This window comes from Melanerpes formicivorus, unplaced genomic scaffold, assembly GCF_026170545.1.
Source record: "Melanerpes formicivorus ecotype bairdi unplaced genomic scaffold, bMelFor1.0.p_v2 SCAF_2, whole genome shotgun sequence".
Taxonomy (NCBI): Eukaryota; Metazoa; Chordata; class Aves; order Piciformes; family Picidae; genus Melanerpes; species Melanerpes formicivorus.
This window is the reverse complement of record NW_027142354.1, coordinates 7,422,161-7,565,045: the sequence shown is the minus strand read 5'-3', so window position 1 is coordinate 7,565,045 and position 142,885 is coordinate 7,422,161. Positions and strand designations below refer to the sequence as shown.

The 142,885-nt window shown below is 43.3% G+C and overlaps 5 protein-coding genes and 4 non-coding genes across 12 annotated transcripts; 4 read left to right on the top strand and 5 right to left on the bottom strand.

Moving 5' to 3' along the window:
* Positions 1-28,726: 28,726 nt before the first annotated feature.
* On the bottom strand, positions 28,727-28,811 carry LOC137454111 (small nucleolar RNA SNORD100). Its single transcript, XR_010990544.1, has one exon. It is a non-coding gene; the product is annotated as a small nucleolar RNA SNORD100 (small nucleolar RNA).
* Positions 28,812-29,180: 369 nt separating this feature from the next.
* RPS12 (ribosomal protein S12) lies at positions 29,181-32,967 on the bottom strand. The gene is made up of 6 exons (XM_068149784.1): positions 32,915-32,967; positions 32,725-32,776; positions 32,202-32,318; positions 30,542-30,644; positions 30,028-30,129; positions 29,181-29,267 (listed from the first exon to the last, which is right to left on the bottom strand). Exons 2-6 carry the CDS (start codon positions 32,736-32,738, stop codon positions 29,205-29,207), a joined length of 399 nt encoding a protein of 132 aa, XP_068005885.1. The 5' UTR covers positions 32,739-32,776; positions 32,915-32,967; the 3' UTR covers positions 29,181-29,204.
* LOC137454095 (small nucleolar RNA SNORA33) lies at positions 29,594-29,728 on the bottom strand. Its single transcript, XR_010990541.1, has one exon. It is a non-coding gene; the product is annotated as a small nucleolar RNA SNORA33 (small nucleolar RNA).
* Positions 30,197-30,282, bottom strand: LOC137454105 (small nucleolar RNA SNORD100). The gene has a single exon (XR_010990543.1). It is a non-coding gene; the product is annotated as a small nucleolar RNA SNORD100 (small nucleolar RNA).
* On the bottom strand, positions 31,451-31,528 carry LOC137454066 (small nucleolar RNA SNORD101). Its single transcript, XR_010990531.1, has one exon. It is a non-coding gene; the product is annotated as a small nucleolar RNA SNORD101 (small nucleolar RNA).
* An 8,220-nt stretch (positions 32,968-41,187) lies between the features above and the next one.
* SLC18B1 (solute carrier family 18 member B1) lies at positions 41,188-60,978 on the top strand. Of its 3 annotated transcripts, none has more exons than XM_068147274.1 (14): positions 41,188-41,326; positions 41,814-41,953; positions 43,041-43,136; positions 44,747-44,820; positions 45,637-45,784; positions 46,803-46,959; positions 51,102-51,238; positions 52,788-52,889; positions 54,746-54,837; positions 56,383-56,478; positions 57,291-57,365; positions 59,522-59,615; positions 59,715-59,761; positions 60,413-60,978. In XM_068147274.1, exons 1-14 carry the CDS (start codon positions 41,281-41,283, stop codon positions 60,483-60,485), a joined length of 1,377 nt encoding a protein of 458 aa, XP_068003375.1. In that variant the 5' UTR covers positions 41,188-41,280; the 3' UTR covers positions 60,486-60,978. The 3 variants fall into 3 exon arrangements, with proteins under 3 accessions (XP_068003375.1, XP_068003384.1, XP_068003366.1); XM_068147283.1 differs by having other exon boundaries at positions 41,811-41,953; positions 60,416-60,978; XM_068147265.1 differs by having other exon boundaries at positions 41,811-41,953.
* A 2,349-nt stretch (positions 60,979-63,327) lies between these two features.
* LOC137445468 (vascular non-inflammatory molecule 3-like) lies at positions 63,328-66,005 on the top strand. The gene is given in 8 exon segments (XM_068147251.1): positions 63,328-63,416; positions 63,418-63,468; positions 63,470-63,518; positions 63,520-63,537; positions 63,633-63,691; positions 63,693-63,775; positions 65,581-65,639; positions 65,642-66,005. Coding segments are annotated over 8 exon segments (621 nt in total). The 3' UTR covers positions 65,855-66,005.
* A 5,700-nt stretch (positions 66,006-71,705) lies between these two features.
* LOC137446802 (pantetheinase-like) lies at positions 71,706-85,539 on the top strand. The gene is made up of 8 exons (XM_068149771.1): positions 71,706-71,916; positions 74,894-75,125; positions 75,230-75,360; positions 78,630-78,822; positions 81,198-81,489; positions 83,141-83,514; positions 84,604-84,774; positions 85,010-85,539. Exons 2-8 carry the CDS (start codon positions 74,913-74,915, stop codon positions 85,151-85,153), a joined length of 1,518 nt encoding a protein of 505 aa, XP_068005872.1. The 5' UTR covers positions 71,706-71,916; positions 74,894-74,912; the 3' UTR covers positions 85,154-85,539.
* Positions 85,540-88,996: 3,457 nt separating this feature from the next.
* LOC137446788 (pantetheinase-like) lies at positions 88,997-99,966 on the top strand. Of its 2 annotated transcripts, XM_068149760.1 has the most exons (9): positions 88,997-89,137; positions 89,696-89,698; positions 90,878-90,961; positions 91,066-91,196; positions 92,202-92,394; positions 94,095-94,386; positions 95,355-95,728; positions 95,893-96,063; positions 98,949-99,966. In XM_068149760.1, the coding sequence occupies exons 1-9, from the start codon at positions 89,012-89,014 to the stop codon at positions 99,072-99,074; spliced, it is 1,500 nt and encodes a 499-aa protein (XP_068005861.1). In that variant the 5' UTR covers positions 88,997-89,011; the 3' UTR covers positions 99,075-99,966. The 2 variants fall into 2 exon arrangements, with proteins under 2 accessions (XP_068005861.1, XP_068005851.1); XM_068149750.1 differs by lacking the exons at positions 88,997-89,137; positions 89,696-89,698 and having other exon boundaries at positions 90,730-90,961.
* The last annotated feature ends 42,919 nt before the right edge of the window (positions 99,967-142,885 follow it).

The following is a 142,885-nucleotide window of genomic DNA, read 5'->3' as shown; positions in this document are numbered from 1 at the left end:
CCATGGGTAGGTGATTTGGAAGAGGATAAGGAAACCCACATTGATGAGGGCAATTTCCCACCATGATCTCCTCTCATGCTGTTTGGCTGCCAGTGGGTTCAGCTGGGGTACCCAAGAGTTAGTACCTTCAACGGCCCCTGATCTAGTTACTGGTGAAACTCTTTGGCCACATCTGAAAGCCTGAGCCTGTGCTGCCCACGGACATGGCTATGGAGAAGAGTGAGGCACAGCCTGGTAACAGCAGCAGTGAAATGGTAAAATTTCATAATCTATTACATTAATTTTGAACTCACTCCACCTAGCTTTTCTTCCCTGTTTCTTGAAGAATATTTATTTTTGATGACTAGATAGCTGAGGATCATTTCATTTACCAGACACAGCAGTTCTAGTTCCAAGGATACAACCAGTACACCTTCGCTCCAAATCTCCAGAGATGCATGCTGCATTTTTAGCCCTCAGTCTCTCCTCTTCCTGTAAGCAAGGCTCCCAAGAATAACTACTTGCTTTATACACATTATTGAAGTTGCTAAAACAATCCATTCAAAATAGATTTCCTCCTTATTTTATGGAGCTCATTAATCATCACAGCTTTAAGTTTATAATTCAGCAATTCTACCAATAAAACCAACACAAAATCTGTATTAGGTAGAGGTCACACTCTGAACTCAGCTGGTGGAGCACATCCAGTTTTAGGTAGCTGTATCCAAGGTCAGAACTGATTCTAGCATTACCTTGAGCTTAAACAAAACCTTGATGTACATGTGGCTCAGTTGGTAGTGCATAACACCCTTAATGGGAACGTCTTGAGTTCAAGCCTGCAGTGGGCAGTAGTATCCTCCCTACTCTAGTCGTGAGGTCTGTGGTGACAGGTTGGACTCAATGATCTTTGAGGTCTCTTACCAACCTTAGTGGTACTGAACTGAATCTGCCAGTAACAATGGTGGATGAAAGGAGAAGACCTCACTGGATGGAGCATGCCTGGAATTCTTGGTAGCTCCTGCATGGAGCTCGGGTTTACATCTCCATCAACAAACACTCAGATGTTCTGAATGAATATTTTGTAGGACTTTTTGATAACTATTATGTGTCAGCCCCCAAAGAGAATATGAAGAAGACAACAAAGATGAAGCCACAGCAGCAGAAACAGAAGCTGCAGCAAAACAAGAGGAAGGGGAAGGGGAAAGGGAAGGGGGAAAAGGAAAGGGGAAAGGGAAAGGGAAGGGGAAAGGGAAAGGGAAAGGGAAAGGGAAAGGGAAAGGGAAAGGGAAAAAAGGGAAAGGGAAAGTAGAAAGGAGAAAGAGGAGGTTAGAAAGATGAAGAAGAGGGTTTAATGTTTCTCAAAATTTCAGGCTGGAAATTGCACAGAGGCTGAGTCAGCCCAGCCCCCCCCACACCCCCCCCCCCTCCCCCCCCCCCCTCCCCCCAACATTCTCAGCCAGATCTGCATCCAGCATTCCTCTCTATGTTTACAGCTGGGGAGAAATTGAATTACCTACATAGTATTATTTTAGCATGAACGAACAGGAAGACTGCACCAAAACTGATGACCCAACGGGTGTTGCCCCTCCCTGACTGCACTGTATATGCAAAGGTTTCTAGACTCCAATTTATTGGTTTGTCAGAAACTTCAGTTATTTTCATCAAGTTGAGTTTTACATTAAACATTCCTCCACTTAATTGGAACCATGCGGATACATTTGGGCAGCATCCATATTCTTGCTCAAATAAAAGGGTGACTTTGTTACAAATTCAGCATGCTTTGCCATTAAATTATATTTTGCTAGCAATTACAATTAAATATGAAGTTCACACTTAATAGTAGACCTTGTAATCATGTGGGAGTAGCTCTCCTTCCACGAATAGCATGCGTGGGTGGGAGAAGGGAGAGCCCTACAGCCTCATTTTAATAATGAAATAAACCGTTCTGCGGGTGAGTAATTCAAGGATTTTAAAACAGGGCAGTGGCAGGATGGAAATAGTTTAAGAAGCTTATTTAACCCCCTCACCTGCTACTTCTAGCTCATTTAAGAATTAGCAGCCACCCAACAGCAGGCAGACAGGAGCAGGACCAAGAGATTTGGGAAGGGATCAGGGAGTGAGGCAGGGGGCTGTATTGTGCCTGGGTTTATTCTTGCTTTTAGTTCCCTTGTGAAAATTGTTGAGGATAGCAAAGTTGTATTTACAGACAGCTTTTGAAGTTCTCCTTTTTTTCCCCTCTAATTGAATTCTGAATTATAACAAAAACAATTATCTTTAAAGGTTCTGGTTTTCTGGCATTTGTCTGAGAAAATCTATTGTTGCTCTGTAAACTGAAATTTCATTGCACATTTCATTTGAGCTTTATATTTTTACATTAATTCCCATTAGCCATAAGTGTGCCTGTTATGAAAAGGTATCAAATGGTTTCATTAGAAGATGAAGAGAAGACTTTTTTAGCTAGGGAAAATCAGATTTGATACTTCTGTCAGTACGAAGCAGGCTCTGCCCGTTTTACAAATGGAATGTGAGATGCTGCAGCTATTAAATGTTATGGTGGTATTTCTGCTATCCTAAAACACACTTCTATTGACATGTCATGGAATCACAGAACACAAATTACAGTGAAAAATACAAAATGTAAACCTTCCAGGAAAGCTTTCTCACTGTACACCTTGTTTTCTGAAAACAAAGCTTCATATTTGGATTTGTACATGAGGAAACTTATGAAAGACTCTAGGAGGCTAGGTCTGAGGAGACACAGGGATGAACTCTCCTTTACTGAAACAAACAAAACCCAAGATGAATGTGGTGAAAATATTTCTGATCAGCTCAAACACATTTCCTAATCTTTGCCATTATAACCTCTTGCTGTCTTTCAGAGAAACCTGATTTCCATGCGGTCCATTTAGAAGCAACTGGATGTAGTCCTCCCTGTCGATGCTTAAAGGCTACTGTATCCTATCGTTTCACCTAAGGCATGCCCTGCTTTCCCTCCGCTAAGTCAGGTTTGGCGTGTTTGAATGACAACTCCATGCGTGCCCACTCTGAAGAAAAGCAAATGAGGAGACTGATGATGTGTCAGCAATTCAAAGGAATAGCAGTTGAGGGCAGCTGCTCACACCTGTGGTCACATGTTAGTGGCCAGCTGGAGAGGCACACACATCATGAGGGCTGTGAGGACAGGCTCTAGGTCCCCAGACACACAACTTCCACACAGAGACTTGCAGCGCATGCTACAGAAATCTGCACTGAGTGTCTCCTCACTGTTGCATGGAATTCACAGGAATGTTTTCCTTCTTTAGCTCACATGCATATCATGTTTGTTTCCACTGTTGTTGTTCCTATGCAAAACACACCCAGAGAAGCCAGCTCTGTGCAGGTGTAAGCCTTTCAGCTCTGTAGGATGGGGGAATTAACTAACTGTGAGAGCTACAGAAAGCACCATCCTATAATGCTATCACCTTATTTCTGATATCACACCTGGGAATTAAACTCATGACAACATACTGTTCTCACTGTAGAGCAGTCCTATGATTTTCTGGAGTAAACTGCTGGAGTAAACTTCTTGTCAACCCCAGAGCTAATGTTTCTCTTGGGAGCTGATTATCCACAGAGCTAAGATGTCCCCTGAGGGGTCCTGACGGGTGGGAAATTACTTTCAGTTCAGCCTTTTTCTGCTTTTACCTCTCCTCCCTGCCTGTACAGGCATTATGCCCTGGAATATACTGGAAATTCCAGCTATTTCAATTACAGCTGGGTGAACCTTGTGGTGTTTGAGGCACTGAAGATCCTTTGAAATACTTTGGCAGTTCCCAAGATAGTTCCAACTCAAAAAGTTTTTTTTACTAGTAGCAGTTTAGAATACAGAAAACAGAATACAGAATTAACCAGGTTGGAAAATACCTTCAAGATCATCGAGTCTAACCCATCACCCAATACCATCTGATCAACTAAACCATGGCACTAAGTGCCTCATCCAGTCTCTTTTTAAACACCTCCAGTGATGGTGACTCCACCACCTCCCTGGGCAGAACATTCCAATGGTCAATCACTCTTTCTATGAAGAATTTCTTCCTAACATCCAGCCTAAACCTCCCCTGGTGCAGCTTGAGGCTGTGTCCTCTTGTTCTGGTGCTGGTTGCCTGGGAGAAGAGACCAACCCCCACCTGGCTACAACCCCCCTTCAGGTCGCTGCAGACAGCAATAAGGTCTCCCCTGAGCCTCCTCTTCTCCAGGCTAAGCAACCCCAACTCCTTCAGTCTCTCCTCATAGGGCTTGTGCTCCAAACCCCTCACCAGCCTTGTCACCCTTCTCTGGACACGTTCCAGCAACTCAACATCTTTCTTACACTGAGGAGCCCAGAAGTGGACAAAGTACTCAAGGTGTGGCCTAACCAGTGCTGAGTCCAGGGGCAGCTCCATGTTGGTCTCATCAGATTGCTTTCCAGTCACAATTTCATTTTAACATGTGAGAAAGGTTTTTTTTTTTAATACTGGGGCTTCTCCAAAAAGATGAAAACCACAACTGTACAGATTGCAGATAGAACTTTGGAATCTGTGCTCTTTGGCCTGTTTTGAATGTTACAAAATAATTATTCTTTTTAAACATCCTGATAGATCCTGGAGGACTTCCCTGGTCAGCACCTCATCATTTATTTCCCAAAGGTTCTTGGTTCCAGCTCATGCTTTCTCCAGAGGTGGCCTTATTTCCTCAAACATAGGCAACACAAGAAAATTGCAGATAAAGAGAAAAAAGGATAAATAAATATTCTACTAGGTCTAACGGACATTGAGATACTTGACCGTGTCCAGAGAAGGGCAATGAGGCTGGTGAGAGGCCTCAAGCACAAGCCCTATGAGGAGAGGCTGAGGGAGCTGGGGTTGCTTAGCCTGGAGAAGAGGAGGCTCAGGGGAGACCTTGCTGCTGTCTACAACTACCTGAAGGGTGGTTGTAGCCAGAAGGGGGTTGGTCTCTTCTCCCAGGCAACCAGCACCAGAACAAGAGGACATAGTCTCAAGCTGTGCCAGGGGAAGTTTAGGCTTGAGGTGAGGAGAAAGTGAGAGAGTTGTTAGCTGTTGGAACGTGCTGCCCAGGGAGGTGGTGGAGTTGCCGTCCCTGGAGGTGGTCAAGAGTGTATTAGATGTGGCACTTGGTGCCATGGTCTAGTAGGCATGAGATCTTGGGTGTCAGGTTGGACTTGATGATCCTTGAGGTCTTTTCCAGCCTTGTTGATTCTATGATTACTTTCAGAGCTTGATTCCAAGTCCCCATCATCCTGCAAATATGCCTGAAAAGGTACAGCACTGAACATAACTCTGCTTTGTAGCGAAGGATGCCTTCTGCTCTTAAAACAATCCCCTTCAGCAACACATATTCTCATCTGTGCATTTTTTAATAGAAGCATAATTTTTGTCATGTGCTATAATGAATAGCATACAACTAAATGGTGCGTATAAGACTGTAATTCCATCTGGGAGTTTGTTGACATTGATAAACCACTTGGGTTTTGCTTTCGTGGTTCATGCTGTTACAGCAGCTCAACAGGATTACAGTCCTGTTAGGTATAGCTGGTTACAGGCATTATACCAGATGACAATGACTGTATGCTTTATTGAAGAGCAGATTTCAGTTTAAACATGCAACTGAAAAAATCTCATGAATGGTCTGATAATATGGTGTTAAAAATTCTCTTTATGTTTTTACCCAAGTATTGGCTTTATTTATGATTCCTCATCTCAGGCAATGAAATACTTTAGTTGGATTTAATTATATCTATGCCGAGGGACCAAAGTATTTCCCTTGCAATTTTGTGGCATCACTACTTTTATAGGATATGAAAACCATAACATTGCACTGCCTATAAAGTGAACCAGACAAGCCTAGTGATTTCATAGTCTAAACTGAGTTAAACAGATACACACAAAAGCAGATAAAGAGTGAAAACTGTGGGTTTACTTTTTTCCCTCCCCTCCAAAATTGCAACTGCTTACAGTGAGTAGCAGTGGCACTGCTAAGGATTGTTTAAAACATGTAATAACATTTTCCTTTAATTTGATTATAATGAATAGGTCGGTCAATCCACGTGTGCACTTCCCTCAAAATGAAGCTTATGTTAAGACACATTTCCCTCTTGTCTGCAAGTAAGCTATGAAGCCTGTGTGAACAGGAGCTTTCATTCTTCTGCACTTTACTCCCGGTTTGTCCGGATCACCACGGGTTTAAAAAATTTCAGTCATGCATCCTGTTTCTAGTGTGGCCTCACTCTGCTAATTGCCATTTAGTTCACAGTGAAATAACTGCACTAATGGCTTCAGCAAAGTCCAGATGTTCTAGGTCAGGCAGAAGGGAATTCTTTCCGAGTGGATTTTTTCTACTTGTACAAACCACTGGAAATGGCCACCACTGCCTGACAGAAGACTGGGGGCACTAAGTCTGATGTCCTGCTGTTTGCTTCTGCTCAGTGTGCTCTGTGGAAAGGTTATTATGTGTAACACTCCCTGGATTGGATATTCAGATTTCACTTTTAGCACCAAGTTTAGCACAGCAAGCAGCACTGTCAGGAAAATCACTGAGATGAGTCCTGGTAGCCCACAGACACAGGGTACACAGGTCAGAGGGCAGTGTCACTTCTTCCTCTGCCCACTGGTGGCTTTATTGAGCTGTTGCTCCCCCAACACTCACACACCAGTCTTGGGTGCTTGCCAGGGTGTTTACTCTGTTCAGCCACAGGAACTCTCCTACACCAATAGACAACAGAGGTACTCACACTATTTCCAGTTAGCAAAACTAAGGGAAGAAACTAGAGGGAAAGACTGCCCAAAGAGTCAGTCTGCAGCCTGTATGCTCTGCATCATCATCTGGAGGCTCTGCAGATCATGAGCAGCTTCCCGGCAAAGGCAAAATTCACGAAGCATCCATTCTAAAGGCCAAACTGCTGTCTAAAGTTTAGGAGATACTGGAGTATCTTTACCAGTTTATCCCCATTTCACGTAGTTACAGACCCCACTTTAGAAAAACTGAAACTTTACTTTCATTATAGTGGCAATTCCACCCTGCGGAAAACCCTCGGCTTCCCTCTGTAGTACAAGATCTTTTCAGAGGTAGCTTTCACAACAAACTGTCCAAGCAGAGATGTGATGTATACTGGTAAGAGATTTTTGCTAGCAGTGTTTACACCAGCTACCCAAATGACCTAAGTTATACTTCTCAATAGAGCTTTTTGCTGATATAAGGACATTTACCAGAACTGACAATTTAATTAGTGATATGTTTCTTTTCTTCCCTTCCCATGCTCTTAACTGACAAAGCTGTATAGGTAAAATATTTGAATGCAGACAGACCTATTACTTCTGGGGAAGCTGCACAAAGGCCAGCAAATGATTCCAGCATGGGGGAGTGGAGGGGGCTGAAGCGATACAGACATGATATGCAGTGAAGCAGCAGCCTTCCCAGGGACACTGGGCAATGTCCAAAAGTAACACACAAAAATCTAGGGGGAAATACAGTTGAACATTGCTCATACAGAAGTTCTCCAGAGCCAAGGTGGAAGGAAAAAAGAAGACAACCACTACCAAAGCTAGTTTCTCAGTGACTTAAGATGCCTAAATCTTTTCACTCAACATATATTCTAAATTCTCATTAGCCTTAAAATATCACAATGATCAGAAAACCTTCATTGTGGTCCCTTCCCGCCGTGTGCTGTCTCGAGCATAAAGATGTATCTCCTCACTGAACTAACCAATGCAAATTTTTCCTCTGTTAATATTCTACAATTACAGTGATTTTGGGGAGGACAAGATGGAAGGGAGGAAGCCTTGGTGGGCCTTTCCTACCCTCCCTTGCACATCATTAATAATATTGTCAGCTAAATAATTAAATCATCCTCATTACAAATGCAACACAGAACGAACACGCTTGATTCCAGGTGGGATCCACAACACTGTCAATTTTTAGAAGCATTGTTTAAAGTAGGCAAATTTGATCTGGAGCCATTGAAAGAGTAGATTTGGAAGACCACCAGGTCATTTTTACAGAATTCCTTTTGCCAATGTAATAGCACTTTAATGGAAGTTATGTTATATACACACATAAACAAGAGAAAATTAGTGTACATCAGTTATGATAATGTTTTCTGCTGAGCACTGAAAAATTACTGGAAAAACACTTAACAGCTATGTAATGCTTTATAATTCTGTCAATGGAGTGATTTCCTGCTCTAAGGGGAGAGAAAGCCCTGCAGCTGATTTCACTGGGTTGCACTGAGGAACTAGTCCTATGCGTGCAAGTGCTCTTAGTAGTTACCTTGCTTGTGATGACATAAAAATGGGTACAGAATCAACCTTCTGTTCTGACAAAACCCAGAGACATTAGATATTTTTGACATTATATGCAAGTGAGAGAAAAGGATATAGAGAAGATTACTGGTATTTGTTTTTTAAGCTTTAGTTTTAGCCAAGAAGGAGGGAGTCTTAGCATGAGGGAATAAGCTTTTCTGATACCAACACTATTGTAATGCAGCTACTAATAATTTGTCTACCTCAGGATTTAAAAACTTAAATAGTTCATATGAAATTAGTCAGGAAACAGAAAATTAAGACTGGGTAATTCAGAAACTACATGAGGCATGGTACATCTACCAGAATTGTCAACCTCATGAAGTTCAGTAAGAGCAAGTGCAGGGTCCTGCATCTGGGTCGAGGCAATCCCAGGCACAAATACAGGCTGGGCAGTGACTGGCTGGAAAGCAGCCCTGAGGAGAGAGACTTGGGGGTGCTGGTGGATGAGAAGCTCAACATGAGCTCTCAGTGTGCACTTGCAGCCCGCAAAGCCAATCAGATCCTGGGCTGCATCAGGAGAAGTGTGGCCAGCAGGTCGAGGGAGGTGATCCTCCCCCTCTACTCAGCTCTGGTGAGACCCCACCTGCAGTACTGTGTCCAGTTCTGGAGCCCCTATTACAAGAGGGATGTGGAGGTGCTGGAACATGTCCAAAGAAGGGCCACAAGGATGATCAGAGCGCTGGAGCACCTATCCTATGAGGACAGACTGAAGGAGTTGGGGCTGTTCAGTCTGCAGAAGAGAAGGCTCTGAGGTGACCTAATTGTGGCCTTCCAGTATCTGAAGGGGGCCTATAGGAAGACTGGGGAAGGACTTCTTAGGATCTCAGGAGTGATAGGACTAGGGGGAATGGAATGAAGCTGGAGGTGGGGAGATTCAGGCTAGATGTGAGGAGGAGGTTCTTCACCATGAGAGTGGTGAGGCCCTGGAATGTGTTGCAAGGGAGGTGGTTGAGGCCCCGTCCCTGGGGGTGTTTAAGAGCAGGCTGGATGAGGCTCTGTCCAGCCTGATCTAGTGTGGGTTGTCCCTGCCCATGGCAGGGGGGTTGGAACTAGATGATCCTTGTGGTCCCTTCCAACCCTGAATGATACTATGATACATTTGCAGTTGCCACAGCTTGAAGATGGGGTCACTCAAAAGAGGTACAACCATTCAGCAAATCCCCTCTGGCTTTTTCCTCCTCCTTCCCTTCATGTGGTTCACCGTTACATCAGAGCTGCATCTTCCCCATAACACGCTGATCTTGCACTGATCTGGAATTTACTCCTTATCTGTTCCACATTTTGTAGGGTTTCCAATACTCAGTGAAATCCAAATTGTGCATCTTTCCTAAGGTTAGACTTATTTGTGGGTTTGCACATATGCTACATACAACTAGATACAACTTGGAGTTCTAGCAATTGGCTTGTACAGAAGGTAGGCAGAAAGTTCGGATTCCTTGTTACTAAGGGGGGCAGAAACTCTGTTTTCTGTCTCTTTCAGAGGGGAGGAAAAAGCTTAACCATTACTTTTTTTTGTCTTTTTTTTTTAATGGACCATCCTGAATAAACATCCTGTGGGAGCAGTGGCAAGGATCTTGTGTTGTATTAGGTATTTCTATTCCAAATAATTTTATTTCTAGGACTAAACAATCTCCTATCCTGATTTAAGAGTTTCCATATCACCTTTCACTGAAGTCAGTGAGAATGAAGGGCCCAGCTGTGTACATTTATTTGCTAGTCCTTCCTTTAAAAGTAGAGACAGTTACAGCACTTGCATTTATTGGGATTTATTTAACTGACTCTATGTATACCTGACTGGCTCTGTGGGTTTGCAGTCTCATGGACTGCAGTTTGAGCTTTGAGGTACACCCAGCTTGCATGCTGAGAGCAAAACTGCAACTTTGAACAGTTTTTAGGTGGTTGTGGTCAGGGTAAAGCAAGCATTTGGAGCTGTGCGCATACTATTTTTAAGCACTGACCCTGCCCTTGATCTCCTTCCAGTGCCTTCCCCTCATTTAACTGACTAACAGCACAATCCATGTCTGTCTTTGTGGCAGTTTCTGGGGGGCTGTGTTGGGGTTTGCCTGTTCTGTTTTGTTTTTCAAGGAGGGATATTCTCCTCATCCTTACCACGTTTAGAGATCAGGCAAATATTGGTGTCTACTAGGCAGAAAAGATTGTAGAGTAAGAAAAGCAAAGGGGGTTCAAATCAGGATTTGTGTAACACATTATATCAACACCCCTTAAACATGGGACTCTGCCCCAGGTCTGGCTTGAGGTAGCTTTGCTCACAGTACCTCAAAGGTCCATGCACCAGAGGTATGCAGACATCTGGGTCAGTTGTCAAAGGCTCCCTTTGCAGATACAGAAGAGCAGGTGCTTTGTTTCACTAATTTAATATGAAGTGCAAAATGAGATTGTGACCTCCATTTTTGTTTTCCATTGTCAATAAATACAAGCAGGGGTGATAAATGTACCTTGTAGATAGATAGGTTTGATAAACCAGCCTTGAAGTCATAAACAGAGACACCAAGGGAGGCATGAGGGACATTATCACTAGAAAGTCAGTAGGACTCCTGGTATTTTGTTCCATGGTGTGCTTCTGCATTTTACTTTAGAATATCACTGAAAGAGAAAAAAACACCAAACCAACAAAACCCCCACAAAACAAAACAAATAAAATCTACAAAGTCCCATGAAATTACTTGGACATAAAAATGACAAAACTACTTTCTCCCCATTCCCATTCAGGATTTTATCCACTACACTACAGATCAGGATGTCTCCTGCCTCCTCTCCTCCTTGCCCCTAGACCACCTTCATCAGGGCAGGGGGATACTACCTATATAGACTGAAAGGGATGGATTACTTCAGAAGAGAAATCATTAAAAGTTACTACTGCAGAAACTTCCCAACACAGGAAACAGATAACAAATTGGATTTCATTGTTGTGAGAATAAAAATATACCCAGCTACAGCCTGGAGAAGAGGAGGCCCAGGGGAGACCTCATTGCTCTCTACAACTACCCGAAAGGTGGCTGTAGCCAGAAGGGAGTTAGTCTCTCTAGCAACCAGCACCAGAACAAAAGGCCACAGTCTCAAGCTGCACCAGGGGAAGTTTAGGCTCAAGGTGAGGAGAAAGTTCTTCACTGAGAGAGTCATTCATCACTGGAATGGGCTGCCCAGGGAGGTGGTGGAGTCACCATCCCTGGAGGTGTTCGAGAGGGGATTGGATGTGGCACTTGGTGCCATGGTCTAGTCATGAGGTCTGTGGTGATGGGTTGGACTTGATGATCTTTGAGGTCTCTTCCAACCTTGGTGATACTGTGATACAGTACCACACATCTTATAGTTCTTAAGGACTTCAGATTTTCAATCAAAAATGAGTGCAAAATTGACATCAAGAAAGATATGGGTAGAAACAACACAGATATCTGCAAGTACATTAACTCATGGGGGGGGGGGAAGGGGGAGAGATGTATGCAATACATGCACACTTTTATGTGTATGAACAGGAAAGGAAATAATTCTATTTTCCTAGACTCTCTTGGAAAAAAGAAATGTAGATTGTGGTGCATTGTTCCTTGAAAAAAACCCAAAACAGAATTTGCAAACTAATCACACAAAAATTTCTTCTCTGTATCAGCACAGATTTCTGAAGTATTACACTACCAATATATTTCATAAAATGATGAATTTGCAAATGTTCTCAAAAGTGAGATACAGAATGTTATCCAAACCCAATGGAATAATTCTTTTGAAATGCAGGTAAAAGAAAACATTAACTGTTTGATGCAGAGAGTAGCTACTGCCTTGACTTTACCCATTGTCCTGATTTCAGATGCAATAAAGTTGATTTTCCCTAGTAGCTGGTACAGTGCTGTGTTTTGGGTTTAGGATGTGAATAATGTTGATAACACACTGATGTTTTAGCTGTTGCTAAGCAGTGTTTACACTGAGTCAAGGACTTTTCAGCTTCTCATATTGCCCTATCAGCAGAGGCTGGGGGTACACAAGAAGCTAGAAGGGGACACAGCAAGGACAGCTGACCCAAAGGATCTGAAGGGGTAAACTAGGGGCAGTTGGGCAGGGGACACCATGGGTCAAGGACTGTCCAGGTATTAGTCAGACTGTGTTGCACATCACCTATTCTATATATTCTGTGATGATGATGATTATTAGAATTACTATGATTCCTTGCTTTTCTGTCCTGTTAAAGTGCCTTTGTCTTTTTGAAATCCAGCTCTCTCCCCCATCCCACTGCAGGGTTGGGGGAAGTGAACAAGTGCCTCTGTAGTGCTTAATTGCCAGCTGGGGTTAAACATGCATACAATAAATTAGATCATGTTTAAAGCTGTAAAGATTTGTTTGGGCTTCTCACAGACTTTCTGTTTGCCTTAATTTTATCCTACCATACTATCTTCTAAGTACAGGAAGTTTACTTGGAATCATTTATTTATATCTTTTCATTTGACCACAATTCCTTGAGATAATTGTTTTAACGTTGCTTTTATGGCTGGGCTGCTTCAAGTCTATGTAACATACCACAATTATCTTGTGAGAACCTGTTGAATGTCTTTCGTGAGTTTTCTCCTGGAATCTGCAACTTTTAAAACCACTGTTCTTCTCTTCCCTGAGATCATTTTCTGACAGCTAAGAGCTAGTGGGCTTACAAGGCTCTTTACTCAAAGCATCTTCAAGGCATTTCCTTCCTTGTTTTGTGAGTTTTCTCATGGCTACCCAAGTAATTTTTAGCAAGGTTCAGCATAAAGTTTCACAAAGGACTGTTCAACAACTACCAGTGAGCAGACTCCCAAGTTTGAGTCCATTCCACTTCCAGGCTGAAAGCTGCCTGCAGACAGAAACACCCAGCTCCTCACAGGCCAAGAATATTAGAGATCACCAGGACTCCCTACAAGAACCATTGAGATATTGCATGGATAAGACTTGGGTAGATTTGAATAAAATTAATAATCCAGTTATAAATCAGCTCACCACCTACTTAAACCTGTTTCAGGAGAACAGAGTTGGTACATACTGACACTCTCCTAAGCACAGACATGACAGTTGTCACACCACAACCATGAGCTGGGATTGTTTAGCCTGGAGAAGAGGAGGCTCAGGGGAGACGTCATTGCTCTCTACAACTACCTGAAGGGTGGTTGCAGCCAGGAAGGGGTTGGTCTCTCTAGCAACCAGCACCAGAACAAGATGACACAGTCTCAAGCTGCACCAAGGGAAGTTAAGGCTTGAGGTGAGGAGAAAGTTCTTCACTGAGAGAGTCATTCACCATTGGAATGGGCTGCCCAGGGAGGTGGTGGAGTCACCATCCCTGGAGGTGTTCAAGAGAGGATTGGATGTGGCACTTGGTGCCATGGTCTAGTCATGAGGTCTGTGGTGATGGGTTGGACTTGATGATCTTTGAGGTCTTTTCCAACCTTGGTGATACTGTGATGAATCTCTCATGGGCAAATCATTTGTATTTTGGGGGACTTTTTATCAAATATTCTGTAGACTAAACTTCTGTTCTATTATTACCAGTAGATTGTGGCTTTGTGTACAAAGACTATGATCCACAATACATGCATCTAACAGTGCAGTCTACATCCAAAATGGTTTCCAAAGTAGATGAAATACACAGCAGAACCAAAAAAGCCACACTACACTTACTCTTTGTAATTGACAAGATGAGGGACAGATTTACACTAGGTTTCACAGCAATCACTGGCAAAACTGGGAAAGGATTCAATATCTGCAACCTAAACAAAATCACGCTTGATCTCCTGGCATAGAGAGAAACAGGAACATGCCAGAGATGCAAAGCAAAAGCCAAGCTGTAGAATGGGCCCCTAAAGTATTCTGTTCCCTGGAGAGAGATTAAAGTCTTGCAGTATATATAAACACCTGCTTAATGATGACAGAATTGAATTTATTGCCTCATGCAGCAAAAATGCCTCAGAAATAGGATATTAAACATACTATTGAGATCATCCAAAATGTAACAGGTGTTGTAGTTATCAAGAACTTCAGGTGATCAGCCTAAAACATCTGCAGCACATGTACTATCTGGTAAACACCAAGGCACAGCTTGTAGAAACTCTGCCTCGGATCCTCCAGAGATTGTGAAGTAGCTGAGACATGATAGACTTGAAAGAACACCTCACTTCATGAACCTCTGCCACTACCCCAGTACAGCAGCTCTAGTGGAAGCTAGGCCAAATGCCTAAACTGTGCACCCTCTCCTCATAAGTTAGTGAAAACACATTTCTGAGGCTGGGATAATAAGTTTGTACAGAGACCTTAACACAGAACTGCTGCACCTTTTCCTTTGAGAATCAACCATCATCTACAAGCGCTTAAGCCACAAAGTATTTCTAAAAGAAGAAAATTCGGCTTCAAAAATGTTAATTAAATGCAACATTTTCACAGTATCACTAAGGTTGGAAGAGACCTCAAAGATCATCGAGTCCAACCTGTCACCACAGAACTCATGACTAGACCATGGCACCAAGTGTCACATCCAATCCTCTCTTGAACACCTCCAGGGATGGTGACTCCACCACCTCCCCGGGCAGCCCATTCCAATGACAAATGACTCTCTTGGTGAAGAACTTTCTCCTCACCTTGAGCCTAAACTTCTCCTGGTGCAGGTTGAGACTGTGTCCTCTCGTTCTGCTGCTGGTTGCCTGGGAGAAGAGACCAACCCCTTCCTGGCTACAACCACCTTTCACATAGTTGTAGAGAGCAATGAGGTCTCCCCTGGGCCTCCTCTTCTCCAGGCTAAACAATCCCAACTCCCTCAGCCTCTCCTCATAGGGCTTGTGCTCAAGGCCTCTCACCAGCCTTGTTGCCCTTCTCTGGACACGTTCAAGTGTTTCGATGTCCTTCTTAAACTGAGGGGCCCAGAACTGGACACAGTACTCAAGGTGCGGCCTAACCAATGCAGAGTACAGGGGCACTATGACCTCCCTGCTCCTGCTGGCCACACTATTCCTAATGCAGCCCAGAATGCCATTGGCCTTCTTGGCCACCTGGGCACACTGCCAGCTCATCTTTAGGTGGCTGTTGATCAGTACCCCCAGGTCCTTCTCTGTTTGGGAGCTCTCCAGCCACTCTGACCCCAGCCTGTAGCTCTGCATGGGGTTGCCATGGCCAAAGTGCAGCACCCAGCACTTGGACTTGTTGAATGCCATCCCATTGGATTCTGCCCATCTGTCCAGTTGGTTGAGGTCCCTCTGCAGAGCCTTTCTACCCTCTAACTGACCAACATCTGCTCCCAACAAAAACAAAAATTTCTCTTCCCTCTGGGTCAAAACCCAAAGCTATATCATAACCAACATCTATTGAACAAGTATCATCATGTCCATAGCAAATAAGCTTTCCAGCTCCAGTGGTGTAAAGTTGGTAGGAGCAAAGGCAATTTCCACTGAATTAAATCTGACAGGATGTTAAAGGTAAGGTACTGTAATTTATATATTGGCTGTAATATGATTAAAACCCTCATAGAAGTGGCAAAACATTCTGTACTGCAGCCATCTGATATTGTTTGGTTTCTTTTCTCAAAAAAAAAATAAAACTCATGACTTTTTATTGATAGAAGGTGTAGTCAAAATGGTCACTTCACTGAAAATAGTTAATATGGTTCCTCCTCAACCTGCATGATTTGCAGGTCATAAATTAGGTGAAAAGAGATCTATGTTTGTTTATTTTCATGTCCTCTCCTCTGGACAAAAATCCCCATTTTATTATCTGGACTAACTGGCAAATATTTTCAAATACAGTCCACACAAACTACAAATTTAGCACCATTCCTCAGATCTCAGGCCAGAAACAGCTAAGAGAAAGGAAAAAAAAAAGCCACAAGTAAATCCGTGCCTGACTCACCCTTTCACCACCTTCATGATTCTGTTTCTCTCAGAAAAAACTTGAAGTGGTGAAGTCTGCAGATTGCCAGAGAATTGGTGAACACAGGCTATTTTAGATCAAAGGGGAAAACGCCTTCTGAAGTGCCAAGGGCTCTCTTACCAATGAAAAAAAGGGGGAGGAAAAAGTGCCAGTTCACCTTTTCTGTTGGATGAAATATCATGGAAAGAGAAGCACTGGTGTCTAACATGGGTAGGGCTGGGCCATTAAAGACTTTTTTGTAGTGGAAAAAACCAACTTTCAGTTCCTTTTGGAAACAGCCCATCCTTGTGCACAAAGACAACATACACAGAAGGCAACAGTGTGTGCCAAATTCAGCCCTGACTTCGGTTTCTGAGCTGGCTAGATAAGCAGTTCCAAGTGAAGTGTATCACATGGATGCAATTCCCAAGATGACAAAGTCATAAGCTATTGCAAAAAAGGAATAACTTCAGAAAAGAACTCAAGGGCCTTTTTATCTAGAAAGCTAAATGGACTCTGCATGTTCACAGTTCTGATATTCTCAATTTAAATGACAATAAAAAGGTTTATTTTCACTTCTATCATCTACCACTCTGAGCCACCTTCAGCCTCTGCTAGCCTTCAGGTTTGAGATGGCTGCTAATGAATCAGATTCCTAAAACATCGTTTCTTGACCTTCAATGGATTGGAGAAGCAGCTACCTCCTCTTGGCTTGCTTTCTCTGCAAGTGCTAACAACTCCTTCTGTAGATTTTGAAGTCTGTATTCAGGAAACAAGAGGCTTTAGGCAGCTATTTAGGCTTTTTTAGCACTCTTGGGAGCATCCTCACCTTATCTTTTCCTATTAGAAATGCCCCATAGTGTGACAGCAATGTCCATTGCCTGGTTTTCTATCTCTCATATGGCTGTCACTGAAGTTTAGTGAAAGCATGTGAAACAAGTCATGAGGTCCAATCCTCATGCTCCTTCCACATCCTACTATTAAATTTCAGATGTCAGAGAGAATTTTGCTGTCTTTTCCTAATAAAATCTGATTTGCACCTTTTAGCCATTAATTTGTCTGATCTGCTTGGAACCTCTGGATGCATTTTGACTTCACACTTTCATACAACAGTAAGTTGCAGCAGTTTATCCCAGGCTTTCAAAAACCCCTGCTTTCAAATTTCATCCAATCACTTTCAGTGCATTTTCTCTGATCTAGTAAACAAGTAAATTTGGTAAACAAGTTTAGGACTCATCTTTCTGCGCTGCCTTCTTGATGTTGTAAATCAGCTCAGTTCTTCCTTAGCCTTCTCACCAAACTGAAGCGAGACCATGAACTTGCAGCTGCTTTCCTTGTAACAACTTTAAATGTCTTTTTTCATAACTTTTTATTTTTAAGGAAAAAAAAATACTCTTTTTGAAAATTTAAAAACAATTCTATTCACTACTACCAATGTGGAAGCACAAATATTTTCTACAGTGGCAAAATGTCACCTTTCGTCACGCTCTCAGTACCCTTCCTGATACAAACAATTCTGGCTGCAGCTTAACAGCGATGTCAGTGATGACAAAGAACTGCTAACTCAGCATGGCTTGGATTATTCTAATGCACCACAGAGTTGTTTTGGAGACACCCAAATTAACTCCAGACAGGAGGCCAGAAAATGCAAAAACACAAGATAATACCATGCAGAGATACTTGCTTAAGCCCTGGAAGATTTATAACTATATTAACACAGTGCAGACTCCTCCTGTATCTGGCAGTACCTTGCCCAGCTAGGGTGCCTACAACCACAATGCATTGTGTAAAACGGGCAGGTCAACAGTCCCTCCTCTGCATTTGAAAGACCTTCAGCATGATACCTCTTTTGGGGAGCCTTCTCCTCTTCCCACAAGGCATTCAGAGCTCTGTATCCAATGTGAACACTGTTTAAAGTCCATGTACTATAAAGTTAGTAATTGTAAGTAAAAAAATCAGTAAGTAACAAATTCTCCCCAACTTAAAACTTGTTTTCAGTGACGGAGAAAACTTACCATCTGAAGGGCAAAGCATACCTGTTATGTGACAAAGGAGGAGGAAAAGTATGAACTACTTCCTCTCCACCCAGCGCTGCACGTCTTCTCCCTCCCTATGTAAACCACTGATGCACCTCAAAAAATATTTATGAGTTCTAATTCAAATACTTCAGCTGATAAATTTAATATCACATTCCCTGGGGTAAGCAAAAAATAAAATATTGCATTGGCCTTCGCACATGTGGAGATTATATTACTTTACAATGAAACCCAGCAAGCTGCACATTATGGGTTTTACCACAATCTCCTTGGTAGGAATGTTTCAAATACATTGCATATGTGTGAATACAATGTAAGCATACTGAAACGCTTTGAACACTGCCATACATCAGACACTCGAGGCAGCAAGGGGGAAAAAAAAAAGTGCCTTCACCTACTTTGGCTCTTAAGTCTACAGTATCCTTTAAATATTTAATTTGATACTAGTGATCTCTAGTCTCCATAGATGGTGCTACTTACAACATGCAAAGTGAAGTCCTGAACCAGTAACTACTCACACCTATCCCTTCAAATCTCCCTAGGTTTGTACCTTGTTCATTAAATATCTCCGTGAAAGAAAGCAGATGAGAGTGCTTGCTCTGTGTGGTACGACTCTTAAGAAAAACAGATTAAAGGAGCCACAGCTGTACAACAAAGTCCTTTGGTTTATGCAAACGCATTTCTACACGCCGTAAAACTCCAAACATCTGACTGACTCGGATTTTACAAGGCTACAATGCTGGAAAATACGCATAGAAATCGACAGCATTCAAAGGCATTAAAGAGTTTCATTTCACATTTGTTTCCTATGTCGCCAGCTTGCTGGGATCGCCGCAACACCTGCTCCTATAACTCCAGGCTAGGGCAGGCTGGTAGCTGAGGGGCCGGCTCCCTTCTCTTGGCCGCGGCGCTCTAGCTGTAGCGCGGGCGCCATCTCCTGCTTCGACGGGGAAGCGCCGCCGGCAGGGCCCGGCCGACTACTGCTGGCAGCGACAGAAGCCCTGGGGCCACAGACCCGGATCCGTCCCAGCAGCGTTGTGGCTCGTGAAGAGCTACCGGCCCGCTAAGGCCGTGAAACTGCTTCTGTGTGCGAGACGCACAGGGTGCGCTGCATAGAGCCCCAGCACGTCCGCCATACCAGACACACGCCAGTAAAAGTACACTGCTCAGAATCACAGAATCATTTAGGGCAGAAAAGGCCCTTTAAGATCTTCAGGCCCAGCTGTTAACCCAGCACCTCTGCATCCACCACTAAACCATGCTTGAGAAGCAGGAACAGATTTGTCTTTGTTCCCAAGGGGGATTATTTCCCCCTCCTAATCCAAACTACATGCACCCATACACATAGACTAGCCAGTCTGAGACTCCTGTAAACTTGTTATCCGGGGGGATGGTGGGAACAACCCCAAACAAACCAAGAAAAGCACTTCATTGCTTTCTATACTTAAACCAAAATGCCAATAGCCATGAGCGTTTGACGTACTTGCAGAAAAAAGTCATAGGCAAGTTGGTGCACCCAGAAAACTAAAACATACCATCAGCCCCACTCCGTGAAAATGTGAAGTTACTCATCAAACTGTGCATGGGAACTCAGTGGCAAAGGATAACCAACATCACCACATCTAACCACAAGACTGTATTTATGTCATTCTGGGGTTTCTCTATACACACAACAGGCTTCTTCAAAGCAGAGCCCTGGCACATTTTTAGGGTCTGCTGGTCTAATTTACCTTCACATAAGACAGCTGTAGAAACAGCAGCATACAACTCCATGTTCACATGCTAAGGGGCTTGAATGGTGTAACATGTGCATCATTTCCCCCCCCAACATTATCCTGAACTTTTTAATCTGCCTTTAAAATGTCATACACGTGCGCATACATCCAACTTTGCTCTTCCACTGACTTCTGTTCCTTGACAGCCATCCTCCCATATGACCTAGATGACAATTTTGTCACAGATTATGGCTGGGCCAGCTACTGAACGAGTGACAAGACACACTCTCTTAACCCCTACCCCTTCCCAAAGGGAAAAAGGGAGAGAGACTTGCAGATTGGAAAGCTAAAACTTACTTAACTAATGCAATAACATAAAATATAAGTATAAACAAAACCAATATTGAACCCAAACCCTCTTACAGCACTTACATCACCATTGCCACTGATATTGTGGATGGGCACTGGAAAAAGTCCCACAGTGGACTCAGCAGCAGATGGCAACTGAATTCTGAAGAGTATTCAGGAAGTCATGTATCAGAATCAAGTGCAGAATCAACATAGGCTTCCTCATACACCAGACACTAAAGATTGACCTTTATGATCCCTCAGTTTTATACCAAGCAGGAGCGTACTCAACACCGGTTAGGCCACACCTTGAGTACTGTGTCCATTTCTGGACCCCTCACTTCAAGAAAGATGTTGAGTTGCTCGAACATGTCCACAGACAGGCAGCCAACCAAGCTGGTGAGGGGTCTGGAGCACAAGCCCTATAAGGAACAGCTGAGGGAGCTTGGGGGTGTTTAGCCTGGAGAAAAGGAGGCTCAGGGGTGACCTTACTGCTGTCTACAATTACCTGAAGGCTGGCTGTAGCCAGGTGGGGGTTGGTCCCTTCTCCCAGGTGACCAGCAAAAGAGTAAGAGGACACAGTCTCAGGCTGCACAGGGGAAAGTTTAGGCTTAATCTTGGAAGTTATTCACAGAAAGAGAGCGGCCATTGAAATGGGTTGCCCAGGGAGGTGGTGGGGTTGACATCCCCAGAGGTGTTTTAAGAAAGGACTGGATGAGGCACTTGGTGCTATGGTCTAGTTGATTAGTTAGGGTTGGGTGATCAGTTGGACTTGATGATCTTGGAGGTCTCTTCCAAACTAGTTGATTCTGTAATTCTGAATTCCTTGTTGGTCCACTGCTCCCTGCAGGTGTAATCTTTTACTTTCTGCATTCCCAGTATGATACACAGGTTTTAGCAGTGACTTTGGTCTGCCTGCCAATGTTTGGTACTATGAATGCTGAGTATTATCACTATCAGAAGCAGACACTGTCTGCAAAAACATTGTTAATTTCAGAGAACAGTTACTTTGAGACTGAGCTGAAAAGTAGAATCACAAAAGAGATTATTCCAGCTCAAACCAGGACAATGAAAGACATACTTTGTTATGCATTTCATGGATGATTATTGACAAGAAATCAATGGTGAAATAGACTTCTTGAGGCTCAGTACCAGATTCTCCTGTCTGACTCTGCTTCTTGCTTTTCCTGCTTATCTTCCACCTACTGTTGTCTGCCAGTCTGCCTTTTCCATTCTACACATGCAATACTTCCCTTTCACCCATAATCTCAAAGTGCTCCTTCTCTCTCCCTGCTTTCCTATTACCTATCAAGACCATGAAAACAAACACTTGAACTTCCCAATGAAAATATTTTAATAATTTAGCTGAAATCTTGGTTTTTTTTAAGTAGTAAACTATTGAATGCCTTATACTCAGAGTCTCAGAAATCGCTACACTGCTTTAACTGAAGTTTGAAACTAGTATTTGAGATGGACCCTCTACAAGAAAATTTCTGGCCAGAGAAAATAAGTGATGTCCTCAACAACATAGATCTTATGAGAAGGGATAGCTAACTATTCAACATTCACAATGATACTACCACTGTCAGTAACGATAGATTTGATCATAACAGAGGCAGCTCAACAAAAGGCACTGCAATTCCACCTTCTTGACTGTAGGCCACCTGGCTAAAAGCTCCTCCCCCCAACACCCTGTCTCCTGAATATATGCAAGAATCACTCATAGCTTATACCCAAACAGCATTTTTAAGCATGTTTTTGTACAACTGCAATAGGAGACACATGTATTCCAATTAACTTTCATTTGAAGAAGGTATGTAAATAGGCTTAGGGGTCAGACAGAATGATCATAGAATCAGTAAGGTTGGAAAAGACCTGAGAGATCATCAAGTCCAACCTATCACCCAACATGATCTCATGAATAACTAAACCATGGCTTCAAGTGCCATGTCCAATCCTTTTTTGAACACCTCTAGGGATGGTGACTCCACCACCTCCCTGGGCAGCCCATTCCAATGGCAAATAACTCTTTCTGTGAAGAACTTTTTCCTCACCTCGAGCCTAATGATGATGCTGTTGACACTGATTAGAAAAGGATCAATACATTCTAGTTTTAAAGGAAATTTTAAAAGCTGCCGTGCTCAGTTTAAAGCAGATGGTTAGAGAGCCATAAGGGAAAAAGTCAGAACCAACTGAGAATTTGATCTGGATGTAAAACGTAAGCATTGAAGGAATGGAAAGGTGAAAGTCAGTTTCTGCAGAAACAGTAATTGGATTTATAGGTCTTTAAAAATACAGTAGCTTGCTAAATTATACACATAAAGGCATTTTCTGTAGATGTGCTGACAAACATTGTATTTTGCCCCCCTGAATAAAGCAAAGCTGAAAGGTGTTACTTGAATATTGTCCATTCAAATAAATGGATGGAAAAGCAAATATATACCATAGCTTATATTGATATACAAACACTTTCATGTATATGGATATTTGTGGGTGTTTCATTTTTTTGTGTGGATGGTTTCTACAGACCATGACCTCCATTCCTTTAAACACTCTAACAACTAGAAATACTGCTGGGTTTCTTTTCCTGGGGAGTTGGTTGGGTTTTTTAGGTCTGTGTGTGTCCCCCCGCCATTTGCCTTCCTAAACCTGTCCTAAGCATCTGCATTATGTTATCCAACACACTGCCTGCTAGCAATGCAATCAATACAAAAGGTTATTTAAGGGGCATGGCTATTTTTTGGTCCTCAAAATGCAAAGCTTATTTAAACAGGGATTTGAACTCTTTCACTGGAAAAAGTCTTAGGACCATTTGGAGGGAAAAGTAAAAAAGAACAAAAAACACACCTAAACATACTGAAATTACAAATGTTTGGAGTATGGAAACAGGAAATTTGCTTTAATAAACATTTTTCTCCATGTCAGCATAAAATACATTTTAGTTTCATAACTTTATTGTAAAATTTTACAGGGCAGGAACTTGGCATGCCAGGCAGTGACCTAAATGCCTATTATTTCATTGCTTTTAGAAAAGAATATGTGACTGCTTATGCATTGGTATTTTTGCAGAGTACTGACATACAAACTCTACCATTGTGCTTTCAAGGAGACTAAAGTACCTTAGACACTAGCTCCAGTCATAAACAGATTCCTGACTCTGAGCTAGAGGTCTACTTGAAGGTAACAAAATGGCTCCTCTAAGGGAAAGTGATTTTCAAATCAATTTCCCCAGTTCATAAGTTCCTACAATATAACAGGACTCAAACACTTTTGGAATTAAAAGGTGGAAGCACAGTTGTCAACAGCTAAAAACTCAGGCATCCATACAGTGGCTTACTTCCATGGAAGACACTATCATTTAGAACAGGTGTCAGCTACATGACACAGTTAATGAGGATTCATGGCTTTTTCTGGAGGTGGACTTCAACTGAAAAATGCCAATGAGTAAGAAAATTAAGAACGTGTACACAATTATTACGCCGACCACTTTATCTGTTAAAAAGCCTCAAAATAAACATTTGCTTGCCTAGTAATGGCTGAAAAAAAAAAATAAATCCTATTTTCTTAACTATTTAAAGTGACTGAGAAAATAATTTGCCATCGCTTTCACTTTCCTTCAGGCTATATAGATCAAACCACAACTGTGTTCAGCCAACATCCAGGTATCTGGTTCAATGCCCCAAAAATATTCATACTAAGGCTTCCCATTCCAAACATAGTATTCTCAAAGGCAGACAATGCTGATGAACAGGAGTGTATTCAAAGTTCCTTTTTCACATCACTGGATCAGAGACCTTTGTGAGGTCCCCAGGAAAGGGAACACGTTCTAAGGATCATCCTTTGTACCAGCATCAGTAGAATCACAGAATTGTTTCATTTGGAAAAGATATCTGAGTCCAACCATCAACCCAGAGACCACCACAGCCACGTTCACAAATTTCTTTAACACCTCCAGGGAGAGTGACCACCACGTCTCTGGGCAACATATTCCAATGCCTGACCACTTTCCACAACAAAATTTTTCCCAATATGCAATCTAAACCCCTGCTGGCACAATCTGAGGCCATTTCATCTTGTCCTATCACCTGACACTAGGGAGACTGACACACACACCCCCACATACTAAAACCTTCTTTCAGGTGGTTGTAGAGAATAAGGTCTTCCCTCAGCCTCCACTTTCTGAAGACTAAACAACCCCAATTTCCTCAGCCACACTCTTAAGACTTGCTTTCTAGACCCTTGCACTTTGTTGCCCATCTCTGGATATGCTCCAGCACCTCCACATCCTTCTTGCAGTGAGGGGCCCAAAACCAACCACAGTACTCAAGATGCAGCCTCTCCAGTGCCAAGTATATGGGCACGATCCCTTCCCTGCTCCTGCTGTAACAGACAAAAGGGGGGCAGACTAGGAGCTGGAATATCCAGGTTCTGTAGCTTTGGAGAATCAAGAGTATTACTCAGGAAATACTGGGACTTTTGCTTATTTGTCACAGAAAATGTTATGGATAGTCTGTGTTTTAATACTAAATGTATCTTTTCTTTATGTGAGACTAGTGCACACCCTCCATGAAATACACATTAAACAAGACTGGATGATACACTTTTCCCTTGCCATTATCTCAGACTCCATGGAATTTAAACAGTGAAACAGGCTATGACATGGGAAAGAGTGGATGGCAAGAAGCAGTGGTGGTGTCCAAATGTTCAAGCTTTTATTATAACCCAACGCAAAACAGAAAACACAGAAAAGCAGTACTAGCCAAGATTACACAAGGTGGGTCCAAAACAAGTGAAAGGATTCTCAGGACATTAATTTGAAACTTCACATAGGATTTTCTTCCAATACTGTCTAAAAGCATGTAGTTAAGACTTTCATGATGACTTTCCAGCACTTCTTTAAGGCATGACGTACATTAGTTTCCTACTTCACAAGGAAGCAGAAATCCAGGCCTGGAAAGGACTACCAATCCACACAAAACCACCGTCCAGAGAAAAGAAAATTCATCCTGCGGATTCTGCCAACCAAAAGCCACACAACACGTATCACTGAGCAAACCATTCTGCATTACCCCTGTTTCACACCAAGGAAACCCTGCAAGGGACATTAAGTACAATCAGCAAGAGGAAAAGACAGGCACAGCCCTGGAACTCCTAAGTCTCCAATTCCTGGTTCCATGTTTAAAGCTGTCTAACCACATCCTTTCAAGGGACAGGTAATGGGTACCTTTAGGGTGATGTCTACAGATGGCTGCAATTTAAAGTAATCCAAAGTCTGCTCCTCTGAAACCTTATCTGAAATACTGGAGGAAAACAGTGTATCTTCTTCATAGGAAGTTGTTTTGCTGTAGAAGGCATGAGGACACTGGGGCTCCTGTCTACAAAGCAGAGGTCTCAGAAGAATACACCCAAAACTCCTCAGCTCATTTGAATAACGTTTGCAAAAGATGAACCCAAAAGTTTAGATGCAATTTAGCTCAGAAAATTTTTGAAAGTAAATCAAGCATTAGGGCTAGTCTTGAAATATATTAAGTATAAACTGAATCCTAATCAGTTCTTCAGCACTGAGCATATGTTCTAAGGGCACTTCCAGGAAATAAAGCATTACAGGAAGCTCAACAGTAATTAAGTGGAAATGTATAACCCAGCTACTGCTGAAGTAGCGATTCCCGTATCCCACTACATAAATGAAACACAGAAACCACTTTTATACTGTTATTTTTCTCACACTAAAGTGAAAACATGTTGAATGAAGTTGAATATAGTCATGAGTATGGTGGACTCTTAAATTGCTTACAGGTTTTAAATATGTAGAACTCCTTAAAGATCTATTTACACTGCAACTGATAGCTTTACTGAACATAGAAACTGGCAAGATTAACAATTCTTGAGTCTTGTAAAACTATAAATTGTGTGCATGTTCCCCATATATGTATTAAAACTCCCTCAAAACTAACTTATAAGGAGTTTCACTGCTTCTGTCTGAGGTAAAGCACAGTATGCAAATTCAAAATTCATTAAATCAGGCTCCTCTGCCAACTTAAATGTGACTGAACTTTTGGTGTTGTACTGTTCTAGCCTAGCCAAATTTGGTATGTAATCCAACAGTCCTGTAGGTTGCGAGCACTCACAGAACATCTTTCTTTACACAGTGCAGCTTATTTCTCTAGTGTTGTGTTTGGACAGAAAATTTAGTGATTATCAGTGTAGCACACTATGTTCAATCTGCTTTCTCCACAAATCTTGAGGGAAGTACAAAGGGGAACTGCAGTTATCAAATGCACAACACAGGGTGAAAAGCCTTCCACAGGCTCTAGAAAGTTGTAGTAAGAGCCAGGTTAACCAAGCATCAGGTTAATTTTATTTTTACTCATCCTTTTCTGCAGCAGTTCCTTTTCCTTTCACTTTTGGACCATACTCTCAATTACAATTCACCTGGGCACAAACATTCCTTCCTTTGACTGTTACCCTCCTGTATTTCCTCTGAATAGCAAATAAAATAGTCCCCTCAAACTTTAGTACATTTCACATTACAAGATAACCATTAGGCTTATGAGAAAGTTGTACCAGCAGAAGTTTTCCGTGTTGACCTTAAGCTAATCTGAATTTAGGTCAAAGCCAGTTTAAAAATAAAAATGAAGGTCTATTGTTTGTCCATACTAAAGCAACCAGAATTTTGTAAGATACCCCCAAAACCTTAAGCAGATTAACTTCTTGTAACTATATACATCCAGAAAGCAAACATATATAGATGATTAACTTGCCTAAACTCCCTTTATAGTGTATCTCAATTTGTGTTAAGTCACAAAATGAAAAGTTAAACAGCTGGAAAACTCGTTTGCTGGCACAGGCTTAGCAAACTTAACTCAAACTAAGTCTCAAGATTTAATCTTTAAAAAAAAAAAATCTCCATCCATTACTACCCTGGAGAATTTGCTTTTCTATTGCATTTGCTATGCTGCATCCAGAGACATAAGGAAGTAAGAGAACTCTACTGCTCCTAGCAGGTAAAAAAACAAATGTTCTGGTAAAGCAGCATGTTCCATTGAAAGTAACTTTCAATCCCAGCAATAGAGAGGCAATCACCCAGGTACTGAGCTTGTTTTGGATCCAAATTCCCTTTGTGAAATTAACTCTGAAGAACAATTAGCATCCAAAACACATCAAGGATGCAGGTTGTGACAGGAGAACATCATGCTCTCTGGTGTGCTCCCGTATACAAGAGTTAGATGCTAAAAGTCATTACCCAAACTCCAGTGACAAATTTAAGCATCGTTCAACTCAGTTTAAAAAAGGGTATTCTTACAAATATTCCAATTCTATGTAGAAATTCCCAATAATTCAGTAAGATCTCAAACTAAGATTCCTATGTACAGGAGGGAACTTTTATAATTTCAACTATATTCAAAAATATTCAAATTGGGCTGCCCAGGGAGGTGGGGGAGTCCCCATCATTAGAGGTGTTCAGGAGACTTGATGGGGTGGTTGGTGCCATGGTTTAGTTTTTAGGTGGGTTGGATTGGTTGATGGGTTGGCCACAATGATCTTGGTCTCTTCCAACCTGGTCTATTCTGTTCTATTCTTGTAAGCTTCCCTCCATTTAAAACATTAGCTCTACATTAACTGTTACTTTTAACTTCACTAAGAATTACAGACAAGACTGAACACACACATTCAGGCACAAGGGTGTATTTGTTTTTGAAACCAATCTGGAACAGGTAACTCTATTAAGAACTCCTGAAAATGTTATTACAGGAACCTCTTAAAAATCTAGGTGACCCCAATCTAGCTACTAGAAAGCTGTGTCAGGGCCAAAATCAAGAGACACTTCCAAAACATGGAGAACTTTAAAAAGTGCATGAGCCTAGCATGTGGAGACAATGCCTGCCTCTACTATATGGAAATGATTTGTTGTAGCAAAAAAGGAGTTACAAACAGTAATGAAAATTCTGAGTACACAGAAGATACACGCTCCTGCCTTCCATCTACAGGTGCACAGCTCCATGTGTTTTGTCCCATTATCAGCATAATGGAACAATTCTTTGATGCCACTTAGAGCCTGCTCAGCAGAGACGTAAAAAAACTTGGGAGAGAAAAAAAGAAGTTATCTTGAAACTCCAGCCTGAATCCCACCTGATTTCCAAAAGGCAAAAAAATGTTAAACAAGTTCTGTACAACATCCAGATACTATGGAAACAAGGACATAGGGCAAGCTTGAGTTTGACACTGCCTTCCTCGAGTAGCAAGGTGCCAGTTACTTGGGCCTATTTACTATTAAGGCATCTTACAGAATCAGACATAAAAGTACATGACAATACTTCTTACAAGAAGCTAATCCCACCCACAATTTGTTTCAGCATTGAGGTGGGGAAAAACCAAACAAAAACCCAACAAAACAAATCAAACATCTTGTGTCCCTGAATTAAAAAGAGCATTAAAAAGAAGTTCCTGCAACATCTCAGAAGAGTTGGGTAACGGTTAAGGCTGGTCTCCTCATTTGCTTCAGCAGAGGGAGCCAAATTTTCATCACAGATGCAGCAGTACTTCAGACTTCCCTAACAAGTTACTCAGAGCAATACAAGCATAATCACCACCAAAAAAACCCTAAAACAAACAAAAAACCACAACACACAAAACAGGTAGCAATCAACTGTCAGCACTTTTGCAAATGAGAAGCTGTGTAAAGTTCCCTAAGCCATTAACCTCTGGAGTAAGAGGGAAGAGAAGCATGCTAGAAAAGGAATGTCAGGGAGTGCCATTATCTTTTTATCAAACTGACAAGAGTTAAAACACTACTAAATTATACCAAGATCTGCAAAGTCCTTTCGTCTTCTGATGTTAACTATTGCAACTCCACAGAGTAAGTCGACAGATACCCACCCATTAATCACACACACACACAATAGTCAGGTTCATATTTTATTTTCTGTTCATTTCTTGCACTTGAAGTACTCTTCGATGACATCTTTGGCCTGAGATTCCTTGCCATAGTCCTGTAACACAAGAAAACCCATTAATAACATACAGACATTTTCAAAATTTTACAATCTTCTTTTAAAAGGAAAACTTTTCCCTCAAAGCATTCTCAAATATTCCCCAAATTCCATCCAAGTAACCTCAAGCAATACGCCAGCTGCTTTCCCTTCACTGGCTAATAAAAGACTACGCTAAGTAAGAACTATTCTATTTCATTCAAGTGCCTACTAGTACAGATCCAAGCAAATTTTTAATTTCTGCTTAAAGCAAGCCAAGTAAAGTATGTGGAAAAATGCGCAAAGGTTTGAAAAAAACATGCAGAAGGTGTTAGTCTTTTTTGTGAAGATGTAGCCATCTCTTGGGACCTCAAAGACAACAATGACTTCAAGGCTCGTACTGTGGCTTTACTTTACCAGCATCATTTTAGAATATGCTCTGCAAAACATTTTCAAGTTGAGCAGATATACTGAACTGGCATGTTTTTTGTCACAAAGTAAAACTTCACCTCTTGTAGTTAAAGGTCCTCCTTCTAATGCTTACTGGCAAGCAGGCACAGATACTTTACAGACAACCACTAAGTTACCCAATTAATGTATTTGAAATAAACATGAAAGGGAACATAGAACAAGGAAGCTGGTTAATTTCCCTCTGAATGGAAAGCGACTGTTTGAAAGAAGAAATCTAAGACCTTTGTTTAACAGTCCCTTATCTAAAGCAACCCTTATCTTTACTGGTTATTTTCAGAAGTCCAGAAACAAGCCATGATTAGCATCTTACTTTGACAACCACACAACTGCAGCCCACAACTTTGCGAGGTTTTCCTTCTCTGTCGATCTTGCAGAGACCTACCCATTCACCCAGCTTCTTGTTGTCATCAACCTGTGTAAAACATCAGATCACGTTAGAACTAGCCAACTATAACACAACTAGGTTCAGCAAAAAGGCTGCTGTACTCAGAAGATTTGGGTAACGGATGGCTGCTTTCCTCACAAGTATCAGAAGAGGGAGCCAAAGTTATCATCATTGCACAGCTTGAAGTACTTTCATTTGAAGAAAAAGTCACCCTGACACTCCTGTGCTCCATCACTTGTAACACTAATTCTAGTTCTTACTATACAGGATGTAAATATCCCCTTTAATGTTGTAAAATACCTGACATATATAATGAACTATATACAGCATTACAGCACAGCATTTCAATGGTTCAGCTCTCTACATGCTAAACCAAGCCGCTTACATTGCAAGCGCAGGATAACTGTTCTAAACTTGTGTCTGAAGTTCCAATGCTTACCTTTATTAAGTTGATCTGATGTTCTGCACAAAGAGCCTCAACTAATTTTACATATGTGGGTTCATCACAATTTGAAGCCAGAACACAAAGATGGGCTTGGCGTCTGAAAATAAAAAAAACACCATGAAAATCAACAAATGTAACTTCGGGCTCTGCTTAAATCGTTTTTAGAACCACAACCATAAAGAACAAAATTCAGCACGTGCACTTCTAGACAAAAACTTTCTAAGTTCCATTTTTGGTTTTAAGAGACTATATGCTTTTGAAATACTAAATATGCTTTTGATACAATCTACTACTATGTACTTCACATATACAACAGACTTCTCATACATTGTTACGTTTATGATCAGATTCCATCCCAGCTTTAGGACACCAGGTCTTATGAAGTGGTATCACTATTAGAAAGCAACCAAGTTACAAGTTGCTTTTTACAGCAATTTAACATTAGAATTGTAATTATTATTATTAGAAGCTTGAATTTCAATGTCAAGCTGCTACAAGCTCTTCAGAACAGTATTTTCTACTTACGTTCAAAGAAGCTGTTATGACAGGGTCCCAATTCTAATTAGGATCTTTGTATACTGTGGTACAATGTTAATACCAAAGGGATACCTGACAACAAAGAGAGCTGTATAGGTTTTCTATGCTTAACCTAATGTAATTTGACCACTTCAAAGTCAGTTTTTTCTATGGCTTTCTTTATCACGAGTTTCACGCAAATGATTCAGAAATACCTCCAAGCAAGAACCAGCACACACATATGTATGTAAACCTCATATAGACATCATCCTCTTAACACACAGTGTATGGAATTATTTAAGTCAAAAAGAACTCTCACAAACTAGCTGTCACTCAAGTTGTATTTCTCTCCCATTCTTTAGTACAAGGAATTTTTTTTGCATACAGGTTTGTCAGACTTTTGTTCTCACTCATAACACGAGTGAAGGGGTATCCGACAAATTGTTATAAAGTCATCACCCAAACACTGCAGCACTATCCTTGAAAGTACATGCTTATATCACAGAACCCATCAGGTTGTAAAAGATCTTTAAGATCAAGCACATCATTAACTTAGCACATGTGTGTATACACAAATACAAATATATTTACATACACACGTGTATATATAGTACCTCACTCTACCAAGATGCTATTTTATTACTGTGGTCTGCATGTGTATAACAAGTGTAATATTGATTTGATAGTGTACCAAAGCAACTATTTACAGCTGCAACCCAAAAATTAACCCTCTCCAAAGTTTTGATAAGCGTTTATAACTTTTTAAACTACAAGCTTCACGAAACTCAGATTTCCACAGCTAGATACTACAAGTGCCACTCCATTTTCTTCACAAAACCAATCTATGCGAAAACTGAGTGGCAGTGGGATCACATAAAAGTAGAACCTAACACACTAGATAGTGCAATTTTTAAATCGCTGGGTTTAGCATCTGTATTTTAAGATCACAGTTTAAGCCCCAAAAAATAAGAGATAGCAAATGACAGAAACTCACTGGCAGAAAATCATGGTCTTGCAAAAGCTTTCAAATAAACATGTGGACAAAGTGACCACTGTATGTGTTCAACATACCTCGTCACAACCTACCTCAGACCAGTGTTGTTATTCACCATAGATAGAACAAGAAAGTAACCCTTACTTGTCCAAGGCTTTGGCTGCTTCACGAATACCGCGAGCAAGGCCATCATGGATAAGTGCGGTCTTCAGCACTTCTTGCAGGGCGGTGTTAACATCCATTACACCTCCAGCAGTAATGCTAAAGAAAGACAGATATTGCTGATCGTGCCAACATCTTACAATAAAAAGCAAAGCTTCCCACCACCTGCAAATACCCAATTAAATGAAAAAAAACCAAAGCCTAAACGGCTGAAGAAATATGCCAAATAAGAAACCGAAGATGGATTTGGAGGTGAAATGCTGTTTGGTGAAACTGCCAGCTACGCTCTCTCCACGCTTCCTTACAGACGGAGAAGATGAAGTCGTGCACCCAGCAGCTAGGCCCCCGCCTCTCACTGGCGCCAACCACGCGTCAGGACTATGGCGGGGCCTGGCCCTGCGCAAGCAGTATGCGGCCGCAGCTGCAAGGCCCCACACAAACCGGCGCTTTCAAATGAGACGTAGCCCCTCGGCCCACCACCCCCAGCAGCCCCAGACTCGCTCACCCTTCCTCGGCCATGGCGCTCTCGGTGGGTGCTGTTCCCGCCCGGCTTCTTGCTGCAAATACAGACACAAGCCGCCCCGATGAGTGGTGCCGGCCGCCCCGGGGCCCCCGCCCGGCCCGCTCCCGCCACGATGTCCCACCAGCGAGGGGGATTCAGCTCGGCAGGCCGCGGCGCCATCACTGCTACTCACCCCGCACCACCGCGAGCCGCGCACGAAAGAGAAGGCGGAAGTTTCGTCGCACGCTCTTATAATAGGCGAGGACCCATCCTGCGTGACTCGGAGGCTGTCCGCCGCGCTGCCTGATCCGCCACTGCGCCGGTCGCGGGACCGCCTCCTCGTAGCCATAGAGATAGCAGCAGCGGGTCCTCAAGGCGGGAAAGCCAACTGCAGAAGCCGGCTAGGAGCCACCTGCAGCTGGGTCCTGTCATCTTCCTTAGGGCCTGTTGGTGCTAAAAAGGTCTGGTTTCGAATTACACCGTTCCTGAACACCTGGCAACCTGGAGGAAGATGGGGACCAAACCTGAAATCTCTGGCAGCTTTCAGCAGAGGTTGCAGCACTTGGCTGTAACTCAGAAACTGAAAAAGTGCAACTGCAGGTTCCCATTCCTGTCAGATGCTCACACATGCCCAAGTGATTGTACTGATTACGTGCACCACGGCCACCACATTTCAAACACGTTACTAGCTCAGGTGCTGTCAGTCTGGTATAGAACTCTGTCCATCCTACCTGTTTGAGATGTGATTATTTCATTACTGGGTGGTCTATGTATTGCCTTCTTTGTAAAAACGTGCACAGTGACAATAACAGCAGGCAAATACTTGACAGCAACGCTGTCACCTTTCTACAATATGTCCTTTGATCTTCCTAATATTGTCAAGAGGCAGGCTGTAGGCTAAACCCAGGAAACATTATCCATACAGTGACTTCTCAGGGTTGATGAAGGCAGAGGAGGACAGAGGGGAAAAGTAGAAATCACTCAGCTAGTGCAAGCTGGCCACAGATCTCAAGCTGCACGACCTTTCTGACTCTGCATGGGGGAATAGCCTGGCTAGGGGGGCTGCAGCCACAGCACTCCCAGGCTCCATCTGTCTCCTGGCTAGTATCCACTCAGGCAGCCAGGTATGTACATTTAATATTACACAGGTGTAGAGGAGGCAGAAGCTAATCAGAGCCTTATGAAAAACAGACATGGAGTCAGGATGTACCATGGAGGCACTCTGCTTCCTGCACTCTAAGCTACCCAGGGCAAAGCCAGTAGAACAACACTGCCCATTTCCCATGCCAACAGCCTCCAAGGTGCATATGGCCATCCCCAACTTCTACCACATATTGCTTGACACTCTGAATTTCAGCCCCAGTTGCAATACTCCAGAAGGTTGCAACCACTGCAGACCCAAGACAGGTATTCTTATCTAGCAGCTCCTGTGGGACTTTGGTCCATGACTTCTCCCTTCCTTCCTCTACATGAAGTGGGAATATACCATTTCCTTTGTACTGCTCAGATCCCAGAAAGCACACAAGCACACATAAATTATAATGCTCACCTTATTTTCTTCTCCACAGAGAGAATGTTCTTCCCTATACCTATCTACCACTTAATCTTATGCCCCTTAAGAAGTCTTAAAGACACCTAATCTGTAGAGGTGGTTTTGTACTGAGTGGAACAATAAACCATTACCTCCCTTAAGGTCACCACAGGATAACAAGTCTGCAGGTGGCCAGAATCCTCAACCAACCATGGACTTGCAGGCCACTAGCCATTCTAAGTCAGCCATGATAACTGGCTGGAGTTGGCTCACAGGTGTATCCCATACCATGAGCACCACACAGTATAAAGGGGGAAGTTTGCTAGGAAGAGGGGAGTTGCCTGACAGTTTCCTGCTTGGGTTTCTGTTTACTCTCTTTTCCAACTCTTGAGGCCTGTCTTCCTCAGTGCTGCACTTTTTTTTTGTGTGTGATGAGTACACCTTTACATATCTTATAATGACATTTGTGTTAGTTTGGCTGTTTCATTAAATCCATTTCCCATTTTAATTTCTGGGTCTTCTTTTCTTGTCCTGATTTTCTCTGATGCAGAGAGGTCATGGGGTGATAGAGCAGCTGCTGTAGTTTAGCCTCAGATACAGGCTAAACACAGATACCACCACAGGACACACCAGTATTGCTAGTAAGTGCAATATTTATTGTGTCCAGGAGATGGAAGTACGCACATCTGAAAGATCTGTATTACAGCAAAAGCATTAATAGCATACAAAATACAGAAGTACAATGTTGTTCTTGCAAACAAAGCTGCGCTAACAGCTATATATGGGGACAGGGAGGTTTGTGTTGGCACTTTACTCTGTGTTAAGTGTCAGTAGTTGGTGTACATATGTGTGTGTAATAACTAAGGGGAACCTGAGGTTCTGTTTCAAAGTCCACTCCACTTTAAAGTGTGTCAGTATGAGCTCTGTGTCCATGTGGATGCTCTGCATACTGTTGGCACTACTCCACCTGCTCCACCTTTCTGCCTGGATTCCTACAAGGAGTTGCTGCTTTCTTAATCTCTGTATTTTCTCATGGAGTTAAGACATCCATTCAGAACACTGGAGTTTAAATGCTGGCATATAGGCATGTGCTATAATACATTTAAGCCAAGGATTACACTCCTGTGCTGAGAACACTTGTAGTATACTTGAGGGTGTGTGAGTGGGATAACAAGCACAGCAGGAGAAAATTTGGAACCTGCCTGGGTTCTAGAGGGCTGGAATGGAATCAGTACAAATGCTGGCTTGGTGTTTCACTAAGTGCCCAGCCCCTCTAGGGCAACCCAGTCCTCTCAAGACTTCCTTATGTTATGAACAACATCATATGCTTGTATCTGGGCAGAAGAGGAGTAACTATGAGATGAGGTCACGTGACATTCTCACCAGCTTGCTGTTCTGGATAATTAATTCAGACTCACCCTCTTGTTACATAAGTTTTAAAGTCTTTTGGTGTTTATATACCTTCTATGCTTTCCATCACTTGCCTAACTGCTGCTGCCTGTGCCACCTTTCTGTGATGGTATTTTTCTTCCTTCCCCCCCTCCCCCCTGCATGATCAAAATGGCACCTGAATGTACGGACTTCTTTAGAAGTCCAATACTACTTCACTCTGTCTTAGCCATCCTCTTCTTACTCCTTTTCACTTTTTTTTTTTTTCTGTTTCTTGCTGTAGGAACCTTTACTTTCAGCCTGTGCTCACCCTGGCAACCTCTTCCTGTCTTGTCTTCAAATTGCCAGACTCCAGCTATAGCTTAAGTGTCATGCAAGTTGTGGAGATTCATGAATTGAGGAATGAGTAATTCAGATAGTGGCACAGTATGCTGAAATAGGAGGTAGACAGATCAAAGTGTCAGATATTGCAAACTCCCCATGACAGTGCTAAATGCTGAACAATTTGCACTGAATTTCAGTTCTGTAAAGACTGTTAAGAGCTGACTTCCCTCTGACATTTGTCTCTAGAAATAGAAAGTACAGGCACATGCTACACTTGGATTTCTAATGTCACAAGACAGAATACCCTCATTTTCATTCCAAAACAGATACGATTTCTCAGCCCAGTGGAATGCTGGGTTGGAAGCCTTCTTGCAAGTAGCACTATTTCACATTTTGTCCTAAACAAATATCTTAGTAGTTTCCTGGTCACACAGTTGAGAAAAACGTTCTGCAGCATAAGGATTTTTGTAGAGAGCAAGCTTTTGCCTATTTTACTTTGTCCTTCCATAGAAGATTTGTTTGCCAGCTCAGGGGGGAGAAATGTGTATTTCCAAGTCCCTCCAGGTAACAGTTCAGAACAGCCAACCACATGCTGCTGCCTAGAGGTGCAAGAGATGTCAGTTTCAAGTGCCCGGAACAAGCATGGTGAGACCATTCTGGGGTCTCAGAAGGAGGACAAATTATGGCATTTCAATACCAATATGAAAAGAAGAAAGCTTGTCATGGTAACTGAACAAAACAAATTTCTGGGTTTTGTTTATTTCAACAGATTCTACACTGGAATCTGAAAGGATGTGGTTATCCTGTGGTTGCATTAGAGCCATTTTAACTCTTTTCAAATACTTGTGTGCAGCCACTATGGCTTCTGGCAAAAGAAATAGTAGTGTGATGCAAATAAGCAGTAGGTTTGTGATTTCTAGAAGGTAATGCAAAAGTATTTTGAAGATTCCTACACACAGAACGATAACATGGGCTATGTGTTCCCACAGGTGCAGAGCATTTCAGAATGTCCTGGATGTTCACAAAGGAAGCTGCTTTCAAAGCATTTCATAGTATCATAGTATCAGTCAGGGTTGGAAAGGACCACAAGGATCATCTAGTTCCAACCCCCCTGCCATGGGCAGGGACACCCCACACTACATCAGGCTGGCCAGAGCCTCACCCAGCCTGGTCTTAAACACCTCCAGGGATGGGGCCTCAACCACCTCCCTGGACAACCCATTCCAGTGTTTCACCACTCTCATGGGGAAGAACCTCCTCCTCACATCCAACCTGAATCTCCCCACCTCCAGCTTCATTCCATTCCCCCCTAGTCCTATCACTACCTGAGATCCTGACAAGTCCCTCCCCAGCCTTCCTGTAGGCCCCCTTCAGATACTGGAAGGACACCTCAGAGCCTTCTCTTCTGCAGACTGAACAGCCCCAACTCCTTCAGTCTGTCCTCATAGGAGAGGTGCTTCAGCCCTCTGATCATCCTCGTGGCCCTTCTCTGGACACCTTCCAGCACATCCATATCCCTCTTGTAATAGGGGCTCCAGACCTGGACGCAGTGTGAGAGTCTAATAAGTTTGCCTCTCTCTGGGTGAGTCAACAAAGATAAAGTGATAGCAGAGCCACTGGAAAGAAGGTGGAAAGAATCCTGTCCACCAATCCTGGATACAAATCAGCTTGTGATTGCATCGTGATAACACGGGACTACAACAATAGGACCCAAGGACCCAGCCATCACACCTTTAGGGCAAGATAATCTCTACCTGTTTCCTGAGCCTTGTCTGGATGGAGATGGGGTAGACGGAGATTCCCCCCCCTCCAGCCAGGATCTTGCCCAAACACACAGATTTCCTGCCACTGGAATTCCTGAGGGACAATATTTGAATACATACCTAAGGACTAAAAACTGTATAAAAGACTGGAGCAACTACTGGTTTGTAGAGAGAGAAACAGGAGAGAGAAACAGAGGAGAAAAACGGGGAGAAAAACGGAGATGAAGGAGAACACAGGAGACAGGCCAGGCCGCTGAGAAGAGAAAGCCGGAACAATGCTGCTCCGGAGAAAAGAAGCTGCCCGGAGGACCACAGCTCCAGCCAAATCCTCAGCACCCTTTCTCTACAGACCCAGGCTGCCCAGAGGAGCCTCAGCACTGTTCCTGTATCAACCCAAAATCTCCCCAGAGGACCACAGCTGTTCTCCAGCAAAAGCCTCAACACCGTTTCTCTACAAACCCAACATCTCCTGCAGCACCTTTCCTCCACAGACTTTAACTGTCTTGGGAGGGATGAGGGGTGTGGTAATATAATTCCTTTCCTCTTCTCTCTCTCTTCTATCTCTTGTCTCTCTCTCCCTCTCTTTTCTCCCTTTCCCTTCTTATGTCCACTTTATTTATCTAATAAATAGTCTAGCTGTTGATACTTTGGCCTCGTTTGTGCCTCTAATTTCACAACACGGGAATATTTAAAAGAACTGTGTCTCCGGACCGAGACATCTAATGTCTCCGGACCTTGACACGCAGTACTCCAGGTGGGGTCTCACCAGAGCTGAGTAGAGGGGGAGGATCACCTCCCTCGACCTGCTGGCCACAGTTCTCCTGATGCAGCCCAGGATCTGATTGGCTTTGCGGGCTGCAAGTGCACATTGAGAGCTCATGTTGAGCTTCTTGTCCACCAGCACCCCCAAGTCTCTCTCCTCAGGGCTGCTTTCCAGCCAGTCACTGCCTAGCCTGGATTTGTGCCTGGGATTGCCTCCACCCATTTGTTCTTATTGGTTTTATATTGTGGACATCAGCAATGGATGTAGACTTTATTTGTAGTGTTTATGGAGGGATAGTGCTCCACAGCTTGGATCCTACATGACTTGGGATTTCAAAGATGCTGCTTGCTTTTTTGGGGTTTTTTTTGTTAATTTTAGTTATTGCAGACATGACAGAAGCAAGAAAATCTTCTACCCTTTCTAAAAATCACCCACAAACAACCCAAACAACAAAGCTCTATTAGAAACGCTACGGCCATCAGGAACAGGGAGGTGATCTTTCCCCTGGCACTAGTGAGGCTACACCTTGAATAATGTGTTCAATTCTGGGTTGCTCACTATAGGAAGGACATAGAAGTGCTGTGGCATGTCCAGAGAAGGACAATGAGGCTTGTGAAGGGCCTACAGCACATGTCCTACTGCTACCATTTCAGTAAGAGTGATTAGTTCCTTAGCCTTTGTTTTTTTCAGATAACACAGAACATAGCTGGAGAGAGACCATCTTTGTAGGTCTCATATAAAGAGATGATGAACCCTGGAAGGAAAGGTAATGAATTGTGAAGTCAGCAGTGTAATTAAAGAGAAGAAAGCTTCTAAACAATTAAGACTTACTAATGAGTCCACACCTCTGAGCATGCATGAACCTTGGGGTCAACTAGTGAACAGTGACAAAGAAAATTGGAGCATCAGAGGGGGAGGAAGTCAGGGGGACTCTTCTTGAAGACCCTTTCCCAAAATTCATCAGAGGATGGGAGTGTGCCTGCAGGAGATACATTTGCATATATTAGCATGAGTTCTGAAAAGTTGATTAATGTGTAGTCAATTCCTGGAAATTTAGTGAATATGCATAGAATGCTGATATATATATTCTCTAAGATGCTCAATCAAGTGCTCACTTGGGCAGAGTGATCCCCAGTGTGCCTGACCATAACTAAAATTAGTGTTGGGGAGTTTACTTGCCATTTTTGGTAACACTATGAGGAATGGCTGTGGGAGCTAGGGTTGTTCAGTCTGGAGAAGATGAGGCTGAGAGGAGACCTTATTGCTCTCTACAGCTACTTGAAAGGAGGTTGTAGCCAGATGGGTGTTGGTCTCTTCTCCCAGGCAACCAGCACCAGAACAAGAGGACACAGTCTCAAGCTGTACCAGGGGAAGTTGAGGCTCAAGGTGAGGAGAAAGTTCTTCACAGAAAGAGTAATTTGCCATTGGAATGTGCTGCCCAGGGAGGTGGTGGAGTCACTGTCCCTGGAGGTGTTCAGAAAAGGATTGGATGTGGCACTTACAGCCATGGTTTATTTAGTCATGAGGTGTTGGGTGATAGGTTGGACTTGATCTCTGAGGTCTTTTCCAACTTGGTGCCATGGTCTAGTAGTGAGGTCTGTGGTGACAGGTTGGACTGGATGATCTTTGTGGTCTCTTCCAACCTTGGTGATACTGTGAAATGTCCTGATTATGCATCTTAGCATTAAAGATGGTGACTAGATGGAACACTGAGGGCCTAGTTAAAATGGTGCTTTGAAGAAATAATAACTGTATTTTCCCCTTCAAACAATATGTGATCTGTCATTTATTAAATTTTGAAGAGGTCCTCAGCTCATGCCTCATCTTCTTCCTCACTTTCCTCCTTTCCTCCCTTCCAGATAGGAATTTGTGCCCGTCTGAAATTACTCCTGATCAGTTTATAGCTATTGATTCTTGTGAACAACTCTGTTCACTTCTGTTACTCCTTTATGATTCCTTGCTAGGGGCTGTGATCTTGCTCGGTGTGCTAGTCCTATGAAGCCATCGTGTATGGAACAGATGTTGCAGCTCTTTTGAGAACAGATGACTGCATGGCAAATCAGCAGTCCTACAGTTGAGTGCTGGTCAGGAATTTGGTGAGTGAAGCTGGGCCAACAGGGTTGTGTCCAGGAAGCACAGTTGGGTTAGCCAGCTGTAGCAATGTGTCTGGAGCCAATGCCTCCTTTACCATTCAAACGTCCTTTAGCTGTTTGAAGTTGGATGTACCTCTTGAGTTCCTGACCCCAGCTCCCCCAGTCACTAGCAGTCACAGTAACATACTCAGACTCTTTGAGCTCCTGTTTTAAGACAGTTCAGATTCACACTTGCATTGCGAGGCTTTTCTATAATGTGTATTGTGCTTGTCAGAAACATCTTTCTAATGTCCAGACGGCTCCTCGGTGGTCCTTACCTGTACCCGTGGAAGCCGCCGTACAGCACAGGCTACAATTCCATATTCCACCAGCCCCTGTGAGCGGCTCCCTTGAGCCAAGTGCGCAGCGTACCCCGGCAGGTTACTGTCAGACCGTCCAGGGCTGGTGCCTGCCGCCGCCCTCACCGCTCTTCCTCTCCGGCTGGCAGCCCGAGACCAGACCCGCCGCAGTTCAGCCACTATCAGCGGCCAAGGCGCAGTGGGGCGCGGCAGGACACCCCTGCGGCCTGAGCATGCTCAGTAGTGGCAGCCGGTGTGGTGTCGGCCCCGCTACGGTGACAGTTCGCAGCCGCTGGTGGACGGGGCGGCGAGAAGCGCCGCACTGCGCCGGCATCTGCGAACTCTGCGCTCCTTTACCATGGGCAGCCGGACGGCGGACAGCGCAGGGAGCGAGCAGTCCCTAGGTAGACGGCTGGGGCTTCGCGCTTTTCTCCGCCGGCGACAAGGCGGCACAACCGGGGCTGGGGGCCAGTTGTTGTGCCGGAGTCTTGTCAGCTGCGGCGAGGCTGGCGCTTGCCGGGCCGCTCCGTAGCGCCGGAGCCTGCAGCCACGAAAGGGAGCGGGCGTGCAGGGAATGGGGGCGGGTTTCTCCCTGGGAGTGAGTTCCGCAGCACGGCGCATCGGGGCTGTCCGGGCGCGGCGGGGAAGCCCCTGCAGGAGCCCTTGCAGAAGCTCTTGAGCTTTCGGGCGGGCTGAGGGGCGGCTACCCCTGCAAGTGTGTGCACCGACATGAGGGAAAGAGGTAGCGCAGCATGGGTTAGTTCCCCAGAGACGGGAGGATAGAAGTTTTCGAACCCGATTTCAGTATCCTCGCCCTCTCTAAGTTTACAATACTACTTCCCCCGCCCTCCTTTCTTTTATTTTTCTTGTTTGTCTTTGTATTTTAAGAAGACCGCACGCCAGAAGCACCCAGTGAGGTGGAATCAAGAAGGCTTACCAGAGAACAGTTGTATACAATGGTTGCAACAGCTTCTATAAATTTCAGTTCAATGATATGCTATTCAATCCTGGGACCCTTTTTCCCTACAGAGGTAAAAAAACTAGTCCAGCTACTCTTTAATTTTATTTATTATTTTTTTCACGTTGAAACTTTTAAAAGAATTTTGAACACTGTGGGACCTTTATCGTTGGTTGGCTGTAAGCTCTGAAGCTAGACTTCTCAGTTGTGGAAATCATAGTCATGGCCTGATGCTGGCTAAAATAAAGTATGTATAATAGTAACTTGGATGCTGTCCATAGACTAATTTAATCTTCATGCCTTCAGAGAACACAGTAAGCTAATGATGTGAGATAAAAATTAAAACAGATGCTTTAATGGAGTGAAATGTTTTTTTTTTCCCAGTGTTGCATAGCACTTTGGTAGTAGAGCTGAGGCCAAAGCTCTGCCCATATCCTGACTTTCATTTTAGTGCCTTAGCTACTCAATGACTTTTTATTTATAAGCTACCTTTCTGTTACATCATGTTGGGCCTTCCATTTGCTCTTCACTTTCCTGACCTGGCAACTGGAGGGGAAAAAAAAAAAATCTCTGCTTACATTGAGCAAATACAATGTTATTAAATATAAGATGAAAAAAAAAAAGGGTCAAGGTGCCTGTGCAGCAAAAGTCCATTTCTCTCATGATCAGGTTGTTTTCAAGCAATAAAAAATGATAAGATTATTTTCTCTCTAAATACTCATATGTACTGCTCATAGCAAGGTAAGTTTGTTTTGCCAGTTGGATAAGTAAAAAAATTGCCTGGTGCTTGTTACAGGGAGGTGTGGTTTAGTAAAGGTAACATATCTGTTCACTGCTCTCTCACCATGTGAAAGATCAAAGCTTTGTAGGTAGCTCTGTTACACACCAGTTGAAGCCTCCTGTATGGTGTGATCACCTGTTCAGCAAACATAGCTCCATTCACTGAGGAATGAATGTTGCATTTCCCTTTATTCTGTGTAACTTAAGTAGAAGTGCAACGTGTCATTAAATTGCTGTGCTATTCCTTGCAAGGCCTAAACTGCCTTGGAGAAAGTAATTTGCTTTGTAACTGCTCTGATAGAGAAAAAAAATATGTACAACGCAAATGTTAATCATCTCAGGACTGTTTATACTTTATACTGTTGTGATCTATTTTGCAGGCAGAAAAAAAAGGTGCAAGTAACACCGTTGTTGGCATGATTTTTGGGTGTTTTGCCTTGGTCAATTTCTTGTCATCTTTAATCCTGGGAAATTATGTAAGTACAGTTGAAGTTTTAACAGGCTGGTATATGACGATTGTTCTCTGAGGTTAAGAAAAGAGATCTCTATTCAGTAGCAGTGTGCCAGGTTCTGCCTGCAGTAACTGGAGCCTGGTCAGTCAGTCTGAATCTGATCGAAGTCTCGCCAGTACAATTTAAAGTGTACTCTTCTGCAGGTCTTGAGGGTAGCATAAGGGTGGCAGACACACAACTGTGTTATTTCTCTGGTTAACTGTTCCATTTGCTTCAGACTAATCTGCTCATCAGTTCTCCTCTTTTATTTCCTTCCCCCTTACCTGCTGTTTTATTTATTTCACTCATTTATATAATGTTTGCCTTTGGTGCCATTCTTAAGAATTTTTTTCCCTTTAGTTAGGTGTGTCCCTTCTTTCCTGGTATGTTACCTTTTTTCTTAACATTTCCTTCTGCTATGATTTTGCTGCTTAACACTTTCCCTTTTCACTTCCTTATGCAGCATTGGGAGACACATGTCTCCAGGTCTTGCAAATTCAGTTTTCCCCCAGATTCTGAATTTTTCTCATTCTGGAGAAATTACTAATAAATTTATATAATGGTTTGTTTATATGTTGGAGCACCATTGCCTATGCATTTTTGGCAAGGGCTGCTTAGGATCATACCTGAAGCTGGAGCTGCTGTAATTTCACAGTATTCACTTTCTTTGGCCAAGCAGTTCCTTTGGCTTCACGGGGAATGATTTTTTCTTTTTTTCTCTGGTGGTGAAGTAGCTTACCAAGGTGTCATACTGGTGCCATTGGTAAATCCAATCTTGGTGCCTGTGATGACATTCAACTGTGGCAAAACCCTCACCAAGTACTTTGCAGTGGAAAGTGGGCATGCCGTCCTTGCTGCGGACAGATAAAGTGAGCATCAACAGACAGGGTTTCAGTGAAACTTGCCAAAATGTGGATTTAGTAGTAATGACTGAAAGGCTGGGACTTTGTCCAGGCCTGAACAAGGAAAGGTTCTGAAATATCTACTGTTCTTAGGGGAGGTTACAGCATAGAATTAGAAGCTCAGAAGATTTGTTATGGGAGTGAGTTAACTTTATGGCTTGCCTTTCATTGTACTTCACTCTGGTGATGGGAGTCTGAGATGAAGGAAGGTGGGCATCTTTCCCTACTAATGAGTATGGAAGCCTGAAGCTACAGTGCTGCTTCTGACAAAGTTTTGGTCTCTTAAAGGTTTAGATAAATTTGTTTTAAGATCAGCTTCCGTGGAGCCATGTGTGTGGCTGGTATTGCTGATTCCAGCTGATGGTGCTGGAGGCAGAATGCATTATGTTCTGTTTGTTTGCTATGAGGAATGCTGCTGAAAACTGCACCGCAGAAGCTGTAACTGTGAAGTGGTTAACTGCATCACTGTCTTACTGTTCCGAAAACTGGGTTAAGTCACTTAACTGTTTAGAGTATTTTTAGGTTCAGTATTGAATGAAGGCACACTGACAAGAGCAGTGTCTCCAGATCTCTTAGTTGAATCCTCTATGAAGTGCCCAGAATGTTTGATTTCTGAACAGTAACTTACTTTGAAAGATTTTTTTTGATCTGTGCTTGAAATAATAATGTATAAAAATGGTATTTAATTTACAGCTAACAGAAATTGGAGCAAAATTCATGTTTGTGTCAGGGATGTTTGTTTCAGGATGTGTGACCATTCTGTTTGGGTGAGTAAGTCTTCTTGGTTTGTTACATTTGTCTTCTAACCATTTTCATGTGAAAAGATATATTCAAAACAAAACTGGAAACTCATAGGTATTGTTTGACTGTTGGCTTATGTCACCTAACTTACTGCATCTTTGCTACTTATCTACCCCTTGTAAAGAATGAATGCTTCTCCCTTTTAGTAGATTTCAAGGCCTGTTTACTTTGAAAGCAAAGAAGAGAGATTCCACCTGCTTAAATAGCTATCATAATTGCTGAGCAGCAAGAAGTCTGTCCAAGTGCAGCAATAGTAAATGATTTATGCACAATATTTTAATCTTTATAATATTGAGAGCAAATGAGAACATTTGCTTGGCAGGTGGAGAGGCTAAGGCACTCATTTTAGCAAAATAAAAGTTTTATTGACAATAAAGGACTCTCCTATTAGGTAGTTGTAACACATCGTGTCAGACTGCTTTCACGGTTGCCTGGAAAACTTATAAAATATAACAGAGAATGGCACTGCAGTTTTTCCACAGGTTAGGCTTTTCATGCTCTTTCCATCACCAAAGAAAGGAGAAAAGGAGAAAGCTGGCAGAAATAGTTTGGTAGACTTTGAATGACTTCAGTGTGATTCATAAAAGATGTCTTAATGTAATACATTGAGTGCCTTGTAGCTGTGTCCTTTAATGACCATGAAATGATGCTCTAGAACCTTTAGTAGATTACTCATTGCATTCAGAGAGATAGCCATTTACTGTCTTTTTGTTTGCTTGTTGGTTTTTTTTTCTGTGTTTGTTGGCTTTTTTGTTTGTTGGTTGTTTTTTTTTATTACTTAGAATGCTGGACAAGGTGCCAAGTGGACCAATGTTCATTGGTTTGTGCTTTTTAGTAAGATCAATGGATGCGCTGGGTTTTGCTGCAGCAATGACAGCATCATTTTCAATCCTCACAAAGGCATTTCCCAACAATATAGCTACTGTCCTGGTAAGTGCAAAAAAGCAGTGTTACAGCTGAGCACCTTCCACGAGGCAGCTTAGAATCAGGAGGAGAAAATCTACTGTCCTGTGTACAGGCATATTTGGAATCATCACATAATGTTTGTTTGTAGTCTGGTATTGCAATCTTAGAACAAATTTAGACCTTAGCATAACTCCAATTAGATATAAAGTAAGCAGTATGTATGACTTATGTTTTAAAGACAGCAGAGCATTGATGGCAGTAGTTATCTCTTCCACTGACATCAGACTCTTAAAATACTAATATGGTTGTTAAGGACTACTTCCATGTGTGTAGTAAGAATCCAGGTGGGTTGCTTTAAAACAAAATAGTAAATGATTAATTCATTCACTAGTCTTGATTTGATTTATCCAGTCAATGAGGTTAAGGTTTCATGTTTGCAGATTTTAAAAGTGCAGTTTAAAGAGGTACCTAAAGTAACTTTAACTTATCTAAGTCCTTTTATCTATCTTAGACTTAAATTTAACTTTGGGTAGCAGCCCAATAAACATGATGCATGGCTGAAAACTATGTAGTGATAAGGACCACAGTTGGAAATGCCACACAGCAGTGGCATGGTAGCTACCTTACCATTATTTAAGATCTAGACAGAGTGTTGTCAGAAGCCAGATTTCCCTTAAATATTGGTCTTTCCATCTGCAGACAATATGTTTTGCCTCAGGACAGGGATGTGTTAGGTGACAGCAGAGCGGCTAACACTGCAGTACAGGTGCTTTCCCCATAGTGAAGCAAAGGATTTGATTTGAATCACAGAGACAGCTGCAAAATTCCTTTTGCTATCCCACTTGATGAAGATTTCTGCTTAACTATTACACCATTTAGTGATGCAGTTGCACTTTCCACTAGTTTGATTATGTTGTGCTGCTCCTCAGAAAAAAATCTATTGCTTTTACTGTTATACTGGAGTTTCTCAGCATTTTCTTGATTGGTGGATTTTTTGTTTGGTTTTTTGATTTTTTTTTTTGCTTGCTTTCCCATTCTTTAGGGTAGCCTTGAAATTTTTACAGGACTTGGACTAGTGCTGGGCCCACCATTAGGTGGCTTTTTGTACCAATCGTTTGGTTATGAGGTCCCTTTTATTACACTGGGATGTGTAGTGCTGGTTCTGGTGCCTGTCAATATGTGCATATTACCACAATATGGTAAGCAGCCTTTTTTGTCTTTTTAATTTGCCTTACTTTGTGATGTATGTACCTATGTTTTCTAAAAGTGCCAGTTTCTGAAATGTGATAAAACTCAGAGGGCAAAGCTCTGGCTTAATTAACTTGGTCAGGCCCATGTTTTAGAATAGAATAGAATAGAATAAACCAGGCTGGAAGAGACCTTCAAGATCATCACGTCCAACCTATCACCCAACACCACCCAATCAACTAACCCATGTAACCAAGCACCCTGTCAAGTCTCCTCCTGAACACCTCCAGTGACGGCGACTCCACCACCTCCCCAGGCAGCCCATTCCAATGGGCAATCACTCTCTCTGTGTAAAACTTCCTCCTTACCTCCAGCCTGAACTTCCCCTGGCGCAGCCTGAGACTGTGTCCTCTTGTTCTGGTGCTGGCTGCCTGGGAGAAGAGACCAACCTCTGCCTGTTTAATGCAAAGTAAAATCAATTTAAGCAGATGGCCTGGGATGTATCCAACTCTGTGTGGAAGTGAACTGAGCTAAATTTGTTGGGTTTTTTGTCCCTTTAGCTTAGGGCTTGTAAAATATTGCTTGTGTCTTCTGTGCATCAGCTTGATGTTGCAGCTAGTTGAAGAAAAGCAGGGAGTAGGTTTTGTCCAAAACAAGAGAACTTAGAATAGAATAGAATAGACCAGGTTGGAAGATCATTGCATCCAACCTATCATCCAACACCACCTAATCAACTAAACCATGGCACCAAGCACCCCATCAAGTCTCCTCCTGAACACCTCCAGTGATGGCGACTCCACCACCTCCTCGGGCAGCCTATTCCAATGGGCAATCACTCTCTTTGTGTAGAACTTCTTCCTAACCTCCAGCCTAAACCTCCCCTGGCACAGCTTGAGACTTAACACATTCAAAAGGTAATGAGGAGAAAGCCCATAATTATTGCAAGAGCAAAAAGGATTTATTTGTACTATCTGATTAGACTTTCAGATGGTCCTGCCAGGACATAAAGTTAACTTTTTAAGATAAGTCTTTGTGCAAGATCATAATTTCTAGTTTACAGTTCTGTTAGTCTTTTCTAGAATAAAACCTAGCAATTTAAAACATTCTTTTCAAGTATTTTTTCCTTCTGAATATGAAAAGCTTGGAAACTAACTTTATGTGCGTTGGCTGTCAGAAGAAACTCAGTCGTTAACCATGTTCTGCTGTTGCTAGTCCCCTACTTCCCCGAGCTCTGAAATTGTATGGAGTCAGAATCACAGAATCACAGAAACAACCAGGTTGGAAAAGACCCTCAGGATCATCAAGTCCAACTGATGACCCTGCTGAACAAAGTTCACCCCCTAAACCATATCCCCAAGCACCAGCTCCAAACAACCTTTAAACACATCCAGGGCTGGTGTCTCAACCATCTGCCTGGGCAGCACATTCCAATGCCTGACCACTCTTTCCTTATGCCCAGTCTAAACCTACCCAGTTGTAGCTTGAGGCCATTCCCTCTTGGTTCTATCACTGACTACCTGTAAGAAGAGACCAGCACCAGCCTCTCCACATGTCCTTTCTCAGGTAGTTGTAGACAGCAATGAAGTCTTTCCCCAAGCCTTCTCTTCTTCAAACTAAACAGCCCCAGCTCCTTCAGTTGCTCTTTGTAAGATTTATTCCCCAGGCCCTTCCTGAGCTTCATTGCCATCCTGTATACTGGCTCCAGCACTCCACATCTCTCTTGTATTGAGGTGCTCAAAACTGGACACAATACTCAAGGTGTGGCCTCACCAGAGCCAAGTACAAAAGGACAGTCATCACCCTACTCCTGCTGGACACAGCATTTCTAAGACAGGCCAGGGTGCCATTGGTTTCTTGGCCACCTGAGCACGCTGCTAGCTTATATTCAGTTCCTTGTCAATTAAAACCCCCAGGTCCCTTTCTGCCAGACAGCTTTCCAGCCACACTTCCCCAAGCCTGTAGCGTTGCTTGGGGTTGTTGTGACCCAAAAATATGACTAGCCAGTTCAAAACTACAACAAATGTTAGCTCTGAGCTTGTGGGCGCAAATGATTGAACTTTTAGTTCTCTGTATGCTTTGAGACTGCATTCAACTATTAAAATACCAACAGCACCAGGAAGGGAGCCTGCTTTAGAAACCCGAACCACGACATCAGAAAGAAGCTTCCTGTATGGACTATGAAATGAACATGTTGGAGACCCAAATGACTAGCTGCTTAAAAATTTGGACAGATCTTAATTGATAAATGGCAGTCTTAGTAGTTTACTTCCAAAACACGGTTCTTTGTTTGGACATGAATTTGTTTAGAATATCACAGTATCACAGTATCACTTAGGTTGGAAAGGACCTCGAGGATCATCGAGTCCAACCTATCAACACAGACCTCATGACTAGACCATGGCACCAAGTGCCACGTCCAGTCTCCTCTTGAACGCCTCCAGGGTCGATGACTCAACCACCTCCCTGGGCAGCATATTCCAATAACATACGACTCGCTCGGTGAAGAACTTCCTCCTCACCTCGAGTCTAAACCTCCCCTGGCACAGCTTGAGACTGTGTCCCCTTGTTCTGGTGCTGGTTGCCTGGGAGAAGAGGCCAACCCCTTCCTGGCTACAACCACCCTTCAGGTAGTTGTAGAGGGCAATGAGGTCACCCCTGAGCCTCCTCTTCTCCAGGCTAAACAATCCCAGCTCTCTCAGCCGCTCCTCATAGGGCTTGTGTTCAAGGCCTCTCACCAGCCTTGTTGCCCTTCTCTGGACATGTTCAAGTGTTTCAATGTCCTTCTTAAACTGAAGGGCCCAGAACTGGACACAGTACTCAAGGTGCAGCCTAACCAGTGCAGAGTACAGGGGCACAATGACCTCCCTGCTCCTGCTGGCCACACTATTCCTAATGCAGGCCAGGATGCCATTGGCCCTCCTGGGCACCTGGGCACACTGCTGGCTCATATTCAGGTGGCTGTCGATCAGCACCCCCAGGTCCCTCTCTGTTTGGCAGCTCTCCAGCCACTCTGACCCCAGCCTGTAGCTCTGCATGGGGTTGCCGTGGCCAAAGTGCAGCACTCGGCACTTGGACTTGTTGAATGCCATCCCATTGGACTCTGCCCATCTGTCCAGTCGGTCGAGGTCCCTCTGCAGAGCCTTTCTACCCTCTAACTGACTAACATCTGCCCCTAACTTTGTGTCATCTGCAAACTTGCTGATGACTGACTCTACCCCTTCATCCAGATCATCGATGAATATGTTGAAGAGGACAGGGCCCAGCACTGATCCCTGGGGGACGCCACTGGTGACTGGCCGCCAGCTGGATGTGAATGTTTCATGCATGTTGGTTTAAGTTGAGATGTGGCCATGAGACTTTCATTGTATAAGGGCTAGTGGAGAAGAAGCTGTATTTTCACATAATTTGAACAGTATATGCTTTTTCTTCTTTTCAAGCTGGGGATTGGCTGTGTTGGAATCTAAATAGTATGCTTCTCTTCACCTATCAAATTTCATAGTGTCATAGTATCAGTCATGGTTGGAAAGGACCACAAGGATCATCTAGTTCCAACCCCCCTGCCATGGGCAGGGACACCCCACACTAGATCAGCCTGGCCAGAGCCTCATCCAGCCTGCTCTTAAACACCTCCAGGGACGGGGCCTTAACCACCTCCCTGGACAACCCATTCCAGGGTTTCACCACTCATGGTGAAGAACTTCCTCCTCACATCCAGCCTGAATCTCCCCACCTCCAGCTTCATTCCTATCCTATCACTACCTGAGATCCTGAGAATTCCCTCCCCAGCCTTCCTGTAGGCCCCCTTCAGATACTGGAAGGCCACAATTAGGTCACCTCGGAGCCTTCTCTTTTCCAGACCGAACAGCCCCAACTCTTTCAGTCTGTCCTCATAGAATAGATACTGCAGCCCTCTGATCATCCTCATGGCCCTTCTCTGGACATGTTCCAGCATGTCCAAATTTGGTGTTTTAATATAAAAATAATATAGTGTGTAATAGTCTGCTATTAACTTCCATTTGTTAGATAACAGGAAGAATAGGACTAGATAGAAGGTAAAACTACTGATCTATTTTCTGAAGCAAGAAGGGCAATCATAAGCTTATGCTGCTGAAAATAATGCGATTTCTCCCTTCCCTCTCTTCTCTCAAAACAGATTCAGTCTCTAGTAAGGAGTCCTTCTGGAAGCTCATTCTTCTGCCAAAAATTGTGGTACTCTGTCTTACTATATTTTCTTTAAGTACATGCTTGGGCTTTTTGGATCCCACAGTATCTCTGTTTATCCTAAAGACGGTAAGTCCTGTTAACATTCAGGAAACTGTGACTTGTTGAATAGTAAATAACTGGTTATAAACGCAGTTTAAGGGTCCTAAACAAAATTATGCCTTACCCAACTACACTGCTTTACCTGTTAATAGTATGATTTCCACAGTAGTGATAAATCAGTTTCCATTGACACCACCTGCTGCTGCTGGGCCTTGGTACTTTGGAGGAAATGTAAGGCCTTCAAAAATGAGCTTGTATCCCATAATTGGCTTATAACTGCATAGTGCCTCCTCTGACAAGGATATAGCAGCTGGTTTTGTAACTGAAAAACTTGCAACAGTCACTGAATGTTATTTATATCTCTTGTTGTGAACCTTATCAGGGACATGATGTTGCAGGTCTTGACTTCTTTTAGGCCAATGCCAATATTACACTGATTGCAACTCCGTAGCCTACTAGCTGACTTCTTCACTCATTAAAAAGGCAAAAGGTTTATTTAAATGGCTAGTTTACTATTTGCTTCTTTATTTCCTACTTCAGTATCATAGGGTAACTAAATAAATCAAATTAAGGTAATGAATTTGAAGTAACCAGTTTTGGATTCTGTTCCCATGTGAAATTAAGAAATGCTTTTTGTGGGTTTTTTTTTAACTTTTCCTGGGAATAGCATTTCACAAATGGTTGTGCTCTTACTTTTCATCTGTCTAGTCCAGTATTTAGAGCACTTATCCACTGTGGAGGAGACTTGGTGCTAACCTCTTCCATGAGTGGCCATGTGGATGTAGTTCAGCACCACCCGGGAGGGACCTGTAATTATTCCACTGTAGAGCATTGCACACTGATGTGGCTCTTCTGCTTTCTCTTGATCTGTGCTAACAGATACAGCCCTTTCACAGCAAGTAGCCTTCTTAGCAGGTATTCTAACTACTAAATTAATGTGCTTGCAAATGGCAAGTAAACAGTGAATATTTATATAGTCCATACCACAAAAAATATCATGGAATACCTTCTAACTGGTAGTTGAAACACTCGAGAGATTGTTACGCTTTTTCATTACACATTTTGTTTCAGTACAAAAATGTGACTCTGCATTAGGAAAGCATAGACCTTGGGCTGTTTGAAAAAGCCTCTTACTCTTTCTCTAAAATCATCCAAAGCCAGAATTCTGTTTTGTAGCCCTATTCACTTCTACAGTGCACTGATTAGCAGTGAATGACTACAATATTTATGCTCTTTCTGAGCTAGGAGAGTTAAAGTCTCAGTTTATATCCGTTTCAGTGTCTGAAGTGTCTGTTTCAAATGTACCAGGTATTAGTGTTAGAGCCCTGGGTGTGGCGACAGAGCATAGTGTTTGCCCTTTGATTATTTAGTTGTTGAGTACACTTGTCACATGTTTCCACTTCATATTTAGAAATGAAAAGGGAAGGGAACTGCAACTCATACTAGTGGTTCCTATCTATGGTATCCTGCATTTCAGTGTTTTGACCTAAAATAATTACTGGATTGTCCTTAAATGAGTGTACCATATAAGGTTTGTTGTTCTGTGTTTGTTTTTGTTTTGTTTTCCTTTCTGTAGTTCAAACTCCCAGCTGGTTATGTGGGCTTGGTGTTCCTCGGTTTAGCTCTCTCATACTCTTTGTCTTCTCCCCTCCTCGGACTCCTAAGTGACAAAAGGCCAGTAAGTACTACCTGGCTGTTTTTACAGGGTTAATAAGGTACTCTCTGCACTTACTAAAACCTGAGAACTTCCCACATTGAAGTGATGGATTTAGACCTTGTCCTGTAAAGGGTTCTGTCTTTAAGGACAGATTCATCTGTCTTGCATGTGCACTGAGTATCGCCAACTTGAAGGTTTCTTTTGCAATATACAAGGATACAAGGATGTCCAAAATAGGAAAGGATGTTGGACAAGTATTCTGTAGTTGAAATGTGTTGATCTTTTCTAGAGGACTAATCATGATCTATCTTTGTGGGTGACATGGACAGTGGCATTGAGTGCACCCTCAGCAGGTTTGCTGATGACACCAAACTGTGTGGTGCAGCAGACACACTGGAGGGAAGGGAGGCCATCCAGAGGGACCTTGACAGGCTGGAGAGGTGGGCACAAGCCAACCTCATGAGGTTCAACAAGAGCAAGTGCAGGGTCTTGCATCTGGGTCGAGGCAATCCCAGGCACAAATCCAGGCTGGGCAGTGACTGGCTGGAACGCAGCCCTGAGGAGAGAGACTTGGGGGTGCTGGTGGACACGAAGCTCAACATGAGCTCTCAGTGTGCACTTGCAGCCCGCAAAGCCAATCAGATCCTGGGCTGCATCAGGAGAAGTGTGGCCAGCAGGTCGAGGGAGGTGATTCTCCCCCTCTACTCAGCTCTGGTGAGACCCCACCTGGAGTACTGTGTCCAGTTCTGGAGCCCCTATTACAAGAGGGATGTGGAGGTGCTGGAAGGTGTCCAGAGAAGGGCCACGAGGATGATCAGAGGGCTGGAGCACCTCTCCTATGAGGACAGACTGAAGGAGTTGGGGCTGTTCAGTCTGGAGAAGAGAAGGCTCCGAGGTGACCTAATTGTGGCCTTCCAGTATCTGAAGGGGGCCTACAGGAAGGCTGGGGAGGGACTTCTTAGGATCTCAGGTAGTGATAGGACTAGGGGGAATGGAATGAAGCTGGAGGTGGGGAGATTCAGGCTGGATGTGAGGAGGAGGTTCTTCCCCATGACAGTGGTGAAGCCCTGGAATGGGTTGTCCAGGAAGGTGGTTGAGGACCCATTCCTGGAGGTATTTAAGCCCAGGATGGATGAGGCTCTGGCCAGCCTGATCTAGTGTGGGGTGTCCCTGCCCATGGCAGGGATGTTGGAACTAGATGATCCTTGTGGTCCCTTCCAACCCTGATTGATACTATGATACTATGATACTATTTCCAGCCAATATGGAATGGAGAGTGTGAAAATACATATCCCAATTATCTGTACTTTTGACCATACGTCATTTTGTCAGTTTAAGTATTAACCATCTACTTTGGATAGTACACTTGAAGAGATCAGCACACTTAGGTTCTCTAACTCTTAACTACATCATAGGTATATCACTGTTAAAGTCTCTTTCTAAAACTGCCCAGATGACAGTCCTTGCTGATTGATCAAGGAAGTCTATATTCTGAATGCTGTGTGTGAAGGACAGTGGCAGTTTTCTAACAACTTTTTCCTGACACTAATATTAAACATGATATTTTTTGGACTAAGGAAGAGCAAGACCTAAAGTGGACAGAAAAGCAGTCTCACTCAGTGTCCTGCAGAAATTTCTGTATTAAGCAACTGCTGCTAATGATTGCACTGATGGCAAGGAAACATGAATTCGTTGTTTCTTGATGGTGTTCACAGTTTCTCTGCCACTTCTGATTCCCAGTTTGCAGTAATGGTCTTTACAGGAGCTGTACTTTTTTAGGAGATGAAGATTTAGAGGAAGGATATTTGGAAAGTCAGAATAGTTACATTGCAAATTAGTATCTTTAAGTTAACATATATTTTCCTTTTCTTTCACAGTACCTCAGAAAGTGGCTGCTGGTGTCTGGAGGCTTAATGACAGCAGTGTGCTACTTCATGTTAGGACCTGCTCCTGTACTGCATATTGAAAGGTACAGAACTGCCTGTCCTTTAGCCTGTCCCCTTAATGTGATGCTTTTGTGATAGCCATCATCACCACTTGTCCATGAGTCTATAATTACCACCAAACAGGTTTGGTTTTATTAACTTCTAACATGAGACTACGAATGTAGGGCAGTAGATGCATCTGAACACTGAGATCTTTCAACTTTGCCAAACAGATCCTTTTCCTTTTGCTTTTTGCTGCTACTGATTGCTCATTTTAATGTGTATAGTGGGAAGAATGCTGCTGCTTGTTTTCCTTTCTTCCCAACTCTATGGCATTTCCAATGCAGCAAAGCAAAATTATTTTCTGTCTATTTTAAAATTTTCTTTACTTCATTAATGTTTCTTAACTGTGGGTTTTATTTTCATGGCTGTGCAGCAGTTTTGCTTTTTTTCTTCTCCATATATATAGTCTATAAAGGAAAATGCCTAAATATATCTTTGCTTTCAGTTCAGTAAATAAAAACAGTATCTATTGCACCTGAACACTGCATTGCTGTATTCTCAAGTTAATTCACAGCATAACACTGCAATACTTGCAGAGCTGTACAGTCCTTTTGTCCTAGGTCTTGCCAATGCACAGAGCTGGTCAGTTCCTTTCTCCTAGACTTTGAACTTTTAAAGAAGGCCATCAATTTCCTGGAGAAGAGGATCCTCAGAGGAGACCTTATTGCTGTGGACAGCTACCTGAAGGGAGGTTGTAGCCAGGTGGGGGTTGGTCTCTTCTCCCAGGCAATCAGCACCAGAACAAGAGGACACAGTCTCAAGCTGTGCCAGGGGAGGATTAGGCTGGATGCTAGGAAGAAGTTCTTCATAGAAAGAGTGATTGGCCATTGGAATGGACTGCTCAGGGAGGTGATGGAGTCACCATCACTGGAGGTGTTTAAGAGGAGACTGGATGGGGTGCTTGGTGCCATGGTTTAGTTGATTAGATAGTGTTGGATGATAGGTTGGACTCGATGATCTCAAAGGTCTTTTCCAACCTGATCTGGTCTGGTCTGGTCTATTCTATTCTATTCAATTCTATTCTATTCTATTCTATTCTATTCTAATTTGAACCTGGTGAGAGTATACATTGGAGCTAGTGAGGAAAAACAAATCAGTAAAATCTTCAACATTCTTTACTTTAACTAAGTTTATTTGGTTATAATGTATTTTAGCTGCACATCCTTGACTTGTGTAATAAACCAAGCCTGCCTGGAACTTGGACATCTGTATCACTCAGTTAAGCTAGTCTTTCTACCTCTTCTCCATGTGCTCCTCTTAAAGTGAACTGCATTTGATAAGAAAATACTTTATTTGAGCACATGATTTAAAAATTACCTTAAAAAGTCTTGATTTTTTTTTTAAGCATAGAACTGAATTTTTTCAAGTCTTGATTTCAATTAATGTAGTGTTCTGGCTTCAAGAAACCTAGTTTTCCAGTTAGTCATGGAGAGCTGATATGTAATGGTTGTCATCAAAGCCCTTACTTAAAAAGAGTCTTCAGACACTAACTTAAATGATTTCTTTTTTATTTGTATTTTTTCCAGTCAGCTGTGGATATTTGTGCTAGTGCTGGTTTTGATTGGCTTTTCCCTTGGCATGTGTGCTATCCCAGTGTTTCCAGAGATACTGCAATGTGCATAGTAAGTAACTCAATCCCACTCATCTTTCATGTTACTGACAGTAGGAAATGGCAGCTAATTTTCAGGGCTCGATATCAAGTGGATTTTTTTGGTTTGGCTTTTTTCCCTGTTTTTTGGTTGCTTGGTTGGTTTGTTTGGGTTTTGTTTGTTTTTAAACAGAAGCAACAAGTAACAGTCAAAACTATTCCACTACTCTCTTGTCTCATTTTCTTTTTCTAACTGGACACTCTTTCCCAGTATAATTTTGTACATGTGTACCTCAGTACTGTGAACACACTGAAGTCTATCATATGTTGGGTCTTGTAGCATGGGGTGACCTGTGTGTGGAATTGTCTCATCATCTAGTAACAATTAATAGGAAGCAATTTTCTCTGGATCTTAAGACTGCATTGGCTTTAACAGCTGCACCTACAAGATTCATACTTGCTCAGAGTACAAGGCCTGTGATGTGACTTGGCAGTAATGATCTGGAAGGGTCTTTATTCATTAGTACAGTCCTCTTGGAATAAAGGCCTTTCCTTCTTAAAAGCCACCTGCCACTGTGTTACACTTGCTGTACAAAGCATGGGGAATGAGCAATGGTGTGATACTAGGAATCTTACTCAGAAGGCATCAGAGATGGAGTAGCACTGCAATTCTTCAGAGAGTCAGCAAAGAAGAAGTGGTTGGGCATGATTCCACTGTGTGTTTATGCTTAACTATTTATGTTCTGTGTAAATTAAAAGGAAGGGAAAAAGCCCTCTCTAGTTGAATGCTATAGAATGGGACACAACAATGTGGTGTACTACTGTAACTGGTCTGTCTTTCTGCAGCGAAAATGGATTTGAAGAAGGTCTAAGTGTGCTGGGACTGACATCTGGGCTTTTCAATGCCATGTGGTCCCTTGGGTAGGTATACAGTCACTGTTTAGTAAGCTGTAATTTGGTTGTTCTCTGCTATTGCCACATGAAAGCCTCCTGCGTTACAACCTTGAATTGCAGTCATTGTGGTGACCTTGATTCAAGGTTCATGCTGAACAGGCATCTGGTGGACATAGTAAAGCTTTTTACATGACAAAGGGAATGGACTCTGAACTCTTCCTTGAAACGTATTGCCTTGCCTATAAAAAAGCTGCAGTGATTAAGTGTGCACTTTGTGTGGTTGTTTCGTTGTCACTGAAATAATGCTTAATATAGAGAGAGGTGAATCCTATTTTTTTTACAAAACCCTTTGTTTTGCTCCACCTTTGTGGGGCAAGCTAGAAGGTATCTGCTCATGATTAATTCTGTTCTCCCTTTTTCATTTTCCCCATTTCCTTCTTTTGTCTGGGATAGTTCAGAGGTAGAATTATCTCTTCTTTCAGCCACAGCCATTGTTTAAGGTTGATGTTTGCATAGCTTAACAGTGTGACAGGAGAAGGGGTAATGGGTACAAGCTTGAACATAGGAAGTTCCATCTAAACTTGAGGAGGAACTTCTTTAAGGGTGATGGAGCCATGGAACAGGCTGCCCAGAGGTGGAGTCTCCATCTCTGGAGACATTCAGAGCCTGCCTGGGTGTATTCATGTGTGACCTTCTTTAGGTGAACCTGCCCTGGCAGGGGGTTGGACTCTGATTTCTAGAAGTCCCTTCAGACCCCTACTATTCTATGATTCTGTGTGTTACTATGTTTATGACCCAGTGCTCATCACAGAAATGAGTGAAAGGTGCTACTGAAAGCTGTTACTGTCTGACCCTTCAGATTAGTCTCTAGGTGAGAAGTGACGGAGTTGCCCTGCTGACAGTCACTTCCAGGAATGTGTATTTGTTTTTTTTGCCTTTGTAGTCCTCTGTGGCTGCTGATGGGTTTCAAAGGTATGTTTTTTTTCCCTAAGTAGCTGAAGTCCTAGATGTCCTGTTTGTTTGGCATAGGATTCAGTACAGATACAGGTAGCATAAAGTTACCAACCCACAATTTTAGGCTGTCACTTGCTTTCAGGAAGTCTTTCTAGTTTTACACAGCTATGTCCTTTCTGTAGCAAGAGAATACATCATGTGAGACCTTTCGTAAGATCACAGCAGCTGCATTGCCTCTCATGGCATTCTTAGGCATGAAGGGGCAGGTTAGTTACTGCTCAGCTTTGCAGTGGCTGCATCTGTCACAATGTGCCTCCCCACCTGCCTGTGTCCACCAGTCTTTTGTCTTGAAGTTTGGAAGCTTTATATTTTGAGGGATGAGCTTAAATTTCTTTTAGAATAGAATTGATCAGTGTAGATGCCCTGTTAGAACACGGTCCTTAGAGGAGCCTCTAAGCCATTCCACATACAGAAAAGACTGTGTGCAGCTTTCTGAAGTGAATCCTATTTCCCAGCTGAGGAAGTGTTGTGGTTTAACCCCTGCCAGTGATAATGCACTATAGATTTTGCTCAATTTCTCACCCCAAGTAGGATGGGGGAGAAAATCTGGATTGAGATTAAAGTAGTTAAATAGGACAGAAAAGAAAAGGAAAATAATCATAGTACACAAGAACAAGAGACACACAGTACAATTACTCATCACCTGCTGATTGATTCCCAGACAATCACCAGGCTTCAGTGTTCCCCAGCCAACTCCCTCCAGTTTATAGACTGGACATAACTTCATATGGTATGGAATACTCCTTCAGCTTGTTTGGGTCAGCTTTCCTTTCTGTGTCCCCTCCCAGCTCCTTGTGCCTCTGCTGGCAGGGCAGTATGAGAAACTGATCAGTCCTTGACTTAGTGTAAACACTGCTTAGCAACGACTAAAACATCAGTGTGTTATCATCATTCTCCTCCTAAATCCAGAATCAGCTGCTAGGAAGAATATTAACTTTATTCTAGCTGAAAACAGGACAGAAGGTAACTGTACATGATCAGTGGGGCCATGGCAGACGCAGAACTAGTACTGTGGATTATAGGAAAGTTATGTCTGTGTAAGACAATCTTTGTTGACAAAGGAAAGAGAATCTATGAAGTGAGGTCACAAAATGCAATAAAAATTATCTTAGAATATGATACTGTCTTTTTTGTTTGGGATACCAACTCCTCATTTTGCTTTGTTGCAGGGCATTGGCAGGTCCCACTCTTGGAGGATTTCTAAATGAAAAGCTGGGTTTTGAATGGGCCTCAGCCATCCAGGGAGTATGGCCACTGTTAAGTGTGAGTAATTGCACATGTTTTGCTTTTTATATCTATTTTAACTATGAGCTATTGTGTAAGGTGGTTTTATTACAATTGTAACTTACTGTTTCCTCAAAGGGCCTTGCAACTGGAATATTCTATATCATTGAGGCAACAAGGAGGAGGTATGCTGAGATACATACTCTTTATTTTGCTTGCAGCCTTATAGAGCAAGATCCTGTGCTTCTATGCTTTTCTTACCACCAACCTGATAATGAATCATGACATGGGCAGGTGATGCCTGTGCTATATAAGCAACAGGAGTGTGGCATTAACAGGCAAACCTTACTGATGGTTCTTCCAGGAGACTGTCTGTAAGCTGGAATTGGCTGTATGGTCACATCCAGAGATCAGTGATCAATGACTCAATGTCTGGATGGAGATCAGGGACAAGTGATGTCCCTCAAGGGTCTGTAATGAGACCAGTACTGTTTAATATATTCATAACAACACAGGCAGTAGGATTGCATTCACTCTCTGTAGATTTTCAGATGACACTAAGCTGAGTAGTGCAGTTGACACACCAGAGGGATGGGTTGCCATCCAGAGGGACCTGGATAACCTTGAGAAGTGTGCCTGTGTAAACCTGAGGAGGTTCAATAAGGCCAAGGGATTTAAAGCAGCCCTGTGGAGCACATCTTGGGGGTACTGATGCATGAAAAGCTGGATTTCAGCTTCTGTGTAATGTGGGGCTTTTTCTCTGTAATGGTACTGCATAGAAATGCTTAGAGAACGTTAATCTTATTTCTTCCCTCCTCGCCTTTTCCTTGTGCTAGCAGTTCCAGTTCCGTCCTGCAAAATCCTGATAATAATGAAGAAAGAACTCAGCTGATGGGCAGTGAAACATAGTCAGACATGCTTTCAGTTCTCTGTTTACTGTTGTGGTTTAACCTGGTGTGGAGATCAGTGGACTTAAGCATTTCATTGTTTTGGAGCTGGGACACATGATCCCTTAGTGAACCATGGGTTCTGGTTTAGTTGTAGCTGTGTTACTGTTTCGAAACACTAAACATTGACTGCCTTTCTTTTGGAAGTCATAATGTGGATTGGCTGAAGGGATGAGTAACTCTCAGATGTCAGCTTGTTGTGTTCTGTATACAGTGCACCACTGTATGTGAAGAAGTACATTTTCAAATGTCTGATTTCTATCCTCGAGCCTGCTGTGCATTATTCTTGGATGAAGCTACTATTTTGCTATGGTGATTTTCTGTATTTTTTTAAAAGAAAGTTGATAATTTTGTAACACTGTCACTGAGAACAACAGGTTGAAATGGAATTTGAAATGACAAAGCATTAAGCACAATACTGTTTTCAATAAAGCATCTTTTTTGGGTTTTGCTAAGCTTTGCGAGTTTTCTTAGACAACAAGAGTCTAGGAGACTTTGTGTTGTACTGTCTTGAAATTGCCTGAAAAGGGGAGGGAAAAGTATCATAGTATCTGTGATGGGTTGAGAGAAGGCCCAGCTTTCCCTCCCCCACGAAAGAAAGAAACCACAGCTAGCCCAGTCGGAGAAGCAATGTAAATATGCTATATTTACGAGCAATATGGAATGCAGGTTGTATATACACAATATATACAGTATTGACAATATATATAGAAATATGCAGCAAAGAAAAATACAGGAACAAAATTCCCTCCTCTGTCCCCTCCTGTACCCCCCTCTCTCCCCCTACCTCCCTTTTTTCCCAAAAAGGGTTAGAGAAAGAAAAGGCAGTTATAAAGAAAGAGAATTCTTACTAGGCCTCCAAGCGCATGCAGGATTAGTGCTCATCTGGTATTCAAGGTCAAAACTCCGGCTAGTTGCTCAGAAGCAGACAGGCTGGAAAGGGAGAACAGAGAGGAACTGAGGAAAATTCCAACTGCACTAAAACTTTAAGTTGCATTCTACCAATGAAATGCATTTAGAATATCATGTTTTCATTTTGATACTAAAACATTCAGCCAGAGTGTTCCAGCACTGTCCCTTTCTTAAAGGCACAGCCTCAAACGGTCACAGTAGCATAGTATCAGTCAGGGTTGGAAGGGACCCCAAGGATCATCTAGTTCCAACCCCTCTGCCATGGGCAATGAAGAGAAGAGTTGGCACCTCTACATAGAACTAATTGATCTTTAGTTCTGGAGGAGACTTGGCATTGTGTGTGTGTATAAATACACACACAGACATATGTTTGTAGATATATGAACACACAGTTTGGGGAGGATGAGATCTGTTTTACCAGTAAGTACCAGCTGGAATGTTGGTACTGCCTGCCTCTGCAACAGTAAATATATCAAGAGTCTTTGACTCTTTTCAACAATGGGGTTTAAAAACATAAATCTTCTCACTTCCTCCAGATGCTCAGCAAAAAAACTCAAGGGTGACTGAGACAAGATCATACCTGCCAAACTGACCTTAGACTTCTTGACCTCAGTTGTGGCAAAAGTATTTTAATTTGCCCTTGAGCCTGGAACTGAGTCCTAAAATGGGTTCTCTGTGGTACTGATTTTTCCCATAAATAATAAAAGTGTTCCTAGTCCTAGCAAGCAGTTTCTCTTGTGAGTAGCTACTGGAATTTACATGAGAAATACTTGTTCTGCCAGAGGCCTTTTTGGGGCACTAGCAATTAGAACTGTATGTATGGTAGATTTTGGCAAAAAAAGGCTCTACCCTTTCTTCTTTTCAGAGGGAATCACTCTCACTCCTTTTAGCCTTTTGCTCTTTACCATTTTCTGTCATTATGAGGATGATTAAAGGGACTGCAGCATGTGCCCTATGAGGAAAGGCTGAGAGATCTGGGGCTGTTTAGTCTGGAGAAGAGAAGACTGAGAGTGGATTTAATAAATACCTGAGGGCTGGTTGTCAAGAGGGAAGGGACAGGCTCTTCCCAGTTGCACCCTAATAGGGTAATGGGTATAAACTACAGCACAGGAGGTTCCACCTCAACATGAGGAGGAACTTCTTCACTGTGAGGGTCACAGAGCACTGGAACAGGCTGCCCAGGGAGGTTGTGGCATCTCCTTCTCTGAAGACTTTCAAGACCCATCTGGATGTGTTCCTGTGCAGCCTGTGCTAGCTTCTGTGGTCCTGCTCTTGCAGCGGGGTTGGACTCAATGACCTTCAGAGGTTCCTTCCAACCCCTAACATCCTGTGATGCTGTGAACTACTCTGGTAGCCAGCTCAAGTGTGGTCTCTGGGCAATAGCTCCCATTCTTTCTTTAGCAGGTGCTAGACTTTACTGAAACCAGGAATGTACACCTCAAGCTATTATGCTGGATTGGAGCAGCCAAGTCAGGATGTCACAGGCAGTGACAGTGCGGCAGCAGCAAGCTTGGGGCCAGTCACCTGCTGCTGCAGCCTTGCATGCACCCTGCACCCTCATGTTTGGCCTGGAACATGTCTGGTCTTTGAGGTTTCTCAAACTCAAGCTTGTTTTCCTGCTGTGACCTGGGCTTGCCTTAAGCTGCACACTACTTCAGCAATATCACACCTGAATCATTGGCAGATAGCAGGTGATGTGTTCCTTCAGCTGCAGCATTGTGGTGACTTCCCTGTGACCTTGCTGCTTGTGGTTAATGGCAAAATGGCTCAATGCTGGTGGCTCTCTTGCCTTTATTGTGGGTCTTTGTGGGTAGGGTGATTGCATCTCCTGGTGTAGCTTTTTGCCACCCAGGGGAATTCACAGGGGTTGTGCAAGGCTTTGACTTACATACATGGGGCTTCCTAGAGCTTGTAACTCTGCTACGCGTTTGGTGCTGTCCACTCTGGAGATGGGTGTCCTGGACAGCTATGTTGCAGCCATCTGAGCACAGTGTGGTCTTGTTAGAAGACCCTGAAGTGCAATTTTCACTGAAGTGCCTTGGTGCTGGTGGACAAAAATATGGCAGTTTTGGAAGAGGCTATCAAAAGAAGCAGCCAGACAGGTATTATGATAAAATGAGAGACATTCATTCTGGTAAATGGTGACCACTTATTCATTTTATTAATGCTATTTTGGAAGTATCTGCATTGGTTCTAGGGTGCCCATATCACTGTGTCTCCTGAGGATGACATTTGTGGCTGGATTATTATGAGAAAGAATACACCCTTATCTTGAGCGTCTCAAAGGCCCACAAGTGGACTAGATTCCATGTGCTGATGCTGGAAGATACATTCCCTGCTGCACACAGGGGGCCTGTCTGATGGGAAATACAGTTGCATCCGGGAATGGTCACTGATAGTTTAAAGTGTCTTGAAGCAACTTCTGTGAAGTGGAGAGAGGTTAGACATCATGTAGTTGCCATATATAGAATAGAATAGAATAGAATAGAATAGAATAGAATAGAATAGAATAGAATTAGACTAGACCAGACCAAGTTGGAAGAGACCTTCAAGATCATCGCGTCCAACACACCTAATCAACTAAACCATGGCACCAAGCACCCTATCAAGTCTCCTCCTGAACACCTCCAGTGATGGTGACTCCACCACCTCCCCAGGCAGCCCAGTCCAATGGGCAATCACTCTCTCCGTGTAGAACTTCTTCCTAACATCCAGCCTAAACCTACCCTGGCACAGCCTGAGACTGTGTCCTCTTGTTCTGGTGCTGGTTGCCTGGGAGAAGAGACCAACCCCCACCTGGCTACAACCTCCCTTCAGGGAGTTGTAGACAGCAATAAGGTCTCCCCTGAGCCTTCTCTTCTCCAGGCTATGCAACCCCAGCTGCCTCAGCCTCTCCTCATAGGGCTTGTGTTCCAAACCCCTCACCAACTTCATTGCCCTCCTCTGGACTCGTTCCAGCAAGTCAACCTCCTTCCTAAACTGAGGGGCCCAGAACTGGACACAGTACTCGAGGTGCAGCCTAACCAATGCAGTGTACAGGGGCAGAATGACCTCCCTGCTCCTGCTAGCTACACTGCTCCTGATGCAGGCCCGGATGCCATTGGCCCTCTTGGCTGCCTGGGCACACTGCAGGCTCACATTCAGCCTACCATCGACCAGTACCCCCACGTCCCTCTCTACCTGGCTGCTCTCCAGCCACTCTGACCCCAGCCTGTAACACTGCATGGGGTTGTTGTGGCCAATGTGCAGAACCCGGCACTTGGATGTGTTAAATCTCATGCCGTTGGACTCTGCCCATCTGTCCAGCCTGTCGAGGTCCCTCTGCAAAGCCTCTCTACTTTCCAGCAGATCAACTCCTGCCCCCAGCTTGGTGTCATCCACAAATTTACTGATGATGGATAGCTTCAGACTACTTCTTTCATCGTTCTTTGTAATTTTTTTCACACTGTAGTTTTGTTTTATTGATAATTTGCCTGTTAATAAAGGTTAAGACTTAGTTAAATGAAAAACAAAACACTCATGGAATCTATCTTTCAGTACTGTATTCCGTGCATGTTGTAGAAAATAATTAAGATATAGGTTTATTAGGAATAAAGTAACAGCTGCTACTGAAAGCACATACTGCACAATTTCAGTTTTATGTTTTTGAGTCACGATGTGATAGCCTTTTTATTCTGTTATTTTCCCGAATAAACTGCACCATTTTTTGGAAACTGCAGTATTTGAAGAAAGATAACAAATCACACCACAGAGACGACAAATCCTAAACTACCTCAGCACAGCAGCCGAATCAAGAGCTGAAGCAGAACAGCTGAGGTTAGTCCGTGTAGTTTCAATGCTGTGCCGCACGGCGGCAGCAGAGGGAGACTTGGAGGTGCCAAGATTCGCTTTCACTGCAAGGAAATCCTCTGTGTTCCTCGGTTACGTGAGGTGACGCTGGAGCTTCAGCACGTTAAACTTGGAGGCGCAATCGCACTGCCTTCTATTGAACAACAGAATGCGATAGTGTCATATTAGACAGGAATAAATGAAACCTGTCGTTCTCGTGATCTGTAGTCTTAGTGTTGACATTATCATGGATTGACTGATGTTCTGATGTTTTATTACCTTTCTTCCTTACCTGATGTTTAGATCTGCTCCCTCAGCCCTGCTGGGTAAGACTGAGCTGTCTGTCAAGTAACATTCCATGTATGTGGTTGCAAATATATGGGAGACCAGAAGTTATGGAATTCGAATGATCTGAGGTACCCAAGTGATGGTCACTATCAGTATAATACCAACATCGTCTCAGAAAGGAAACTGGTGACTTGTTATCAGAAGCTAAGAGGATTTTACAACATTCAGGAAGTGCCTGATCCTTGGGTAATTCAAGATGTGAAACAAATGCTGCCTCCAAGACTTAAATGTATTTGTACATAGAGTCATTATAGAGCAGATGTCAGGGGGCAGGTGAAAGACACTGCCTTAAGATATCTTAATTCCTGTCATTCTGAATTTAATAATGAGAAATTAAATTACACTAACTAAACCTCAATTAATCCTCAGTTTTGGGGAGATTCAAGCTGGATGTGAGGAGGAGGTTCTTCCCCATGAGAGTGGTGAAGCCCTGGAATGGGTTGTCCAGGGAGGTGGTTGAGGCCCCATCCCTGGAGGTGTTTAAGCCCAGGCTGGATGAGGCTCTGGCCAGCCTGATCTAGTGTGTGGTGTCCCTGCCCATGGCAGGGGGGTTGGAACTAGATGATCCTTATGGTCCCTTCCAACCCTGACTGATACTATGATACTATGATACTGCTTCTCAAGAAGAAGTAATACATGAGGTATTCATTAATGTCCTAAACTTGTGCTGACTTAATGCGAACCCCTTTCACTGCTGTAAATCAGATCTGCAAATATTTGTGCTTGACTCCTCTTGTAGCAGTACAAATTCTTCTTTTCAAAATAAAGATATAATATACCCACAAAGTAGTCACCCTTACTTGTGTTTAAGTGAATGGAAATTGCATTCAATATCAGTCTGATTTAAACACTATGATTTCTATTTTTTCCCTCTCTATTCCTTCTTTTCCTACAGTAAAACCTGCAGTACAACCTTTTTGTGACAGAGAAGCAGTTTAATGTCCCCAAGGATCCATAATCTGTGATTTACTAGTGGTGTTAAAATGTAGCCCTAAACTTCATCTTCCAAATACAAGCAGATAATAGGGCTGTTCCTTCAATTCTCCACCATACAACTCATATTCTTTATGAACAGGTTTTACTCAGGGCTTTAAAGATTTATGTCTTTCTGTAAAGAGCTTGCATAAAGATGTCACTTTCAGTAGTATCTTTTCCTTACTGAATTGTTTGACTTTACAGTGCTACCATTTTAACCAGAAATACTGATCTCCAATGCAGCTTCAAATGAGGAATATATTGCCACTTAAATCATACGTAATGGCATATAATTAGCACACTTATCTTGTCACTTAAAAAGCATGAAATGTCAGAGTTTGGTCTACTTTCCATTGATTGCAAAAAAGCATTAGATTAGTCTGTGAAGGCTTAATTTACTTTCAAAATAATCAGGTAAACATTAGGATAAAACCTGGTACATATTTAGTGAAAACTGCTTACTTATTCCATGCATTAGCTTTCTGATATTGTGTTTGTAGAGAGTGGTGTTTATGTGCCAGATGGTCCAAGTGCATGTTACTACATCACAGAAATGGCAAACAGTCACCTTTTCGTGACAGAACTGTATTCATGCCCCTGTCTCTCTCCTGACTACCCTGCTGCTATTAACTGGAAATTGCATGCCATTGGGACTGCACCACTTTCATCTAACAATCACTATTTCAGTGTCATTCTTTACCATGATCTCTTAGAATCATAGAATCAATAAGGTTGGAAAAGACCTCAAAGATCATCAAGCTCAACCTGTCACTCAACACCTCATGACTACTAAACCATGGCACCAAGTGCCACATCCAATCCCCTCTTGAACACTTCCAGGGACGGTGACTCCACCACCTCCCTGGGCAGCACATTCCAATGGCTAACAACTCTCTCTGTAAAGAACTTTCTCCTCACCTCGAGCTTAAAGGCTTCTTCACAGAGCTCACTGAACCTGAGGGAAATGTTGCCATTTCCCAGCAGGACATATCTCTGTTGCTATCTGAGTTACAAGATGTCAGAAAGGCATGAAAATTACATATGTATTGTGGGTGCTTTTGATGGGCTGCATGTTGTTGAAGGAGAGTATTATTTGCAGGTAAAGATTCTTTGATTTTATTTGGACAGTGGGAAGGCTGCTGGTTAGCAGCACTGGTTAGGCCACACCTTGAGTACTGTGTCCAGTTCTGGGCCCCTCAGTTTAGGAAGGATATTGAGACACATGAACGTGTCCAGAGAAGGGCAACAAGGCTGGTGAGAGGCCTTGAGCACAAGCCCTATGAGGAGAGGCTGAGGGAGCTGGGATTGTTTAGCCTGGAGAAGAGGAGGCTCAGGGGAGACCTTGTTGCTCTCTACAACTACCTGAAGGGTCGCTGTGGCCAGGAGGGGGTTGGTCTCTTCTCTCTAGCAACCAGCACCAGAACAAGAGGACACAGTCTCAAGCTGCACCAGGGGAAGTGTAGGCTCGAGGTGAGGAGCAAGTTTTTCACTGAGAGAGTCATTCGTCATTGGAATGGGCTGCCCAGGGAGGTGGTAGAGTTACCATCCCTGGAGGTGTTCAAGAGGGGATTGGACATGGCACTTGGTGCCATGGTCTAGTCATGAGGTCTGTGGTGACAGGTTGGACTTGATGATCTTTGAGGTATCTTCCAACCTTGGTGATTCTGTAATTCTGTGTGATTCTGTAATATTTGAGGTCTCTTTGAACCTTGGTGATTCTGTGATTCTGCAGTACTTTCCTTACAGCCCATTTGCATTTTTCTCCTTTTTGATATAGTTTATAAGGAGACATCTTAGGTTTCTCTGAAAACATTTGTTTTATTAGGGGTGTTCATTCTGCTTTTCTAAAAGTCTGTGTTACAAATGGTTCAAGTGAAGACCCTGAGTTGACCTTGTACTATAATTCGTCAAGGAGGTTTCCACATATGTGTACAGAAGAGAGAGAAGTCTGAGTTTTCCTTGTCTCCACAGCGTTGCTCTTATCAGAACAGAGATCTGTTTTTATCTGCTCAGTGGTTTATACCGTTATGCTAATGGTATATCTAACATCTTTATCTAACAAAATTAAGAAACCAGATAGGACTGTAGCATTTGTGTTCACATGGATTTCCAGTGTATTGAATCTTTCACATTTTGCTCTTAGGTTCTTTTTTCGTTGTTGTTGTTTTTTAATGTGCTATAGGCAAGTAAATGTGGCTTCAGTTTGCTAGGAAACTCAACCAGACTTGAAATAACTTTCCTAGGTCACCTACTATTTGTCATCTATGACTAAATGCATATATACTATGCATAAATGCACATATAGCTTATCACGGTATCACAGTATCACAAAGGTTGGAAGAGACCTCAAAGATCATCGAGTCCAACCTGTCACCACAGACCTCATGACTAGACCATGGCACCAAGTGCCACGTCCAATCCCCTCTTGAACACCTCCAGGGACGGTGACTCCACCACCTCCCTGGGCAGCCCATTCCAATGATGAATTGCTCTCTCGGTGAAGAGCTTTCTTCTCACCTCGAGCCTAAATTTACCATGGCGCAGCTTGAGACTGTGTTCCCTTGTTCCGGTGCTGGTTGCTAGAGAGAAGAGACCAAACCCTTCCTGGCTACAACTACCCTTCAGGTAGTTGTAGAGAGCAATGAGGTCACCCCTGAGCCTCCTCTTTTCCAGGCTAAACAGTCCCAGCTCCCTCAGCCTCTCCTCATAGGGCTTGTGCTCAAAGCCTCTCACCAGCTTACAAACACATGTGTACACTGACAATATACTTTGCTAGGGTGCTGGCAAAGATCTGTCTTCTTGCAAAGTTTCAAGTTCCACTCATGAATCCTCTTGGCCTAAATAAATAACTAGATATAGTGGATCATTTTGTCATCATGACAGCTTTTATTACAATCAAATCCAACTTGTGACTGTTGAAAATTTAGTGATATTTTGCTTTTTTTGTATACTTTTTCCTGTAGATATGACTATTGCCCTAAACACATAAGGGCAGGCTGGTGGAGATGGCTTAATCACATTCTCCCTCAGCAGCAGGGCCTTTGCAGAAGGCTTGCACAGTGTAGCTGGATCCTGGAGAGCTCAAGGTAATGGGACAGCCCCGTGAGCTGGCTGACATTTCTAACATGGTCAGAAAGCCACTACAAAACAGAGTAGCAGCTTGAGAGTTATCAGTGTCCTCTATTTCAGTTCCTGGCTTGAGTTCAAGGCCACTTTACCTTTTTTAGAATAGAATTAACCAGGTTGGAAAAGACCTTTGAGATCATCGAGTCCAACCTATCATCCAACACTATCTAATCAACTAAACCATAGTCCAAGCACCCTATCCAGTCTCTTCTGGCAGATTTTCCTGGTTGCCTTCATACAGCAGATCCATATTTGCCAGCTGCCTTCTCAGTCTCCTAGTCTCCTAAATCAAGATCTCACTGAAGACAGAAGAGTAGTTTCAGAGTTTGTGGTAGCTCTGAGTGAGCTGCCACATCTCTCAATTAGGTCAGCACCAGTAAGGATCGCTGTTCGTCATACAATACTACTGCTTTGCTGATGTTCCTGTTTGTTTTACTTTTCCATAACTAGGTACTAAGTGATGGTCATCTGGTAAGTCAGACAAGTACATCAAAGCCAGTTTTGAGTGTAATACTCTTCATGAGCTGGTACGAAAAGGACCCTCTACACACAGAGCAAGCTTCACCATGATTTCACTGCATGTTCTCACATGCTTGTTTCTGTAATGCTAATTAACAATAAGGGATAATAATGGTAAATAATTTTAATAACCATAATTATAATAACAGTCTATTTCCTGGGTTGTCTTATCTAACTGGACAGACATTTTGCTGCAAAATCAATTTGATTTGTTGACTTGAGGCAAAAGTAAACTACTCTGCTGGGCAGTTCTGAATGTGGTTTTATGTAGTAGTGTTGGTTGCCTTAGGGTTGACCTTGATGCTGAGAACAATAGAAAGTAAATTCTTCTGACTCTGTGTGGTAGGATTCAGGCACATAGCAGTGGCTTGTTGCCCAATAACAACTGATTTTTAAGTCTTTGAAATTTTTGGTGGAACGTTTCCACAGCACTATTCCACTCAGTGTTTGAAAGCATGCTCTTCTGAATCAGAAATTAGCAGAACCTTTGAGGACTGATGTTTGAACTTTAATCATTTACTTGGAAAAGAAAACAAGCCTTAAAACAATGTTGTTTCCAAAGCTTGGCACACAGTATAATGTATTGTCATGCCATGCTCAAACTTTGTTGAAGGATGTGGTGGCATAGACCTCCTGGGCCACATTGTGATGTCAAGCCCATCCAACATTGTGTTTTTGATTTGGTTACAAGTTCAGTGAGTTGTGACATTCTTCCACTCCCTAACCATACCTGAAACTCCTGTTCCTTGGGAAACTCCTGCTGCCTCAATCATAGCCCATTCTGGAAGGAGTCAGAATTACATGAATAGAATTGTGGCCAAATGAAAATGATACTGACCAAAATCAATTGGCTTGCAAGCCTATAAACAGCCATTCTAAGCGAGACCCTTAGAGTTCTGCAGGACTGCAGGAGGCTGTGACCCTGTATATTCTGGTATTCTGGGGTGCATTGAGAGTGTGACCAACAGGTTGAGGGAGATTCTCCTTCCCCTCTACTCTGGTGAGGCCACACCTGGAGTACTGTGTCCAGTTCTGGGCTCCTCAGTTCAAAAGAGACAGGGAACCTGGAGAGTCCAATGGACTGCCACAATGATGACTGGGGGACTGGAGTATCTCTTTTATGATGAGAGGCTGAGAGACCTGGTACTCTTTAGCCTGGGAAAGAGGAGACTGAGAGGAGATCTTATGAATGCATATAGATATCTAAAGGGTGGAGGCCATGAAGATAGGGCTGGGCTGGTTTTATTGGTGCCTTCCAATAGGACAAGGGGCAATGGGCACAAACCAGAATACAGAAGGCTTCACTTAAATGTAAAGAAAAACTCCTTTACTTTGGAAGTGACTCAGCACTGGAACAGACTTCCCAGAGAGGTGGTGGAATGTCCACTGGAGAATTTCAAAACGTGCCTGGACATGTTCTTGCGCAACCTGATCCAGGTCAACCTGCCTTAGCAGGGGGGTTGGACTAAGTCCCTGGAGATCCCTTCCAACCTCTAGCATACTCTGATTCCCCCTGAGCTGGGGCACCTCTCAGGACAGATTCCACAAAAACTTCAGGGAACAGATTTTGTGAGGATTTAAAAGAGTAGATTCCACAAAGATTTTCAAGATCATCTGCCGAGAGATGCTGACAAAGAGAAAGGGCACAAAGATTGTCTGCTGACAGATCCTGACAAAGGAGAACAGTGAGTAATTAACTACAGCTGGATTTTGTGAGGTTTCAAAGATCTTTTGGCGCTGACAATTTATTACAACTTGCAAAAGGAGAGCAGCTTAACCCCTACATCTGTGTGTGTCTATTAGCCTGTCTGTGGGATTCAATCCAGGGAACTTCGTTGTCAGTCTCGTGTGAACCTTGCTATTTTCAAATCTTTAATCATAGAATCATTTGGCTTGGAAGGGACCTTAAAGATCATCTATTTCCCACCCCCCTGCCAATTAGGTCACTGTAAATTTTATTAAATCACTCTGATAATTGCTGATGATTAAGTATTGTTAAGAAACGTTCAATCTAATCTTGTGATTTACTCTAAGAGTGTTTATAAATCTTAAATTGTTACTACCTCAAGGCTGTGTAGGATCAGCGTAGTAGGTAATAGAGTGAGTTTCACCACTGCACTGTCTCAAGTCACACTTTAACAAATTCATATTAAAATCACTTCTGCAAGTGCTTTTGGCTGTGATTATTGAGGTGATTTAAACACTCATCTGTGGTAGAGGAGCCTGCTAGAGTCTTTCCGGCCACAGCTTTAGGGTGTGGAGAATTTCCTTGCAACAAAACTAATGATATCTGTGTCACCTTCTTCAAGCAGTCAGGTGGGTCCATACCAAAAATCCTCAAAATGAGCCATTTTGCAGCTGCATATGTGTCTTCCTTTGAAATGGTTGCTCATAGTGGTGTTAGGGGGAGGCAGGTATAGGGAAAGGCTAGTGAAGAGGTTGAATGCACTGGCAGCTGCCCTGGTTTAGGCCCTGCCAACTGCACTTTCAAAACAAGTGGGCTGGATTACTTGGCTAAGATTTCTTTGTGTGGTTAACTCTTTTGTTTGTTCTGCAAGTTTGTTTTGAAATAACATTTTTTTTTCATGTTTAATTTGGCCAATGTCTTAAAATAAATAATACTTGCAGAATACAAAATGCAATTTTTGGACAAAGTGAATGTTGTAAACCCAAGATTTTAGTTTGGAAATGTATTAAATTGTAACCCTGTACAATTCATATACTAGAGGTAATGGAAAACACTCTGCTTGTTTGTGGAGAAAAAGTAATGTGTCTCTATATATCTTTCTGTACACTAGGATGTGGTGGTAGTTACAGCTAAGCAGCATAACTGTGTGCTCTTGAGTAAACTGAGCAGCTTCTGGTTTCCCCACTGAGTTAATTTACTCACCCCTGCCCACATTTCCTTACTGCTGTGCAGTGATTGCATGGTTGCAGATGTGAGCTTTCACACAGTCTGTACAGTAAGATTATCCCTTTGAATAAGGAGTGGTTTTCCATGCAGTCTCTCTTAGCAGAAAAGAAGGAGCACAACTACAATCTGAAGAGAGACTACCTCTACTGCTAGGATGCAATTTGATGCTACCTCAAGTTGTTTCACAAAAGTAAATCCTCAGATAACTGGCAGCCCCAGGCAGTAGCAGAGACAGGGGAAAGGGCAGTACAAGCATGGGAAGAACAGATGAGGAAGGTGGAGGTGTGAAAAGCAGAGGGAGCTCTGGGGTAAGCTTCCTTTTACATTGCCCACAGCCATGCAGAGCCTGGACTGCTGCAGCTTCCAAGTTTTATTTAGTGGGTTCAGTAGGTTGGTTTGTTTAACTGGCATTAATTTCTTGCTCCTGGGTGTGCTCCCAGATCTGCAGGCAGTATGTGATGGTGCCCTATCCCACTGTACTACAGAAACCCCTGTCATGGTGGTGTGACATGAACTTTGTAAAGCCCCTGTGCTTGCAACTTTTTCTGCTCAGCCCTGCCAGGGCAGTCACATTTCTGGGCTGTTGTTCTAGCAGTTTTTAAACAAGGGAGCATTTGCTGCTTCCTCCTTCAGACTTATGTCTGCTTGTATTTAAGGTGACTCATTGTGTATTTCATTTGGTAAGAAAAATAGGGTGAGGGAAATATACTCCAATGCTACATTACTTCAGTTATCACTGAAATCTCTTGCAGTCTTTTAAAGGCTCATATTTAAGGCTCCTGAATGAGCATGCTGTATCTAGTAATGGAAGTACTGCAAAGCACAGAAGCAGTGAACAATGCTATATGCAAATCAATGTTTCTAATGGTTGAAACCCTCAGTCAGTGGATTTCAACTTCCTGCTCTGTTTTAAGGAACTCCTCAGTGCTTGCAATCACCCTAAATTCTGTCTTTTCTGAGACAACTCTACTATGATAGTTTGCTTGTAGTTGAGGGTAGGCAGCCTATTCTGCTTCCCACTATTCAGAAAGACTTTTCCAGATGAGAATACTGCAGCTAAAAAGTACTTACTTGCCTGATTGCAGGGGAAAACATTCCCTCTAGATGCAGATTTTTCTGACAGATGGCTGTTGGAAAGTGATACATAGCTAAACAGAAGTAACTAGGAATACCACTGGGATAAATGCAAGGGTCAGGTGTGGTTGTATTGCTAGCAACTAATGACAGTAAGGTTGTAATGACAGGACTTTGATACAAAGAAACTCAGGGAAGCAAGTGGCATACACTGACACATAGCCCAGGAATTAGGGAATCTGAAGACATTAGAGTAAACCCATCTTTAAGACCCTCAGTTTTGCTACTCAAACTTCACAGAAGACTAGCTCCAGGAGTGCCATATCCACCTTTCACCTCAACTTTGGTTGAGCCAACACAGATAGCAAAAGTCAATTGCAATCAGTGACAGAGAAAAGTGTAACAATGAAACTTGAACTGCTCTTTCTAGCCGTGTGTTCAGTGACTTGATTTTATATTGGTACAATTAGTCTCGGCATTGCTCAGCACTGCACCATCCTTACTGTGTACTTTTATTCTTTCCAGTATGTCACAGTAACAGTCAATTCCTGGTTACTGGCAGGGCTACACTGTAACTTCCCAGATTGATCAATAGAAGTTTATTTCCAAAGCAAACTCATTAGTCTTTACTTCTCCTCTTTCTGTCCACTTTATATTCTCCATGCCCACCCTAGAAGCTGCAAGACACCAGCCATGCTCACTTCCCAGCTTCTCCTGCATGCTGCAGTGTTGGGACTCACAATCCTTCAGGCCCTTGCCTCCAGCACCTTCATTGCAGCCATCTATGAGCATGCAGTCATCCTGCCAGATGCCACTGACAAGCCTGTTTCTCCTGAGGAGGCTCTGGCCCTGATGAACAAAAACATGGATGTCTTGGAAGGGGCCATCAAGGAAGCTGCCCAACAGGTACAAGGTGTATTTTGAGCATTGTTAATTTGTGTATTCTTCTGCTGCTTTCCATCCTGGTTATCCATTGATGGACGAATTCTTAGTGGAATCTGTTGTGTCAGGGTGCCCACATAATTGTGACTCCTGAAGATGGCATCTATGGCTGGCATTTCACGAGAGAAACCATCTACCCCTACCTGGAGGATATCCCTGATCCAGCAGTGAACTGGATTCCCTGCACAGACCCTACAAGGTGAATCTGGTGTTTTTCTTTCTGCAGTGATTTGTGTGTGTGGAGGGTTGAAATTACCCCACAACTAATTTGTAGAAATTAGCCTCCCCCCCAGATAAATTGCCAGACTAGCTCAGCTATATTTAAAAGCAAATTGCAATCTAGAAATATGAAATGCAATGAGTATGTACAAAATATACAAAGCATGTACAATATACATATATATTTACAGTTTATAAACAACACAGAAACTCCTCAGTTCCCCCTGAATGGATCCAGGGAATCTGTTCACCTCCACCCTGCTCCCTGTTACCCTGCACAGTAGTCAAAACAGATACCCTGGCAAGGCCACAGGAGAGAGAAAGAGGAAAGTAGCAAGCAGAGAAAGAGGAAAGTAGCAAGCAGCAGCGACAGAAGAACAGAGAGGAGAGAGAACTGTTTATACCTCTGCTCTGTATGCCCCTTAGCAATCCAATAAATTATATAGACCTTACCATTATTTTCCTTTGGCATCCAATGGGAATTTATTTTACTTTTAGCCTTTGCAGTCATGGACTAGGCTAAAGTTCCCCCTTCAAACTGTAACAATGTGATTTCAAACTAGTGGGTCAGAGAGTCATGAGCTGCTTGCAATAAAAGCCTAAGAACTGCGAATGCTTTTGACACAACAGCAAGTTTCAATCAAAGTTTTATACAAAGGTAAGTTACATGACAAAATATAACAAGTCCAAGACTAATTGATGAGAGTACATTTAAAAAAAACACAAAACAACCAAACAGCTTTTTTTCTTGAATTGGACACTTTCCTAAAAGCGAAATTCAACCAATATGCAGACTTTAGCTTACTGACTGTACAGGAAGCATCTTGATTTGGGTGTCTGGGAAAAGCTTTAATGCCAGAACATGCTGCTTCTCATGAGGACAGACTGAAGGAGCTGAGGCTGTTCAGTCTGGAGAAAAGGAGCCTCCCAGGTGACCTAATTGTGGCCTTCCAGTATCTGAAGGGGGCCTACAAGGAGGCTGCGGAAGGACTTAGTATAACAGGTAGTGATAGGACTAGGGGGAATGGAATGAAGCTGGAGGTGGGGAGATTCAGACTGGACGTGAGGACCATGAGAGTGGTGAAGCCCTGGAATGGGTTTGTCCGGGCAGGTGGTTGAGGCCCCGTCCCTGGAGGTGTTTAAGAGCAGGCTGGATGAGGCTCTGGGCAGCCTGATCTAGTGTGGGGTGTCCCTGCCTATGGCAGGGGGGTTGGAACTAGATGATCCTTGTGGTCCCTTTGAACCCTGACTGATTCTATGATTCTATGATTCATTCTGCTTTCAGGGCTTTTTTTCATATTATTTTGAATAGAACGGATTTTATGTTCTTAATATACACTTGTTTTTATTTGCTTTGTTAGTTTGTTTGCTTTTTCTTACAAGTGCTGTGTTCAAACAAAAGCACACATGCCATTTCTGTGAGCAGCCAAGAACTAGTTACTGAGCAGCTAATAATAAACTTCATGAGTTCAGTAGTCAAAAGTCCAAACTTCTGAGTTTGGGCTACAAGCCCAGAAACATTTAATCTTAGTTTTTCATATTTAAGATCAGATAAAATCCACATTGCTAGAGTCTGTACTGTAGAATAGAATAGAATAGAATAGAATAGAATAGAATAGAATAGAATAGAATAGAATAGAATAGAATAGAATAGAATAGAATTAACCAGGTTGGAAGAGACCTTTGAGATCATTGTGTTTAACTCATCATCCAACACCATCTAATCAACTAAACCACAGCACCAAACACACCATCAAGTCTCCTCCTAAACACCTCCAGTGATGGTGACTCCACCACCTCCCCGGGCAGCCCATTCCAATGGGCGTTCATGCTCCCTGTGAAGAATTTCTTCCTAACATCCAGTCTAAACCTCCCCTGGTGCAGCTTGAGACTCTGTCCTCTTGTTCTGGTGCTGGTTGCCTGGGAAAAGAGACCAGCTCCCACCTGGCTACAACCTCCCTTCAGGTAGTTGTAGACAACAATAAGGTCTCCCCTGAGCCTCCTCTTCTCCAGGCTAAGCAACCCCAGCTGCCTCAGCCTCTCCTCATAGGGCTTGTGCTCCAAACCTCTCACCAGCTTTGTTGCCCTTCTCTGGACACGTTTCAGCAAGTCAACATCTTTCCTAAACCAATCTGTCATACAAGCATCATATTCTATCAGGTACAGGATAACCTGTAGTTGAGTGCTGGACTTTCTATCTGTACCACATGCAATAAGTACTCAGTAATTGAACTACAGCTATGGTCTGCCTTTTTCACCATGGCTTTCTACATCTGCTCAATGATGATGTACTTAGAGCATATTATTACATCTGTGAGGGTGTAATTCCTCAGTGGTCTAGAGAGGAAGACTCACAGCAGACAGAAGTGCATAAGTAGCTGAGACATACGTAGCTAAAATACATGGAGTCTTTCACTCACTGAAGGTGATCTGTGGGATACTGTGTGTCTGAGCAGATCTTTATTCCAGTTCTTTGCACAGTGAGTTGTTGTGAATGTGATCTGTGGTGTTCCCTTAGTGAATGTGATCTGTGGTGTCCCTTCACTGCTCCTAATTGGCATTTTCATTAGTGGCTTTTGAGAATGTAACACCTATTATCACAGTCTGGCATGCCCTGTTCTTTGGTGCTATATATGTGTCCTGCCTGGTGGTCCTCCTGTGTGGCCCATGCACACCTTGCAAAGCCACATGCATTACCAACTTCAGATGGATGTCTGCTCTCTTTCTGGCTTGGTATGGTTACTTCAGAGATGGTGTCAGTTTATGACACATGACTCATGAATGTCCAACTGCTGTTTATGCCATGACCAGAGGATTGTGTGCTTCCAGCTGGGGGAGGAAATTAATTGCTGTGACGATACTATTCCACAGCTCAGCTCTGCTTGGTGTTTCATAGGCCCAGAGCTTCAGTCCTCAGGTGCCACTGTGCTAAACACCAAGTTTGTATTTTCCTCTGCCCAGCAATTCCTCTCCTACCCTTTCCCAGCCTTAGAATTATTTGCTTGCTGCACAGCGCATTCCAGGTGCCAAGGGGTGCTGACAGGCAGCCCAGGGGAGGCATGTCCTTCTGGACACCAATGAGAGGGCTCCAGGGCCTCAAGGTGCAGGAGGCAGCCCTGTGTATCTGCCTGCCTTGCCATGACAGCAGGATAGAAAGTGCTGCCAGCAGGCCCTCAGCACGCCAGTGATGGACACCACAGGCAGATTTTAAAATGATTTTTATTTGTTCTTTTCCCTAAAATACATTAGATTTGCTCCTGCTCCAGTGCAGAAACGACTCAGCTGCATGGCCAGGCAGAACTCCATCTATGTGGTTGCAAACATTGGGGACAAGAAGCTGTGTAACTCCAGTGATCCCAGCTGCCCCAGCGATGGTCGCTATCAGTACAATACCAATGTTGTCTTTGATCCAGAGGGGAAACTGGTGGCTCGTTACCACAAGGTAAAGTGGCCGTGGAAATCAGGAGCTATTTTTCCACTACTTCCAAAATGTCTCCGCTTGGCATGAGAATTAAATGCCACTCATTGCCTCATGGTAGATTTTTGTTTCTGTTTTATAATTCAAAAGAATTTCTCTCTTGCTGTGAAGTGTTGACTCCAGATTTGCAATTGCTGTCATATTTCTCACAAGAGATTGGAATGAAAAGTGATTTCTCAAGTCCAATTTAGTGGCATAGGGTTTTGTTTGACTTCGGTTCATGAACTCTCTCTTACTGGAAGTCCTGCCTATGAAGTATGTTTAGTGGCAGATTTTCACCAGACTACCTCTTCATGTTCCAGGATTTTACAAGGTTCATCTGCATCTTGTCTTAGATGAGCAGTCTGATTTAAGGGCCTACAGGAAGGCTGGGGAAGGACTTCTCAGGATCTCAGGTAGTGATAGGACTAGGGGGAATGGAATGAAGCTGGAGGTGGGGAGATTCAGGCTGGATGTGAGGAGGAGGTTCTTCACCATGAGAGTGGTGAAACCCTGGAATGTGTTGTCCAGGGAGGTGGTTGAGGCCCCGTCCCTGGGGGTGTTTAAGACCAGGCTGGATGAGGCTCTGTCCAGCCTGATCTAGTGTGGGGTGTCCCTGCCCATGGCAGGGGGGTTGGAGCTAGATGATCCTTGTGGTCCCTTCCAACCCTGAATGAAACTATGAAACTATGAAACTAAGATGGACTCTTTCCTGAACTTGGTTTTTTTTTTAACTAATGATGTTTTGCAAAGCAGGAATTATCGTGGCAAAACCACAAGACATAAGCTGAGTGTGAAGACAGATGAGGGCATTGAAACATTTTCACTCAATGAATATATCTGCTTCCAATTTTATACACTTGCCTGCAGGGTTCATCAATGTTTAGGGCTCATCTGCCAGATAGCATGCCAATGTGGCTAAACTGAAGTCAGTTGTTTAATGTGCTACAGGCAATATTTCACCTGGTTTACCTGGCTCTGAGGTGACCTTGCTGTGGCCTTCCAGTATCTGAAGGGGGCCTGCAAGAAGGCTGGGGAGGATATCAGGTAGTGATAGGACTAGGGGGAATGGAGTGAAGCTGGAGGTGGGGAGATTCAGACTGGATGTGAGGACCATGAGAGTGGTGAAGCCCTGGAATGGGTTGTCCAGGGAGGTGGTTAAGGCCCCGTCCCTGGAGGTGTTTAAGCCCAGGCTGGATGAGGCTCTGGCCAGCCTGATCTAGTGTGAGGTGTCCCTGCCCATGGCAGGGGGGTTGGAACTTGATAATCCTTGTGGTCCCTTCCAACCCTGACTGATTCTATGATTCTATGATTCTTCAGATACTCTGACAGGACATTTATTTGTGAGCAAACTGGGTGAGTGGGACCCTAGTAACGTGAGTCTAATCCCCTGTGTGCCAGTGTGGCATGACCCAGGCACTAAGTGGCAAGTTCAATAAACTCAAACCTCTTTTCTTGTTCTGTACACATCTTTATTCTCCATGCCACATGCCACTCTTTTAGCAAATACGAATGTGAAGAAAGAAAGAAAATGTTGGGAAGCTGAGGATAGGATAGGATAGGATAGGATAGGATAGGATAGGATAGGATAGGATAGGATAGGATAGGATAGGATAGAATAGGATAGGATAGGATAGGATAGGATAGGATAGGATAGGATAGGATAGGATAGGATAGGATTAACCAGGTTGGAAAAGACCTTCAAGATCATCAAGTCCAATCTATCACCCAACACTATCTAATCAACTAAACCATGGCACTAAGTGCCCCATCCAGTCTCTTCCCTGAACACCTCCAGTGATGGTGACTCAAATGTTGCTAACTTGTATTTTTATGTTGGCTAAAATGATCTATTTCCCCCCATTGCCACTGCCTTTTTTCTTCTTTGCTCTGTAGTCTCCCAGTGCTGTTATGCTTCCTGCTGGAGCTGTGTGCTTCCAGTCTGTGTACTTCTGTGCATCTCTACACCAGGGTCATAAATTCTGTCTTTGGGAACTAGATCCTTCATGCTTCTCTTCCTTTATTTTTAATTTTTTAATGTGCACCTTTCAGGTCACCAGAATTATAAACTTGGTGGGGAGAATGGAAAGATTATTCTTTACAGGAGTTGCAGGTGGCTAACACCAACAGACATGCAGATAGCAGCCTGCTTTCCTAGCTAGATGCCATGGCAATTTGTTTGCCCATATCCACCTTTTGTGCCCTGTGGTCACCACACAATTTTATCTTGACTTCCTATACGTGAAAGCTTCAAACATAGGTCAAAACACTTCTCTGATTGTTCTGAATAGTTTTAGGAAGCGACTCCAGGATATTGCAATAAGTGCTTTTAACCAGTGTCTATTTTTCTTCCCCTGCAGTATAATCTCTTTCTGCCAGAAACTCAATTTGACTACCCAAAAGAGCCGGAAGCTGTCACCTTTGAGACCCCCTTTGGGAAGTTTGGCATTTTCACTTGCTTTGACATCCTTTTCCATGAGCCTGCTGTGGTCCTGGTGAGCAAGTTGCAGGTGGACACCGTGCTCTTCCCGACGGCTTGGATGAATGTCCTGCCATTTCTGACTGCAGTTGAGTTTCATTCTGCCTGGGCTATGGGCATGGGTGTCAACTTCTTAGCTGCCAATACACACTGCACCAACATATCTATGACAGGTAAGCAGTTCTAACTCTGAAAAACATTTATAACCATGAATTCTTTTATCCCTCTTCTACAAGGTAACTTTAACTGGAATGTGAAGAGTCTGGTCACCAGATTTTAAAGCTGACAAATCCTCTCTCTACTGGTGCCATGTAATGCACAGCAAAGAGTGGGATGTTTTCTTTGCTCTATCTTCTTAGGATTTTCCTTTCTTTCTTTTAGCACCTCTAAACAGGTAATGAGTTACTGCTCCTTCTACCTGAGGAAAAACATCTGAAACTTAGGCTCTTTACCTTTCCACCTCTAAGTCTGGGACTGAATGCCAAACTGTACCTACAGTTGTACACTACATATATGACTCCATTTATTCTGGCCAAATGAAAGACTTATTTGTAGCTACATTTGACAGTCATGGAAAAGCATTAAAAAGAAATTTTCAGACCTGTTGCAGTAACACTGCCAAAAGCCTGCATTTCTTTTTAAGAATCTAGCATTGATTTTCTAGATCTTACTTTATAGGATTATTTCAGCTAGGCTAGTATCTTCACTGAGCTGTGAAACCACAGTAATGGCTTGGGGCTTCTCATTTGAAATGCCTGATAGGCTACTGCTTGTCCATTTTATGTGGCTCTTCAGCAGTGATGGGTATGACAGATGTTCTTTGATGTCTCTTGTCACTTGACACTGCTCAGGTGTGAATTCCCCATGTAGAGATGAGTCTCTCTGCTAGTGTAAGTGGGGATAGACAGCTGCTATTTCTTGTGTGTTCACCGGAACAGGTCTATGATACTCACCTGTGTTGTGTTTTGTATTGTCTCAATCATATAGGGTCCTTTTACATCAATTAGCTGAGAATAAAGAAATTCTCAAGCAACAATGTTTCATGCAGCTGAGAAGAGGACTAGGGAGGCCATAATCACAAGCATAAATATAACATCCTCTGTCTATACTGAAATGCTACTCTTTGCCAAAGCATGAGGGCTGCTAATGGTCACCTTAGGTGAGACTGAAATTTTTGTTATATAATAGTGGAGCACAAGCCCTATGAGGAGAGGCTGAGGGAGCTGGGGTTGCTTACCTTGAAGAAGAGGAGGCTGAGTGGAGACCTTATTGCTGTCTACAACTACCTGAAGGGAGGTTGTAGATAGGTAGGGGTTGGTTTCTTCTTCTAGGCAACCTCCAGCAGAACAAGAGGACACAGTCTCAAGCTGTGCTGGGGGAGGTTCAGGCTGGATGTTAATAAGTTCTTCATAGAAAGAGTGATTGGCCATTGGAATGGGCTGCCCAGGGAGGTGGTAGAGTCACCATCTCTGGAGGTGTTTAAGAAGAGACTGGATGGGCTGCTTGGTGCCATGGTTTTGTTGATTAGATTGTGTTGGATGATAGGTTGGACTTGATCTCAAATGTGTTTTCCAACCTGGTTAATCCTATCCTATCCTATCCTATCCTATCCTATCCTATCCTATCCTATCCTATCCTATCCTATCCTATCCTATCCTATCCTATCCTATCCTATCCTATCCTATCCTATCCTATCCTATCCTAACCTGTCCTGTCCTGTCCTGTCCTATCCTAATTCTATTCTATAAGTTGGCAAGAGGCAGAATTGAAAAACCAATATGAAATTCTTCATTCTTTATAGACTGACCATTATGCTCTCCTCAGGGAGTGGTATTTATGCACCAGATGGAGCCAGAACATACTACTACAATATGAAAACTGAGGATGGTCACCTCCTCATTGCTGAACTAGATTCACACCCTCGCCTGTCTTCTGCTTCCTCACCTGATGTCAAGTGGAACTCATACGCGTCGAGTGTTGAAAGGTTTTCACTCAATGACCATGAATTTAGAGGACTCATCTTCCATGACGAGTTCACTTTCACTGACATCACTAAACCTGAGGGGAACCTCACTGTTTGCCAGAAAGACCTCTGCTGTCACTTGAGCTACAAGATGGCAGGGAAAAGAGAAGATGAAGTTTATGTGCTGGGTGCTTTTGATGGGCTTCATGTTGTTGAAGGACAATACTATTTGCAGGTAATGACACTTTGGAGAGGGTTTAGTTACTTTAGGAATCTTCTTTACAGGAGAAACCTTCAGCTGCATAGGGGAAAAAGGCAATGCCTTTCTTGTGTGATGGAGTCCTGATGTCACGCTCCTTCGCAAAGGGAAGTAGTTGCTATACCATCTGAGCCTGCTTACCTTTAAATCCAACAAAAGCAGTGGAGGTCACTAAACCTCTGAAGTTTCTCACTGATTTTTCCTTTAGGCGTGCCATGTTGGCTAAATTCAGGTCCTCTTTTTGTGACTCTCTGAAATAAGTGTTCTGAATCATTTCTAATCTTCATCAAATGTGTTAAAAATCATATCTATCTTTATGAAAGATATGATTCTCTTTGGAGAATAAATCTTATGAGGAGCAACTGAGGGAGCTGGGGCTGTTTAGTTTGGAAAAGAGGAGGCTGAGGGGTGACCTTACTGCTGTCTAGAATGACCTGAAAGGACATTATAGAGAGGCTTGTGCTGGTCTCTTCTCACAGGTAATAAGTGATACAAGAGGGAATGGCCTCATGCTGCAACTGGGTAGCTTTAGGCTGGACATTAGGGAAACATTTTTCACTGGAAGAGTGGTCAGGCATTGGAATGTGCTGCCTAGGGAGGTGGTTGAATCACCAACCCTGGATGTGTTTAAAGGTCATTTGATTGTTGTGCTTGGGGATACGGTTTAGCATATTTGACTGTTGTGCTTGGGGATATGGTTTAGGGGTGAACCTTGTAGAATAGGGTTGTCGGTTGGACCTGGTGATCCTGAGAGTCTTTTCCAACTTGAGTGTTTCTGTGATTCTGTGATTTATTAAATACACTGGTAATTTAATGTCAGAGATGTTGATTTTTTGTCATTTACTCAAATGGCATGTGACTTCTAGTGGAAATGTCCACTCCTCTCTTTTAACCAAGTGTTTGGGAAGACAGAGAGTTACACCCTGGCTGAATTTACTTAAAACCTTCTTTACCTTCATACTTAAGTTACTGTGCCTATCTATTATTCTTTAGTTACTTCTGTTAGTCAATATGCTATTTGCATATCAGCTGCTACAGGATATTGCTGTCTTCCCCTCCTCACAGATATGCACGCTGCTCAAGTGCAAGAGCACAGACCTGAACACATGCGGGCAGCCAGTGGAGACAGCTCAGACCAAGTTTGAGATGTTCTCCCTCAGTGGCACGTTTGGCACCAACTATGTCTTTCCAGAAGTCTTGTACAGCGAGGTGCAGCTGGCACCTGGGGAGTTTGAGGTAATGGGGCACCCTCGAGCTGTGTCATGTGGAATAGTAATGAAATAAACTGTCTTGAAACAGCCAAAGTGAACTTGCTCATAGTGAATAAGTAGATGGATTAAATGCCTTTTAATGAAGTAATTAGTAAGAGATGTGGTCTGACATGCCTTCTTCCTGTTTTGTCACATCTTTCTGAGCTGTTAGCATGTCCATGTGGCTATTCTCATCATGTCCTCTTACTGTTTTCAATCAGGTGTTGAATGATGGCCGCTTGGTAAGCAAGACACGACCAACAAAACCGGTCGTCACTGTGACACTTTTTGGACGATGGTATGAAAAGGATCATCTTGAAATAAACCCCACAAGCACCAACTTGCCACAATATTTCCATAACTGAAGCTGTACACTGTTAATCTTATGGCTAAAGGAGATACTGCATCCTCTACTACAGCAATCCCAATTGTGTTTCTTATTTAGAGTTGCTCAAACTTATCAGTGTTCTTTGTTTAGTAATTATGCAGCCATAATATTTTATTGCTACTACTTGTTGGGAAGTATCTACGCTATTTCATAAGATTACTAACCTTTTATTAGTGCAAAATGGCAGTTATGTTTCTCTGTTTTCTGGACTTTTGTTTTTCTAGCAATCAGAAAAGCTGTGTTGTGAGCCGGAGGATACATTCTTACTGAAATAGCATTGCCTAATTTGTAATTGCAGATAATTATGAGAACAGTAAATAAAAACAGTGAAAGCTGCTTTATGGCACTATTCTACAAAAAAAAGCTCAAGAATGCTTTATCTCTGATATATTAGTTGCACTTCCCCTCCCTGTTTGTGTTGCTTTGGTTTTATTGCCTTCATGCCATTGGTGCCTGTTGTCTGGCACATGGCAGCACAGAATAGTCATAGAATCAATAAGGTTGGAAAAGACCTCAGAAATCATCAAGCCCAACCTATCACCCATGACTAACTAAACCACAGCTTCAAGTGCTACATCCAAACCTTTTGTGAACACCTCCAGGGATGGGGACTCCACCACCTCCCTGGGTAGCACATTCCAATGACCAATTACTCTTTCTGTGAAGAACTTTCTCCTCACCTCAAGCCTAAACTTCCCCTGGTGCAGCTTGAGACTGTGTCCTCTTGTTCTGGTGCTGGTTGCCTGGGAAAAGAGACCAACCCCCACCTGTCTACAACTTCCTTTCACATAGTTGTAGAGAGCAATAAGGTCTCCCCTGAGCCTCCTCTTCTCTAGGCTAAGCAACCCCAGCTCCCTCAGCCTCTCCTCACAGGGCTTGTGCACCAAACCCCTCCCCACCTTTGTTGCCCTTCTCTGGACACGTTCCAGCAAGTCAACATCTTTCCTGAACTGAGGGGCCCAGAACTGGACACAGGACAGCACAGGACACTAACGAGTGCTGAGTCCAGGGGGAGAATGACTTCCGTGCTCCTGCTGGCCACACTGTTCCTGATACAGGCTAGGAAGCCTTTGACCTTGGCCACCTGGGCTCACTCCTGGCTCATGTTCATCCTACTATTGACCAGTACCCCCAGGTCCCTTTCTGCCTGGCCACTCTCCAGCCACTCTGACCCCAGCCTGTAGCACTGCATGGGGTTGTTGTGGCCAATGTGTAGAATCTAGCACATAAATGTGTTAAATCTCATGCCGTTGGACTCTGCCCATCTGTCCAGCCTGTCAGGGTTCCTCTGAAGAGCTCTCTTAACCTCCAACAGATCAACACCTACCCCCAGCTTGGTTTCATCTGCAACCTTACTGATGATGGACTTGATCCCCTCATCCAGGTCATTGATAAAGGTATTAAAAAGCATGGGGCCCAGCACTGATGCCTGGGGCACACCACTAGTGACTGGCTGCCAGCTGGATGTGGCACCATTCACCACCACCCTCTGGGCTTGGCCCTCCAGCCAGTTTCTAACCCAACACTGAGTGCTGCTGTTCAAGCCAGGGGCTGACAGCTTGGCCAGGAGTTTACTGTGGGGTATGGTGTTGAAGGCCTTGCTGAAGTCCAGGGAGACTACATCCACAGCCTGCCCCACATCCACCAGGCGGTCACATGATTGTAGAAGGAGATCAGGTTGGTCAGGCAGGACCTGCCCTTCCTGAATCCATGCTGGAATAGTTAAAATAATTTGAGAGACAGTATTTGGAAAAGCAGTATCTTACCTCTACTAACAAAAGGCAGGTATTTCCTGGAGACTTAGGAATATTCCAATTTGCTCACACTGTTTTTTGCCAATTATGGGAATTTCTCTGGTGTCTCTTAATCAGAAAATCCTTCTGTAACTACAGCTGCTTAATCCACATGTGTGTGTGTGAAAAAACCCAAGAAAGAGAGAGCGAGTGCTATGCATCTTACCTGTTTAAATACCTATGCTAATTTGTGTTGCAAAATGCTACCAGAAAGTATATTCCAAAAGCCAAAAAGGGCAGAAACTGATTACCATCAGTTCTCTGCATGTTCTAGCTTGCCCTGGCATGGGGGTCTGTGCCTGACATGTGGCTTGGGGCACAGCCTTGGGGAGGGGCAGGTGTAATCCTGCCCCTTTTTCCCATGCTTCTCTGTGTTTCCCCCCATCTCGGCTCTGCTGGGGGGTGTTGATGTACTGCCTCACACAGTCCCATGTGCTTCTGTTATGGAGATGTTGCTCCAAACTCCAGCACTGATTATCACTGCTGTGCACCACATGACCTTTTCTGTTTTCAGGTGTAAATAGCCTCTCACATGTTGCATAGCATAGTGTCATTTCTACCATAGTGACGTGGTTTTGACGTTGTCAAAAGCCTTAAACAATGTACCATGACTCATGGTAGATCAACATCTCTGCTGCTAGCTCATTCACTGTTGGAGTCAGTTACTGTCTGACTGCAGACTAATCTCAGTGTGGGTATGGGATTGTCCAGCACGTCCTCTTCCCATAGGTAGAAACTCGGTGCAGATGTTGTACTTGTAGCCTAGAGGAACATAGTAGATGACGCTGCAACTCTCTCCCTAGGCAAGCATCTGGATTTAAGGGAGACTATGGCACGTGAGAAGATCTCATCACAGAATGTGGAAAGGATTACACAGGAGCACGTGGCCTGTTTCAGAGGTGAGAGGCAGCTTCTTCAGGTTTGTTCACTGCTGCTGCCAGTCCTCTAGCTAAGGGAATGTGTCTGTAAGTAGTATATGATTCCACCGTTACACAGGGCGAGCATCTTGAATTCAGGATTTGGTTGAAGGCCGTTGGTGGTTGCATTTAGGCACATCTGTATGTCGAGTATTTTCTTCCAGCAGAGTGGCGTTAAGCTATCGTGGTGCTAAATTAGTTTTGCAGAAAGATTGCATAACATTGATCGTTGTGAAATGTGCTATTGTGTGGGGTGAGTCAAGCATACAGAAGGTAACCCTATGCAAATCTAACCATTATCCACATACCAACTCAGCCTGTATAAAGACAAGGCTGTGTGTAACCACTGATACCAATAAACAACTCTTTGAGGGAAGTGCGGCAGCAAAGTGTTTCACTTCCTGGCAGCTAACTCAGAGCCAAAGAAGGTAAGAAACTTGAGCAATCAGATACAAGTGATTTTTGTTATGTGCAGCTTTACCTCCCAGATTTCTGATGGAGCATTCTGTAGATGTAAGAAAGCAGGTTACAACAGGCAACATTTCAAAACTGTGGCTCCTGCAACTGGGGCTCCATTGGATTTTCCAACAGACACCTTTGGGGACCAGAGATCTTTAGAGCTCAAATCAGTGAGCAGTGTGCTGATGAGTTTGGTCAGACAAATGGCCTGCCATGCATGCCCCCTGTGATATGGAGCAGCCACTAAATATCCTGCAGATCTGAGCTGGTGCTCTTCTGAGCTGGGGTGTCAAAAGCAGTGCCTGTGTGGTGGCAGCAGCTCTGCCTGCACCCTCTGCCCTTATGTTTGGCCAGGAACATGTTTGTGGTGGTCTTTGCTGACATTTCCTGAACCCAGGCTTGTTTTTCTGCTGTGACCTGGGCTTGACTTGAGATACACTGCTGCAGTAATGCCATGCCTGAACAGTTAGTATATAAAGCAAGTGAGATGTTTCTTCAGCTGCAGCACAGTGGTGACTTCTCTGTGATAGGTCTGCCAGTGGTGCCAGGCAGAATTGCTCAATGCTGGGGAATTCCCAGGTTTTGTGCAAGACTTCGCCTTTTAAAACTTCTTGTCTTTCTTTGCTTGTCCCTTGCTTCCTCTTGGGTGACTTCCAGAGAACAGACATGGGGCTTCCTAAAGCTCATGCCTCTGCTGTGCTTTTGATACTGTCTGCTCTGAAGGCCTGTGCCCTGGAAAGCTATGTCACGACCATCTATGAGCACTGCGTGATCTTGTCAGAGGACACTGAAGTGCTTGCTGGTGATACTTGGAAAGGCCCTGGTGCTGCTGATGGACAAAAGCAAGACTTCTGGTTGAAACTACATAGCAAAGAGCAAGATGTTGTCAGGATGAAGAATATTTTCCTTGGTTCCTTGCTGAATGCTAAATGGTTATCCAGCTCTACTCCTTTAGCTACCCAGAGGTACCACAGATTCTAGCAAAGGGTTTTGTTTTCTGAAGGACATGAAACTGCAGCAGTAATATCAGCCACATCAGGAGAAGTGTGGCTAGCAGGTCGAGGGAGGTGATCCTCCCCCTCTACTCAGCCCTGGTGAGACCCCACCTGGAGTACTGTGTCCAGTTCTGGAGCCCCTATTACAAGAGGGATGTGGAGGTGCTGGAACGTGTCCAGAGAAGGGCCACAAGGATGATCAGAGGGCTGGAGCACCTCTCCTATGAAGACAGACTGAAGGAGTTGGGGCTGTTCAGTCTGGAGAAGAGAAGGCTCTGAGGTGACCTACTTGTGGCCTTCCAGTATCTGAAGGGGGCTTACAGGAAGGCTGGGGAGAGACTTCTCAGGATCTCAGGTAGTGATAGGACTAGGGGGCATGGAATGAAGCTGGAGGTGGGGAGATTCAGGCTAGATGTGAGGAGGAGGTTCTTCCCCATGAGAGTGGTGAAACTCTGGAATGGGTTGTCCAGGAAGGTGGTTGGGGCCCCATCCCTGGGGGTGTTTAAGAGCAGGCTGGATGAGGCTCTGTCCAGCCTGCTCTAGTGTGGGGTGTCCCTGCCCATGGCAGGGGGGTTGGAACTAGATGATCCTTGTGGTCCCTTCCAACCCTGAATGAAACTATGAAACTATAATATGCGGTTTCTAAAACAGTTATGCAAAATTTTCTTTCAATGAGGAAAAAAAAAAACCTGATTTGTATGAACATTTTCTGATTGCTTATTGTGAAAAAAAGACCTTTTGTAATGAAGAGCATTAAAAAAACCCAGCTGTGCTCCTTAATTATTTCTCACAAAGTAAGCAGGTGTGCCAGCTTATCCGGAGAAAGACATCATCGCAATTCAAGGTTTGGTTTATACTGCAGTATGAACCTAGGAGGGAGGACATTCTCAGGGTGCCTGCTGCAACTATAATAAGCCATTGCCCAAGGACAAGAGGCACAACAAGACCACATGTCTCATAATCATGCTACAATCTGAGCATACTTCTTGCAGGTGGCCTGCCTTCAGCACTGGCAGAATTTTTAGCTGATGACAGCCACACAGAGTAGGGTTTATATGGAATAGTGTGACCATCTCAGGTGAGCCTAAAACTGCCACTAGGAGAGTTTGGGCTCAGCTGAGATGGACTTGGAAGCCTGGAGAGAGGTATAAAAATGGAGTGTGCAGGTGCTCTTTCCATGAAGCATATAGGGTCAGCCTAGCTTCTGAGATTCTCTCTTGAATTCTTGTTCCCCAGTTTCTAAAAATGTTTCCTATAAAGACATGTTGTGGTTACTGGCAGGACTACACTGTAACTTCCCAGATTGCTCAATAGAAGTCTGTTTCCAAAGCAAACTCATCTTTACTTCTCCTCTTTCTGTCCACTTTATATTCTCCATGCCCAACCCAGAAGCTGCAAGACACCAGCCATGCTCACTTCCCAGCTTCTCCTGCATGCTGCAGTGTTGGGACTCACAATCCTTCAGGCCCTTGCCTCCAGCACCTTCATTGCAGCCGTCTATGAGCATGCAGTCATCCTGCCAGATGCCACTGACAAGCCTGTTTCTCCTGAGGAGGCTCTGGCCCTGATGAACAAAAACATGGATGTCTTGGAAGGGGCCATCAAGGAAGCTGCCCAACAGGTACAAGGTGTATTTTGAGCGTTGTTAATTTGTGTTTTCTGCTGCTGCTGCCCATCCTGGTTATCCATTGATGGACGAATTCTTAGTGGAATCTGTTGTGTCAGGGTGCCCACATAATTGTGACTCCTGAAGATGGCATCTATGGCTGGCGTTTCACGAGAGAAACCATCTACCCCTACCTGGAGGATATCCCTGATCCAGCAGTGAACTGGATTCCCTGCACGGACCCTACAAGGTGATTGTTTTCTGCAGTTAGTTATGTGGTGTCAAACTAGTGCATCATGGAGTCATGAGCTGCTTGCAGTAAATGCATAAGAACTGCTGTTTTATTATTATTATTATTATTATTATTATTATTATTATTATTATTATTATTAGTCTGTTGAAAAACCTAAGCATTGTAGAAATGGGAGGCATCAAAAAGAGGTCTTAATGAAATAGCAGTGGGATTATGCAAGGTAAAAAGCATTGAAACAGCCTCAATTTAAGAACTGAAAAGGAGGAATTAATATATATGTTTTTTCTTTGGAAAACATGTAAAACTATCACTTCAGATTAACTGAAAATTTTCTGTAAGTGTAAGCTAGTTCCTCTTAGATTAGGCAATCACTCCTCACTTTATGTGGCTGGCTGAGTTCTAAATCACATTTCACAAAACATTTATCTAGAGCTGAAAGAAGTGATGTCTAGAAATCCAGTCACTTGCACAGACTGATGCATTACACAGGGCTGCTCTGTGTCTGCAGGGAATGCCAGGAGGACCAAGTTCATGTAAATGCTGTGGCCACTTTTTACTACAGGCTTATAGGCAGCTGTCTTAGAGTGAAGAGTCTTAAAAATGAGCAATAGTAATCTTTTGAAATCACTGCTGAGATATGCCTGAAAAGTTCCTTAAAAGTTATTCTCTCTTTATCTACATACTGATTTATTCTCCTCTTTGTCTTCTGAACCTGTCCATGTATTTGTATGAGTGCTAGCTGGGAATTATATCCACACACAAAATAACATTGCTAAGGGTACAGGAAAGGAGAACACAGGGAGACCATTTTTTAAAGCTAAATGAGACCAGCAATTTAAAATGACGCTATCAACAGAGAATAAAATTAACAGAAACTATGACCTATAACTTTTCCAGCTCCTGGCATTGTCCACTCAGCAGACTCTTAATTTTGAAGGCATTCCTTCCACACCCAAACTACAACTTGTAAATTTAATTTTGCTTTCCCCAAAAATACATTAGATTTGCTCCTGCTCCAGTGCAGAAACGACTCAGCTGCATGGCCAGGCAGAACTCCATCTATGTGGTTGCAAACATTGGGGACAAGAAGCTGTGTAACTCCAGTGATCCCAGCTGCCCCAGTGATGGTCGCTATCAGTACAATACCAATGTTGTCTTTGATCCAGAGGGGAAACTGGTGGCTCGTTACCACAAGGTAAGGAGGCACTTCAGCATTTCAGCATCACCCTCTAATTGATTATTGGTATATTTTTGGTACTGCTGGCACTAATTTCAGGTGAGTTTTATAATAATTGTAAATTATTGTAAAGTGACAACCAGTCCAGACTGATTAAATGCAAAGATCTTATTGGCCAGAGGGAAAAGCAGGCAAGGGCTTGATGGATCAGGCATTGTTCCCCAGAGCATCACAGCTGCAGAGTGTAGGGAGAGGAGAGGAGACTCAAGGAGAGGTTCAGAGAGGAGAGGTTCAGAGAGGAGAGGAGAGGAGAGGAGAGGTTCAGAGAGGAGAGGTTCAGAGAGGAGAGGAGAGGTTCAGAGAGGAGAGGTTCAGAGAGGAGAGGTTCAGAGAGGTTCAGAGAGGTTCAGAGAGGAGAGGAGAGGTTCAGAGAGGTTCAGAGAGGTTCAGAGAGGAGAGGTTCAGAGAGGTTCGGAGAGGTGAGGAGAGGAGAGGTTCAGAGAGGAGAGGTTCAGAGAGGTTCAGAGAGGAGAGGTTCAGAGAGGAGAGGTTCAGAGAGGAGAGGAGAGGTTCAGAGAGGAGAGGTTCGGAGAGGAGAGGTTCGGAGAGGAGAGGAGAGGAGAGGTTCAGAGAGGAGAGGTTCAGAGAGGAGAGGAGAGGTTCAGAGAGGAGAGGAGAGGAAAGGTTCAGAGAGGAGAGGTTCAGAGAGGAGAGGTTCAGAGAGGAGAGGTTCAGAGAGGAGAGGAGGGGAGAGGTTCAGAGAGGAGAGGAGAGGAGAGGTTCAGAGAGGTGAGGAGAGGAGAGGGGAGGAGAGGGGAGGGGAGAGGAGAGGTTCAGAGAGGAGAGCTTCAGAGAGGAGAGGAGGGGAGAGGTTCAGAGAGGAGAGGAGAGGAGAGGAGAGGTTCAGAGAGGTGAGGAGAGGAGAGGGAAGGGGAGGGGAGGGGAGGGGAGAGGGGAGGAGGGGAGGGGAGGGGAGGGGAGAGGAGAGGAGAGGAGAGGAGAGGAGAGGAGAGGAGAGGAGAGGAGAGGAGAGGAGAGGAGAGGAGAGGAGAGGAGAGGAGAGGAGAGGAGAGGAGAGGAGAGGAGAGGAGAGGAGAGGAGAGGAGAGGAGAGGAGAGGAGAGGAGAGGAGAGGAGAGGAGAGGAGAGGAGAGGAGAGGAGAGGAGAGGAGAGGAGAGGAGAGGAGAGGAGAGGAGAGGAGAGGAGAGGAGAGGAGAGGAGAGGAGAGGAGAGGAGAGGAGAGGAGAGGAGAGGAGAGGAGAGGAGAGGAGAGGAGGAGGAGAGGAGGAGGAGAGGAGAGAGGAGAGGTTGGAAGAGACCATCAAGATCATCATGTCCAACTCATCATCCAACACCACCTAATCAACTAAACCATGCAACCAAGCACCCTATCAATTCTCCTCCTAAACACCTCCAATGATGGTGACTCCACCACCTCCCCAGGCAGCACAAGGGCCACTCTTATGATACCAAATTGGAAAGCAAGCACTCTTGGCAGGGTTTGGCAGTTAATATTGGCTAGGTATTGCTTCCAAGAAGCAGCTAGGGCAGAGCCACCCCCGGAGCAAGAGGGTCAGCTAAATGGTTGCAAACCTTCTATACTGGACAGCTCAGGTATCTCAAGTCCTAGTTTTGCCTTAAGGCCTATCTCAGATGCATGAGTAGCTGTTCATAATCTTGTTTTTAAGTTTCTGATGTGTCATTTTCTTCACCCACAGTACAACCTGTTTAGAGGAGAAACTCAGTTTAATTACCCAAAAGAGCCAGAAGCTGTCACCTTTCAGACTCCCTTTGGAAAGTTTGGTGTTTTCACTTGCTTCGACATCCTTTTCCATGAGCCTGCCATGGTCCTGGTGAACAAGTTGCAGGTGGACACCATGGTCTTCCCAACGGCTTGGATGAATGTCCTGCCATTTCTGACTGCAGTTGAGTTTCACTCTGCCTGGGCTATGGGCATGGGTGTCAATTTACTTTCAGCAAATACTCACAACATTGGCACGGCAATGACAGGTGAGTTGCATGCAGGACATGGGAAATGGTCTTCAAAGCACTGAGTTCAGAAGCAGGCAGAAATGTCTTACACATAGGGAAATCTCTGGAAAACAGTGTTTCAGTCAGACTAAATCTCTTCCTGATGTTGTATTGAATGTAGTAAACAGCTTCAGGCAAGAAAATGTTCTGGGGAAGGTAAAATTGTGAAGTTCACAACATTAAATTTTGATCATTTCAATGTGAAATTTAATTTTCAAAAATAGCACAAAGTTTCACTTACATTTTCAGCCTCTTTTTTAGAAGCAGAGTTTTTTTCTTGTCTAAAATTCAATCAACAGTAAAATGAAGAAAAAAATTATGTTTCAAACAGAATTTAATAACCTAAACTCAGATATTGAATAAAAGATTTTCAGGGTTTTGTGGCTGTTGAAGAGTTAGAGATATTTATGTTTTGCTTTGCTCTGAATACTTATTAATTGCCTTTTTTGGGTTTTCTTTTTAAGCTGAGAAAACATTGCAGTAGCTACATCTGTAACTCTTTCTTGAAGCCAAAGTGAAAGCCACAAAGGAGCACTTTTGCCTGTCTGAAATATACTGAGCTGAGTTTAGGCCACAGCTCTGGGTTGCCTTCTGTGAAATATAATCACCTCCGTAGTTTCCTTCCTTGGCAAATATGCCACTGTTACAGCTCTGATTTACATCTAAATGAACTTAATGCTCTTAAAAGGATGGACAAATGTTAAATTGCCATTTAAGGCCCAGGTTTAAGATCCAGCAAAGCACAAAACTTGTGAAGTTTAAGTCATGTTTTCACAATGATGGGTATTTTAGCAGTTCTGTGCTTTTAAATTACTTAAAAGTTCTCCATAACTAGAAGTAACATCACCAGAAAAGCCCACCAGTGTGGCTCAGGGGGCAGCTGGACTCTCTGTCAAGCTGTACTCCAGGGTGCAAGCTGACAGAGAGCTGGTGGCTGTCTTTGGCAGGCAGTGGGCTGTTCACACCAGAGGGACCTGCCACCTATCACTACAACAGTGAGACTGAGGAGGGACAACTCCTGGTAGCAGAGCTAAGTGCACACCCTCGTCTTTCTCCCACCTACCCTCCTGCTGTCAACTGGAGTTTGTATGCCACAAGCATTGGGAAATTTCCAGGAGGAAATGACACCTTTTCAGGAGCTGTCCGGCGGGATATATTCACTTTCAGTCACCTCAAATACAAAGATGGAAATTACACAGTTTGTCAAGGAGACCTCTGCTGTCATTTGGTTTATCAGATGTCAAACCAGAGCAAAGATGAAGTGTATGTCCTGGGTGCATTTGATGGACTCCACGGTTCTGTCATTAAATATCACTGGCAGGTAATTGGTTCTGTAGGGGCGAATGTGGGTTGCATATACTTACCTCTAAATGACCCCAAAAGACTTGTCCAGTACTACCTCATGACAACTTTATTGCCACCAAATCCATCTCAGTTATGAAAAGCTTAACAGTATTTTGTTGTTGTGTATCCTCCTGCCCACAGGTATGCACACTGCTCAAGTGCAAGAGCACAGACCTGAAGATGTGTGGGCAGCCGGTGGAAACAGCTGAGACCAAGTTTGAGATGTTTTCCCTCAGTGGCACATTTGGTACCAACTATGTCTTTCCAGAAGTCTTGTACAGCAAGGTGCAGCTGGCACATGGCGAATTTGAGGTAATGGGGCACCCTGGAGTTGTTTGAGAGGTTTTCCAGGCTGTGGTGCTGGAAACCCATATGGCAGCAAAGTCTCATCCAAGAATCACTTTCTTTGGTTCTGCAGACCGTAATTCAAGGGGACATTTAAATAGATGGATTAAATTAATCCTTAGTGATAAGGACATATAAATGCTAAAACTAATAGAATCATAGAATTTCAGGGGCTGGAAGTGACCTCAAAAGATCATCTAGTCCAACCCCCCTGCCAGAGCAGGATCACCTACACCAGTTCACACAGAAATGCATCCAGGTGAGTTTTGAATATCTCCAGAGAGGGAGACTCCACAACCCCCCTGGGCAGCCTGTTCCAGTGCTCTGTTACCCTCACAGTGAAATTTCTTTTCCTCATATTTATGTGAAACTTGTTATGCCTCAACTTCCACCCATTGCCCCTTGTCCTGTCACTGGGCACCACTGAGCAAAGCCTGGCTCCATCTTCTCGGGACTCACCCTTTATATATTTATAAACATGAATGAGGTCACCTCTCAGTCTCCTCTTCTCTAAGCTAAAGAGTCCTCAGCTCCCTCAGTCTCTCCTTGTACAGAAGATGTTCCATCCCCCTAATCATCCTCGTGGCTCTGTGCTGGACTCTTTCAAGTAGCTCACTGTGTTTTTTTTAACTGAAGGGCCCAGAACTGGACAAAATATTCCAATGTTCTAGTGTTTTCTTTAGCAAATATACCTTCCCAATTCAGGTCCCAAAGCTATAAAGGGCAGTTGTCAAGGAGCTATTTTTCTACAGGTTTCTGCTGATGGGCATTTTAGGAAATTAGGAAATCAAAGACACTCAGAAATTGTCCAAGCAAGAAAAATTAAAAATTAGTATAATGCATAAGAGTAGAAAACCTATGCAGTTAAAAATGTTAAAAGAGATTTTTGAGGGGCTTGTAGGATTTATTTTTTAAACTTCACACAGTATCATACCTGATCTAGTGTGAGGTGTCCCTGCCCATGGCAGGGGGGCTCGAGCCAGATGATCCTTGTGATCCCTTCCAACCCTAACAATTCTATGATTCTATATCATAGTATCATAGTATCATAGTATCAGTCAGGGTTGGAAGGGACCACAAGGATCTTCTAGCTCCAACCCTCTTGCCATGGGCAGGGACACCCCACACTACATCAGGCTGGCCAGAGCCTCATCCAGCCTGGGCTTAAACACCTCCAGGGACGGGGCCCCAACCACCTTCCTGGACAACCCATTCCAGGGTTTCACCACTCTCATGGTGAAGAACCTCCTCCTCACATCCAGCCTGAATCTCCCCACCTCCAGCTTCATTCCATTCCCCCTAGTCTTATCACTACCTGAGATCCTGACAAGTCTTCCCCCAGCCTTCCTGTAGGCCCCCTTCAGATACTGGAAGGCCACAATTAGGTCACCTTGGAGCCTTCTCTTCTCCAGACTGAACAGCCCCAACTCCTTCAGTCTGTCCTCATAGGAGAAGTGCTCCAGCCCTCTGATCATCCTCGTGGCCCTTCTCTGGACACGTTCCAGCATATTTTTGCCAAAATATCTTTTCATTCATAAACCTTAGATTACAGGCATGCAAGAGGCCAGATGAAATCTTAATTGATTTGGAAGAGGCATTTAATAGCTTGCAAGACACAATGAAGACAGTGAAAAGGACTCAAAAACATTTAGGGGAAGCAAGGGCAGTTTTTGCAAGGTAGATAATGGAGAAACAGCGTTTATCCTACATATTTACTTTGGGTGGGATGTCTGTCAGAACACACACATCAAAGGATTTCTTGCTGTGCTAAAATATCATGGCCTAATTGAAAGAAAGTATTTTATATTTTTCTTAAGATAAAGGCTTATTAGCTGTTATAAAGGCTCTTCAAAATACACAGGTGTTCACAGTCTGTGAACAAACTGATGGGTACAAACTAAGAAAAGCAATATTTGACTTGAAATTCTCTACTTGCAATTGAATTTTTTTCTGGGATCTACCAATCAAATAGAAGAATTCAAATTGCTGTCCTTGACATGTAAATAACCTTCATCACCATGTATGTAACGAGACTGCGAGTTATTCTTACAGTCACCTTGTTATAAGGAAGAGAAAGTGTTCTGGTTTTGTTTGGTTGGGGTTTTGTTTGGTTTATTTGTGCTTGTTTTGTTTTGGTTTTGTCTTTGTTTTTGTTCTTTTTTTCCCCCCCCCCAAAAGGGCCAGAGGAAGTTTTAAAGATCTTCATGTCCAAGGAAATGTGGGAAGGTAGTGGCAGAGTCAGAAACAATTCTGTTTTCTTTCATTGTTGGAGAAAACGGCGAGGAAAGCCCGCAGCAATCAATATGATTGATAAGCAAGCTTCAGCTTTATTGTTCAAACGCACAGCTTATAAAGCATCTCAGCTAAATAGGCACAAGTGTCATCATTCTATTGGCTATTAGTCCAGGGTTACATTATAATATCCAGCCTACTTGCAGTTAGGTCTACGTGCAATTTCACAAGCTCCTCTCTAATTAGTTCTTTCTTTTACTTATACTTTGTTTCAATGCTGTTATCTTGAAGCAGAGCTACAAGCATAACGACAAAGCTATGCTGACACATACTGTTATCCATACTTGCAGCTGCAAGCACGATGACCTGGCTACATCAATATTTTAGCTAACTGTGAGGAGTAAACAAGATGGAGTACAGCCTACACTTTTTGTTCAAGCAGCTGTTCCATAGAACCCTGTCCCTTAGATTCAAGCCTTTCCTCAACGTTTCATTTTCACGATTGTCTTTTAGAAGTGCTCCATCAAAATATCCAGCATCAAGGCCTATCCTTTCTGCACCATGTGATACTACTGCTCCGTTAGAGGGCTATTATTGTCATTCTTTCTCTTCTCAATCAGGTGCTACGAGACGGACGGTTAAAAAGCAAGCATGGCACATCGAAACCACTCATAACAGCAACCCTTTTTGGAAGGCTTTATGAAAAGGACCTGCCACACCCTCTGAGAACACCCATGCAACAATAACTCCTTAGGTGTTACAGAGTCACCACTGACAGAAGGGAAATTTCCTAGAGTGCTTCACCTCTTCATGAGCAGTTATCCTGTATCGCTCCTCTTCTGCAGTCTTCCACTTCTGTACAGCAGCCATTGCAGCTGGATTTATTCAGGAGAAAGCAGTGTGATCACTCTGTTGTGTATAGCTTTTTAATAGCCCTTGAGCCAGTGCAATCTTTTTTTGGTTTGAATGTTCTGTCACATTAAATCTTAGAAGCTACTTTTGTTTTTTTCTCAAAGAGGCCATGTGGATTGCAAGGATCACACTAGAAAGAAGACTGATACTGAAAAGAGTGAAATGTAAAGTTTGCCACAGAAGAAATATTATACAGAGAAGTCTTTCTGTCCCTTTTGCCCTTTCCTGTTTTTTTTCAGATGGCATAAGTAATTTTCAGATGGTATTTATGTTTCTCAGGCTTGCAAACTGATCAATAGGGCCTGCCTAATACTCAATGGGCCTCAGACCCATTCTGACCAAGAGACTGTAGAATGAAGAGAAAAATCAGGTATGAAATGTTTTTAGGTGCAGTATTCAAGAGAGAAAGTGATTGTCTACAACCCACACAGGTGCCAAGTCTGGCTGAGCTCCATAAAGCATCTTCAGTTTTGCAGTCTCTCTGAGCTTGCATTGTAGAAGTGTGCATTTGTGCATTGTAGAGGTGTGCTGGGTCCAATGCACTTCAGACATCAAATAAACATACTTTGCCAATGCCTTCTCCTGGGTATTTGGAAAATTTCTTCAAAACCATGACAGCAGAGGTAAATAGGCAATATTTTAGTACCTGAAACATGTTTTACAACGTAATGTGGGAAATGGGCATTATTCGGTGTTTCTCTCAAAGATACATTAAAATTTAGCAATCTTGGGCCTGGTTTCTGTCTCTCATGTTCTGCAGCAAACAAGCTTCATTTGCACTACATATGCTTTGAGTTATCCCTGCCTCAATAGTTATACCATGGTCTTTTGTATTGACAGCCCTTCCCTTTACTGGCTTACAGATTGGAGAGCTCTGCAGAGTGACCTTGACAGGCTGGACAGACGGGCAGAGTCTAACGGCATGAGATTGAACACATCTAAGTGCTGGGTTTTACACATTGGCCACAACAACCCCATGCAGTGCTACAGGCTGCGGTCAGAGTGTCTGCAGAGTGGCCAGGCAGAACCTGGACCTGGGGATACTGATTGAGAGTAGGCTGAACATGAGCCAACAGTGTGCCCAGGTGGCCAAGAAGGCCAATAGCATCCTGTATCAGGAACAGTGTGGCCAGCAGGAGCACGGAAGTCATTCTCCCCCTGGACTCAGCACTGGTTAGTGTCCTGTGCTGTCCTGTGTCCAGTTCTGGGCCCCTCAGTTCAGGAAAGATGTTGACTTGCTGGAACGTGTCCAGAGAAGGGCAACAAAGTTGGTGAGGGGTTTGGAGCACAAGCCCTGTGAGGAAAGGCTGAGGGAGCTGGGGTTGCTTAACCTGGAGAAGATCAGACTCAGGGGAGACCTTATTGACATCTACGAATACCTGAAGGGAGGTTGTAGCCAGGTAGGGGCTGGTCTATTCTCTCAAGACACCAGCACCAGAACAAGAGGACACAGTCTGAAGCTGTTCCAGGGGAGGTTCAGGCTGGATGTTAGGAATTCTTCATAGAGAGAGTGATTGGTCATTGGAATGTGCTACTCAGGGAGGTGGTGGACTCACCATCACTGGAGGTGTTTAGGAGGAGGCTCGATGGGGTGCTTGGTGCTATGGTTTAGTTGATTAGATAATGTTGGATGATAGGTTGAACTTGATCTCAAAGGTCTTTTTCAACCTGGTTTATTCTATTCTATCACTGAACTATACTAAGCTCTGTGTCTTCCCACCCCATGCACAGCAACATATAGTTATCCAGAAGTTGTTTGTTTTCCTGTATGCTGCTGTTTCTTAGCACACAGCATAGGAGTCCAGCACTATCTAATCAAATAAACCATGGCACCAAGAGCCCCATCCAGTCTCTTCGTAAACACCTCCAGTGATGGTGACTCCACCACTTCCCTGGGTAGCCCATTCCAATGGCCAATCACTCTTTCTGTGAAGAATTTCTTCCTAACATCCAGCCTAAACCTCCCCTGTCAGAGCTGGAGACTGTTTAAATTAAACCTAGAATTTCTTACTCATATAATCTTTTGGTATAGTAAATAAGTGATAGTGACATATTAGAAGCAGCTGTTATATTTTTATTATATACTTTGTTTGTCCTGTGCAACAAATTACAAACCTGCAGCTTTCTTAGCTGTGAGATGCTGTATTGTAACAACCAGCACTTGACTAATGCAGGCATCCACAGCTAGACTAGAAATTCTGCTTTATAGGACTTGAGAAAAAGAAACTAGCTATTAAAATCAGAATAGGATCAACTAAAAAGAAACAAAATGGAAACTGGAGGGAAAGAAACAAAGGGAAGTGAGGCTGAGACAATATACTCAGTTACTTATAGCAAGAAGAAAAAACACCTACCTATCTGCCCTTGTACCCCTTTACTTGAATAACTCAAAACAGTGAACTAAAACACCCAAAATGTTATATTTACTATGTGAATGCAAGAGGCTAAGAAGAAAATCTTGTCATAATCAATAGAAATGAGCTAGTAAGGTGAGAAGATTCTTTCAACATAATTTTGTTTGCTAGTTCCCTGTTTTGTGTCAGCTATGTTTACGTCACTCAGCTTTGCTTTCCAAGGAGATACATGTCAGATATAACTTAAATTCATAAGTATATCACTGTGGTCGTTTTAGGCTGTGCCTAGAAAATTTACCACAGATCTTGAACAGAAAGTAGCACAATATAAACAAACAGCAATTTTATGCTGAGGGGAAATTTCAACCCACCACATTATAATTTATTATGATTTTAAAAGCTAGTTTTTCAAGTCTTTGACATAATTTGGGAACCTGGAGATTTTAGCTAGTGTTATTTTACTTCATGCAATTGACCCTTTCAAGAGTTACCTTCTACTTTTCCTTGATGAGTGCAAACTAGCATTCAAATCATGTATAAATTCCCTACAGAAGTACTTCTTATGTCATTGTAGAAGCGCAGCACTAAAATTCTAATAACTGTATTTCTCTGTAATGGATTATATCTTGTATATAAATAAGTGTGAAAAAAAGGGTGCAGGATATATAGTTAGGATATAATTGCTTCAGTGCACACCTGTCTGAAACTGTATTTACCTTTAGTGATGTTCATGGATGTATCTAGTCAATTAATCTGCTTGTTCCCAATAATTGGATACCCCAAAACTTAAACTGCAGTATATTTTATGTTATCATAGTATCATAGTATCAGTCAGGGTTGGAAGGGACCACAAGGATCATCTAGTTCCAACCCCCCTGCCATGGGCAGGGACACCCCACACTACATCAGGCTGGCCACAGCCTCATCCAGCCTGGTCTTAAACACCTCCAGGGATGGGGCCTCAACCACCTCCCTGGACAACCCATTCCAGGGTTTCACCACTCTTATGGTGAAGAACTTCCTCCTCACATCCAGCCTGAATCTCCCCACCTCCAGCTTCATTCCATTCCCCCTAGTCCTATCACTACCTGACATCCTGAAAAGTCCCTCCCCAGCCTTCCTGTAGGCCCCCTTCAGATACTGGAAGGCCACAATTAGGTCACCTGGGAGCCTTCTCTTCTCCAGACTGAACAGCCCCAACTCCTTCAGTCTGTCCTCATAGGAGAGGTGCTCCAGCCCTCTGATCATCCTTGTGGCCCTTCTCTGGACATGTTCCAGCACCTCCACATCCCTCTTGTAATAGGGGCTCCAGAACTGGACACAGTACTCCAGATGGGGTCTCACCAGGGCTGAGTAGAGGGGGAGGATCACCTCCCTCGACCTGCTAGCCACACTTCTCCTGATGCAGCCCAGGATCTGATTGCCTTTGCAGGCTGCAAGTGCACATTGAGAGCTCATGTTGAGCTTTTTGTTAACCTTTCCTCAGCTAGAAGGCAGTTCAGACATGTGTGATGGAAGTCTGTTTCTACTGGTTTAGATCAGGCTCACTGCTTTTGCTGAACGCTGAAAATAACAGCTTGTTTGCTTTGATATTAAAATGGCAAAGTGCATCTGAAACACAGCATGAGGATCTTCTCAGGCAGATGGGTCCTGAACACTTCTCAGAACAGTTCAGTGTATTCCCTCCTGACAACATTTCTGTATTAAAGGGCAAATAAATGAAATATTTTGAAGTGATGCAGTTTGAAGCATTTTGAAACACCAGGCAAAACAACAAAGGACTGAGTATTGCTGTAAAGCACAAAACCGAAAGAGAAGAGGTAAAGTGCTATACTTATGAGTACATCTCAAAGTGTGTATCCCTCCAAAGAAGTCAGTAGTAAGGGTTTGGGACTGTACACCATTTGTCAGCATTGATTATAATTAATCTCAGAGCTTTACCACTGTTAAAGGATGGTGAATAATCAATGATCAATTAAGAGAAGATGATGTTTGGAATAACTTACTGTAGTAAACCTGGTATTGAGATGCTGTGGGCAGACTATAGTTAAGCCAGTTACATCAGTAATAATGTGCCACAGGTGAAATCACTTGTTCTTTTAACCTGGACTATCATGCAAATGGCTTTGGGTTGGACTTCTTAGATTTGTGGGACAAAAAGCATCTTCCTCTAAATCCTGGTTTGGAGCTTGTCCCAGGTTAACACAGTCACATCTGCCCCAAGCACATCTGCTCCTGCAAACCCACTCCCCCTCTCCCCCTAATCCCTGCCTACTCCATGGGAGGGAAAGTGTCACCAAAAAGTCTCTGGATTGAGACAAGGAGTTTAATGAGTTAGTATGATGTACAATTAGCCTATTTCACATAAAAGTACAGCAAAAGCAGAAGCAGCAACAGAAGCCAGTGAGAAGTCAATCCCTCACCCCTCAACCAGCCCAACAGAAAAGACCAACACCCCAAAACTGGAAATTGGAAGCAGCATCTGGAAACAGAAAGCCTCTCAGATTACAATCCAAACTTCAAGCCCCATGACACTTTGCTCCAGCCAGAATTTGCATTCTGAAGCTGGCATGACATCGGCATGATATTGAATATTCGTCAGCAGATTCAAATCAACCCATGAAAAGGTTGCTGGTTTGTACACTGTAAACCAGCTACTACCACTCCCATCTTTATTATTAATAGCTTACCAAAGATAAATCAAGTCATTAAGGAGCAGGTAAGATTAAAGTTATAAAAGGAATAAAAGATATCAATACAGGGAATACTCAAAAGGGAATTTAAGAATAACAGTAGCAGAAAGCTTGAATAGGTTAATTTGCCCTTAGGAGCTGTAACTTGCTTTTATTCCAGGGCTGAGGAAGGGAAATGCAGGTCAATCAAAATTTTGGCAAATGCCATGCAAGCAAATAATATTTGCATAATAATTTAAAGTTTTACTGTCAAGCACAATGCTGCATTGAAAGGTGTCATGTTACTTTAGACATCTTTGTCATTCTGCCTGTATGCAATCTAGTTAAATTACCTTTTCTTTTTTAATTGCTTCACTAACACCTAATTAATCTCCTGCCTGATTTCCTTGTTGCTGAAATGTGTACCTACTATGTCAGGAGCTGTTTTGTCTTGAATGCATAAATGTTCCCTCAAGGAAAATACACACACTGGATTTAGCAACTTGGTGTTATAACTACAATTCAGGCAATGAAGCTACAAAATGTTGTTGCGTGACTACTGAGTAACTGGTGAGTGGAAAATCACTATAAGAGTCTGTAAGGCTGGACATTTGCATCTTCTCTATTTTTTTGAGTTGCAGATTGTTTTCCATGTTTTAGAATAGAATAGACCAGCTTGGAAGGTACCTTTAATAATAATAATAATAATAATAATAATAATAATAATAATAATAATAATAATAATAATAATAATAATAATAATAATAATAATAAACAGGTTGGAAGAGACCTTCCAGATCATCGTGTCCAACCCATCAACCAATCCAATCCACCTAAACAACTGAACCAGGGCACCAAGCACCCCATCAAGTCTCCTCCTGAACACCTCCAATGATGGCAACTCCACCACCTCCCCATGCAGCCCATTCCAATGGGCAATTACTCTCTCTGTATAGAACTTCTTCCTAACATCCAGCCTAAGCCTCCCCTGGTGCAGCCTGAGACTGTGTCCTCTTGTTCTGATACTGGCTGCCTGGGAGAAGAGACCAACCCCCACCTGGCTACGACCTCCCTTCAGGTAATTGTAGAGAGCAATAAGGTCACCCCTGCGTCTCCTCCTCTCCAGGCTAAGCAACCCCAGCTCCCTCAGCCTCCCCTCATAGGGCTTGTGTTCCAAACTCCTCACCAACTTTGTTGCCCTTCTCTGGACTTTGCAGCACTATATGGCATTCAAAATTAAATTCTTGGGTTTAACATACCTGGCCTAGTTGTTATACTCAAAAATTTAGTATGGACAAAAAAAGGGAACTTGACTTACATGTGGAAGAAAGAATTTATTGTTAATCACCTTAGCATCCTAATAGACTTTACTAAAATAAAAGAAAGTTGTTATGATCAGTGCAGTTAAACTTATACTAACAGTCTAAATGAATAACAAATACATTTCATCGGTAATGTAGTTAAAATTGCAATACCAACACTTCCTAACAGACCCTCTCCCTTCCCCCCCCCCAAGTGTTATGGTCATCCTTTTACTGTATTTCTACTCCTAAGGGTGCAAAGGTGGAGCTGCAGTGAGTTGTTAGGATCCTGAATTACTGATAGGAAGGAGTGTGAAGCTCCTCTTTGCTAGTATTTTACTTTGTTTCTGTTGTTTCCTTTTTTTTTTTCCCTTTTAACTTTCTTTTTTGCCTTTTCATTGTAATGTCTGCTTGGGCTATGCTGATCTTTCTTAACATGCTTTACATCTTGATTTTTCTGCACTGGTCTGCAACTCTATGTGATGTCTCCATTTGCAGTATGTATCCTTTATATACGAGATATTTGTTCTTTGTTTTGGAGGTTATCTCATTATTCCTACAACAGTTTTTGCCTTCCTCTGAAGTCTGCATTTCCTTGAACCATGACTGGTGAGCTGCATATAGCCTTGGGGCTCAAGATCATCTTCTTAGACATAACAGAAGAAATTAGCTTTTCTTAATGTTCTTAGAGCATCAAGCTGCAATAACAACTTTGTCTTACGAAAAATCCCAGTTCTATCGACCATTGGAGATTATAAGTCACAGTTTTTAGGCCTACTCAGCTGAAAGAAAACAACATTCATATTTTTTAAGTGGTATATACAAAAACTGTTTTGTTGTTGTGGCTTTTATTCTTTGTGATTTTGGTTTGGTTTGTTTTTGTTTTGCCTTTTGCAGACACAAGCTGTATGCTGTTTGAGAAACATACTTTTTCCAGTTCTGGGCCCCACAGTTTAGGAAGGATGTTGACTTGCTGGAACGAGTCCAGAGAAGGGCAACAAAGCTGGTGAGGGGTTTGGAACACAAGCCCTATGAGGAGAGGCTGAGGCAGCTGGGGTTGCTTAGCCTGGAGAGGAGGTGGCTCAGGGGAGACCTTATTGCTCTCTACAACTACCTGAAGGGAGGTGTGAGAGTCTAATAAGTTTGTCTCTCTCTATGTGAGTCAACAAAGTGATAGCAGAGCCACTGGAAAGAAGGTGGAAAGAATCCTGTCCACCAATCCTGGATGCAAATCAGCTTGTGATTGCATCGTGATAACACGGGACTGCAACAATGGACCCAAGCACCCAGCCATCACGCTTTCTGGGCAGGGTGGTTTCCGCCCATCAAGTACCTTGGGCAGGGTGATACGATGGTTTCCACCACCTGTGTAAAGGAATGTGGGAGGACTTGTCTGAATGGGGGGGGGGGGGGGGGGAGGGACGGAGGCCCCCCCTCGCCTCCATCCAAAAATCTTGCCCACATACACAGCAATACACAGAAAGATTTCCGGGGGAACAGATACCTGGATTATTTCCTTGCCTCTGGAATACCTGACATACCAACACCTGCCTGAGGACTAAAAAACTGTATAAAAGACTTGAGCAACTACTGGTTTGTAGAGAGAAACAGAGGAGAGAAACAGAGGAGAAAAACGGGGAGAAAAAGGGAGATGAAGGAAAACACAGGAGACGGGCCAGGCCGCTGAGAAGAGAAAACTGGGACAATGCTGCTCCGGAGAAAAGAAGCTGCTCGGAGGACCGCAGCTCCAGCCAAGCCTCAGCACCCTTTCTCTACAGACCCAGGCTGCCCAGAGGAGCCTCAGTGCCGTTCCTGTATCAACCCAACATCTTCCCAGAGGACCACAGCTCACGGTTTCTCTACAAACCCAACATCTCCTGCAGCACCTTTCCTCCACAGACTTTAACTGTCTTGGGGGGGATGAGGGGTGTGATAATATAATTCCTTTCCTCTTCTATCTCTCGTCCCTCTCTCTCTTTTCTCCCTTTCCCTTCTTATGTCCACTTTATTTATCTAATAAATAGTCTAGCTGTTGATACTTTGGCTTCATTTGTGCCTCTAATTTCACAACACGGGAATATTTAAAAGAACTGTGTCTCCGGACCGAGACATCTAATGTCTCCGGACCTTGACAGGAGGTTGTAGACAGGCGGATGTTGGTCTCTTCTCCCAGGCAGCCAGTACCAGAACAAGAGGACACAGTCTCAGGCTGCACCAGGGGAGGTTTAGGTTGGATGTTAGGAAGAAGTTCTATACAGAGAGAGGGATTGCCCATTGGAATGGGCTGCCCAAGGAGGTGGTGGAGTTGCCATCATTGGAGGTGTTCAGGAGGAGACTTGATGGGGTGCTTGGTGCCATGGTTTAGTTGTTTAGGTGGATTGGATTGGTTGATGGGTTGGACGCGATGATCTTGAAGGTCTCTTCCAACCTGGTTTATTCTATTCTATTCATACAATAAGTGAGGCAATGTTTTTCTTTTTTTGCTTCTTTGCAGGACTGGTAGTAAACAAAAAACCAAAATGATAGTAAATAAAGAGAACAAAAATTATACTTTGTTATATTCAGTCACACTATCTGTTACTACTTTAGATTACTTGTGTATATCTTTTTCAGCATTTAGTTTGCGAGAGGATTATTTAGGGATGATTTTATGCAAAATAGCTTTTAGTATTTTTAAAGGTAGTAAAATCACACATGCTATGAAAAACCTAATAATCACTACACATTTACTGAAGACACTTACATGCTGAGGCCTAGACATCAAAAGATAGCCAGACTACAGAAAAGAGAAATTTAGGAACATGATAATTAAAGTGTAATGTCGTAAGTAGAAACAAATTTAAATATTACTAAGGATGTTCTTTCATAACCCATATAGAGAGCTTTGAAACTTATAGAGCACCCTTTTCAGGCAGTCACACCTTGCTGTATTACCTTAGTCCTTTCCAGCTGACTACTGTGTTTTTTAAAACAGAGTTACCAGGATGTGCTGCATTATGGACAGTAAATGTATACCAACACAATTTTGTATAAACACCTCATTGTCATTAGTTACACTTATCAGATTTCACTAGATAGCCTGAAACTACCCTTAAGCCCAAGAGATTCTTTGACTGTTGGTACTTTGATACAGGCCCATAGTGAGATGCAGACAATCAAGTTTATGTGCAAGTTTGGGATGCAGGAATAAATGTTTTTTCTTTTGTTGGCTACATCAACCATCATGTGTCAAAACTCTCCTGGACACCATCCTGTGCAACTTGCTATAGGGGAACCTGCTCTGGCAGAGGGGTTGGAGTAGATGGTCTCCAGAGGTCCCTTCCACCCCCTGTCACAGTATCACCAAGGTTGGAAGAGACCTCAAAGATCATCGAGTCCAACCTGTCACCACAGACCTAATGACTAGACCATGGCACCAAGCACCACATCCAATCCCCTCTTGAACACCTCCAGGGATGGTGACTCCACCACCTCCCTGGGCAGCGGGTGTCCCTCTTGTGTCTCTACAAAATTGGGCAGGGAGAGGAGATGACTAAATTTGTCAGCCTCAGTTCAAGTTTGTGTTATTTACAGATATCCCAGGCCAAACTATTTAGCTCTGAGAACACCTAAATATCTGTGGAAAGTAGCTATTTATAGAAATAAGAAGCCACAGCATATACTTGACCTCATGCAAAATCTCATTTAGAATAGAATAGAATAAACCAGGTTGGAAGAGACCTTCAAGATCATCGCGTCCAACCTATCATCCAACACCACCTAATCAACTAACCCATGTAACCAAGCACCTTGTCAAGTCTCCTCCTGAACACTTCCAGTGACGGCGACTCCACCACCTCCCTGGGCAGTCCATTCCAATGGGCAATCACTCTCTCTGTGTAAAACTTCCTCCTGACCTCCAGCCTGAACTTCCCCTGGCGCAGCCTGAGACTGTGTCCTCTTGTTCTGGTGCTGGCTGCCTGGGAGAAGAGACCAACCTCTGTCTGTTTACAACCCCCCTTCAGGTAGTTGTAGAGAGCAATAAGGTCACCCCTGAGTCTCCTCCTCTCCAGGCTAAGCAGCCCCAGCTCCCTCAGTCTCTCCTCATAGGGCTTGTGCTCCAAGCCCCTCACCAACTTCGTTGCCCTTCTCTGAACTCGTTCCAGCAAGTCAACGTCTCAGGGGCAGAGGTTAAGGGACAGTGTTATTAACTGATGTTTTGATTACAAACTTCTGCTTAAGTCAGAAAAAAAAGTAGTTAAAAAACTGGGGGGATTATTCTCCTCCACTGCTTTTCTCCTTCATATAAAGGTTTTTGTCTCACATTTTTTCAGCAGTGGACGTTTTGCCCTCTAGTGGTTTCTTTTGGTTACAAAGTGTCCTGGAAAAATGTCTTTCCCAAGGAATATTTGAATTTGATTTTAAGTTTTCACGTGTTGCACTGAAATTGTTTAGACTCAACTCTGTGAAGTCGCAGATCAATCAGTTTCAAGGTTGTTTTGAAAAAGGTGAGATTTTTGTCTTTTCCTCTACATACACTCATGCACCTTCAAGATTCTGCTTCTATTTTTGGTGTTCTTAAGTCTGCTGTATATGTTACTCAGATTGTTGATGGGAAATTAAATGACACTATTTTAATTTGAAAGTAATAGCAAATAAGTTAAAGACTTTGCTTTTAAGCAGATTTACTCTAAAAGAAGGACACCTTATGGTCATGTTGAATAATGTTGCTTTATTTAACAGAAGAAAATACAGCAGCCAGGACCTGTAATATACTTGATAGGGAAACATGTATCTGCTGCTGACATATTCTTTGATTCCCTAACAATGAGGTAGTTGTGCTAGTTTGGATCATAAATTGTTGATAGAGTGCTGTTAGGTTTATTCCAAAAGCCATAGTCATTGCTTTGGTGCTCTGGGAGTATGATTGACAGCTGCCTAAACACAAGCCAGCAGTGTGCCCAGGTGGCCAAGAAGGCCAATGGCATCCTGGCCTGTATCAAGAATAGTGTGGCCATCACTAGCAGGGAAGTCATTGTGCCCCTGCACTCTGCACTGGTTAGGCCACACCTTGAGTTCTGTGTCCAGTTCTGGGCCCTTCAGTTTAAGAAGGACATCAAGACACTTGGAAGTGTCCAGAGAAGGACAAAAGTCTGGTGAGAGGCCTTGAGCACAGCCCTATGAGGAGAAGCTGAGAGAGCTGGGATTGTTTAGCCTGGAGAAGAGGAGGCTCAGGGGAGACCTCATTGCTCTCTATAACTACCTGAAGGGGAATTGTAGCCAGTAGGGAGTTGGTCTCTTCTCTCAGGCAACCAGCACCAGAGTAAGGGGACACAGTCTCAAGCTGCACCAGGGGAGATTTAGGCTCAAGATGAGGATAAAGTTCTTCACTGAGAGAGTTGTTAGCCATTGGAATAGGCTGCCTGGGGAGGTGGTGGAGTTACCATCCCTGGAGGTGTTCAAGAGGAGATTGGACATGGCACTTGGTGCCATGGTCCAGTGATGAGGTCTGTGGCAACAGGTTGGACTTGATGACCTTTGAGGTATTTTCCAACCTTGGTAATACTGTGAGACAATGAGTTATATTTTAATTCTTGAGACTCTAGCATATTGGTTTTCTGTTGCAATATTTATGACTTTTTTAATTATATGAGGTCTTGCTGAAACAGCATTTATTGGGAGCTGTACAGAGAAGTAATAGTACTACATAAAATATGAAATATTCTTCTGAAAGGAAGAGTCCTAATTAACATAACACAGCACCAAGTGAGATTAAAGATACACACTGCTCAGGATTGTTTCTGTTCAAGATAAGATAAAAATAAACATTTAGGAGACAGGCAATACCAAGTTTCAGTACCAAGTTTCATTGCATCTGTGCATTCAAGTATTCCCGATTACAACAAGAGAAGTAGACTCATGCTTTTCTGGTTCTCTGTTACATGCTTGCCATAAGGTTGAACTAATCCCCAAAATGAACCACAAATGGATTGATGATACCCAATGGTTATTAGAGTGACTGGATTAAAATAAACCTGGTAGATGATGCTTGAAAAAGTGTAACTAATGTGTCCAGAAAAGGGCAACAAAGTTGGTGAGGGGTTTGGAACACAAGCCCTATGAGGAGAGGCTGAGGGAGCTGGGGCTGCTTAGCCTAGAGAAAAGGAGGCTCAGGGGAGACCATATTGCTCTCTACAACTACCTGAAGGGAGGTTGGTTGTAGACAGGCAGGGGCTGATCTCTTCTCCCAGGCAGCCAGCACCAGAACAAGAGGATACATTCTCAAGCTGCACCAGGGGAGGTTCAGACTCGATGTTAGGAAGAAATTCTACACAGAGAGAGTGATTGCCCATTGGAATGGGCTGTCTGGGGAGGTGTTGGAGTCACCATCATTGGAGGTGTGTAGTGGATATGCCCTCAGAAATGAGAGGCAGATCCATCAATGAAAATAAGTTTATTTTATATATATGTACAAACTCTGTAATGGGGTATTTACAATCACCCTTCACAGGTATCAATATTCAGTTAGTGGAACTATCTTTACAGAATGTTATGTATGGGCACTTAAATCAAAATGATTCACAGAACTTATAATCGAAACTGAGTCAGAGAGTGGCAGGGGAGGGGTTGGTCAGTGACCGGCAACCCTCCACCCGGAGCAATATAAATGCTACCCTAACTGAAGCTCTACAAAGAAGGGCTTGGCTTATTCACAAGCTGAGAACTTCGTGAAGTCTTTCCTTAATAATGTTTATAGTCCAGAGAAGGTGGCACGGATGTGCCGTACTAAGGAGACAGGAAATGGCGCCAGCCGTGTGGCTGCACCGCGTGGCTCTGCTGTTCTCTCCCAGGATACAAAGGTTCCTCGCTCGGAGGGGGGCAGTGGCAGGTCAGCAATGCTGGTTCACACGGGCTACCAGGTTTTCTCCTACAGCGATGGATCACACAGCGGTTGATCCCATGGAGTGCTGTCCACGGCACCGCACGCAGCTGGGTGATGGTGGCAAAGGACCACGAGGCCTCTTGAAGTACTGGCACACACACACACAGGCTCCAACACCGAGGTGGGGGGGGCTCATTTACCAAACGACCCCTATTTACCATTTGCCCCAGTGAATACTGGCCCAATAAGCATCTGTTGCTAACACAAAGATTAACCAATGAACTGACACCTACCACATATGGCCCAAGTATATGCTACACCCAGGGAAACAAACATATAGCCTGCCTTTTGTGTACTACAGGGGTGAGACCATGCCCAGGTAGGCTGTTTACCTGGACTCAGCGGTGCCAGGATCCCCCCCTGCCGCCTCCAGAAAGGAGGGGGTAGCAAAGGAGAGTTAGCACACAGAAATATATCCTACAAATGTTTGGGGCACAATCCTGACCATAAGCATCCTTCACTACAAGGTGTTTAGGAGGAGACTTGATAGGGTGCTTGGTTGCATGGTTTAGTTGATTAGTTGGTGTTGGATAATAGGTTGGACACAATGCTCTTCAAGGTCTCTTCCAAGCTTCTTTATTCTAAACTATAGCCTCACTCTTTCTTACATCAGAACCAAGAAAATTTCCATTGAAAAACTATTATGAAAAAAAGTGCCTTTCATTTCTGCTTTTAAGACTTTGCAATCAATGACAATGTCAAACTATTCTTTCCAGAGCTTATTTTTACTTACAAAATGTTGGTTTTTTATTTAAATATTTACTAAGACCTTTTCATCCACTCTAAAATACAGAAGCTTGTGTTACCCCAAACACTCCAGCTTTATGAAATAATGACATTTTTCATCTCCTTTAAGAGGAAAGCCTGAGGGAGCAGGGTCTCTTTAGCTTGGTGAAGAGGAGACAGAGGGGTGACCTCGTTCATGTTTATAAATGTGAAAGGTGAGTGTTTGGAGGATGACACCAGGCTTTTCTCAGTGATTCCAATGAGAGGACAAGAGGCAACAGGTGCAAACTGAGGCATAGGAAGTTCCTTGTGAAAATAAGGAAAAAACCCAAAACTTTACTGACAGATGACAGAAGACTGGAACAGGCAGCCCAGAGAGGTTGTGGAGTCATCTCCTCTGGAGATATTCAAAACCTGCCTGGATGTTCAATAAGACCAAGTGCAGGGTCCTGCATCTGGGTCGAGGCAATCCCAGGCACAAATGCAGGCTGGGCAGTGACTGGCTGGAAAGCAGCCCTGAGGAGAGAGACTTGGGGGTGCTGGTGGACAAGAAGCTCAACATGAGCTCTCAGTGTGCATTTGCAGCCTGCAAAGCCAATCAGATCCTGGGCTGCATCAGGAGAAGTGTGGCTAGCGGGTCGAGGGAGGTGATCCTCCCCCTCTACTCAGCCCTGGTGAGACTCCACCTGGAGTACTGTGTCCAGTTCTGCAGCCCCTATTACAAGAGGGATGTGGAGGTGCTGGAACTATGATACTATGTGTTCCTGTGTGACCTACTCTAGGTGATCCTGCTCTGGTAGGGGGCTGGACTAAGTGATTTCAAAGTCATAGTACCATAGTATCAGTCAGGGTTGGAAGGGACCACAAGGATCATCCAGTTCCAACCCCCCTGCCATGGGCAGGGACACCCCACACTAGATCAGGCTGGACAGAGCCTCATCCAGCCTGCTCCTAAACACCTTCAGGGACAGGGCCTCAACTACCTCCCTGGACAACCTATTCCAGGGCTTCACCACTCTCATGGGGAAGAACCTCCTCCTCACATCCAGCCTGAATCTCACCACCTCCAGCTTCATTCCATTCCCCCTAGTCCTATCACTACCTGACATCCTAAGAAGTCCTTCCCCAGCCTTCCTGTAGGCCCCCTTCAGATACTGGAAGGCCACAATTAGGTCACCTCAGAGCCTTCTCTTCTCCAGACTGAACAGCCCCAACTCCTTCAGTCTGTCCTCATAGGAGAGGTGCTCCAGCCCTCTGATCATCCTTGTGTTCCTTCTCTAGACACCTTCCAGCACCTCCACATCCCTCTTGTAATAGGGGCTCCAGAACTGGACACAGTACTCCAGGTGGGGTCTCACCAGAGCTGAGTAGAGGGGGAGGATCACCTCCCTCGACCTGCTGGCCACACTTCTCCTGATGCAGCCCAGGATCTGATTGGCTTTGCGGGCTGCAAGTGCACATTGAGAGCTCATGTTGAGGTTCTTGTCCACCAGCACCCCCAAGTCTCTCTCCTCAGGGCTGCTTTCCAGCCAGTCACTGCCCAGCCTGGATTTGTGCCTGTCCTTCTCATCCCTTAATACTCTGTTATTGTGATTAATAGGAAAACCCAACTCAATGAGAATAATGATTTTTTTCCAAAAAACTATACTACAGCATTAAAATATTCCCTGGGGAATACTTACTGTGCATTAATAATGACTAAAATTATATTTTAAAGTTTTATATCTGTGTCACTTGACTATCTAGTTCAAGGATAAACAGCTTCTGAAAAAAAATCACCCAAGCACAACAATCAGTCAAGTTTTGGAAGAGTTTTCTTCCAAATTGCTTTGCTAAAATTTTTGCTGTAGTGTCAGTGGTGTTAGGAAAAATGTAATGCCCATGTGACTCTTGTGGCATGGAAGGAATTTCCATCTACCTAAAAGGGTTTTAGAATCCCAGTGCAGTTATTTCTGAAGAAAACTTTTTCTCTCCATTTCACCTCCATCTGTGGTCCCAGTTCTGACATCATTCTAACCTCAGTCTAAGACTAATTGCAAAAACAGTGTCTTCAAAAGTTTTAATTCATTAAACTTCTGAGCCTTTATAGGCCCTGTCAGGATTCTGCAATGCTTTTGTGCTGCTGTGTTCATGCACCTGTCTCATCTTCCCTCTCCTCTGAGGTTAATGACTGCTGAAGATATCAGGACACCATAGTTCTAGCTTTAATTGGTCTCTGAGACGTTAGATTCAATAAAGAGTACCTGCAAATGCTACAAGCCTTAGCTCACACTCTCAGATCTCCAGAGAGAACTTGAATCCTAGCTCCTAATAGTAAGGTGTACTTGTGAAGGGAAATGTCAGAGTGTTTCTGACATCCTTTCCCTCTCTGAAGGTTATGTATCTGACCCAACTCCACAAGCATGTACCCTCACCTACCCAAGCTGCAGCCCCAAGGATACAGCCTCAGGAAAATGTGAACTGCCACAGATTGTTTCCCCCTTTAATGAATAGAGGATAATTAGAAGGTTTTCCCAGGCAGTTGAAAAAATCTCATCTGATGTCCTTCTCAGCCAAAAGGGACTGTGATGCTGTGTCACACACCATTTTAAATGTTAACTTCAAACCCTGTTTGAAGTATTTGAGACAAAAAAAAAATTGTACTACAGAGTGTGAAGTGAGGCACTTCAGCGTTAATAACATTTGTGCAGTAAGACCCTCAAGAGAAAACAAAAGAGGAGTACAAAGAACGGGACAGATTTGTAGATCGGTAACTGAGTGTCTGCTGTGATCCAACCATAAAAGTGACCAATTAAAAACTAAATTGTGTGTCAGGAGAAATATTTACATTAGAGAATGAGAAAGCCACCATACTTATATGATAACATCTAGTCAGCTATGTTCAAGAAAGATAAACTGAACCTCTGAGTTCAAGACAGGACTAACAAATCTCCCCCTAGATTAGAAAACATAAGAGGGCAGCAGAAGAAATTAATTTATGAGGCAGGCTGAGGTAGGAAACATTTGTTGTCTGTAAATACCTTGGAACAGTATGACAAAAGGTTACAGGAGTATTTCTTGGACTATGGGCGATGTTTTCATGAAAACAAATATTTTACTTGAATTAGGCTTGACTCTCTAGTTCCTTAAGAGCAGGAAATATGCAGCTAGCTCAGTTTATGGAAGAGATTGTATTTAGGGTGATCTGTCAAGCTTTGGCTTCAACCTCTATTTCAGTATGTACCCAAAGGAAAACACATCTAAAGCTTTTAAATTGCCAAGAGCTCTCATTTTCTAGTGAGTGTAACTGAGAAAGTGATCTGCTGCATTAACCACCTGACTCCCTCTGCTGTTTGTTTCTAAGAGTTTTTGCAGCTCAGTAAGAGGCTCTGTAGCTTGCTCCTGCCAATCTTACAGAAAGGGAGACAACATTTCAAGTTAGATGCCTCAAGATCTTTCAAGTGACAAAAGAGATTTCTGGGACTACGTATCTTAAGGGATGTTATAAGTAGCTGCTGGAACCCAGCCTCGGAGCTCAGAGACCTAGGGGAACAATCCCAGGCTGAACTGTTTGCCAGTTGTGGCACTTTAGGCTGGGTGCCTCCTGTTACTGCCACATAAGTTACACTTCCAGTGTCCCAAGTGTCCAACCCAGTAGGTAGATACAGGACAGTGAACTCCTACCCATAAAGCCCCTACCCTATAAATGTCTCTCAGGAGATCCTCATGTTGTAAAAATGCTGAAGGATTCTGTCACTATCACACAGGTCCTTATAGCCTTACCAGGCCTCCCACTTTCTATCTGAGAAGTCTATCAATGGAGCAACCTCAGAGGAAGGTGATCCATTTAATGGATGAGCACAAGGCTGTGGATGTACCTGTCTGGACTTCAGTAAAGCCTTTAGCATTATTCCCCACAGCATTCTGCTCTTCATGGCTTGGGCGAGTATGCTTTTTACTGGCTAAAATACTGCTTGGATGGCTGGGGCCAAAAAGTTGTGACTGAAGTTAAACAGCTAAATCCAAATTGTCTATTAAACACAAATATTTCCTTTTCTGCATTGCCAGAGAAGTGCTTCAGCCCTAATTCTGGTTCTCAGATTTAGCAGAGATTTATTGAATGATGAGAGCAGACTCAAGGGGCCTCCAGGTAAAAACAGTCTAACTAGCAAAATTCCATATGACTAAACAGCTCCTGCTCCACCACCACCATTACTGCACCCATGCCAGAACCATCAGTCATTACCCTACCTAACCAGGGGGCCACCAGGCCCCCCGGCCTTTGTTGTCACCCCCACCATCACCCAGTGTGCACCATGGGCACTCACCAGCAATGAGAGGAGGATCCCTCAGCCCAGACGGGCTCAGCTTGAGGCTTCTGCCTTTCCTGGGGGGCATTAAAAAGGGGAGTGGGTGGGGAGGGGCAAGTGGCCACACCTGGGGTGGGAGGAGACTCCAACAGAGCCCAGGTGCTCTGGGATTTGAGGGGAAAAAGAGGGAAAATGGTGCAGGTAAGGGACTTTTAGGGTGTCAGGTAGTGATAGGATATTAGGAAGAAATTCTTCCCCAAGAAGGTGGCAAGACATTGGAACAGGTTGCCCAGGAAGGTGGTGGAAGCCGCATCCCTGGGAATTTTTAAGGCCAGGCTGGATGTGGCTGTGAGCAACCTGACCTAGTGTGAGGTGTCCCTGCCCATGGCAGGGGGTTTGGAACCAGATGATCCTTGAGGTCCCTTCCAACCCCAACAATTCTATGATTCTAAAACAATTTTGCAGTTCAGGCTGGATGTTAAGAAGAAATTCTTCACAGAAAGAGTGATTGGCCATTGGAATGGGCTGCCCAGGGAGGTGGTGAGGTCACCATCACTGGGAGTGTTTAAAATAAGACTGGATGAGGCACTTAGTGCCATGGTTTAGTTGATTAGATGGTGTTGGATTATAGGTTGGACTTGATGATCTCAAAGGTCTTTTCCAACCTGGTTAATTCTGTGATTCTGTGAAATCCATCTGCAAAGTCATTCTCTTCCTCTGTCTTCCCTCTCTGCTCCCGTGGGAGATGCTCTCTATGGGAAAATGGTAGGGGAGTATCTCAAGGACTCTTAGTCCTCTCTAGGCCTAATGCCAGGAGAAGGGGGGTGGGGTGGGGGGGGCAGTCTCAGACCTGGCCAGCTGAGACTTGCCTAGCAGTGGTGGGGGAAGAAAGAGCCCTGGGGGTTTTGGGTATACCCTCAGGTGAGGAGAAGGGAAGTGTTGGGAGGCCTTTGGGTATGCTGTGAGGGACTCTGTGTGCTTTGGGATTCTTTGCCACTATGCTTTGTAGTTTCTGTGGAGGTGTTCCAGAAGGGATTGGACGTGGCACTTGGTGCCATGGTTTAGTAGTCATGAGGTCTTGGGTGACAAGTTGGACTTGATGACCTTTGAGGTCTTTTCCAACCTTATTAATTCTATGATTCTATGAAAGTCTATGTCAGCCCTCTCAAAGCTATCCCTGTAGTTTCTGAACATCCCAGCTGTTAGTGGCTGGAGAATTCTGGTCGTTGACATTCTGTGTTTTCCTCTGTGAGTTCTCATTTATTGCTTGCTCCTTTACTTGTTGTCCTTTTTTTGCCTGAAAAGGTCCTTGTTCTGATAACCTTAATGAAGGAGACACTCTCACCTTCTGCTTATCCTCCACTGTGCCTGGATTTCTTTCAGTCAGATATTTTGATGCTCACAATCTCTAATGATCACCCTGCTTTATATGAGTCACGGATTTGGGAGTTTGTTACTAGGGAATTAAATACTAAACTCTTCATGGGCACCAGTAGAAGTGTTGTAAGAGATATTTAACTCTCCCCACCCACCTGCTTTATAAATAGAGTAGACCAGTAGTTCACAAGTAAGTACATAATAAGCATCAGTTTTGGGAAATGAAATATGATCATCCAGACTATTATATGCCCTAAATGTTCCTTGCACACTTTTAGTCTAACTACTTTCCCAAAAGTACTGCAAAAAAACTAACAAGTGGCTTACTTGTGACAATCTAGTTTCAAGGGCCAGGATAGTTGGATGAGAGAATGGATGGAAATCATTCCATACCTGTTAGCATTCATACCCAGGACTCTTCCTGGCTGAATTTAGAATGGAATGGAATGGATTGGAATGGAATAGAATAGAATAGACCAGACCAGGTTGGAAGAGACATTCAAGATAATTGTGTCCAACCCATCAACCAATCCAACCCACCTAATCAACTAAACCATGGCACCAAGCACCCCATCAAGTCTCCTCCTGAACACCTCCAATGATGGTGACTCCACCACCTCCCAGGGCAGCCCATTCCAATGACCAATCACTCTCTCTTTATAGAACTTCTTCCTAACATCCAGCCTAAACCTCCCCTGGTGCAGCCTGAGACTGTGTCCTCTTGTTCTGGTGCTGGCTGCCTGGGAGAAGAGATCAACCTCCGCCTGCCTACAACCTCCCTTCAGGTAGTTGTAGAGAGCAATAAGGTTCCCCTTGAGTCTCCTCCTCTCCAGGCTAAGCAACCCCAGCTCCCTCAGCCTCTCCTCACAGGGCTTGTGTTCCAACCCCCTCACCAACTTTGTTCCCCTTCTCTGGACTCGTTCCAGCAAGTCAACATCCTTCCTAAACTGAGTGGCCCAGAACTGGACACAGTACTCAAGGTGTGGCCTAACCAGTGCAGTGCACAGGGCCAGAATGACCTCCCTACTCCTGCTGGCCACACTGTTCTTGATTTAATTTATTAGAGATAGCCTTAGAGATTTTCTAGTAGCACCTGACCCTCAAGATTAGTTAAGGAAGCACCATTTAGCATATAGTTCCCTGAAAGCTGTCATTTTAGTTGCTCTTGGCTGTCTGAGCCACCTGCATGATGCTGGCTGATACAACATATAACTGATGAAAGACCTGTACTTGTCTGGAGTAGCAGTGGGAACCCAGGCAGGATGTGGTGGTGCATGAGTTTGATGTTACTTTGTACTTCTGAATTTTTTCCTGTTGTCATTGATGATGCAATGTCTAATATATATTTTACTAAGCATTACAGTTACATTAACTAAAACAGTGACACCAGCTTGTGTGCCAGGGTGAAAAATATGCCTTTGTCTGAATAAGTCTATATGAGCAATTGTATTCTTGAAGCAGATTTCGTAACATCTGCTTCCAGCTCTAATTCTCTCTTTTACCATCTGTCACACCTTAATTCTGATTTTAGAATGCCAAACAGAACCCCAAGGATGCTATGAGTATCTGAGAATGGTGAGCAACCTCTAGCAGCCTTTGAATGTTGAAAGCACAAAGTTACATTGAACTTAGCCCTTGTCCTGGCTTTGCTGGGACAGAGTCCCATGCTAGCCATAGGCTACAGGTCATCAGCAGTTCTAAGTCAGCCAGGGCTACTGACTTTGAGCTGGCTCACAGGTGTATTCCATACCATGAGCAACACACTTAGTAAAAAGCAAGAACTTCATTGAAAGGAGCCTCGTTGGCTCCTCCTCACCTTGCTTCTCTTCCTTCTTATGCTTTTGAGCCCTGCATTCCTGGATACTGTGACTGCTACACTTTTGCTAAGCTCAGCATAATTTTATATATCTTCTGTTTACATTGACATTAATTTGGTATTTCATTACATGCAGTTTTATTTCAACTTCTGAGTCTTCTTTTTCTGATTTCTCTTCTCAGGTGATAGCATAATTGCTATAGTTTATCCCCAGATACAGACTAAATGTATATAGCCCTGTCTTCCAGCTCCAAATGAAGACCCCAGGGAAATGAGAGCTGTGTAGATGTTAGTGTTGAATATAACAGACTTGCAAGAAGTTTGAAGATGGCTTAAAAAGCAAAATAAGTTTACTTAACTCTTAAATGAAAATTACACCACCAAGCTTATGAATTTGACCAGTTTCAGGGAAAAAAAATAAATTCTTCAAATAAATTCTGTCTTTAAAAGTTCTGTTTCAACTTAATTAACAAAAAGTTAAAACCACATATCTAAAATCAGGGCATCAAACTATCTCTACTGCAGCACCTCTTAGTGCTACAGCAAAGGAAAAAAAAACACACTGTTATTTGCTCAACATGCCCTACAGACATTTTAAAGATAGAGGTTCCTGTAAATTAACCTTTCTTGTAATGTGCTGTCTAACCTACAGACTTATATTTTCTCATCACTTATTACCTATTTTCAGTTTGTAATAGAGTAATGTTTCTTGCTGGCTTCGTGGTGATCAATGTTTTTCACTCAGGCTGTCAACCTGTCACAAGTGTGTCCAGTTCTGGGCCTCACAAATCAAGAAAGGTACAGGCTGGAGAGAGTCCAAAGGAGGGCCGCAAACATGATCAAAGGGCTGGAGAACCAGCCCTACGGGGAGAGGCTGAAGGCAATGGGTTCTTTAGCCTTGAGTGAAGACAGGCTTACTGGGTGCCTTATCACAACATTTCAGTAATTAAAGGGCAATTGTAAAGAGGATGTAGGCTATCTTTTCACAAGTATGCACACGGAGAAGACACATACCAGGAAGGGTTTCATCATGGACAGTGGCATTGAGTACACCCTCAGCAAGTTTGCTGATGACACCAAGCTGTGTGGTGCAGCAGACACGCTGGAGGGAAGGGAAGCCATCCAGAGGGACCTTGACAGGCTGGAGAGGTGGGCACAAGCCAACCTCATGAAGTTCAATAAGAGCAAGTGCAGGGTCCTGCATCTGGGTCGAGGCAAACCCAGGCACAAATACAGGCTGGGCAGTAACTGGCTGGAAAGCAGCCCTGAGGAGAGAGACTTGGGGGTGCTGGTGGACAAAAAGCTCAACATGAGCTCTCAATGTGCACTTGCAGCCCGCAAAGCCAATCAGATCCTGGGCTGCATTAGGAGAAGTGTGGCTAGCAGGTCGAGGGAGGTGATCCTCCCCCTCTACTCAGCCCTGGTGAGACCCCACCTGGAGTACTGTGTCCAGTTCTGGAGCCCCTATTACAAGAGGGATGTGGAGGTGCTGGAACGTGTCCAGAGAAGGGCCATGAGGATGATGAGAGGGCTGGAGCACCTCTCCTATGAAGACAGACTGAAGGAGTTGGGGCTGTTCAGTCTGCAGAAGAGAAGGCTCTGAGGTGACCTCATTGTGGCCTTCCAGTGTCTGAAGGGGGCCTACAGGAAGGCTGGGGAGGGACTTCTTAGGATCTCAGGTAGTGATAGGACTAGGGGGAATGGAATGAAGCTGGAGGTGGGGAGATTCAGGCTGGATGTGAGGAGGAGGCTCTTCACCATGAGAGTGGTGAGACCCTGGAATGGGTTGTCCAGGGAGGTGGTCGAGGCCCTGTCCCTGGAGGTGTTTAAGAGCAGGTTGGATGAGGCTCTGTCCAGCCTGATCTAGTGTGGGGCACCCCTGCCCATGGCAGGGGGGTTGGAGCTAGATGATCCTTGTGGTCCCTTCCAACCCTGACTGATACTATGATACTATGATATAAAAATTTTTTATAGTGAAAACAGTTTTTCAATGGAGCAGTGTCTCCAGGGTCATGGTGGAGTCCCCTTTGTTGGAGGTTATCAAGATGCAGTTGGACAGGGAGCTAGACAGTCTCATTTAGGTTCCCTTCTCCAGGCTTGAGCTTAGAAAGAAGTTCTTCACAGAAATAGAGATTGGTCATTGGAATGGGCTGCCCAGGGAGGTGGTGGGGTTGATGTCCCTGGAGGTGTTTAAGAAGAGACTGGATGAAGGACTTAGTGCCATGGTCTAGTTGATTAGTCAGGGTTGGATGATAGGTTGTACTTGATGTCATCTTGGAGGTCTCTTCCAACCTGGTTGATTCTGTGAAAAAGTTGAACCAAATGATATTTTGAGGTCCTTTTCAGTTTGGGCTGCTCTGTGGTTCTGTCACATCTACTAAATCTGTTATTTGAAAGACAAGGAAAATAACTTTTTAGGAGACAGCCCCAGTGCTTATTTAAATAGTGCTAATTGTTTAATAACTTCAGTAATTCTACTGAATTATCTAACTACCTACCTAGTAACAAGGTACTGACAGGAGACAAACATATACCTTGACACATACAAAGCACAGCTACTGACTTGCTCTTTGAGTTGATCTTACCACTAGAAGCTACTTTATTTTTTTTCTTCATTGATACCTGAAAGGGAACAAATATCTGTCAAAGGGAAGTGCCTCATACATACATGTATGTCTGTTTTGCTCTCTTTCCGCCTCTTGGCTGATTGTTATTATTTTTTGCTGATGAAGAGATGTCAAGGAAGTAGCAACTTGAAAAGTTCACCGTCTGAAGTTAATGTAAAATTGGCAGCTTTGCAGCCATATAAAATATGAGATTGACAGAGCGATCTGCTCAGTTCATGAATCAAGTTACCTGTTTACAGTGCATGTACCATATCCATTTGCTGCAAAGGCTGTGAAATGTGAGAGCAGTGATCTCTCAACATCTTTGATTACTTTGTGCTATGCTTTGTCTCCTTCCTGTGCCCATGTTACCTAGGGTTCTATCATCACGCCCTTGGCTATTGATGAAAAAAAGCTCACTGCACTAATTTTTAAAGCTTAAAATATCAACAAGGGTTTTGTTTTGTTTTTTAAATATAACCAACAAATGTGTGCTCATTTTACCTCAGATATGATTTGTTTATTATATTATTTCCTATCCTTTCCCCCCAGAATGTTAATAAAATACAATGCTTTAAAATATGAAATCTTCAACAGTCAGGCCCATTCTTTGTGCAAAAGATTGCTAATTGGTTTTTTCTTTCATATAGGTTCAACAACATAATAGTGGGGATTATTTTGGCTCAAAAATCAGAAAGGGAACCATGATTTTTATCACAAGGAATAGGAATAGAAATAGAATAGAATAGAGTAGAGTAGAGTAGAGTAGAATAGAATAGAATAGAGTAGAGTAGAGTAGAATAGAATAGAATAGAATAGAATAGAATAGAATAGATCAGGTTGGAAAATCACTTTGTACTAGTGAGAATTGAGAAGATCATTCATGCTACCTGAGAGGAAGAAGCAACTTCATAGAACTGAAATGCAGTGGATCATTTCAATTATCTCCTGATTGTGTTAGACAAAGCCTGATATTAGTTAGATATCAGCCAAACTTTCAATGATGAAAAACTCATTCTGAGATATAAAGAACTGACATAAAAGGCATTTGGGCATATGGAGTGATCATTATGATTGTTCTCTGTAAACTGCCTTCAGAGTTAATCTGTCAGGGTGGCATTCTTCTGTCAGGGTGACATTCATCTTGCTTAACTTTATTATTCTAAAAACTAGATATATTATCTAAAGGAACTGCCTGGGGTTGTGGATAGCATGTTTACATTGTATATTTTAAGTTTGGTTAAACTGTAGTTGGGAAAAAAATATAATCTTTTCTATTAATGGAGGTCTTTCTAGCACTGAAAAAGCCTAAAGTATAAGCTTGAGAACTAACCAACATTTGTTGATGGCTAAAGTTGCATTCAGAGCATGTCCAGAGAAGGGCAACAAAGTTGGTGAGGGGTCTGGAGCACAAGCCCTATGAGGAGAGACTGAGGGAGCTGGGGTTGCTTAGCCTGGAGAGGAGGAGACTCAGGGGTGACCTTATTGCTCTCTACAACTACCTTAAGGGAGGTTGTAGACAGGCAGACGTTGGTCTCTTCTCCCAGGCAACCAGTACCAGAGAAGAGGACACAGTCTCAGGCTGCACCAGGGGAGGTTTAGGCTGGAGGTTAGGAGGAAGTTCTATACAGAGAGAGTGACTGCCCATTGGAATGCGCTGCCTGAGGAGGTGGTGGAGTCACCATCATTGGAAGTGTTCAGGAGGAGACTTGATAGGGTGTTTGGTTGCATGGTTTAGTTGATTAGGTGGTGTTGGATGATAGGTTGGATGTGATGATCTTGAAGGTCTCTTCCAACCTAGTCTGGTCTGGTCTGGTCTGGTCTATTCTATTCTATTCTATTCTATTCTATTCTATTCTATTCTATTCTATTCTATTCTATTCCAAATTCCTCTTTACACACTTAATAATCTGATTGAAAGAAGTAACAACTGCTTATAGTTTCTGTATAGTTTCTGAGAAAGTTTGAGGCCCTCACATTCTCTGTAATTTTTGAAAGCACAATCTGACTTCACTCACCAACAATACTTAGCATGTCTGTGACTATCTGACGTTAGATGGACACATGAGGATGTAATTATCACAGGGAAGTCTTTAAGTTTGTCTGTAAGTTGAATCCATGGGGATGGGGTGATTTACAAGGACTATTATAATGTAGTTTGAAAGAATAAAACCTTAAAGGGGTCGTTTATTCACCAGGCTCTCGCTCCATGTTATTCTAAAATGCCAACAGCAGAGGTCACCATGGCTCCACAATGCGAAACCTAAAGCTACAAACTGCTGCTTATTGGAGAAGAACAAGTAGTGGTTTTCAGGTAAGGTTTACCTATATTTTGTTTGTTTGAATTCTAATGAAACGCTAAATAAATATGTATTGATGATAGTAAACACCATTTTCTTTAAAGTAGGTTGAATCCAGTGGGAATAAGATTGTTTTTAAACTAGAAGTGTAATAGTGCACAGGGGGCTTTTGTTAGTATAAACCTTTTCATTTTGGAGGTATTGAGGACTATTATTTTAGTACAGAGACTTTTATATTAGAATGTGTCTTTCAGGTACTTTTAAAAGAAATCATATTACACCTCCCTGGTTTGAATTTTGGAGAATATACATGGCACTGACTGCAAAGGCAGAGAAGTTGGCCGTATTGTTTCTACCTGTATGCTGTAGTTTTGGCATTTATTCAGGTTAATACTGGTTCAGATCCCACTAGTGGATATGACATAATGGAATGGGTGTTTTATTTTATTTTATTTTATATTCTGCTAGTATAAAGTCTTGCAAAGGAGCAAAATCTCATGGTGATTCTCCCTGTCTACTCTGTTCTGGTGAGACACCACGTGGAGTATTGCGTCCAGTTCTGGAGCCCCTATTACAGGAAGGATCTGGATGTGCTGGAGCATGTCCAGAGAAGGGCCACAAGGATTGATCAGGGGCTAGAGCACCTCTCCTATGAGGACAGACTGAGGGAGTTGGGGCTGTTCAATTTGGAGAAGAGAAGGCTCTGAGGAGACCTTATTGTGGCCTTCCAGTATCTGAAGGGGGCGTACAAGAAAGCTGAGGAGGGACTTTTTAGGGTGTCAGGTAATGACAGGACTAGGGGGAATGGAACAAAACCAGAAATGAGTAGATTCAGATTGGATGTTAGGAAGAAGCTTTTCCCCATGAGGGTGGTGAGACACTGGAACAGGTTGCCCAGGGAGCCTCATCCCTGGAGGTTTTTAAGGCCATGCTGGATGTGGCTCTGAGCAATCTGATCTAGTGTGAGGTGTCGCTGCCCATGGCAGAGGGGTTGGAAATAGATGATTTTTTGAGGTCCCTTGCAACCCTAACAATTCTATGATTCTATGATCATTACTAAAAATTGGGCTACTAAATGCATAGATAGATACATGTTCAAGTTTACACTGAGGTGTTATTTAGGCCTTGGTTTTGATGCTTGCTTGGAAATCGAAATATTAGCTATGATTTATTCTAAGCACTGGTAAAATTAAGGAAGTCTCAGGGATTTTTCTAGGCTTGTAAAACACACATTTTGCTTATTTTCTGTTATTTACTGTCATTTGATAGAACAACTCCCAGTTTCCAAGCACAGCTAGGGGGAACAATTACAAGAGTGGAAATTTGTTCAATGCATGGCAGACTGCCCAGTAATTAAATACACTTCTTTTTAAATGCATCATCCTCATTTGAATAGTTGTTTCCCTTGGAATTTGGCTGGAAACTGGACATGTTAGACTAGGCTTAAAATACAAAATGATGCTTGCCCACTCAACATGTCCCATGTGGGCAAGGCTTAAATTTGCACAGGGCTCCAAGAAAGGCAGTGAGGCTCAATACAGCCACAAATGCAAAGAATGATGGGGACAGAGCTGAATTGTTACAACTTTGGTGCCTGTCAGTTTCACTAGGCAAAAGGCCAGTTGTTAGAGGAGCTATGTGAGGGGACACAAGATTTAAAAGTGTATAGTTTGCTATCACTGATAATGCTATTCACTGATTTAGGGAAGATGCATATTTTTATTTGGGTATTGTCCAACGCTGAATTAAAGTGATTTTACACAGCGCATTGAACACTCATGAAATGACTGTTGGCTGCTTTCAGCTCAAGCTGGATTTAACTGTCAGTTTAGAGATGGAAGATTTAAATCCTTGCAAATGAATTCTGGTATCATTTCTGTGTGGTAGGTTGTGAGTACCTTTAATTTTGAAATGGCTTCAGTGAAACTGCATTCAAATCATCGTGTTATTTCACAGTGTTAGAATAGCAGAATTCAGAGAGAAAGTACTAGTGAGCTCATTTTGGTTTTCTTCAATGTATTTGGTGTGTGGATAACACCAGAGATCATAATTAAACACAGGACAAGTCTCAGAGTAGCTGGATCGTCCCTCTTAATCTGTTAGGTTTCCTTTCCAGTGTCTAATGAATTATTTTTGGTTAGTTTTGGTTTGTTTGTTTGCTTTTCCCATTCTCTGCATGTATGCTGTCTGTGTGGTTGTTAGTAAGCTGTATAACCTACTCATATCTAGATCTCAGATTTGCTCACTATATATCATGTTTACACATGTTGACAGAACACTCTAGCTGTGATACTTTACTCGTAGCAAAAGGAGAGCTTTGCTCATAAAGCCACTTACCTTTGTCAGGTCATCAGCTAAGCTGAGAAAAATCTTTTGTTTGCTGGCAGAGCTGTATCCATTCCAGAGATTTTGTCAATTTGTATCAGCCAGGCAGTGTGATTTTTGTATCCATGGACATTTTTTCCCAGTGCAGCTATGTTGGCAGAACATTGTAATCTCACCTAAGGAGTGCATCTGTTCTGTCGTGATGCAGTTGATTCAGATAGCTCATGATCTATAGCTGACACCTCATGTAGTTTATTCATAGTTCAGGATATATGGGTCTTGCATTCCTTCCATGTGTTCATTTCTTACTCTCTTGGAGAGCCTCTGGAACAAAGAGTTACCTAATTGTTACTCAGCAGTCATGATGACACTGAAAACAAACAAACAAAGAAACCCACAACACAACAGAATCTGAAACCTTTAACCTTGGTTGTGAAGGTGACATAGAATTGGGAATTTCTTTTTGGGACAAGGATTATCTTTTTATAGATGAATGTGTCCATCATGCAGTTTCCCTTAGGATATCTCAGGCTAATCCAGATGTTTTCATCCTGGCATGCTGTCAGAAGTAGATTGTCTGCTAGTGTAGGTTATTGTGGTTTGCCTGAAAACCCTCCATGCCCTGCAGAAACAGCGCTGTCTCAAGACAGAGCAGTAATAATTTCAGGATGATAACTTTAAGAGAATTAATCTGCCAGCCCCATGGACTGCTACCTCACCTGCTCAGGCTCAAGCTGTCATCTGTAGGGCCAGGTTTGACCAACTTCACTACATCAGTCAGTCAGTACTCTTTTAATGGCCATCAACAAGGAGAAAAATGACAGACAAAAGGCAATTACAGTAAAAAAGTGTTGTTTGAAAAATGACCTTTCTACCCTATGATTCTGTGAATGTAAAAAGAGCAGGCTACAGTCTGTTAGGTTTAAGAAGTAGAAAGATGTTCTCCTGAAGTCAGCACAAACTTAAAAAGAGACAGAACTGAAGAGTCTATGCTTTCTGTAAGAGACAAGTTGGTCAGCAATCTGTTAGAAATGAGTGAGACAGAGGAAAAGGCATCAAGCAAAATTTCGTAGTCACAGGTGATTAAAAGTTATCTACCTGAAATGTTTTTTTAAGTCCTATTTTGTGTCAGTCAGTGATGCTGAAAGTACTCTGACCCCAGCCTGTAGCACTGCATGGGGTTGTTGTGGCCGATGTGCAGAACCCGGCACTTGGATGTGTTCAATCTCATGCCGTTGGATTCTGCCCATCTGTCCAGCCTGTTGAGGTCCCTCTGCAGAGCCTCTCTACCCTCCAGCAGATCAACTCTTGCCCTCAGCTTGGTGTCATTAGCAAATTTACTGATGATGGACTCAATGCCCTCATCCAGATCATCAATAAAGATGTTAAAGAGCACAGGGCCCAGCACTGATCCTTGGGGCACACCACTAGTGACTGGTCACCAGCTGGATGTGGCATCATTCACCACCACTCTCTGGGCTCGGCCCTCCAGCCAGTTCCTAACCCAGTGCAGTGTGCTCCCGTCCAAGCCATGGGCTGACAGCTTGGCCAGGAGTTTGCTATGGGGGATGGTGTCAAAGGCCTTGCTGAGGTTCAGGTAGACCACATCCACAGGCCTACCCACATCCACCAGGTGGTCACCTGATCATAGAAGGAGATCAGGTTGGTCAGGCAGGACCTGCCCTTCCTAAATCCATGCTGGCTAGGCCTGATCCTTTGGCCATCCTCTAAGTGCTGTGTGATTGCACTGAGTGGCTGGAGAGCAGCCAGGTGGAGAGGGACCTGGGGCTACTGGTCGATGGTAGGCTGAACATGAGCCTGCAGTGTGCCCAGGCAGCCAAGAGGGCCAATGGCATCCTGGCCTGCATCAGGAACAGTGTGGCCAGCAGGAGCAGGGAGGTCATTCTGGCCCTGTACACTGCACTGGTTAGGCTGCACCTTGAGTCCTGTGTCCAGTTGTGGGCCCCTCAGTTTAGGAAGGATGTTGACTTGCTGGAGCGTGTCCAGAGAAGGGCAACAAAGCTGGTGAGGGGTTTGGAACACAAGCCCTATGAGGAAAGACTGAGGGAGCTGGGGTTGCTTAGCCTGGAGAAGAGGAGGCTCAGGGGTGACCTTATTGCTCTCTACAACTACCTGAAGTGAGGTTGTAGACAGGCGGATGTTGGTCTCTTCTCCCAGGCAGCCAGTACCAGAAGAAGAGGACACAGTCTCAGGCTGTGCCAGGGGAGGTTTAGGTTGGATGTTAGGAAGAAGTTCTATACGGAGAGAGTGATTGCCCATTGGAATGGGCTGCCCAGGGACATGGTGGAGTCACCGTCATTGGAGGTTTTCAGGAGGAGACTTGATAGGGTGCTGCTTGGTGCCATGGGTTAGTTGTTTAGGTGGGTTGTATTGGTTGATGGGTTGGAAGAGATGATCTTGAAGGTCTCTTCCTACCTGGTCTGGTCTATTCTATTCTATTCTATTCTATTCTATTCTATTCTATTCTATTCTATTCTATTCTATGGCATACTCTTACAAGTATCAGAGACTAGAGGGGGATGACTGTGCTATGTGGCACCATGATATAACAACACACAAGAGAGTTTCTCTGTCATTAAGACTGTAACCCTTCAGTAGCTCAAATTAATTAAGCAGACTTCAAAATTCCTGCAAAACCAAAGAAAGAGGCTTTGCTGGTGGCACTGCAGCAGGAAAAGGTCTTGCTTTCTACCAGCGATTGGAAATCATTTTTGAGTAACATTCTGCCATGTGTACTTAGCTCATATCACAGCAGGGAGACCAATATTTACTTGTGGTAGAACAACTACCAGAGAAGGCTACTGGCTTGTAAATCTGAGAGTTTACCTGCAAGGCTCTTTCATCCCAGAGTATCAACAGAACTGACTGCAGTGCCACTCACTTAAGAGTGATAAACCCTCTGTCCCTTATCACTGAAAGCATGGTTTGTAGAAAGCAAGGGAACTCAGAAGGAGAAGAAGGAATAAGAAACTGAGAATGAGGTTTAAAATGTCCCATCCAACAAAAAGGTTATATGTGTCAGATATCCTATTTCTGTTAGGCAAGTTTGGCTGTGTTTGCAATTTTATTGCAGTCTTCAGAGTGCTCTGAATATAGTAGCAGAGCTAAACCTTGTCACCTTTGAATGACATAGTTCAGTTGAATGCTTGTAAGGTGAATAGTTCATTGCAGCTCCAACACAACATTCTGATGCTTTTGAGGTAAAGATCAATAATTGATGTTCCACTAGAGACCTTAATGGCACAATTGCCACGACACCTTGTTTTGTTTTCTAATGGCATGTCTCATAACACTAATAACTTATAAAAGCATAATAATGGTAATGCTTGAGGAAAGCAAGTTAACAACAACAACAAAAAAGCTGTCTCATCCCTCTTATCCTGTTCTCTTCCTCTCCCCAGTGGTGGGTGTTATATCTGCAATGGGGGTGGTAAGGCAAAATTAATAAGCATTTGTCCTGGGTTTAGCTGGGATTGGATTAATTTTATTCAGAAGATAGCAGGGGCCACACTAGCAAGAGCCTGTTGAACCAGCCAGTAAAGTACTCAGTTCCAGAGAACATCATGTTTGCTGTATAAGGGGAGGGCTGGCTTGGCCAGACAACAAGAAAGATGGTTAGTTGCTTGAACGTGTCCAGAGAAGGGCAACAAAGCTGGTGAGGGGTTTGGAGCACAAGCCCTATGAGGAGAGGCTGAGGGAGCTAGGGTTGTTCAGCCTGGAGAAGAGGAAGCTCAGAGAAGACCTTATTGCCATCCACAACTATGTGAAGGGAGGTTGTAGCCAGGTGGGGGTCAGTCTCTTGTCCCAGGCAACCAGAACCAGAACAAGAGGACACAGTCTCAAGCTGTGCCAGGGGAGGTTTAAGCTGGATGTTAGGGAGAAATTCTTCATAGAAAGAGTGATTGGCCATTGGAATGGGCTGCCCAGGGAGGTGGTGGAGTCTCCATCACTGCAAGTGTTTAAAAGTGAGTGGATGAGGCACTTAGTGCCATGGTTTAGTTGGTTAGATGGTGTTGGGTGATAGGTTGGACATGATGATCTTGAAGGTCTTTTCCAACCTGGTTAATTCTGTTTTCTGTATTCTGTTTCTGTTTTGGTGCAGGCATCAGGTGAACTGTTCACATTTTATATCATTCTTTTTATATTTTACTTCATTATCATGATTATTCCTGTTTTCCCTTCATTCTTTGCATTGTTCTGTTAAACTCTCCGTATATCAGCTCACAGGGTTGAGATAATTTTGCTTCTAATTTCTCCTACCTATCCTAATAAGGCAAGGAGATGGTGGTAAGGGCCGTAGTGGGAGGCCATGAGGGTCTCAGCTGCAGCTGGGCCTAAACCCAGAACAGTCCTTTTTGGCAACCACTGTGTGGCTCAAAGGTTTGAGATAATGAAACACTCGATTGAAGTCTGTTAAAATTTTGTTTCATGCACTTTCTATAATAGTTGGACAGTCCATGTTGCCAATGTGGATCCATTTGTTTGCATGATGGTGTTATATAAATTCTTATCTACTCAGTGTATTCCCTTTGGTGATGCTTATCATCTCAGGGAAATGGATCAGGTCTTTCATATTGCTCTAATGGATATTGTTGACTTAGGATATGATTATAGCACAGAGCTTGAGGTTAAGCTGGTATTTGTATGCTGCATGGTCACTTATTAGTAATACCCATTTTACGGATGAGACAGGGGAGGAGACTTTCTTAGCTTTTGAAAGCATTAAATATCCTTGAGATATCCAAGCCAGCATGCTTTTGTTGCTGTGCCTCCTGAATGTGTCCTATGTCTTGTTCAGGGTTACACATTTTTTCCCTCGCAAGAATACCACCCAAAGATCTGCCCTGAGGCTGGGTAGTTATGAACGGCAGGATGTGTGGGAGAGTGCTGGCAAGTGCCTAGGACAGCAGTGACCTCTAATATTGTGAAATTTCACCCCTGAACAAGTGCAAAAGCCTGATAAACTAGTAAAATATTTGGAAAAAGTGTGTTGTCAACCCTGCAATTGCAGTGATTTGTGTCTCTCAGAAATGTACTGGGGCCTTTCACATGCCTACTGAGTCCTACTCAGTGCTCTCAAAGGGAAGAGAAAGTCTCTGGTACTAAAGGCAGACCAACAGGTACTGTGGCTACTAAAACCCCAGCAGTAGAGGCTGCAGCTACACCAGAGAACCAACCTGTTTTGGAATCAGTCACCCCTATACACAAAAAAATGCAGGAGAAATTTAGTTTGCCTCATGAGGGGTGATGATGAACCAGGATTATCAAGGGAATAGGAAGAAGAGCCAGATGTAATCACCTGATCCCAGTTCCTGAGTGAGCTGAGAGTTGTGCAAAAGGATTTTAGCTGCCATCCAGGCAAGCATATTATAACCTGGCTGCTCTGATGCTGGGATAATAGGGCCAATAGCTTGGAACTGGAGGCTGGGGAAACTAAGCATCTGGGATTCCTGTCTAGGGAGGGCAGCATTTACAAAGTGATTGGGAAATCAACACGGGTCTTCAGCCTCTGGAGACAGGTTCTGTCAGGTGTGAAGGAAAAGTATCTCTTCAAGGAAGATGTTGCATATCATGTAGGGAAGTGGACCACCATAGAAACAGTTATCCAGTACTTGAGGGAATTAACTATGCTGGAGGTGGCTTACAATGATCAGAATGATGAGCAGTCACCTACTGTTCAGACAAGGTCCAGTGAGCACCACTCATGGTGGAAGCTCTTATGAAGTGCACCACCATCTGCCAGTTCATTGGCAGTAGGGCCCTGGAAAGTCAGCCCTGAGGAGTGACCAGCCTTTGAACAAATTAAACAGGTGATTGTGCATGCAGTAGTCCTCAGGCTAGTCTGGGCAGGACAAGATGTTAAAAATGGTCTCTGCACCACAGATGGGAAGAATGGTCCTACCTGGAGCCTCTGGCAGAAAGGATCTGGGGAGACCCAAGGCAGACCTCTAGAATTTTGGAGCCAGGGATGAAAAGGATCCAAAGTCAAATATACTCCAACTGAAAAAGAGGTATTGGCAGCATATGGAAGAGTTTGAGCTGCCTTGGAAGAGGCTGATGCTGAAGCACAGCTCCTCCTGGCACCCTGACTGCTAAAGCTGGGCTGGATGTTCAATGCAGTCCCCATGCAGCCGATGCCACATGAGGGCAGCACTCATAGCACAAGGGGCTTGAATAGGGAGCCCTAGCTGCCCAGGAATCTAGCAAAGACCACAAGGCCAGAGGGTGAAGATTTTGGGATGTCACCAGAAGATGAGGTAACTTTTGCTGAAGAAGCCCTACCATATGACAAACTGCCAGATATTGAGAAACAGTAAGCCAAATTCACTGATGAAATATCAGGAAAATATTCACCTCCCAATATGGAGGTGAAATCCTGCTGTGTGGAGTCCTACACAAGTTGCTCAAATGGCTGGAGGAAAGGTGAATGGAGTCAGTTTTCAGAGGTGAAAGCCATCCAATTGGTTTTAAATATGCTGAATGGGAAAGGTAGGTGGTGCTCTGTCCCTGTATGGACTCATGGATGGTGGCAAATGCTCTGTGGAGGTGGTCACAGCAATGGAAGATAAGCAACTGGTAAAAGAGAAGTAAGCCAACCTGGGCTTCTGAATTATGGTATGATATTGCTGTTTGGGTGCAGAACCTGGTGTACCTGTGGTAGTTTTAGGCTATGCCTTTAAAATTTTTTCACAGATCTTGAACAGAAAAGTGGTAAAATGTAAATAAATCACTATTGGTTGTAAAAAGGAAAATAAAGGTAGCTTAAACAATCCCATTGGAAGAGATAAGGGTCTTAAACTAGTTGTACCAAAACAATATCTCTCTTTTCTTGATTCCTTGGGCTGGGAGATACTGACTTGCTTCTACTTGACCTTGGCTGTACTGCTTTTGTTGTGACTGGTATTAACTTCTCTGCTTCTGTCATTTGTCCCTTTTGAGCAGGGGGGTAAGGGGAAGGCAGGGACAGAGAAGCTTGTAGCTTCCCCTGGTCTTTGGCTAGGGGGGGTCCTTGTGTTGTTTATTAATTGTAAATATTTATAAATATCATAAATATGGTATATTTTGTACATATTCATTGCATTCCATTGTAGATTTTAGTTTTGCTTGTAAATACACCTTCCATTTGCTTCCAACTGAACTGAGCTGGTCTGGCAAATTTAATGTTGGGGGGAAATTTCAACCCACCACAGTACCTAAGTGTGGGGCCACTGAAGAACATTCAACAAGTTCTGGGCCCCTCAGTTTAAGAAGGACATCGAAACACTTGAACATGTCCAGAGAAGGGCAACAAGGCTGGGGAGAGGCCTTGAACACAAGCCCTATGAGGAGAGGCTGAGGGAGCTGGGATTGTTTAGCCTGGAGAAGAGGAGGCTCAGGGGTGACCTCATTGCCCTCTACAACTACCTGAGGGGTGGTTGTGGCCGGGAAGGGGTTGGTCTCTTCTCCCAGGCAACCAGCACCAGAACAAGGGGACATAGTCTCAAGCTGCGCCAGGGGAGGTTTAGACTCGAGGTGAGGAGGAAGTTCTTCACCGAGCGAGTCATTCGGCATTGGAACGCGTTGCCCAGGGAGGTGGTTGAGTCACCATCCCTGGAGGCATTCAAGAGGAGATTGGACATGGCACTTGGTGCCATGGTCTAGTCATGGGGTCTGTGTTGATAGGTTGGACTCGATGATCCTCGAGGTCCTTTCCAACCCAAGTTATACTGTGATACTGTGATACTGTAATAGTAGATGGATCAGGCTTCTCAGACTGAAGTGGCTCAAGTACATTTGGCCTGGCAACATAGGAGTGTATTAGTTATAACTCTTTGAGCCCATGACACCTGGGGTCATCAAGGAAGAGATGCAAAATATAGATGGGCCTGAAGTTAAGGAGTGAACTCAACCATGGATGCTAGGCTTCCTCTGTAGTTGGTGAGGGACAATCTGCTTCAGGGAGCAGATTTGATTACCTAGATACAGGGCACTGCTCTGAATAATTTCAAAACAAGCCCTCTAGCAGGTGATTCAGACTAAGATCTAATTTTCACTTTTTCACCCATGCAGCATTAGAACCTATTTTTTTTTCTGTAAGCATGAAAACCAATTTATTTAATCCTCATCTTTTCAGTATGTTCTGAGGAGAAAATTTCACTGGAATATCTGAGCTGGATGATCAGAAAGTGATTTCAGGCTCTCAGTCTTGATATTCTTGATCTTTCCTTATGAACTCCATTTCTTCTGAAAGGAAGTGTGTGTGTGTGTGTGTATAGGAATGAATCTAAGTGTTCTCTGTGAAAAATTTTGCCTGGCATGAGGGGGTAACGACTGTGAAAAATGAACATACCCATTTCTTAGTTTGGACACAGCCAATACATCAAACTAAGGTTTCCAGACAGGCTTCCTGTGTCCTCTGCTCCCCCCCATTCTCTCTTGTGCATCCAGCCACCAATAGGAACGATTTTGCTTTTGTTGACAAAATGAAAAACATGTTTCTTATGCCAATGTGCTCCTGCAAAGAAGGATTTCACTTGTGTGCAATTAAACCAAAGTAACTAATGAAACTGTTATTCTTTGACTAATCCTGCCAGACAATATATTATATAAACCACTTATGATGGGTTAACACCGTTTTATCAAGCTATAAATGATCTAGTGAAAAACATCCCAAATTACACTCACTGTGTTTCTCTGAAGAGGAAAATGAATAAGGTAAATTAATTCAGCTGTCAATGATGAAGTAACACATGAAAGGGGTCACCCTGGTTAATATTGCACACCACAAATCCAAAAGAAATGGGTGGCTAATAACTTCTCGTGCGTGTTACTGCTATATTTCTTCATAAGTTTGCTTCATTTCAAGAAAAGTTATTTTTCATTCTTTTTCATATGGTATGGACTTGAAATTATTTTGATGGGTTTTTAAAGTCCTGTAAGCCTTGAATCCCATACTTCTGCAATATTTGGATGATGAAACAAGAAATTGCCAGGGCATTCAGCACTGAGATTTAAATTGTATTTCTCATAGCATATTGACTATGGACCAAAGTGAGAATATTGCAGTGCTGAAATTTCATGTACTAAAAATAAAAGTATATTGCTGCAGAATAATGTAGCCAACATACCTTTTGTTGCAGTATTTGTGTTGGCCCAGAGATGGGAAGATGATCTGTATTTTAGTTCTATCTTTGCCCAGCTGTATAGTGCTATAAACAATGCAAGTTTTTGCCTGAGACATTCAGTGCATGGTTATTATTAAATGTGTGTTCACTGCAAGTGGCAGCGTTTGTAGATGATGCTCACTCAAGTTTTTTGAGTACATATGCCAATATAAATTGAAAATAAATTTATTTTAATGAATAATTTCAGTGATGGGGGGGGGGGGGCACCATGGATGGTGGAAGAGTGTCAGCCAATATTGGCTGTGACAGCTACATAATGGTACTGTACTGCACATGCCCATTTAAAATAGCAACCAATGGCTAATCAACTACTAAACCCAAATGCTGGTATGTTAACAACCACAGGGAAAATTAGGGGTTACAGTGACAGTTAAACTCAGGATTATTTTGAGACAAGAACTAGAACACCAAGCTGGGGGCAAGAGCTGATCTGCTGGAGGGGAGAGAGGCTTTGCAGAGGGACCTCGACAGGCTGGAGAGATGGGCAGAATCCAACGGCATGAGATTTAACACATCCAAGTGCTGGGTTCTGCACACTGGCCACAACAACCCCATGTAGTGCTACAGGCTGGGGTCAGAGTGGCTGGAGAGCAGCCAGGCAGAGAGGGACCCAGGGGTACTGGTCGATGGTAGGCTGAACATGAGCCTGCAGTGTGCCCAGGCAGCCAAGAGGGCCAATGGCATCCTGGGCTGCATCAGGAACAGTGTGGCCAGCAGGAGCAGGGAGGTCATTCTGCCCCTGTACACTGCACTGGTTAGGCCACACCTCGAGTCCTGTGTCCAGTTCTGGGCTCCTCAGTTTAGGAAGGATGTTGACTTGCTGGAACGAGTCCAGAGAAGAGCAACAAAGCTGGTGAGGGGCTTGGAACACAAGCCCTATGAGGAAAGACTGAGGGAGCTGGGGTTGCTTAACCTGGAGAAGAGGAGACTCAGGGGTGACCTTATCACTCTCTGCAACTACCTGAAGGGAGGTTGTAGACAGGCTGATGATGGTCTCTTCTCCCAGGCAGCCAGTACCAGAAGAAGAGGACACAGTCTCAGGCTGTGCCAGGGGAGGTTCAGGTTGGATGTTAGGAAGAAGTTCTATACAGAAAGAGTGGTGGAGTCACCGTCATTGAAGGTGTTCAGGAGGAGACTTGATGGGGTTCTTGGTGCCATGGGTTAGCTGTTTGGGTGGGTTGGATTGGTTGATGGTTTGGACGCGATGATCTTGAAGGTCTCTTCCAACCTGGTTTGGTTTATTCTAATAAAGTTTATTCTAATACCAATAATGAATACTGTCCAGTGAGGAATCCATAACATACATGTATGATAGCCTTGTTACACAGTTCAAAATTACTTCTGAAGGAAAAAAACAAAGGTATTTATGTGCTAAAACACAAGAAATTATGTTGAAGTATTCGTGTTAACACAAATATATCAACAAGCAAACAAAAATGTTTATATAAGGATATATGTTGATTCACACTGTAATTATGTCCATCACAGATTGCACCATTGACAACTGTGTGAGTTTTGCTGACCATATTGGGCAATATGTGGATTCTGGGCCTGCCAGTCTCATCATGGACAGCCAAAATACAAACTGATAGGCCAGTTTGAACGGAGGTGACCACAGCCACGTGGGGGCCAAATGGTCACGGTCTGCTGAGCCAATGGCTATTTATTGAGGAGTTTGTGCATGGTACAATTCACATTCCTGCAGCCTACCCTGCTGAAGCCCACTGTTTTATCTTTATTTTAACAGGTTCTTTTCTCCCCAGTTGCCTTTCCCATCTGCTTCAAGGATACAGCATTTTGTTAACTTTACTCCCATCCTTTCTCACACGGTTTGGGGTACAACATCACTTAACCACCTCTGGGACCCCCACAAAGAAATGAAGGCCAGCTAAACATCCCATTAGCTAATCCCTTTGGGTTCCCACACACCTGCCTGGGACATCCCTGTTCAAGCTATACTGTTAATTTTCCAGCACTTTAGTTGCACTAATGTGACTAGTTATGGGACCATGCTGACATGATACAGATTAGCTATTAAAAAAGACTACCAAAGTCAACTTTTAAAAATAACTTTACTTTGAAAGTAATTCATGTCTAAAATATTATGTGTCTAACTCCTTTTTCAGCTGTGAAGCTTTATAAAGATTTTCTTTTGAAAATCTGCTGGGAGCAATTACTGTCTTCATTAATATCTTCTTTACATGATATTTTCCTCATACAGGAAATTATTGCATACATATACAGGGACGTCTCACAGTTTGCACTGAACAGTGTTTTCTGTACCACAGCTTTGGGAAAGAAGACTAAATTCCAATAAACAGCTGAAGCCAGGTACAAAAGCAGGGAAGATGACGTGTGTAATATTGCTTTCCTATCTCACTTTTGACCACAGTCTTTGATAATGCCTTTGCTAGGGGATACTCATCAAAGAACTTTATTTGTTCTGATAATATGGATGAGAAACACAACACAGAAAGGACAATCACACCTGCTCAGTGTTATCTCTGCTGACATGTTCTTATAGCAGAGAGAGTCCTCCATCATCTCCCTCCTATGCTCTGGTCGAGAGGGATTACAGTTTTTCAGATTCGGTACTTAGAATTCCTCTTCTACCTCAGTGCCAGCTCTGTAGCCAAACCTTGGTTAAGGGTTTTTCTGAGAATGTGCTTTGGGTGTCTTCTCTGCTTAGTATCTAAGAAAAGACTTAGTAGAAACTGACACATCTATGCAATTATGATGGAAGGAGTGGACAGAGGAGGTCAGAGGACATCTGCTATCTGATTTGTGGTCTTTTCCTGTCAGAGACTTTACAGGAATGTCACATGGAAATTGAAAATACAGCTATTTGCCAGTGTAATCAAAAGATCAGGAGCAGCTTTTCCTCTCTGCTATATTTTGAATTGCATAAGAGAAAAACTAAACTAGAATGAAGTCTAAGTAAGCCCCCTAAAATAGGTGTGTTTCTCATGTAGCTGGGTCAGATCAGCGAAGACCTTACTGGATAGAAGGTACCTAGAGAGAACAACGACAACTTGAAGACATTTTTCAGCTGGCTGATGTTAAAAAATGTAAGACTAGATACTCACTGGACACTAACTTTAGTGATAGTGTAACACTCCCCACCTCCAACCATCCCAATTTCTTTTAGATTTCTGTGTTTACCTGGGGGGTTATCATTCATCGTTTAATCCTATGCCTTTCCTCTCAAGAAAGCAAAACATACGATTGCCTATCAATGTTGAAATAGAGAATGGTCGTTTCAGAAAAGAAACATACTATAGGAAGTGATGAATGACCTTTCCTTGTATTAGTATTTTTTCTGTTTAATTTTCTACAGTAGGAACTGAAACATGAATTCCTTTGACAATAGTGCTTCTGAAGTATCTTGGGAATGACATCTTAAGTCCTGTGCCATATTCAAGGAAACAAGTGTTTCTCGTCCCATTTGGTTTGAGCTTTCTAATGCCTTCATTTTTGACAATGACAGCTGGCAAGTTATCTATTTACAGCCCCTTTGTACAAATTGAAATATGAGATGATTAAAAGATGATGTTTTCACAGATTCTGTATTTTTTAATTGGAAAAATGTTTGATCTAAGTCCAGACAATATCAATATTCTTCATGTCACCACAAAGTGGTGAATGTTTCCCTGAGGACCATCCAGAAAATTGTTATATGTCCTAATTTTTTGGTACTAGCAAACAAGATTGTAATGGAATGACCAAGTAATATATTATCTTTCAATACAACGAATTGTGTTACAATTACATTCAGGTCAGAACACTAAAAAAAGTATATTCTTAAATGAAGGAGCTGAACTGATTTCATTGAATTACAACCCTGAACTGTGATGCAAAATTATTGATAAAGAGGCTTAATTTCCTGGAGTCCAGCTTGCATTCTGCTTGGGAAATATCTTGAAATTGGACCTGAAATAGGTGAGGTGACATCTTTTAATAGAAATACTGGGTTTTGGCCACTGGATCTTCAAGATAACATCTTAAACCTAAGATCCAGTCTTGTCTTGTTCCAGAGAGGGAAAGAGACTCAGTTCTTTTGAATATTCCTGTCTTATGGAATTATAGGCACAAACAAGGCCAAAATATCAAGAGCAAGGCTGTTTATTAACAGAATAAAATGGGTGGAACCGAAGGAGGGATAGAGAGAAGGGAAAAGTAGAAATAGGGAGAAGAGGGAGAGAGCAGGAAAGGGATTATATTACCATTGGTCAGAGGAAGAGAGAGAGTTTTCCGAGTCCAAGTTCTTTTGTGTTGCCCTGTGATATTTCCAGTGTGTGGTGTCATCTTCTTTCTTTTCTTCAGCAAGTATCGCTCCAGTCTTTTTATACAGTTTTTTAGTCCTTCGATTTGTGTCCAGATATTGTCCCCCAGAAAAACTTCATGTGTATTCCTTGTGTTTGCACAGGGGTCAGGAGGAATGGGGGAACTCTGCCTCCTCCTTCTCCAGGTGGTGAATCCATTGTCCTCTCACCAACCTCCCATTCCGGGGTACCTGATGGGTGGAGAGGATCTCATCTGATGCATATTCCAGAGAGTATCGATAGCAGTGGCATCTGCTATCAGGCATCTGCAGTCTGGTGAGCAATCTTTATCCTTTGTTGGGACACATCTCCGTTCATGATACAATCACAAGGTGATTTGCATCCAGGATTTGTAGACAGGATTCCTACAAGTTTGTCCAAAATTTTGTATGAATTAAATGATTCAGCAAAACAAAGGATGCTATGCTTCAGTCTTGATTCAGTTAGATAAACATAGGCCATTTGAGATGCCTTAGGATATGAGTCAGGTGTGGTACTGGCATATGATTGATGTATGGAAAACCAGAGTTCTGCTCAACTATGAGGAGAGGGCAAGTAATATACCAGGATAGATGACTAGAAGAAAAACAGTGCTACAAAGACATTGGCTGGGCAAATGAATATCCTTATTTTTCATGCAAATAATTCTGGAAAATGAAACTGCAGAGACTACCAGGATACTTGAGCTTCCAAGGAAGACAACAATTTTTAAAGAAAATGTAAATAGTGCCAGGTACACAGTGAACCAAATTCAGAAAAGGAGTAATGTAAAGACACCTATTTTGTGTAGATGTTTTATAGTGTGCAGGATTTGATATGTCAATAATGTCAGGTATCATGAATCCTTTGTGAGTCTCTAGTGACTGAATCAGATTACAATACTTTATTGATGGCTCAGTTTCATCTTTCATTTGATAGAAAAGCTTTTGAGGTATGAAAAGAAGTACATCAGTGACTGAGGCATACAGAGTACCATCTTTCTCACAAAGGTGCTAAAAATTATTTGGGAAAGTTCTTAAGCTATACACCAAATAGATCATTTCAGCATTTATTTCTGTAAGGCACAGATTGGAGTTGATAATAATTTAGAAATTTTTTTAAGTAATCAATTTTTGTGAACAGGAATTATGAATGAGCTCTCCTTGTCCTTTGTCTTGACCCTTGAGCCTTTTGGAGAGTGGCCAAGCAGAAAGGGACCTGTGGGTACTGGTTGCTAGTAGGCTGAACATGAGCCAGCAGTGTGCCCAGGTGGCCCAGAAGGCCAGTGGCATCCTGGCCTGTATCAGGAATAGTGTGGCCAGCAGGAGCAGGGAGGTCATTCTGCCCCTGCACTCAGCACTACTTAGGCCACACCTCGAGAATTGGAACGTGTCCAGAGAAGGGCAACAAAGCTGGTGAGGGGTTTGGAGCACAAGCCCTATGAGGAGAGGCTGAGGGAGCTGGGGTTGTT

Coding starts and splice junctions, on each gene's coding strand:
- RPS12 (XM_068149784.1), bottom strand. Junction 30,645..32,201: donor GCAGCCAAAGCCTTGGACAA/GTAAGGGTTACT, acceptor TTTTATTTTCAG/ACGCCAAGCCCATCTTTGTG. Junction 29,268..30,027: donor GCAGTTGTGTGGTTGTCAAA/GTAAGATGCTAA, acceptor CTTGTGTTACAG/GACTATGGCAAGGAATCTCA.
- SLC18B1 (XM_068147265.1), top strand. CDS start 41,281: ATGGGCAGCCGGACGGCGGACAGCGCAGGGAGCGAGCAGTCCCTAG. Junction 51,239..52,787: donor CTCTGTTTATCCTAAAGACG/GTAAGTCCTGTT, acceptor TCCTTTCTGTAG/TTCAAACTCCCAGCTGGTTA. Junction 56,479..57,290: donor GAGATACTGCAATGTGCATA/GTAAGTAACTCA, acceptor GTCTTTCTGCAG/CGAAAATGGATTTGAAGAAG.
- LOC137446802 (XM_068149771.1), top strand. CDS start 74,913: ATGCTCACTTCCCAGCTTCTCCTGCATGCTGCAGTGTTGGGACTCACA. Junction 75,126..75,229: donor TCAAGGAAGCTGCCCAACAG/GTACAAGGTGTA, acceptor CTGTTGTGTCAG/GGTGCCCACATAATTGTGAC. Junction 84,775..85,009: donor TGGCACCTGGGGAGTTTGAG/GTAATGGGGCAC, acceptor GTTTTCAATCAG/GTGTTGAATGATGGCCGCTT.
- LOC137446788 (XM_068149760.1), top strand. CDS start 89,012: ATGGGGCTTCCTAAAGCTCATGCCTCTGCTGTGCTTTTGATACTGTCT. Junction 90,962..91,065: donor TCAAGGAAGCTGCCCAACAG/GTACAAGGTGTA, acceptor CTGTTGTGTCAG/GGTGCCCACATAATTGTGAC. Junction 91,197..92,201: donor CCCTGCACGGACCCTACAAG/GTGATTGTTTTC, acceptor AAAATACATTAG/ATTTGCTCCTGCTCCAGTGC.